Here is a 144,179-nt window from a genome sequence, read left to right as displayed (position 1 = left end):
TAAAATTAAAACAATTTGGAATATTATTAAAAGAGAAACAGGTCAACCAAGAGCAGAGGAAGACAGTATTACCATCAAATTGAATGAAAACTTTACGAACAAAAAGTCAGAAGTTGAAAATATTTTTAATAATCATTTTCTAAATGTTGTGGATATAGTAGGATCCAGGTGTTCATTAGAAGATGCTAGGCTGTTAATGGAAGAGGCCATACCTATGCAATTTGATACAATTGAAATCTCACCCACTTCTCCCTTTGAAATTAGGAAAATAATAAACTTGCTTAAAAGCAAAAACTCACATGGAATTGATGGCATTTCCAGCAAAATACTAAAAGCTTGTTCTCAACAGATAAGTAAGATTCTCAGCCACCTGTGTAATAGCTCTCTGGAACAGGGCATTTTCCCTGATAGACTGAAATATGCTATTGTTATACCTTTGCATAAAAAGGGGGATAGATCTGATGTCAACAATTACCGTCCAATCTCCCTTCTAACAGCTTTATCCAAAATTTTTGAGAAAGTAATGTATTCAAGAGTAGCTTCACATATCTGTAAAAATGAAGTACTAACAAAATGTCAGTTTGGTTTTCAGAAAGGTTTTTCAACAGAAAATGCCATATATGCTTTCACCAGTAAAATTTTGAATGATCTGAATAACCGAACACCACCCATTGGGATTTTTTGTGATCTCTCAAAGGCTTTTGATTGTGTAAATCATGAAATTCTGCTAGACAAGCTCAAGTATTGTGGCATGAGTGGGACAGTGCACAAATGGTTTAATTCGTACCTAACTGGAAGAGTGCAGAAAGTTGAAATAAGTAGTTCTCGTAACATGCAAAGATCAGCACATTCCTCAAACTGGGGAACTATCAAGAATGGGGTTCCACAAGGGTCAGTCTTGGGTCCTTTGTTGTTCTTATTATATATTAATGACTTGCCATTCTATATTCATGAAGAGGCAAAGTTAGTTCTCTTTGCTGATGATACAAGTATAGTAATCACACCTGACAAACAAGAATTAACTGATGAAATTGTCAATACTGTCTTTCAGAAAATTACTAAGTGGTTCCTTGTAAACGGACTCTCACTGAATTTTGATAAGACACAGTACATACAGTTCCGTACAGTGAATGGTATGACGCCATTAATAAATATAGACCTTAATCAGAAGCATATAGCTAAGGTAGAATATTCCAAATTTTTAGGTGTGTCCATTGATGAGAGATTAAATTGGAAGAAACACATTGATGATCTGCTTAAACGTTTGAGTTCAGCTACTTATGCAATAAGGGTCATTGCAAATTTTGGTGATAAACATCTTAGTAAATTAGCTTACTACGCCTATTTTCACTCATTGCTTTCATATGGCATCATATTTTGGGGTAATTCATCACTGAGGAATAAAGTATTTATTGCACAAAAGCGTGTAATCAGAATAATAGCTGGAGTCCACCCAAGATCATCCTGCAGACATTTATTTAAGGATCTAGGGATATTCACAGTAGCTTCTCAGTATATATACTCTCTTATGAAATTTGTTATTAACAACCAAACCCAATTCAAAAGTAATAGCAGTGTGCATAACTACAATACTAGGAGAAAGGATGATCTTCACTATTCAAGATTAAATCTAACTTTGGCACAGAAAGGGGTGAATTATACTGGCACTAAAGTCTTTGGTCACTTACCAAATAGTATCAAAAGTCTGACAGATAACCAACAAGTATTTAAGAAGAAATTAAAAGAATTTCTGAATGACAACTCCTTCTACTCCATAGAGGAATTCTTAGATATAAATTAAGAAAAAAAAAGAAAAAAATATTAAAAAAATAAAAATAAAAAATAAAGAAAAACAAAAAACACAAAAAATAAAGTTGTTATATTAACTTAAGTATGTTGTTAAATTAACCTAATTCTGTCATGTATTGGAAAATTCGACTCGTTCCACATCATTACGAAATATCGTATTCATGATCCATGGAACTAGTATTAATCTAATCTAATCTAATCTAACAGACCTGTGTAAATGCACACGTAATGGCGTACAATTCCCAATCTCGACAAAAGAATGCTACCTTCTCGCTCTCTACGACAACAACAGGAGATCTTTCTCTCACAGCTTCCAGATTAAGAAGACAAAGACTTTACTTTACATCATGCATTATATACTAATTCATTTTGTGATCTCTGTACAACATTTATCTTCTGTGTCGGTCTTATTACTCGCCGACGCAGACGTTCTCAGAAATAAATAATAAAGAAAAAATACATAATTTTACACAATGACACAATATGACACATCTAATATTCTCATTATTACACAATATATTGTCTTTGTTTATTACTAGACGTTACATGTTGCACAGTAAAAAAATTAATTTAACAGCTCAGTAAATAAAAAACGTATCGTGCACGAGCCCATGACGCGAAACCTTGTTTTGATTTCTTGAAATTTTGTTGAAATGTTGACAGGGTGCACATCACTTACGACACCATGTACGTATATGACTCAGATTTGATTTCTCAGAAAACTTTGAAGTTGCAGCCACACCAAGCATTGAAATTCCAGCTTTCACATATTGTCCAGAAACTTTGAGAGCTACGGAAAAAATTATTTGAAAGGGAAAATATCAAACACGTGAGAAATAGGCGGGAAGACCTACGTTAGTTTTAGTTGTACTACCATTGTTTTGACTGTCCATGATTTTAGGATGCCAGTGTTATGGAAAGTGTTTGTGTTATTGGTATCTGATAATATATTACGTTACGGAATACAATGATCCGAGAAAAAAATGTTTTAGACGATATGTGCATAGAAAAGTTGTTTAAAAGTGAAGGACATTTTGAAAGTGGCAGAAATTTTAATTGCTGAGAAAACGAGATTGTTCAATACACAAAGAATGAGCAGGTTTCTCGTATGTAAAGTTAATTAACAGGTGGTATTAGTAATTCTTACGTTGTCAACAACAGATGACAAAGATCCTGAGAATATTCGATTTATTTTATTCCTAGTCTTTGACCATAATATTAAAATTTTGTTTAACGATTAACGTCCTCATATCTGTGAAAACACGATGAAGACAAACTAAAAAAAAAGCTAAGTTTCTGCGAAAGAAAGTATTGTGTAACTAAATAGTATTTTGATTTCATGCTGAAACATTCTGATTCTTTTAACTTAATAATTTTAGTCTCCCTGTAACTTCTTTTTGCGGGGATAACCGAAAAATCATTGTTGATATTTGTTATACATTTTGATAGTTTATGATGATCATAAACTATAATGGGGTTGTAAAAATGTTACACATACTGATTTAAACAGCATAGGTTAATATAGTAAACTGTTTGTAACACCGATTTAATAATATCATTGTCCGCCCCGATAGCTGAGTGATCAGCGTGACGGATTGCCGTCCAATGGGCCCGGGTTCGTTTCCAGGCTGGGGACTGGGTGCTGTGTTGTCTTCATCATCATTTAATCCCCATCCGGCGCGCAGGTCGCCCAATGTGGCGTCGAATGTAATATGACCTGCACCAAGGCGGCCGAACCTGCCCCGCAAGGGGCCTCCCGGCCAAAGACGCCAAACCTTCATTTCAATTTCCAATAATATCATTTTCCGATAAAGGAACATGTTGAGCCCTGTTTGTTCTCCGTAGTAAGTAGCCGAGAATACCAATTTGTGTCTTACGTAGAGGCATATAATTTCATTTTAGTGCCTATACGGATTTTTTTGGTGAAAAATAAGTAGAGATTAAGAACTGTTCAGCATCAAAGATACCAAGAGAAACAACCGTGGTAAACTGTCGTTGATGGTAGTGCTGTTTATAGAATCATTAGTTCATACATTATTTGATACCGTAGTAAAGACAATAAAGATGAACATAGGACAAGAGGAGATGTCATCAAATAAAAGAAAAAATTTTATGTGATGGGTTTTGCGCATGTAATTTGTGTGGATATAAAGTCTGGCAGGACGTTCTCTGTTTGCTTCTTTATTACGCTCCAACTAAAAACAAAGTTAAGGTTATTTGTGCTGATAATATTGAATATAATTATAGAAAGAATACAAGTAGTTTGGATTTTATTAATTACTGGCGATTCCTTTCATGGACTGAGCATGGAGATAATTATTTGAAACCAGTAGACTCTTATTTGGAGAAAACAGTACAGGCACCTAGAGAAAAGCAATATTTATTGAAACGAAATTGATGAGTCTGTTATTTGTCGCATGCATCTCTGAGGATTGTGAAATATGATGTCTTTTGTAAATCTTGTTCTCCATAAGAACGACTGAGGGTTTGGAGTCAAATATTATCTGGAAGAATTAATTAGCATTACGTGCACTGTTCCATGAGATTCCAATACCATTTATATATAAAGATTGTTATCTATTGTACTAGGTTATAATAAGTTATAGTTAAAATTACCAAAGGTAAAAATTGACCAATCACATAGATAATAAAAAAAAACATTACGGCCCACTTGGACCATGTTTTCATTCACAAAAAATGTTGCTCCTAAAATTGGGACCAGGGCAAGTTACTGTAGTACTATTCATCCTAGTGCTGGATGTTTGAATAACAAAACAGTTATTCAAAAATGTTCATTAGTTTTTATTTCATGAAATATTAAAAATGGATGTGAATAATCAATACACTGTTGGAATTATTGGATCTATAGTTTCTGTTACCATCACTTGAACGCTAGTAGTTGCACAAATGACCGACAGAGTATTGGCGTCCTCAGACAGGAATCGCACGGTTTTCTGCATTCCTGAATGTGGAAGAAGTGAGTCAGCAATTTCACTTTACTTGTAACTAGGGATGTGCGATATTGTACAATCATCACTTTCATCATCAACGTCTAAACATCGATGGTCGACAATAATCGACCCTAACACATTGAATGATGTTAAACGATGATTTTACAGACTGGCGTAAAAAGTAACAGACAAGTACATTAATATAATATTTATTAATCAATAAATATAGCAATAATTAACATATATCCCAAAACTTTTTACCTACTGATTGTAAATATAACATTTTTTTAGAAAAGTTTTTCCTTCAGATTGTTGCGTTGTCGACAGCGAGTATGTCCTTATTCTGAGAGCAGTTTTCCAGAAGCAGACAGTGTAGCTACACAGCTCGAATGTTTAATTGGAATTTTTGTATAGCTTTTTATTGCGATTCCATACTTCTAATGGATATTATTACAAGATCTATAAGGCGATCTTTCCACCTTGAAATTTATTATTTCCTTGTACTACTTCATAGCGATACATATTACCAACGTTGTTTCGACTGCGCTGCAGAAGTTTTGCTGGAAAGCCCTTACATATCCTGTATACAATCCTCATCTATCCTCGTGCGATTTACATATTTTTGGAGCCCTGAAGACAGACATTCGTGGCCATCGATATGCTTTGGACAAAGAGGTGAACGCCCTGGTGCAGTCACAGTTCCGTAGGAAACCGAAAATGTTTTTCCATGAAGGCACTGACCGTCCTGCCTCAAGTGGGATCAATCTATTAATAGTTACGGCGATTACTTTTGAAATAATAAACAGTTTACTTACTTTTCCCTTTGTCTCGTTTTCATTAGTTTGGCCGTTATAGATTAATCATATCCTGTTTATAATTTAAGAAAGAAAAACTTAATTACATCGGGTCCATATTTTAGAATAACCCAGCATTTCATCATCTTTCTTTTAGGAATGCTCACTGTTTCATTTGATGTATTAACGGAGTTGAATGAAGATAAAACTATTTCGCAAAAATATGATGAAGTTTAAAATCTTCCCTCGTAATGACGAAAAAGTAACTGATTTTTCACTAAAAAGTGTTGGAGCAAAAGGCTCACGGCCCATGTTTGAACGTCGAGAGAACACTGTAGGTTATGTAGAAAACTTCCGTGCAGTGAACGAGCTTATGAGCAAGGTGTTTAATGTTTCCGACTTAAAGGAAGACAAATTACGTTGTTTAAGACTTGTCATCAAGAACTGCAGAGAACTTTGAGTGGGGAATGTAACATTTGCTTGATTTGAAATAAAAAATATAAAGCAATAAGCAATTAAGATATCCGTAGTTGAGCCTAGAACCTGATGCCTTATTATGCCTGGTTAATAGTGCAAAAATATGAAAGACTTGGTCAACATGATTAATACAACACATCTATTGAGATGTTGGAGAAAGTGGACAATCATTAAGGTTAGACGAGTATGCGAGGAAAGGTATAACAGAAACTCGGAGATATTAGAAATGGATCAGAAACAGGATCTAATCGAATTAACCCAGAAATTTCTTGGATTAAACTCAGAGGTGAGAAATATCCAATAGGAATGATTATAAAAGTACTAAGAGTCGTTTTCCTATTTATATATAATCTAAAGAGAGATGAGCAATAACTCGAAAAATGGGGATTGATTTTTGATATGAATAATGACATAGAATTAATGTGGATATACAGTACGTAAGGATGTGTGGAGATAGAGAAGATTTTTCAAGGCACCGAGAACATGTCAGGAGTGAAGTTTATAAGGGGGGAGGGGAAAACAAAGTTCACAGGAAAGGAAGGATGCTGTTTAGAAATAAAGATTTTAGTTCTTCAACTACGTGAATGACTGCAGTTACGCACAACCAAGACGTGAGAAAAATAGGAGTGATCCAAACTATTCACTCTCATTATGACAGAAACGGGGGAAACGAGTCATTGTAGTATAAACGATACGGCGCGGGACTGCATCGGAAGGGCATACGACAAAGGGAAGATTGGTATTAAATGTATTATAGGGATAAGTAGAAATTTGGGACTTGTGGAATGAAATCGATCGGCGTGTAGGTGTCAGAGACTATAAAGAAGGAGTATTCACTCACTGACGATCCAGGAAATTATGAACACTGCCTAATCACGAGACTTGATGCCGCCTGGTATCGTTGCGGAGACATGAAGCTACAGGTACAGTATACACGGTACATGAAATAATCCTCTGAGGAATTGATGGAAGACTTAGAAAAAAGGAAAACAGTTCACATGTACTTATGATCAACTTTTTTTTACATTCTCTTGATTACAGACACTTTTTGTTTTCACATTTTCCTCCATTTCTGTCTTTCTGTTTTCAAATGTACAGCTTGGTACTTTTTTCGTTTCAAATGTTGTTTGTTTTGTGAAGTATTAGGTCAAAGCATTCTTACGTTTATCTTAGTTGACATGGTACTAGTAAATAAACATATCCTTTCAGTATTGAGAACACATTGAGGTACCTTACTCTGCAGTTCTTATTGGGCTATTCTTAGGAGTGCACTGAACATTCCTCCTCCTCCAGGAATCGAACTAGCTATTTCAAAAGAAGGGCGCCACCCAGTAAGCGTGATTTAGCGTTCGCAGCTGGAGAGCACCGTGTTGTGCTTGCTTTTCAGGAACTGGCGTGGCGTCTGCTTGAGCCTACTCTTATTGGACTAACGTGTACTCTACAGTTTTGACTAAAATATATTCTAATCAGCACATTTGCACTTCTACCTAATGTGTGGACTTGCAAATTACAGTGAATTTGAAGCCTGACGTTAATATACTGAAAGATTTTGTAATCCACATGTATGGAACAATAAGATCTTTCAGTGTATACATGATTATCTTGTGGAAACAGGCTCTTTTCTAAAAGATCATTGTGGAAGATCAAATAAAAGATCGAGCACTTCATGATACTGATGACAATAATGGCAGTGGTGCAAGATGGTTCAAATGGCTCTAAGCACTATGGGACGTAACATCTGAGGTCATCAGTCCCCTAGACTTAGAACTACTTAAACCTAACTAACCTAAGGACATCACACACATCCATGCCCGAAGCAGGATTTGAACCTGCGACCGTAGCAGCCGCGTGGTTCCGGACTGAAGCGCCTAGAACCGCTGGACCACTTCGGTCGGCTAGTAGTGCAAGAGAAATAGAAGAACTAGAGAATGTAAGTCATGTGATTGTGTGGAAAGTGTTAAGACAGCAACTCTTTTATTGAATCCATATTCAGTGTGTTCAAGGTCTTACTGAAATAGATTTTCAATCCATAAAACTTTTTTGTACTTGGTTACTGTGGATGTGTGCTCACGATCAACAGGATCAACAATGGTGAGGTAAGGATTACGAGCAATGGAGCGCAGAATTTCCACTACACTAATGCATAGGTGGACGAGAATACTTTTTCAGGTCTAGAAACAAGTTATTAACGAAGCTTAGCATTAATATATTTGCTGGTATGATTAGATACAGGTTAATCGGACCTATCATTTTCCGTTGAATACTGACTGTAGTATTTCTGGAAGACGTTCCATTATAATTACGAACAACTATGTGGTTCATGCACGATGAAGCACCACCTCATTTTCCTCTGCAAGCAAGAAAAATTTTAAATCAGTGCTTTCCAAATAAATGGATAAGTCGTGGGGCAGGAACACGTTAATCTGCTCCATCTCCTGATCTCAGAGTTCTATCCTTTGCTGAGTGGTGAGGCTGGACGAAGTGAAACGTATTCTCTGCAATAATAACTGTTTATTACATGAATCTAACTAAAGGCAACTTCTGAGAATAATGTCTACACATTGTGATTCTTCAACTTCTCCCGGCGTATTTCTCGCTCGAACAGTACACCCGTGGACTATTCGAGCAATGTCTACACAATTTGAGGACAGCAATGTATTGAAGAGCAGAGGGATTTAACAGCGACGCAGTCCCACGAGGCTAGGAACTCGTAGGCAGTCTTCTCATCATCAGCAGTTGCTGTGACAGCACGGTCCTACTAGGATGGGAGCTGGTAGGCAGGCAGCTGGTAACGACACGGTCCCACGTGACTCGTGATTCGTAGACAGTGAACTGTTGAGCAGCAATGTGCCACAACGACAGGATCCTACGAGCCGTTGAGTTCCTGGGTTCAAATGGTTCAAATGGCTCTGAGCACTATGGGACTTAACTGCTGAGGTCATCAGTCCCCTAAAACTTAGAACTACTTAAACCTAACTAATCTAAGGACACCACACACATCCATGCCCGTGGCAGGATTCGAACCTGCGACCGTAGCGGTCACGCGGTTCCAGACTGTAGCGCCAGAACCTCTCGGCCACACTGGCCGGCTGAGTTCCTGGGCAGTGACAATGGATTCTGTGAAGCAGAGCCCGCGGAGAAGCCGGCGGAAGTGCAGCATCGGACGTGGCTGAGGACGAGTGTGGCACGTCATCTTGATGGGCAGCTGGAACGCCAGAGGCAGGCGGGTCCATAATGAAGACTTGAAGCGGCTGTTGGTCACTCGATGATCCGTACGTAACTGGCCCTCCCTGGACGAAGAGCCGAACTAAGAGCACACGCCGGCAGAAGGGTACGTGAGTGGCATTATGTGATCACGACCGCACGGACTTAAATTACTGTCCGCGACTGCAGCCCTGTGTACTGTGAGTTGCACGGCATGTAGGGGAGAAGTTGGCACCCCCTGTGGTGGCTTGAAGGTACACACTACCTTCCTTGTATTTACAAATATTCTCATAGCTAAAACAGGTGTCATACCTGGACCACGAAACAAACACGTAAATGTGGTAGCCAAAATATACGGGAAGCACCCCTCGCATACATCACATTCAGTTCATTGGATTTTAATTTTTGAGTTCATTTGAAGGACACAGTGGATTCAAGACCTATTGCGAATGTTGAAATTCTTCGCCAGCATGTGCAAGGATTTCAGCAGATCAGCTGTCACTTGCAATATGGGAGCGACTAAGACAATGAATGATGGGGCGTATGGAAGTTCGTGTTACAACTAATGGTACACATTTTGAGCACTTCATTTACTTATTAAGAGACCACAACTGCAAACAAAAGATATCTGTACAACCAACATGGAAAATTGAAAATCTGCAAATAAGAAAACGAAGAAAATGGGTATATGTATTATGGGTGTCTGGTTCCAGTCTATCACAGTTGTAAGGAGAGAGCCGGGTGCATGCGGTGGTAAGAAACTAGTTATGCTCGAGAGCGCCGTGAAAACATTTATTGGGAAGTAATATAGGATTGTCTTACAAAGCTCCATACCACAGCCAGGCCAGTGGAATCATCATGGGACAGCCATCAAGCTGCAGAATCCGGTGGCCTCCAAATCTGCGTAGCAGTCTCCAAAGTGCTCAGCAATGAGAGGTACGCCCCAGGTCTATCTGAAATATTCATTGGCCCGCAGGGTCCGGCTCTCAACCTTCATTTAAGAAACAGGAACAGGTAGCATCGGTGACTGCAGCAGGAATGGGATGGGCAGCACCAGTGCCCACCCACTCGAAGATGGATGATGGACAACATCCAGGTCATGCAGGTCAAGCCTCCAGCAGACCTGCTGCGTGAAGGTGGCCTCCACATCCCATCAGTGTTGTCCTGTAGCCTGCAGTGCAGCCGGCAGCAGCAGAGTCCTTCCAGCCAGACTCAAGTTCTGAGGGTCGACCTCCATAGTGTCCCCTCTCACTGGATACCTGCAACTGACACAGGGACTGAGACTATGTTCTGGCCAATAGGCAAACACTACTCATCAATCTGCACTCAGCAATGAGACATTTGCTAAGGAGGGTAGCGCATTTATGTTCGCACGTATTTAGGAATATTAAGTTTTGGCAGCAGCTCTAGCAGCTTTACTGGGCAGTACAACATAGGTTGTTCCCATTTGTGGTTGTAGCAGTGATTGTTGCTGGAAGATGAAATGTCGCACCTGCCAAGTCACAAGTTGTACCGTTTATTATTATTCCGGTATTCTGTAATTCCGCTCTATTCCGGGGCAGTAAGCGCCTCTGAATCCCCGTGCAGATGTTCTTGATTTCTTTGACGTCTGTGACGTGCAGTTACGTAAGCTCTAAGCTATAATTAGCGCGCGCCAGTACAAAACTGTGTACATTTCATAAAGGATATAATTCTGGTGTCATATATGACTGTGATGGCTTCTTTGCCCTGGTGCCAGACATAATTTACAAATTGCAAACTCATTAATTACTGTATCCTCATTCGGGAGTGACAAAGACACAGAGCTGTTTGATCTACAGCCGGGAGAAGACATCAATATTAAGCTTATCCATTACGGATGTTTTCGAACCCGAGACTGTTTATTCAATGTAAATACATAAAACTGCAACCAGCCACTTTTTTGAAATAGTTATTTATTCTTCAGTAAACCGGTTCTCGTATCTTTTCAGACTCATCTTCAGATGGTTTTCCGGAAGTTACATATCTATTTGTAGCATAATGCTGGGTGCTAGCTCTGTAACAAGAAGATGAAACATGCTTTAATGTATCGCCATGAGTATTGTTTGTTTATTTTTGATACAAAATTTGGTTTTGTACTTACTGCAACGGTATGCGTGCTTTTTTGGTTAGTATCTATCTGTCTGCTTCCATTGTGATGCCCATCACACACTTTTACGCAATATGTATGCATTTACACTGTGATAGCGAAACTTTACAAGCATCCAGCATGAGCTGTACAACTGTCACTTGTTAAAAAGATATTGACACAGGGATATGAGATAGGCCTATTTCGCTCAGAGATATTATTTGCTTTTTTGTTTGCATGTATTAAAGTCGATATATGGACAAATACTTTTCTTCAGAAATTCTAAGACTTGTTAGTTCAGAACAGGGAATCAATCAACCACCCCTACCCCGCCCCCCCTCTCAACCCTCCTCCCTCCTCTAACCGTCTCTATCCCTCTCTTTACATCCTAACTACACTAGTGTCAACGTAAATATCCTACCAAAGAATAAATCCTGTACTATATTTCTAAATATCGAAGCCTTTGCTAACACAAATCAGTGATGCAAGTGAAGCTGCAAGGTGATAAAATCGAAAGTGATCAACTGTCATACAAAAGCCTTTCACGCTAATTTCACACCACACAACTGATGCAAAGCTATCTGCATCCTATACAGGCTGTGATATACATAGTCAACTACAATGAAAAACCATCAGAAGACATTAATGATATCGATTTCCGGCCATCCACTGCCCCCCCCCCCTCCCCAAAAAGCCACACCAGCCACTACAGTAACTACCAATGGACAAAGAATTCTAGGTTAATCTAGTTTAAGATGGTTTATTTTTAAGTAACATTTCTCTCTATGTATATATGTATGTATGTATAAACGCCTGAAGATGAACAGTTCGAAACGCGTTGTATTATGTTAGATTAAACATAAAACCAAAGAATTAAGAAGTGACTGGTAGCAGAAGTTACAAATAAATAATTATTCCACACAGTCACGGTTCACAAACCTAGCTATTATGGCCGAAAATAATTATAAATCAGTGCTTTTATACATATTATCTTTAGCTAAAATAAACAGAATATGGCTTTAAAAGTATTCGAGATCATTCATTTGAAATTTTGCTCATGTCTAAATATGAAGCTCATGGTTATATAAACAGCTGCAGTTCATTACAAATACTATAACTTTTATGCATATTGCCCCTAACTGAAATAAACAGAATCTGCCTTTACTAATGTTCCAGACCATGTTAATGCAAGAACAGAAATAAGCGAGCAGTTCAGTTGAAGTTCTGTTCCTGTTTTAAATTTAAATGATAAGTTAATGGTCATCCAAACAGCTGCAGTTCTTTGCAAATACTATAGCCCTGTATTATTTTATTGCTGGCTTCTCATGTTAATGCCAATCTTCATTAAAATATTTGCACGTAAATTAAATGTATTATGCGATAATATACTTCAGATGACGAGAAATTTTGGTAGTAATTTATTTATTTTATTTAGGGCTCTCATGTTAACGCCAGTTTTGATTAAAGTATTTGCCCATATAACGACTTTAATACATGCAAACAAAAGCAGTTAATATCTCTGAGTAAAGTAGGCCTATCTCATATCTTTTTGTCAAGATCTTTGTAACAAGTAACAGTTGTTAGCACATGCTGGCTAAGTTTCGCTGTCACGGTGTATAGGCATGCATATTGTGTAGAAGTGTGTGATGTCGTTTCAAGTGGCTATCACAATGCAAGTAGACAGATGGATACAAACAAAGAAAGGCGACCATACTGCCGCAGTAAGGACAAAATTAAATTTTGGATTCAAATCGACAGATAAACAATACTCATGGCGATGCATTAAGGCATGTCCCATCTTTTAGTCATAGAGCCAGCAGGCAGAAAAAAATGGTTCAAATGGCTCTGAGCACTATGGGACTCAACAGCTGTGATCATCAGTCCCCTAGAACTTAGAACTACTTAAACCTAACTAACCTAAGGACATCACACACATCCATGCCCGAGGCAGGATTCGAACCTGCGACCGTAGCAATCGCACGGTTCCGGACTGCGCGCCTAGAACCGCGAGACCACCGCGGCCGGCCCAGCAGGCAGAATTATGCTTGAAATACATATGTAGCTTCCAGAAAACAATCTGAAGATCAGCCTGAAAAGGTTCTAAATTAATAAATAAGTATTTCAAAAAGTGACTGGTTGCAGTTGTATGTATTTACATAAGACACTGATACGGCCGGCTTAGGGTGTACATAGCTCGCCAGAGCCTGGGTGCAGCGCCAGAGAGCGCTGCACGCGCTGACTGCGCCTGTGAAGTACGCTAAAAACGTGCGGCAAGCAGAAAGCAGACCACTCCGCTATATGCAACTGTTCAGAACGTGCCGTGCTAGCCTATTGTAGACGATCTCGTTGTGTATTTGGATTTAGTATTGGATTTCTGCTTGAACGGGTCCTTCTCTGCTGCTGATGGACTCGGCTGTGTCTACAGAGTGATTGACTCTAAATTTATCATTTGAAGTCGCTCGCTCCCAGTCCTGGGCAGGCATGAAATCTGAAGGTAGCATTTATGTTCTCCATCCAGCCCGTCGGCGTTTAGTGGCTCTGGACTGGAACTGGAGCACCACTTCGCTGGACTCGCATTCTGTTGATTGTGGACGTAAACCTGAGCACCGCATGGAACGACTCTTGTTCGGTGTGTGTAACGGACAATACTCATATGTATCTTTCCGGATACAGAATTAATAATAAGCAAACCTAAAACTGATAATGTCTGGCAAAAAGAGTCAAAGTATTTTAGGACTAAAGTACCAAAACCCCTTCCTTTCTCATGCAATGATTATGAACATGCATTGAAGGAACAAGGAAACTGGTATAGGCATGCGTATTGAAACACAGAGATATATAAATAGGCAGAATACGGCACTGTGGTCGGCAACGCCTATATAATACCACAAGTGTCTGACGCAGTTGTTAGGTCGGTTACTGCTGCTACAATGGCATGTTACCAAAATCGGAGTTTGAACTTGGTGTTATAGCCGGCACATGAGCCATGGGATAGAGCATGTTCGAGGTAGCGGTGAAGTGGGGATTTTACCGTACGACCATTTCACGAGTGTACCGTGAATATTAAGAATCGCTCAAACATCAAATCTCTGACATCGCTGCAGCCGGAAAAAGATCCTGTAAGAACGGGACCGACGACAACAGAAGAGAATCGTTCAGCGTAACAAAAGTGCAACTTTTCCGCATATTGCTGCACATTTCAGTGCTGGGCTTCAACATTTGTCAGCGTGCGAAACATTCAACGAAACATCATTGATATGGGCTTTTGGAGCCGAAGGTCCACTAGCGTGACCTTGATAACTCCACGACACAAAGCTTTACGCCTTTCCTGGGCCCGTCAACACCGACATTGGACTGTTGATGAGTGGAAACAAGTTGCCTGGTCGGACGAGTCTCGTTTCAAATTGTATCGAGCGGATGGACGTGCTCGGGTATGGAGAAAAACTCATGAATCCATGGACCCTGCATCTCAGCAGGGGACTGTTCGAGCTGGTGGAGGCTCTGTAATGGTGTGGAGCACGTGTAGTTGGAGTGATATGAGATCCCTGATACGTCTCGGAACGACTCTGACAGGCGACATGTACGTAAGCGTCCTGTCTTATCACCTGCATCCATTCATGTCCACTATGCATTCCGACGGACTTGCGCAATTCCAGCAGGAGAATACGACAACCCACACGTCCAGAATTGCTACAGAGTGTCTCCAGGAATACTCTTTTGAGTTTAAACACTTTCGCTGGCCACCAAACTCTCCCTGTATGAACATTATTGAGCATATCTGGGATGCCTTGCAGCGTCCTGTTCAGAAGAGATCACCCCGCCTTCGTACTCTTACGGATTTATGGACGGCTCTGCAGGATTCATGGTGTCAGTTCCCTCCAGCACTACTTCAGACATCAGTCGAAACGATGCCACGTCGTGTTGCGGCACTTCTTCGTGATCGCGGGGCCACTACGCGATATTAAGCAGGTGTGCCAGTTTCTTCGGCTCTTCGAAGTCTTATGGTACAAAGAAACACACCTCAAGGGGTATCTCTTGCGCTGATAGTAGAAACGGAGCCACAGTCAATCGGTCTGCATCGCGGTACTGCCACTGCAGCTGAAGGTCAGGGCTCGAACAAGAAACAATCTACACCTCCCCCACGTGTAAAAAAACAGTGGTAAAAAATAACATCTTATAGTTCTGCTATAGGTTTTATCTATGTCGCTGGGTGACATTCAACAAAAAATCTCCAAGGTTAGGTTCTAGGCGCTTCAGACCGGCTGCTACGGTCGTAGGTTCGAATCCTGCCTCGGGAATGGAAGTGTGTGACGTCATTAGGTTAGTTAGGTTTATGTAGTTTGTAACCTCCCCAGAAAATTGTAAAAGTATTCTTATTCAAATGCTAATGGACATAGAGCTAAGTGTAACCTCCCAGCAATGGAATTTAATGACAATGACAATAAATGAAAAATAGCAATCTGACCCATGTGTAAGCTCCCCACAAAAATGAAAGTCAATTAAAAAAAAAAAATGAAATCTCAGTGACGATGAAAACGTAAATAGACCGAAATGTCGATCTTAGGCCCTGTTCACTAATTAAACTCAAATTCTTACCTCAGTTAAATTGCATCTGCTCTTATTTTTCGCCATGGCTTGGAGGGAATGTATCGCAAAAATTCTTTGAACTTAAGTAAATTTTTTCTTTAAGGAAATGCATGGGAAATTTTCTTTCAATAAAATGTTTGTTTTGTTAAAATGCTCGGCTTGAAAACAAAATTATTATTGGGGCGATTCTTGAACAAATTATTTACAGTTAAGATACATTACATTATCAGATGAGCGCAATGCTGCTTCATTACCTTATTTAAAAAATATACCTCGTCCTGAATCTTGACCAGAGGCCCATGTCGACGCCCGCCGACTCCTCACACACAACAGCGACTGTCTCTCGCGCGCTACTACATGCTCTCGCGACTCGCTACGTACAACTACTACTACTGACTCCCTACATGCAACTGAACTCTCGCGCGGTCAAGCGCAGACTAGCAACGATAAATAACTCTCTGGTCAGAGATTCTGTCATGCCTCGCCATCGCTGCTACCGAGTACATACGCGTTTCATAACCCTCCACTGGGGGGGGGGGGGGGGGGCAAAAATTTGGCAGCGATGGTGAGTCATTTGGACTTGCCATGAGCAACAAATTTTTTTTAACTAATCAACTTTTACAATTCACAGAATATTCAGATGTAAAGGTGTAGAACATGAAGTAAATATAGTGCACATGCATCAAGTACAAAACATATTAGACAATGACAAAATGTGAGTACAAAACATATTAGCAAATCAGAAAAATGTGTATACAAATTAATTGATAGATAACAAAAGTGCACACGCACTGAAAAACTCTTTAGCATTTTCAGAACAAATAAACAGAATGGCAAAAAATTATGTTGACAAGTGACATGAGTGCACATGCACTGCGGTTCAGAACATATCAGCAAATGAGGAAATGTATATACAATGAGTAACAAATGACATAAGTGCATACGCACTGAAGTATTGAACATATCAGGAAATCACAAAATGTATACAGAATGAGTACAAATGATATTGAAAAATGATAAAAGTACACACGCATTGTAGTAGTGAACAAATCAGGAAATCACAAATGTATAGGCAACGAGTACAAATCATATTAACAAATGGCATAGAGTGCACACGCACTGTAATATTCTCTAGTATGTTTCTACAACAAACAAACAAATCAAGGAGTGTAATAAAGTGCACATGCACTATAGAAGTCTTTAGTAGGACAACTGATCTTATTAACAAATGAAAGGAAATGCACACGCATTGTATATGACTTTTTCATTTTACTAGAATTAGGAAAGGAATAGAAAGGATTGCGTCATGGTTGTAGCACTTAGGTTGCACGCAGCTACACTGAAAGTCCATATCTTTCCACAGAAGTACAACACCAAGTGAGACAATCTGAAGTCCTTTTCCCACAAGTATTTATCAGCGTAGCGAAGACACTGAAATGTCGTAGTAATATTCCATGTTATCATTTTGGCAGTACATCAGGTACACCAAACAGTGGGACCATAATAATGTCTCCATCGCTCACGGTGGTGGACAGCATGTCGTGTCAACACCACGCTCTTACAAGGCACACCAACGTAGAATTAGTGCAAAAACCAAATATAGTGCTCCATGATCATGAGGATGGACAGGACAAATGGATATTGCAGTAATTCAGGGTAGTTAGCTCAGAAGGTGAAGGACATTAAGTCACATAGTAGTCTTCATTGAGAATTACATTAGTAGTTTGCGGCATTCATAGCCCAGTTATTGAACATTTCTGTACCATGTATTTAGTATTACAGAATAATGTTCATAAAATTAACTGAATATACTGCACATTGGCACTTATTGGCCGGTTATAAACCATCAGAAGTCATCATTGAAAAGGAGAGTCAATTATTGGCATAGCATTAACATAATTCATTGAGTTATACAAATTATTGGCACTCATTGGCCAGTTACCAAAACATCAAAAGTCATCATTGAAAATAGGAGCTAATGAATGGCATAGTATTAACATAATTCATTTAGTTATACTAATTATTGGCACTCATTGGCCAGCAAGTATTGAATAGTACAAAACATTGTTCATCATTCAGTATTATTCAGAACTCTTTAAATGGGTAGCATTATTTGGAACTGGTGATACTTTTTTTTTGTTAGCGATGCATTGCTTTGGGTAATTATAAGGGAAAGCAAGAAGAGAAAAAAAATTGCTTCTGAATTGTTCCTGTAAATGAAAATGTGTAACGTCATTCGTCATGAGTCAGCTGTAGCAAGGTTATGAAACAAGGAAATATATGTGATCACATTTATAAATGATGCACACAACTGGGTTAGTAACAGGTTTAGTAAGTATCACGAAAAGCTTCTCCTGGAAAAAAATACAAAATGGATTATTGAGCTGAAAGAAGAAACGCATACTATGCTGAAAAGTAGTGAACTTCGAATTAACAGGTAGTGAAATGTGTATAAAAAATGTGTTCCGTAGCTGTCCTTTCCAAAACTTTTAGTCATCATACCATACGATATAAAACATACTGTCAAAACAAACTGCAACAAATACTTAAATAACTACATAGCATAAATACATAAACTTCAACATCATCCTCATCTGTAAAGAAAAAACTTCATTATCCATCACTTCATTATCCATCACTTCATTATCCATATTATCATAACTTCATTATTATCATCACCTGTAAAGAAAAACTTCATTATTCATAGTAGCATATTCTTCATCATTACTCTTCATCAGCATTCATTATCATCTGCAAAAAATCACTTCATTACTCATTACACAACTATTCATTATCTCTAGCATATTTCATCACTAAAACTAAGATGTGTAGTTCTGTCTGACAGCCTGCATCAATCGCCTTGTATTTTTAAAGAAAAAATTAGTTAAGACTACTATTCTACGATGTATATAGTATATTCTTGTTAATGCTTGTTAATTCTGATCCATTTACTCTTCCTCATAAGGTTTTTGTATCTTCTTTCGATCATTCCGAAGGTGAAATTCCCATTTCTGTTTAATTTATTTCTTTCACGCATCATTTCTTTCTGAAATTGATGAACAAAGATTAATGTCTTGCATTTAAATCATATACCCATTAAATAATGACTGGTTTATAGTAACATAATTTGAGCATACAGCAGACCATGACAGAAAACGTAATATGTCAAAAGCATAGACAGTGTTCAAAGGCAAAAATGTACAGAGAATATCACAATGCAGCAGCAAAAAAAGAAAAATGTAAAACAGTCACGATGTTGAGATATCATAGGGCAAAAAACGTCAAAGTCAACTGGTGTGTGTTATACCTTAACTATTTCACAGTGCATACAAACAAAACATGAAAATAATCGTACATACATAAGAAAGACAAAATGTGACGTTCGTTGTGTTCAGCTTGTATGTATACAATATGTTAATAGAGGCGAGAATTAAAAGACTTTAATGGAGAGAGAATTTGATAAAATTAATACGTCACTACATAGAGTTGCATAATTATTCATAAAATACGTAAGTTTGTCTGGAAAAATATGCACGGTCTGATGTGTAACGACAAGAAGAGCGACCTGCTAACCTTACCTTGCCGGGCACTTGCCAAGAAAAAATACGATAATCATCAATAATTAGTCACATAAATATAATTGCATAAGTGGTCATAAAATGTGTAAGTTCATCTGGAAAATATGCACGGTCTGATGTGTAACGACAAGAAGAGCGACCTGCTAACCTTACCTTGCCGGGCACTTGCCAAGAAAAAATACGATAGTCATCAATAATTAATCATGTGAATATAATTGCGTAAGTGGTCATAAAAATTAGTAAATGGCATCATAGCATGTTACATCATAAAGTGGTTTCATTCAATAAAGGGTTTAATGTTGGATAAGTGTTGGTTTCCTTTCGATTTTCTGGTTCTCAGAGTTTCGACGTGTACAACATTGGGGTGAGGAATGCTGCGAATCCGATATGGACCTGCGTATAGAAGTTCAAATTTACTGCACTTACCTTTTATTCTGCTGGATAAATAGTGTGTACGTACTAATATCTTCTGCCCCACGTGAAAGTCTCGGCGTGTACAAACCTGTTTTTGCTGTCTTCTCCGGCGCTTTGCGGCACGTTTGATGTTGTTCAGCGCAATGTCAATTATTTCGTGGTGTCGTAATCGACGAGATGTAGGAAATGTTACTAATTCTTTAATTTTGTTAGGTGGTTCAGTATTTTTCAGTATAACAGACGGAGATAGCATAGTGGATTCATTTGGAATGGAATTAATTACATCTTTGAATGAGAATATATGTGTGTCCCAATCAATATGTCTTTTGTGGCAGTATATTCTACACAGTTTACCAATTTCTTTCATTAATCGTTCACAGGGGTTCGAAGAAGCATGGCACTTGGATATATAGATCGGAGAAATGTTTCTAGCTCGCAACATGCGTGTCCATATAGCAGAACGAAATTGTGATCCATTGTCAGAAATTACTTTCATCACATGCCCTACATGAAATAGAAAATGTTTTACAAATGCTTTCGAAACAGTTTTAGCAGTAGCTTTGCGTAACGGAGTGAAAGTAACAAATTTTGAAGTGAGTTCAACAGCGACAAAGATGTAGCAAAAACCTCTATTGGTTCTGGGAATCGGACCAAAAATGTCTACTGCGGCCATATGTCTTAATTTAACAGGTACAATGAGATATAATGAAGGAATATGTGAAGTGGTGTCTGATTTAGCTTTCTGGCAAATTTTACATGACGCTAAAACTCGTCGTATACGTTTTTCCATGTTAGTAAAATAACAGTTCTGTCTCAGTATAAGAAAACATCTTCTGGCTCCATAATGTGCATAACTTAAATGAGTATACCATATTAATTTGTTAACCAGTTCGTCAGGAATGCATAATAACCAATTGTTGCTGTCAGGATGAGAGCGGCGAAACAGAATGTCATTGCGTACAGTGTAATGGTATCTAATCGTAACATTATTCTTATCTTGCCAAAGGTGTTTAATTTCTTTCCACACATTGTCTTTATTTTGCTCTTTTGTTATGCCCTGTAATGACGACGAAATAAAATTTTCAAATGCAACTTGCTGAATGTACATGACGCTGAAATTTGCTTTGCAGAAGTTGGTTGCGATGTCATGCTGATTGTTGCTGAGAGAACGAGAAAGTGCGTCTGCTATAATATTTTGTGTGCCGGGAATGTGAACAATTGTAAAATTAAATTCCTGTAAATAAAGCTTCCATCTACTCAGTCTGTCGTGTGTAAATTTAGCTGAAAGTAAAAATTGTATCGCTCTATGGTCTGTGTAAACTGTAGTGTGTCTCCCATAAAGAAAATGCGGAAATCTCGTAAATGCCCAAACAACACATAATGTTTCAAGTTCAGTAACGGAATAATTTCGTTCAGCAGGTGACAGAATGCGGCTTGCAAATGCGATGTTTTTAATTATTGTAGAACCATCTTCTTCAATTTCCTGAAAAATATGTACGCCTAAAGCGGTGTTAGAACTGTCGGTGGCAATGGAAAAATTTCTGGTAAGATCTGGGTGCGATAAAAGTGGTGCATTCAACAAAGCATGTTTCAGGTTCATAAATTCAGAATGTGCTTGCTTATCCCATGACCAAATAGTGTTTTTACCTGTTAATTGGCATAATCTAGGGGTGTGTCTAAAGCAGAATGATGAATAAATTTACGAAAAAAGTTAATTAAGCCCAAAAAACTGCGTAGTTGTTTCTTCGTCGTAGGAACAGTAATGTCACGTAGAGCTTGAAGTTTTTCCGGATCAGGCGCAATGCCTTCTGCTGAAATTACGTGTCCAAGAAATTTTATAGAAGTTTTGCCAAAATGCGATTTACTGAGATTAACTGTGAATCCTTGTGCACGAAAAGTTTGTAACAGTCGTTCAAGAATCATATTGTGTTCAGACCAGTTAGCTTCTGCAATAAGAATGTCATCTACGTACGTCGTGATTCTGTCTTTAAGTTTTGTCGGAAGTATTGTGTTCAAACCGCGAATAAAATCTGCAGAAGAAATAGTTAATCCGAATGGTAATTTGCAAAATTGATAACAGTCGCCAAAACAGAGAAAAGCTGTATACTTTCTGCAATTCGGATGAAGTTGAATTTGCCAAAATCCCGATTTCAAATCTAGTGGAGAATAAATAGCCGTACCATGAAATTTCTGTAAAAGTTCCTCTAGTGTCTGTGGTCGATCTGTTTCATTAATAATAATGTCATTAATGTGACGTGAATCAAGTACAAGGCGAAGTGAGCCATCTTTTTTCTTAACAATATGTAGCGGGTTTATGTACGGACTAACTGCTGGTTCAATAATTCCTTGGTCAAGCATATCTTGCAATTCTTTCTTAACTTGTTCTCTATGGATATACGGAATGGGATAATGTTTAGCTTTAAATGTATCGTGCTGTTTGACTTGAAATTCATACATAAATCCGGACATAGTACCAGGAATGTTATCGAAAACTGGAGCTTGCTGTAAAAGAATTTTGTGTAATTGCGTTCGTTCGTCGTCTGTATTTGCACTGCTTTGTTTAACTTTGTCAGAAATCATCTGTATTACGTCGTAGTCAGCTTCGTCTGGAGTGTTATAGTTATGTACGTACGTATCCGTGAACAATGTGGAATTACAGTCTATGTTACGTGTTGCGGAAATGACCTCTGTGCGGTTAATTGTTTGTTCTTCCGCAGATAATGAATGCTGAAACTCTAAAGCCAATTGCACATTTTCATCCTTCAACATTAAATAGGAATTCTGAAAATCAACCACTGCGTCATGTTGTACGAGAAAATTAGTACCTAAAATAACGTCTGTTGTCAATAAAGGAACAATCCAAAAATTTGAGTGAAAAGTATGACCTGCAATACAAAATGATAAATGCGTCTGTAATTTAACGTCTACTCCTTTACTCGATACTGCTCCTTTTACCTTCGTTTTGCCTAATGGTAATGTAGGATAGGTATTCTCTTTGTTACACTCGTTGAAAGTCTCCTCATTTATAACTGACATAGGTGATCCGGAATCGATTACTGCTGAAAATTTCGATGAACCAATTTTAATTTCGATGACAGGATGTGAAATAGTTTTCTGAACAACTGGTCTTTCCTGTAAAAGAGTGTCTCTGATATCGTCAAAAGTAATAACATTTTCGTGAACAACATTTTGCGTGTCAAAACTAGTGCTTGTGTTACTGCAAGATCCGACCTGTACAGTATCTAGTCAAATTCTATCTGACGTGTTATTATTATCTGGAGGATGTTGTGGCATTTATACTATTTGAACTGTTCTATTACTTCTTCCTGAAGTATTACGCTCTGGATGATACCTACTGTCGGGTTCATTCATGAGAATATGTTCTTGCGGATGATTTTGCTGTTCGTAAGACCGACTGTTATTATACGTACGCTGATAATGGTGCTCATCGTTTTTACGTCTGTCGTGATAGTCATTCCTATACGGTGCATTGCGATAGGAATTGAAATACTGTGTTGTTTGTACGTAGTTGTTTCTTTGCTGCCGTGCGTTACTATTTGTTGTATCAGGGGCTATACGTCCACGCGGCGAAACATTAAAGTTATGTTGATCTTGTGCATTACATTGTTGGTTAGGTATGCTAACCGACTGGTTTTGATGCTGTTGTTGTGAAAAACCTCTATTGTTACTAAAATGTGGCTCCTGTTGCTGAAAATTTTGACGATATTGATAATCAAAATTTTGTCTGCTATTAAAGTTCTGGTGGTTATCGTTCCTAAAGCGTCTGTTACCTTTCCTATTGAAATTACGTGTCTGATCATAATTGCTATACGTTTGTTGGCCTTGGTTGTTACACGAAAAATTTTTGTTTACGAAAGAATAATCTGATTGCTGCACTTCTAAAAGCTGCAGCAGATCCCTGAGTGCCGAAATGTTTTTTTTTTTTTTTTTGCTGACCCGTCAGAAGTGACACTCTTAATGACCGTGGTAATTTAGAAACGCATAATTGAATGAGTGCAAATTCACTATAAGGTTCACTTAAATACTGGTTTTGTTGCACCATGTGCTCAAAAAATTGCGTCACACTAGGAAAATTAGAGTTCTCATAATTCGGTAAACTAATTAACTGATCTTTAATTCCGCGCTGTGTCGTCTTCGACCAATACGCTGATAAAAAAAGCATTCTGAAACTCTTCTACCGAATAGCATTGTCTCGCGATCGGTCTCATACGAGTTGCCGGTTCGCCTTCCAAAAAACTGCAAATAAATTCAAGTTTGTGTGTTACGGGCCAAGTCGGTGGAAAAGCAAAGCTAAATTGTTGTATCCAATCCAGTGGGTGAATCTGTGTTCTGTTATTTTTAAACACTTTAAATTTTCTCACTGACAGAAAATGTTTGTAATCGAAATTATCGTCTCTGTATGACGGAACAGGTTCATGATTGTAAGAGAATCTATTTGTCTGTGTCTGTTCTGAATCTAAGTCCCGTACTCTCTGTAGATTACTCAAATTATACGCGCTGCGTGACTCTGACAAATGTTCGCCAAATGACGTCTGCTGTGATGTGTTAAACCCAGAAACATTTTTTATCTCTGTTACCTCTTGCTGTAAGCTCGACAACTTTCTACGCAACGTGTTATTAGACGAATCGATCTCATTAATTGTCTGCTGTAGATTTTGAAATTCAGGTGTTTGATTAAATGAAACCGGTGAAGTATCGTCTGATTTATTGTCATTAGTACTTTCGATAACATCAATACGACTGGCCAATTCATCATATTTTTCAGTCAGTATTTTTACCTGATCATCGGTTTTAGTGTCTGAGGCATAAATCTGCTTTTGCAATTTACGTGTAGTTTCGTTCAGTTTTTTAACGTCAGCTTTGACGACATCGGAATCCTGTGTTAGTTCTAATTGTTCGAGTCTGTCGGTCACTGTTTGAAAATCGGTTAAGTATGTGTCTGTTTTCGATTTAAGATCGGAAATTTCGTCACGTAATTCTGTGTTCGACTGTTTGATGGTATTAATTTCGTCAGACACTGTGGCAATATTGTTGTCTACATATGTTTTTGCCTTCGCAAACATTTTACGTTTGTCTTCTTGTTTCTGAGCAGTGATTGTTTCCATGACTTGACGTTTTACTTTATTTTGATCCTGAATAAATTTGCGAAAACGCGTATCGCTGTTTTGTATGTGAAGATTAAAACGTTCGTCAATTTGAGTGTTCTGTTGTTCGAATTTCGCGTCTATCTTTGCGTCCATTGTGCGCGAAAGTTCTGCCGTCATTAATTTAAATTCGTCGCGCAATTGTGTAGCCTTTCAGAGCATTGTTTAGCGACTCCGCTAATTTCCTCTCTAAGTGTTTCTGTTGCAGCTGTTTGCACATCCCTTAATTCTTGCGTAACAGATCTAATTTCTTCGCTACTTTTCTTTGAACAAGCCTCAATTTCCTCGCGTAACTGTTCCTTAGTGTCTTGGCACTGCGCGGCAACGGCTCTAATTTGTTCACTAAGCTGCCTGGCATTGTTGTCTAATTTTTCATTTAGCTTGTCTTGTTTTTCGTTCTGTTGTTTGACCTGTTCACTAAGTTGTTTGAGATTTTCATCATTGTTGTCTAATTTTTTACTCTGTTTGTCTTGTTTTTCATTAAGATTGTCTAATTTTTCATTAAACTGTTTGTGATTTTCATTAAGGTTGTCTAATTTTATACTCTGTTGTTCGAAATCTTCCCTAAATTGTAGCAACATTGCCATAATTGGATCCGAGCCAAAATTAGCATTTCTATTATCTGTGCTGTTTGATGGTGTATCTGCAATTGTCACATTTTGTGTATCCATTTGGATATTCTGTGACTCACAAAAAGGTCTGCTTATCGAATGTCCACTATGCGTCGCTATTTCGGAATTAAATGTATCCCTCGTATTTTCTGTACACTGTCCATTTTCATTAGAAAAATTTGTCTGTACGTTACTTGAATTTTTTAAACCGGGTGTGTTAAGCTGGGCAGCGCTCATTACAATAGGGCGCCCCGCGTCATCGATTGTCGTCAAATCAACAGAGGACATAACCGAGTTCGTTTGTTCATCATTAGTGGTTGGAACGCACTGATTGTCAGTGAACGCAGGATTGTCATCATTACACTGCGGGTCACAATTATTATGGGTCACGTTGTTTAAGTCGGTAATTTCGTTCATAATACTTCGCGATACGCTATTCACAGTCTTTCGCGGCATTTTTGCTATAGTCACAATTATTCACAAAAGAAATAAGCACAATGCAAAAACAACACACAAATACAACAGAGCAACGAATTGCCGATGATCTGAGGAAAAAAAGTCATAAAATTAGTAAAAGCGTTGCGCCAAATGCTAATTATATTTAAGCAAATAAGAGCAGATATCTGACTGTTTCTTAGAAGATTCCCAAAGAAATACGATCCTGGCCGGATGTCGCCAAGTGTAACCTCCCCAGAAAATTGTAAAAGTATTCTTATTCAAATGCTAATGGACATAGAGCTAAGTGTAACCTCCCAGCAATGGAATTTAATGACAATGACAATAAATGAAAAATAGCAATCTGACCCATGTGTAAGCTCCCCACAAAAATGAAAGTCAATTAAAAAAAAATGAAATCTCAGTGACGATGAAAACGTAAATAGACCGAAATGTCGATCTTAGGCCCTGTTCACTAATTAAACTCAAATTCTTACCTCAGTTAAACTGCATCTGCTCTTATTTTTCGCCATGGCTTGGAGGGAATGCATCGCAAAAATTCTTTGAACTTAAGTAAATTTTTTCTTTAAGGAAATGCATGGGAAATTTTCTTTCAATAAAATGTTTGTTTTGTTAAAATGCTCGGCTTGAAAACAAAATTATTATTGGGGCGATTCTTGAACAAATTATTTACAATTAAGATACATTACATTATCAGATGAGCGCAATGCTGCTTCATTACCTTATTTAAAAAATATACCTCGTCCTGAATCTTGACCAGAGGCCCATGTCGACGCCCGCCGACTCCTCACACACAACAGCGACTGTCTCTCGCGCGCTACTACATGCTCTCGCGACTCGCTACGTACTACTACTACTGACTCCCTACATGCAACTGAACTCTCGCGCGGTCAAGCGCAGACTAGCAACGATAAATAACTCTCTGGTCAGAGATTCTGTCATGCCTCGCCATCGCTGCTACCGAGTACATACGCGTTTCAAGTTCTAAGTCTAGGGCGGCCGGCCGGAGTGGCCGTGCGGTTCTAGGCGCTACAGTCTGGAACCGAGCGACCGCTACGGTCGCAGGTTCGAATCCTGCCTCTGGCAGGATGTCCTTAGCTTAGTTAGGTTCAATTAGATCTAAGTTCTAGGCGACTGATGACCTTAGCTTAGTTAGGTTTAATTAGTTCTAAGTTCTAGGTGACTGATGACCTCAGAAGTTAAGTAGCATAGTGCTCAGAGCCACTAGAACCATTTAAGTCTAGGGGACTGCTGACCTCAGATATTAAGTCCTATAGTTCTTAGAGCCATTTGAACCATTTTTTGGTAGCATCGGCAAAGTTTATCACAGTCAACCTAAACGCGATTATAAATTTCCAGTTCGACAAACGACATGTATAATTCTGGCGTTGCACATTAGTGAACACCTATCACAATAATTAAAATCAATGTGGTGTACGGCTGATTTACCTAAGTTCACGTCATGTATTTTTGTTCTCTTGACAGAGCACTGTCAGTTAGAGGAAATTGTTACCGGTCCAAAACGTGTTAGTTAAATGCTTAAAAAAAGAAGTACTGCGTTTGCACGTGTACAATGATTCAATTTGCAGTTCTCTTACTAGGTAAACACTGCTTTCAACTGCGTTCAAACAAAGTACAGAGGGACACGATTTTAATGACGATTGAATGTACCAGTAATTCTTTTTTTTTTTTGTCTGATGTAATCCGGTTCACTCTGCTTTGATTCAACAGTGTTGCCTTTTACGGAATTTTCCCAATGGTCTGCGGACACCGTTTTTGACTATTTACGTTGGCCGCAGTGGCTGGCCGGTAGTGGAGCGGACAGTTTTGTATTTTATCTACGTATTACAGCAACGCAGACCAAGCAACAATAAGTTAGGAATGCGATATTGCAGTGTCCGTGTATCCGTGTAGTTGAGAAGGACGACGTAGTGTTCGTTCGGACAAGCATGAATCTCCAAAGGAACAGGTACCGAGGTGACTACAGCCACTATGAAATACATGAACTATATTCGCAGTTGCAAATACGAACAACCATCCGCTGCATAAGGTGATGACGGCAGTGAAAATTGCTGCTGAACTGGGACTCGAATCCAGATTTGTGCGAGCTGTTGCCTTTACAGATTCGGCTATCCATCACAAGTCAGACCGAAACTTACATATGTCGTCGTTCATGTGTCATACCTGTACTTGAACATCTGATAAGTGTTATTCCTGTATGGGCATTGCAGTATCGTGTTTATTGGGCAACACCGGACCTGCTACTTACAAATAAAAGATAACATTAATGGAATGTACGAGTACAGGTGTGACGCTTGGACGATAACATATGGAAGTTTGGGTGTGGCTCTGAGTCGTGCAGGCTTAGCCGATGCGGTTAAGGCCACTGCTCGCATAAAGCGGGAAATCCGGGTTCGCGTCATATTACAGCACATATTTTCCACCGTTTTAGTTCCCTTGCACAGCTGATGGTTGTTCGTATACGCAACTGCGAATACATTTCAGGTAAGTCAGGAATAGGCTACGTTACATTGTATGAAAACTATAAATGGAATGAATCTCGATTAAGCGATTTGCCTCTAGTGTTGAATCTACGCCTCTACCGAGTCTTTTTGCTGTAAATGGTAACGTTATTATGCTCATTCATGCGGCTATGATTATATTGATAAGCTGGTACGCTGACGTCACTACCGTTCCCCAATATTAAGAGGAAATCGGTACGGAATTATTTGGACAAACATTATTGAGGATTCAAATACTTGTAGCTTACTTTAGAAACAGTAAATTAAAGAGGTACAGTTCGAGGTATGGAATTTCTATTGGAGAATTTTTAGTAAAGGTTATCATAATGTGTGATAGAACCTTTGATGGTAGCGTCTCTGCCCCTCCTTCTGCCTCCCCCCCCCCCCCCCCCCCGCCACGATTTCTCTATCTCTCTTCATGTGTTACTTTCTCTGTGCACTATTATCACTTGTACTAATGATCTGTAAGAGGTTTGTGGACCTCCTGTAGAAAAATATACCGACAAAAATTCACAGAACCATACTAGATTCCCCTGCAGTCTACAATGGTTGCCACAGTCGTACGACTGGGATAGGACTAGCACCTATGATCATAATACAGGGTTGTTTATAAGTACCTCCAGTGTTTCAGAAGATGACTGCATGCAAACTATAGGACATGGAGGAAGTAGTCACGTATCAGTGGAGAGAGCATTTCTGCAGGTTTTTAACTTTCTTTGCTGGCGCTCAGTAGAGGCACCGATCTAGACATGGCCAGTGCAGGCACTTCATTTTAGTCGCTGACTCGAATTGCTGTGAAGATGCAACAGCAGCTAGTTTTGGAAATCTATTCACAGGGTTGCCTATGTGTAGGCACGAGCTAAACCGATGCAACAATGGTTTGCCTACCTATTCTGACACGCCTCCTACACGGCTGCAGCTACGCCATGGCGCGTAGTACGAATCGGAACTGGGACAGATGCTCTCTCCGCTGGTGCGTGTCATTTCTCTGTATGTCGTGGAGTCGTCTTCTGAAATTCCGGAGGTACGAGGCCGTTCAGTAAGTTCAAAATGGTTCAAATGGCTCTGAGCACTATGGGACTTAACGTCTGAGGTCATCAGGCCCCTAGAACTTGGAACTACTTAAACCTAACTAACCTAAGGACATCACACACATCATCCATGCCCGAGGCAGGATTGGAACCTGCGGTCGTAGCGGTCGCGCGGTTCCAGACTGTAGCGCCTAGAACCGCTCGGCCACTCCGGCCGGCGTTCAGTAAGTAACGCAACATATTTTGTTCCTTCTGAAAGCGGGTTGGTATTATTCAAGACCACTATTCCATATTATCCCCCATTCTTTTGGCTACGAAACTCTGTTTTGCAACATAACCTCCGTTCAGTGTGACGACCTTATGCAACCTTAATGAGACGGCCTGTTTGTCCGCATGACATCATTCTGCTTGTCGGTGTCGGAGCCAACGTCTTGTTGTATTAGTAATCTTCCCCTTCATCCGCGTACTACTTGCAGCGGAGTGCATCCTCCATCGGGCCAAAACGATGGAAGTCGGAAAGTGCGAGATCCGGGCTGTAGAGCGGATGAGGAACAACATTCCAATGATGCACTGTCAACTCCTCTCGGGAGCAGTGTACTATTTTGGAGTAATTATCAAATTAAAAGACTGTACCGCAAAATTGAGGCTTTGTTATTTAATTGAATGAATAGTTATTTTACAATAGTGTTATTTAATGAAGTGACAAGAAATCGGCTCTCCGTGAAATCTAACTCACTCCAAAATGTCACAATTCCGTTAAACATTAGACTTAGCTGTTTTGCGAACTTAAATGCCGCGTGACTGGCCGCCACTGGGAAGTTGATTCGAGGAAGAGCGGGTTTTGAGAGCTGAGTGCTGACTTCCTGAAAAACACCTACGTGTTTTATTATTGTAAGAGGACCCGCAGCACAAAATAATGATGCTTCTTGTTTTAAACTTTTGTGGTGTGGCTCTCTCTCTGATGCGAGCTCGTAGCTTGCGGTCGAGGTAGCCCGCGCGTAAATGCGGCCCTGGCTCCGTGAGGAGTGTGTGGCTGACTGTTCTTAAGCGACGTCCCACTATCCACTGAATTTGTGTTTTATACGACGTTGGTGCTTAAAGCCCTAGAGGGCTGCCTCATTCCATAATGATTCATCATAGCCGGCCGGGGTGGCCGAGCGGTTCCAGGCGCTACAGTCTGGAACCGCGCCACCGCTACGGTTGCAGGTTCGAATCCTGCCTCGGGCGTGGGTGTGTGTGTGATGTCCTTAGGTTAGTTAGGTTTAAGTAATTCTAAGTTATAGGGGACAGATGACCTTAGAAGTTAAGTCCCATAGTGCTCAGAGCCATTTGAACCATTTGATTCATCACAAACACCATTTTTCCTTACATTGGTCTGGCAAAAAGCACACATCCACAGTGAAACCTGGATCTCACGATGACACCGTAAAACTGCTGCTGTCTGATACTCGTGAAATATAACTGCTACGCTCCCAAAAGTTCAAAGCATTTAATGGCCGATCTTTTAGGACCTTTCAGTATTGCCATTACGAAAGTGTCCGCCCCCGGTAGCTGAGTGGTCAGCGCGACATACTGTCAGTCCAAAGGGCCCGGGTTCGGTTCCCAGCTGGGTCGGAGATTTTCTGCGCTCAGGGGCTGGGTGTTGTGTTATGCTAATCATCATCATTTCATCCCCATCGACGCGCAAGTCGCCGCAGTGGCGTCAAATCGAAAGACTTGCAACAGGCGAGCGGTCTGCTCGACGGGAGGCCCTCGTCACACGACATTTCATTTCATTAAGAAAGTTTTGAATCAAATCTGAGGGCAGCAACCAGACCGTTTCTTTAAAAATTAGGAAAGGATCTCCCTTTCTCATAAAGTTAAAACAGTGAGCAAAATATTTATTCGTCTGGAAATTGAAAGTTTTTATCTACAGCGTCCTTAACAACAGTTGCAGCTGACTGGCTGTTGTTGCCAGGTTTTCTGGGGGTTTTAAGCTAGAAAAAGTTTCGTAAAGTTTCAAAATTATGTGGAAGGTTCGTTGCGATTCACTAAGTGCTCTCGTTCTCAAATACTGGATAGTGCACATGTTAGCTATACATTACACAAAGTGTACGTTATGCAAACAAGTAGTGTGAAGGTCTGGATTAAACACGCTGAAGAGTCGAGGACAGCATTAACTGCTACAGACTTTCGTTAGCGTTCAGTACGGGCCTCTCATAAGATTCATGCACACACATCGGAAATTCATAAGAGTACGTCATTCTTGGAACGATTTGTTGTAAATATTGTTATAAATAAACGCTACATAATGATTTATCGATGATTAGTGACTTCATGTAAGAGAGCTCTATTAGGAGTGATTTGTTATCGTCCATAATTTACAAGTTAAGCATAAAACAAACTTGTATTATAATTTACAGTATGCCATTTCAAGGTAATGGACCATTGAAAATTTGTGACAGACACGTCACCATTATAATTAAGTGTTAGTTAATAGTCCATCAACCATATAAACCTTCAAGAGGTAGTACGACAACCAAGATAGGACACTAATTTTAAGTGACAAAGTGCTAGAGTAATGGATAACATTGTGGTCTCTGCAAGTCGAAAGATGGATGTTAGCGTCTCAGAGCGTGCATTTTTTTGTTTTTTCGTATTAGCGTTCTTAACACATTCTGAGTCTTTCTTATGAATGTAACACGAGTATGTTCTGCAATATTAAATGTTATTTGCATTTCTATCTGACTAGAGGATGAAGGATGAAATAAATATTTAGCGATATCCAACTTTGTGCTTAGCAGGACAGCTTAAACAGGTGCGAGTGAGTCTGCACACTTATATTCCTCCTTGTCACAAAGTCAATAGATTTCTAAGACTTTCCTGGCGATTTGTTGTCACCTCGTGGAATCGGGTGTACTGCCGGTGGTCCGCGTCTTCCCAACACGATATTTCGACGTCGTAACTCGGCATCTTCATCAGGTGTTCCCTGAGACAGTCTCAGGGAACACCTGATGAAGACGCCAAGTTGCGACGTCGAAATATCGTGTTGGGAAGACGCGGACCACCGGCAGTACACCCGATTCTACGAGATGACAAGTCAACAGCAGTTCGTGTGATCGACGATGTTGCGCGTGACGTCATGTTTGCGGGAAGTAGTATGAAAAGAGTGTTATCCATGAAGTTCAAAAGTCAAAAAATAAATAGCTTTTTCAAAGAGTAAATATTTTTCTCTAATTTGCGTATTATTCTTCGAATCAGTAAGTATCTTGCATCTAAAATCATTGGGGGAAGTGGCAACAAAACGACTATTCACGTTGGTGTGTAGAATATATGAGTCTGGCGACATACCATCTGGCTTTCGGGAAAGCATCATCCACACAATTCCGAAGACGGCAAGAGCTGACAAGTGCGAGAATTATCGCACAATCAGCTTAATAGCTCATGCATCGAAGCTGCTTACAAGAATAATATGCAGAAGAATGGAAAAGAAAATTGAGAATGCGCTAGGTGACCATCAGTTTGGCTTTAGGAAAAGTAAAGGGACGAGAGAGGCAATTCTGACGTTACGGCTAATAATGGAAGCAAGGCTAAAGAAAAATCAAAACACTTTCATAGAATTTGTCGACCTGGAAAAAGCGTTCGACAATATAAAATGGTGCAAGCTGTTCGAGATTCTGAAAAAAGTAGGGGTAAGCTATAGGGAGGGACGGGTCATATACAATATGTACAACAACCAAGAGGGAGTAATAAGAGTGGACGATCAAGAACGAAGTGCTCTTATTGAGAAGGATGTAAGACAAGGCTGTAGCCTTTCGCCCCTACTCTTCAATCTGTACATCGAGGAAGCAATGATGGAAATAAAAGAAAGGTTCAGGAGTGGAATTAAAATACAAGGTGAAAGGATATCAATGATACGATTCGCTGATGACATTGCTATCCTGAGTGAAAGTGAAGAAGAATTAAATGATGTGCTGAACGGAATGAACAGTCTAATGAGTACACAGTATGGTTTGAGAGTAAATCGGAGAAAGACGAAGGTAATGAGAAGTAGTAGAAATGAGAACAGCGAGAAACTTAACATCAGGATTGATGGTCACGAAGTCAATGAAGTTAAGGAATTCTGCTACCTAGGCAGTAAAATAACCAATGACGGACGGAGCAAGGAGGACATCAAAAGCATACTCGCTATGGAAAAAAAGGCATTTCTGGCCAAGAGAAGTCTACTAATATCAAATACCGGCCTTAATTTGAGGAAGAAATTTCTGAGGATGTACGTCTGGAGTACAGCATTGTATGGGAGTGAAACATGGACTGTGGGAAAACCGGAAGAGAAGAGAATCGAAGCATTTGAGATGTGGTGCTATAGACGAATGTTGAAAATTAGGTGGACTGATAAGGTAAGGAATGAGGAGGTTCTACGCAGAATCGGAGAGGAAAGGAATATGTGGAAAACACTGATAAGGAGAAGGGACAGGATGATAGGACATCTGCTAAGACATGAGGGAATGACTTCCATGGTACTAGAGGAAGCTGTAGAGGGCAAAAACTGTAGAGGAAGACAGAGGTTGGAATACGTCAAGCAAATAATTGAGGACGTAGGTTGCAAGTGCTACTCTGAGATGAAGAGGTTAGCACAGGAAAGGAATTCGTGGCGGGCCGCATCAAACCAGTCAGTAGACTGATGACAAAAAAAAAAAAAGTATCTTGCATTACACACTTTCTAAAATAGCCTCTGTTCTTTCTCAGCATTCACGCGTCGTACAATGACACTGAGCACTGTCTGCAAAATGCGTCCGAATAAGTTCGCAGTGAAAAAGTAGTAAATTAAAACGTCATGTCTGATGCGAAACTGAACAGCGAAATGTAGTAAGCGATAAACTTTCTTCCTTTCATAATTTTCTGGCGTGTGTCAGCGAGAAATAGCTTCGTAAAAGTTTGCAATTATGTATAAAGTTTGTTACGAGTCACTAAGTGCTCTGGTTCTAAAAATACTGGATGAACAAAATCTGAGTAATCTTGCGTCGTGGCCTGCACATCTTCTTCATCCCCACCCCGCTGACAGGTGAGTGGTTCTTATCCCAACAGCGATTATTTCCAGAAGTAAGTGATGTGAGTACTAAGTCTGGTTGAAATCGATCCAGCGGTCTCGGAGACGATGTGGAATATACTTACATACTTTTTTATAGTATTTATATCTTTTTATCCGTGATTAGATTTTGATGAAATCAAGCCTACTGTCGGAAACCTTTGTAACTCTGGGTGCACCAACGGTATTTTCATTGTTGTTTGTGCAGGCAGGTATTACTTAGCGGTCGCAATGAGCGGTCAGCCAGGTAATCTGGAGACACAGTTGCGAACCTAAGTATTTCTCGACCAGCCAAGCACTGCTGGGATCAGGCTTTCATACTTCGTAAAATCATACGTGAATAAACGTATTTCTATATAACAAGCTGTATTCTGTCTTATAACTGGAATGAAAATCAAGGGAGGGTAGGGACTCCTCTCGCGCTGCACTGTCATAACGTAAATGTACCACTGCAGGACCAGCAAGCCTAGAAGTGGTCTGTGTATAGGCAGGTTATCAGTGACCGAGTGATATCTCCCGAACCCCCATTGAAACCAACTAAGGAAGCATCTGGGTTCTAAGTACCAGACAAAGTGGCGGTTGACCACCCTCTTCAAGATATTTCCTACACAGATGGTGATAGCATCAAGACAATAGCTCGTTGTACACTTATGGTCCTACCTAGGTTTTCGCAGAGGTTATCATACCATCCATATAACATTAAAAATAGCGTGGAGAATCGCTGTGAGATGTCATAATCCTGTGTAATTGATCCTATCTTGAGCAGGACGGGAAGATGTGTGAAGTAGAGCAGACTCTCTTGAAGAAGATTACATCATCATTGGTGAAACAGAAGTGCCAACTGCCACTTTCAGCGAGCACTCTGTGGCTCGGTAAAGATGGATCCCGGTTCGTGTTGACTATAAACTCAGCGATATGTAGGCCATTCTCTGGTCTACGGCTGGTCCGTTCGAAGACAGGCAGTGAGCATGACGGCAGCGAGTGGATTTCGCCCACTATTCCCATCAACCTATCCCATCATCTCCCATGTAATTATAATCATATTGTGGGAACTTTCTTCGGCTTCAGAAACTGTTGCTGCTATCTCTTCTTGCTCTCCTTAATACGAGTAGTTCAACAGTACACTCTTTTTCCCTAAAGGCTATGAAGGCCTCTCTAGTTCGCTGAAAATTTGCAGGTGGCAACGTTAGTGCCACCAATAACTGATATGGTTTGCACTGGATGGCCCGTCTTACATGTTGTTTTGGGCAGTGAAGCGAAAGATGACATGAAGAGAGTTTTCTGAGGTTCATGTACATTTTACCTTTAATTATGTTATTCATTTTGATATTTTTAATGTCAATGAACGCTTGAAACTTGAAAGTAAGCGTAAACACAGCTGCCTTCTTCAGCATGTTATCAGTCCCTTCGATGGTTTCATCATCGGTCACATCATCCCGACCTCTCCTATGAGATGAGATGAGATGCTGAATCGCAAAGCAAGGTATTCCCACAAGCAACTGTGGGAATAAACATCGATCCAATACCATCGAACCCCTCTCACATGTCTTGTACGCAGGTCGCAGCGAAACCAGTCTCCCACACGGGTGTCGATATGGCCATGCTACAGTCTACGCTAGGTGGCATGCACCCGGGGCCGGTTTACGGCCCAAATGGCACTAGCCGCCGCTTGGGGTGCCAATCCCAGAGTGGTGCCAGATGAGCCAAAGTATAAAATTTCTATTCAGGACGTAGCTCAATTAATAGCTTCCGCTTGAGCGCCAAGTTGAAGATTTATTTAGAGTGTGAATCATAATTAATGGCGAAAACTGACACAAGTGAAAGTGTTTGGACGAAAATGGGGGTAAGGGGGTACTAAAATATAAGCTGCTTATCTAGAAAAAATACGTTCTCCAACAAGCCCAGCATGCAGTACTAGTCAACTGGAGACGACCTACCCATTTTTACGGTTGTCCTGTTACGAAACATAGCAATTTCGCGACAATTTAAAGACTTGGCAACGCGCAGGCAAGTGTGCCGTGGAGTGACGGCCTTTGGTGGTGCAATAGAGATCGACTCTGGGACTGTGCTCTGGAAAACTGGACGTTCTCATGGGCTCCCACCTCCGAGGTGAATTGACAGCTGCGACTGTGCGATGGCGATAATTCGGAGGACACAATATGATGGCAACCGATTATAGTAGGCGAATCTCATGGATCTTGTGATTGCTTCACTTTCTGGACGTCTTATATTGTCGGTATTTCCCACAAACGGTCGAATGACTGTTTGTCAATCGAAAATTTTTGTGTGTAATTACCGATTTGGGTTATCATATTAATAATTCTGATCTGTAATTGTGGCAAGGTCTTAGCTTGTGCAATGAATCAGATTTTAACTGTTGGGATAAAACTGCGGATGGTGGAACTCTATTTAGTATCTGAGTGACAACTTTGATAACTACAGTGTGGTACAATTTTAATTAATTTTAAATCTCTGTTAAGTTCAAGTTGTGGCCTTGGTATTTTTTTTAATAATAATAAATAATAAAATGGCGTTAGTGATTTTTAAAAATTAATATAGTGTCTTAATATTTTACTAATTATTGGTCAGTTAATGGCTATTAATGTTAAATACGATTCAGTCAGTGTTATGGAGATGCGCTTTAATTTATGTTCAAATTTTTTTTGGCATATGAATCTTGAGCCCTCAACCATGAAATCATTAATAACCCTTTTTCCTGCTTGATACTTTTGTGAGGAATAATGTATGTTTACGACTAATGATCAATCACAACTCAACCAAGCCCAACAATTTCCTCGTTCCGTTGCAATGGTGCAGCGCAAACTTGTCATGCATTACGCTGAAAAGTAGTAATGTGGCGGAAATAAAATAAAATAAGTGAATGACCAATTAAGAAAAATATAACCTCTGATGCCAAAACGGCTGCGAGATTATGTGATAGCACTAGCATTAGCCATATGCTCCAAGGACAGAGTCTCGCTATAATTTCGAAATTCCTTTGTCTACTTTGTGCACAGTCTCTGTTAGTAAGGTGTATACTAACGTTCATCGATGGCCATTTGTGCCATCTTATATACCTGATGTCTTAATGATGTTCTGTGCTCCTGCGTCGACCCTCGACCGAATTCTACAGTCTAGAGACTTCTCTCTTACTGTCTCCTTTCATGCAGTCTTGCTCTCCTGCATCTCTTCCTCTTAGCTTATAATCTCAAAACCATGCCTCCTCGAAGTTTAGTTTGCCCACTGCAACAATTCTCTACAGTAAACGTGTTGCAACTTTTGTATTTCTCTCGTCTTCACACCCTCAGTCCACTCCCTCCGTCTCAGTACTATAAACCACCTCTCCACGTTATGCCCTCTCACTATTTCTACAGAGTAAACTGCCTCCTTTTCCGCAAAATTATCACTCTTTTTCAATAATTGAACTACACGTGCCTCATATCCCTTTCAACACATCAATTTCCCAGCAATCATTCACTTGCTTTCCTTTCACACTTCCTCCCAAGGAAAATTTTGCACAGATAAAACTTTTCCTACCAGACCAAAGCGTTTCCTTTTACATTTAAATCACATAGTAAGTTATATGAAAAGTGACAATATATTTATGGAAGGTATTTAATTTCATTTGCACTTAAAATTAATAATGTACAATTTATATGCAATCATAATTATGTTGTTGTTGTGGTCTTCAGTCCAGAGACTGGTTTGATGCAGCTCTCCATGCTTCTCTATCCCGTGCTGGCTTCTTCATCTCCCAGTACCTACCGCAACCTACATCCTTCTGAATCTGTTTAGTGTACTCATCCCTTGGTCTCCCTCTACGATTTTTACCCTCCACGCTGCCCTCCAATACTAAATTGGTGATCTCTTGATGCCTCAGAATATGCCCTACCACCCGATCTCTTCTTCTAGTCAAGTTGTGCCACAAATTTTTCTTCTCTCCAATTCTGTTCAATACCTCCTCATTAGTTTATGTGATCTACCCACCTAATCTTCAGCATTCTTCTGTAGCATCACATTTCGAAAGCTTCTGTTCTCTTCTTGTCTAAACTATTTATCGTCCACGTTTCACTTCCATACATGGCTACACTCCATACAAATACTTTCAGAAACGACTTCCTGACATTTAAATCTAAACTCAATGTTAACAAATTTCTCTTCTGCAGAAACGCTTTCCTTGCAATTGCCAGTCTACATTTTATATCCTCTGTACTTCGACCATCATTAGTTATTTTGCTCCCCAAACAGCAAAACTCCTTTACTACTTGAAGTGTCTCATTTCCTAATCTAATTCCGGCTGCATCACCAGATTTAATTCGACTACATTCCATTATCCTCGTTTTGCTTTTGTTGATGTTCATCTTATATCCTCCTTCACGCAGCTCTCCATGCTTCTCTATCCCGTGCTAGCTTCTTCATCTCCCAGTACCTACTGCAGCCTACGTCCTTCTGAATCTGTTTAGTGTACTCATCCCTTGGTCTCCCTCTACGATTTTTACCCTCCACGCTGCCCTCCAATACTAAATTGGTGATCTCTTGATGCCTCAGAATATGCCCTACCACCCGATCTCTTCTTCTAGTCAAGTTGTGCCACAAATTTTTCTTCTCTCCAATTCTGTTCAATACCTCCTCATTAGTAATTTTCACATCTGTCAACACCTGTTTTCTTTGGGACTGGAATTATAATATTCTTCTTGAAGTCTGATGGTATTTCGCCTGTCTCATACAACTTGCTCACTAAATGGTAGAATTTCGTTAGGCCTGGCTCTCCCAAGGCAGTCATTAGTTGTAATGGGATGTTGTCTACTCCCGGGGCCTTGTTTCGACTTAGATCTTTCAGTGCTCTGTCAAACTCGTCACGCAGTATCATATCTCCCATTTCATCTTCATTTACATTCTCTTCCATTTCTATAATATTGTCCTCAAGAACATCGCCCTTGTATAGAACCTCTATATACTCCTTCCACCTTTCTGCTTTCCCTTCTTTGCTTAGTACTGGTTTTCCATCTGTGCTCGTGATATTCATGCAAGTCGTCTTCCTTTCTCCAAAGGTCTCTTTAATTTTCCTGTAGGCAGTATCTATCTTACCATTAGTGGTATGTGCCTCTACATCCTTACATTTGTCCTCTAGCCATCCCTGCTTAGCCGTTTTGCACTTCCTGTCGATCTCATTTTTGAGACGTTTGTATTCCTTTATGCCTGCTTCATTTACTGCATTTTTGTGTTTTCTCCTTTCATCAATTAAATTCGGTATCTCTTCTGTTACCCAAGGATTTCTACTAGCCCTCAACTTTTTACCTATTTGATCCTCTGCTACCCCCACTATTTCATCTGTCAAAGCTACCCATTCTTCTTCTACTGTATTTCTTTCCCCCATTCTTCTCAATCGTTCCCTAATGTTCTCCCTGAAGCTCTCTGCAACCTCTGGTTCTTTCAGTTTATCCAGGTCCCATCTCCTCAATTTCCCACCTTTTTGCAATTTCTTCAGTTTTAATCTACAGTTCATAACCAGTAGATTGTGGTCAGAGTCCACATCTGCCCCTGGAAATGTCTTACATTTTAAAACCATGTTCCTGTATCTCTGTCTTACCATTATATAATCTATCTGTTACCTTCCAGTATCTCCAGGCTTCTTCCATGTATATAACCTTCTTTTATGATTCTTGAAACAAGTATTAGCTATGATTAAGTTATGCACTGTGCAAAATTCTACCAGGCGGCTTCCTCTTTTATCCTTTACTCCCATTCCATATTCACCTACTACGTTTCCTTCTCATCCATTTCCTACTGTCGAGTTCCAGTCACCCATGACTATTAAATTTTCGTCTCTCTTCACTATCTGAATAATTTCTTTTATCTCATCATACATTTTATCAATCTCTTCGTCATCTGCGGAGCTAGTTGGCATATAAACTTGTACTATTGTGATAGGTGTGGGCTTCGTATCTATCTTCGCCAGATTAATGCGTTCATTGTGCTATTTGTAGTACCTTGCCCGCATTCCTATTTTCCTATTCACTATTAAACCTACTCCTGCATTACCCCTATTTGATTTTGTATTTATAACCCTGTATTCACCTGACCAGAAGTCTTGTTCTTCCTGCCACCGAACATCCCCACTATATCTAACTTTAACCTATCCACTTCCCTTTTTAAATTTTCTAACCTACCTGCCCGATTAAGGGATCTGACATTCCACGCTCCGATCCGTAGAACGCCAGTTTTCTTTCTGCTGATAACGACGTCCTCCTGAGTAGTCCCCACCTGGAGATCCGAATGGGGGACTATTTTACCTCCGGAATATTTTACCCAAGTGGGCGCCATCTTCATTTAACCATACAGTAAAGCTGCATGCGCTCGGGAAAAAATTACGGCCTTAGTTTCCCCTTGCTTTCTGCCGTTCGCAGTACCAGCACAGCAAGGCCGTGTTGGTTAGTGTTACAAGGCCAGATCAGTCAATCATCCAGACTGTTGCCCCTGCAACTACTGAAAAGGCTGCTGCCCCTCTTCAGGAACGTAGGGCGGAGAGTGAGTTACTGTGAACAATTCAGTGATCTCATCAGAATCGACAGAAAACCGTTGCCGACAACGATAGTTGTAGTTATCCAAGCCAATGTACCAAACAGCAGATGAAGAGGATATTGAACTGGTTATTCAGTAAACAAAGGGAGATGAAAATCTAATAGTCATGACGGAATTGACGCGGTTGTATGACAAGCAATAGAACAGAGAATTATGGTAAAATGTGGGCTTGGCACTGAGAACGAAAGAGGACAAAGAGTAATTGACTTTTGCAATAAATTTCTGATGGTAATAGCGAGTACTCGGTTCAAGAATTACGAAACGAGGAAGTATGCTTGGAAAAGACCGGGAGACGCCGGAAGGTTCCAGCTGAATGACATCATGGTCAGACAGAAATTTCAAAATCAGATATTGGCTTGTAAGCATACCCAGGTGGAGATATAGACTCAGATCACAATTAAAAATGATGAAGAGCAGAAGGAAGTTTACTACAATCATTCTGAAGAATCATTGTAGAAGGAAGTGGGTTAGCGAAGTAATGAGTAATGATGAGACACTTTTCAAGTTCCCTAAGGATTTAGATACGGCGATAAGGCAGTCAGATATATTGGACAGGCAAACACAGTTGCAAGGAAGGTAACTGCGAAGAAACCTTGGGAATTAGGTGAAATATTTCACGTGATCAACGAAAGACAGAATTACAAAAATGTTCAGAGAAGAACAGGAATACAGTAATACATGTCCGTTAGCTATGAAATAAATAGCAAATGCGGGGCAGCCAAGTCGAAAAGACTGCAGGAAAAATGTGAAGAAAAAGAAAGAAATGACCGCCGGGAGGACTGATTCAGCACATTGAAACGTCAAAACAACATTCGATGATATTAAAAGGAAGGGTCGTAACATAAACAGTGCAATGGGAATTCGACTGTTAAACCCAGAAGACAGAGCAGATTGATTGAAACAGTATATTGAAGGTTTGTATGCGCGGGAGGAGTCGATAGGGATGACATACGGGACGCAGTATTAGAGTCGGAATTTAAAAGAGCTCTGGAAAGCTTGAGATCAGATAAGACAAAAGGGATGAATAACATTACATCGAAATTTCTAAAATTATTGGAGAAATGGAACCAAAAGACTAGTCACCTTCGTGTGTAGAATCTATGAGACTGGCGAAGTACCATAAGACTTTCGAAAAAATATCGCCTACACAGTCTCGAAAATAGGAAGAACAGGATGATTTCGAAAACTGTCGCACAATCAGCTTAACAGCTGAGTCATCTAATCTGCTGACAAGTATAATATACAGAATAATGGAAAAGAAAAATTAGGATCTGTCAGATAACGACCAGTTTGGCCTTAGGAAACGTAAAAGCTCCAGGGAGGCAGACCTCAGTTGCGGTTGATAATGGAAACAAAGGTAAAGAACAATCAAGACGTGCTCATAGCATTCGTCGACCTAGGAAAAGCGATCGACAACGTGAAGTGGTGCAAATATTCGAAATTCTGAGAAAAATAGGAGTAAGCTAGAGGGAAAAACGGATAATATACAGTATGTATGACAACTAAGAAAGAAGAATAACCCTGGATAACCAAGAACGAAGAGCTCGGATGAAAAAGGATGTAAGACAGGGATGCCGCCTTTCGGCGCTGCTATTCAGCCTATACATCGAAGAAGCAACAAAAAAAAAAAAAATATAAAAGAAAGGTTCAAAGGTGGGACTAAAATTCTGGGTGAAAGGATATCAATAGTAAAGTTCGCTGACGACACTGCTATCCACAGTGAATGTGAAGAAGAATCAGAGGACCTGTTGGATGGAATGAACAGACTAATGAGTGCAGAGTACGGATTGAGAGTGAACTGGAAAAAGACAAAGGTAATGGGATGTAGCAGAAATGAGAATAGCAAGAAACTGAACATCAAGATTGGAGATCACGAAGTATACGAAATTAGGGAAGTTAGCTACCTGCGTTCTCGCTTCCCGCGCCCGGGTTCCCGGGTTCGATTCCCGGCGGGGTCAGGGATTTTCTCTGCCTCGTGATGGCTGGGTGTTGTGTGCTGTCCTTAGGTTAGTTAGGTTTAAGTAGTTCTAAGTTCTAGGGGACTGATGACCATAGCTGTTAAGTCCCATAGTGCTCAGAGCCATTTGAACCAAGTTTGCTACCTTGGAAGCAAAATTACCCATGACGGACGAAGCAAGGAGGACTAGCACAGGAAAAGAGGGCTTTTCTGGCAAGAGGAGTCCATCGGTATCAAACACCGCCCGTAATTCGAGGAAGAAATTTCTAAAAAATATTCCTTTGAAGCACAGCATTGTATGATAGTGAATGATGGTCAGTGTGAAGACCGCTACAAAAGGGAATAGAAGCGTTTGAGAAGTGGCACTACAGAAGAATGTTGAAAACTACATCGACTGATAAGATAAGGAATAAGGAGTTTCTGCGGAGAGTCGGCGAGGAAAGGATTATACAGAAAGAAGAATGAGAACAGGATGATTGGAGGCGTGTTAAGATATTCGGAAATAAACCCCCATCCTGTTAGAGGGAACTGTAGAGCGTAAAAACTGTAGAGGAGGACAGAGATTGTAATATATCGAACAAATAATTGAGGATGTAGGCTGCAAATGCTACCCTGCTATCGGGAAGTCAACAGAGGAGTGTACTCGTGGCAGGCCGCATCAAACCAGTCAGAAGACTGATGACTCAAAAAGTGTCATTCTTGCGAACATGGCAGTTAAGCTGAGTTCCTCATTCCCGTGACACATGATGTTCCACTATGCCACCTAACTGTGGTAAGTGATGCACGCAAAGTTGTCCGGCTGGTCCCGGCGGAGGTTCGAGTCCTCCCTCGGGCATGGGTGTGTGTGTTTGTCCTTAGGATAATTTAGGTTAAGTAGTGTGTATGCTTAGGGACTGATGACCTTAGCAGTTAAGTCCCATAAGATTTCAGACACATTTGAACTTTTTTTTTTCTTTTTTTTTGCGAAGATCTCACTGTTATTAGGACCCTCGTTGCTGACATTCCCTGTGGGACCTTGAATTCTCCAAATCCGTGTATACTCAAAAACGGCCACGTTGGATGAAGTGCTCGACATTTGACAGGATCCTAGGGGTGCGTGTAGCATTATTCCTCTCCATACTGTCATTAATATCTGTGAGTTAAGATCACCAGTTGTATGGCACACAACAAGTAGGGCTGTCAGATTGTAAATACCGTGATATAATCTAATAGAAATGTGCTCATTACTGTATGTCAGGATGAACGGAGCTATGCTGAAAAGAGTCATTGGCATAACGTTCCACGAGAGATTCGAAATCCTTAGAGAATTGGGATGAAATGTAGAAAAAAAGTAATTAACACAAGCAGATACAATAATAACAATTGGATTAACATTAAAACCGCTGAAGACACTCAACAGGATATAAAAGGGTCCTAGTATGAATGTACTGAACACATCATTGCACGGGAGTGGTGCCTTTTGAAATATGTTGGTGCAGAAGATGCTCATTAAACAGGTTGATGAGGTATGCAACGAAGAGGTAATAACAGTTGGCTCAGGTTTCTGCGCTATGGCTACTGAGACTAATTAGGAAAAATATGGAACAAGAGAGGGAAAAGTTTATAAGATAAGACCAAATGCCGGCCGTAGTGGCCGAGCGGTTCTAGGCGCTTCAGTCTGGAACAGCGCGACCGCTACGGTCGCAGGTTCGAATCCTGCCTCGGGCATGGATGTGTGTGGTGTCCTTAGGTTAGTTAGATGTAAATAGTTCTAAGTTCTAGCGGACTGATGACGTCAGCTGTTAAGTCCCATAGTGCTCAGAGCCATTTGAACCATTTTTTATGACCAAATCTGGAATATCTTGCAGAGACTGACCAGTATGTTTTCTCTGAGAGGAGCACAGAGGTAAAGAGGCTGGAGCTAGTTTAGTTTGGGAGACAAAATGATCAGTTGAACGTAAACTATTAAAAGAGAGCATTGACAGCTTGCACAGTGACGGAATGGAAAGCGAACAACACTTAACCCACTTGTGTTATTCATCGCGATAACGCAGTCTGCAATAAGACTGAAGTGTACAGAACAGAAATAACAATCGCTTGTACAGACAAACACTGAACCACCACAGACGACAATGGCTCGAGAGACCCCGCCCAGTGAAACGCGAAAGGCTTGATGCTCTTCCGCTAATAGCTGGCACGGCAATTTGCCTGCGTATACGATGTACAGCAGGAGACTGTGTAGGCGGCAGGCGGCGGAGAACACTAATCAGAGATATGGAGGCGAGGGCGTGGCGGCGGCGGCGGCAGCGGTGGCCGCAAAACGCAGCCCGCTTCCGGATCTACCTCCCGTCATGCAAACGCCGCCGCCTGTCGCATGACCGCTGAGCAAATATCAACGAAATCCTGCTACATCACGCATCCTGTTCCGACACGTCGGCATACACGACGTTCTTCCCAGAGTAGCTGAACTACGCTTTGACAAAGTAACTGACTCACGACGACGTCTCGAGAGCACTCGTATTTTCAATACTGCCCTAATTTAAAATTATGACGTCACCGTCGTAGACATAATCATCTTGTCCGCCCCTGGTAGCTGCGTGGTCAGCGCGACAGAACGTCAATCCTAAGGGCCCGGATTCGATTCCCGGCTGGGTCGGAGATTTTCTCCGCTCAGGGACTGGGTGTTGTGTTGTCCTAATTATCATCATTTCATCCCCATCCACGCGCAAGTCGCCGAAGTGGCATCAGATCAAAAGATTTGCACCCGGCGAACGGTCTACCCGACGGGAGGCCCTAGTCACACAACATTTACATTTATCATCATCTTTATTTTAGTAGGATTACGATGTAAATAGCAAGTTTAAGCGACACACAAGCACTTCCAAGATTGAGGAAGTATGCAGGAGCATTATATGGTATTAAATATCGCTTCTATGAACTTTTGCTAAAGGTGGTATGTTAATCGTTATAGCACATAACTGGAATTTTAATAGGAGCCAAAACACACTGACAGTGGAGATGTTTCCTGTAGACATCAACGTTACTGAAGGTGAAGTAGTAGCTCACTTGGACAAAGTCCTGTATATGCAGAATGAGATTTTCACTCTGCAGCGGAGTGTGCGCTGATATGAAACTTCCTGGCAGATTAAAACTGTGTGCCCGACCGAGACTCGAACTCGGGACCTTTGCCTTTCGCGGGCAAGTGCTCTACCATCTGAGCTACCGAAGCACGACTCAGGCCTGGTACTCACAGCTTTACTTCTGCCAGTACCTCGTCTCCTACCTTCCAAACTTTACAGAAGCTCTCCTGCGAACCTTGCAGAACTAGCACTCCTGAAAGAAAGGATATTGCGGAGACATGGCTTAGCCACGGCCTGGGGGATGTTTCCAGAATGAGATTTTCACTCTGCAGCGTAGTGTGCGCTGATATGAAACTTCCTGGCAGAGCTTCTGTAAAGTTTGGAAGGTAGGAGACGAGGTACTGGCAGAAGTAAAGCTGTGAGTACCGGGCGTGAGTCGTGCTTCGGTAGCTCAGATGTAGAGCACTTGCCCGCGAAAGGCAAAGGTCCCGAGTTCGAGTCTCGGTCGGGCACACAGTTTTCATCTGCCAGGAAGTTCCCTGTATATGCAGTTTAGTAGAGCACTTGACAGATTATCGCTTGAACTGACTTAGGCAAAACATGTAACAGCTAAATCATGAAGTTTGAACGAAAGTGTATGCCCCACACTCCTCGGAAGCGCGTGCACCATTTAAGTAATTTTACCAAATTGTTTGAACATGCTGAAATTCAAACTATTTAAAAGCGGTACGTGAGAGAAAATTGAGTAAAGGGTGTTGCCTATTTTCTACTAGGCAAACGAGCCCCGTTCAAAGTCGATTTTTTATAAATTCTTAAGAGAAGAAACCAACAACACAAGAGTATTAATAGCTCAGCAATGGCAAAGGGATTGAACAGTCACGGATATTATATTTTCGAGTATTTTTGCTTTCAGTAGGTAGACAGAACGCTGCAACAATTGACCAGAGTATGCAAACAGTATAGTGAAAAATTGGTTAATGTGATGACGCCTTCTTGAATTTATTCTAAACTGACAGTGGACAACCTCCCGACCTGCTGTTGTTGCAGAGAAATGAACGTGGTAGACTTAACTTCAAACTTGGAAGTCTGCATATTATTACATTCAAGGTAAAATGTGCGTAATTCACTTATTGTTGGTAGTATGTGCGTTATTAGAATATTTTGCTGAACTCGCAAAATTTACGTCGATAAATAAGGGCTCTTTTACTCACTAGAGGCAGCAGCAGTCTCTGTGACTGCGGTCGAGCTGGCATGTTGCAGTCTTGTAGCACCCGTCGCTGACAGTCATCACTCGCGCTCACGGTCGGGGTGCAGGGCGACTTCTGGCAGAAATCTTCCGACACCTACAGTATCTGACTCTCTCTCAACGCTGGGTCCCAATAGGAGTGGAAGCGAAGTCTCTTGGTTTTACTGGTGTTTTTGCACCTATTCATCGCGGGTATGCTCTTGTTATTGATTCAGCTACGTGGGCTTTGGACCCCAGTGACTTGTTAGCAGTTTCCTTTAGTTTTAAGTGACGCCCACTTTTTCCTATGCTAAATGTACGCACTTCCCAAAATTATTCCATTTATAATAAATAACGAGTAATGTATAATTTGCTTATCTACACACTCCCGTTGTCCTATTCTGAAAGGTGGCTTTCATTTGTGGCATTCATTTCGCAGATTATTCTGCATATTTGGAGTAAATAAACCCATATAATGGTTAATTAGTCTTATTAGGTGGATTAGAAAGAGAGATACGTAATGATTAAACACATGTCTGAAATAATATGGGCTTTGGTAATGATAATATTTAGTTGCATGATGTAGGTGTAAACAAAGTGGATTTGCCAGTGGAGGCGGGGAGGCGAAGGCCGGTGAGCGCCGGAAGAGCGTTGTGCAGGGGCCGGGGGTCCCAGGGGATGCGGCCACTGACCTGCAAGCATCAAAAAGAACGCCGCCGAGTGCCAGGTGAGAGAGAGAGGGGAAATGTCGAGCAGACAGAGAGCGTCCAACGTACGCGCTGGCGCCGCCCGGCCGCGCACTGTTTTAGCGGCAAATGGGCTGAGCTCTGGTTGGGCAGTTCATAAGAAAGTGCGGGAAATGCGAAGGGTCAACGCCCGCTGTTTGAACAGAGAAATTTTTGGATAGGTGGAGAAATTGTATCACTCCGCGAGGGAGATGTGGGAGGGCTTTGCAGCGTCGGGATTGGCTGATTAGAGTTTGGCGGCAAGATTGTCGCAAGAGCATCGGGCAGAGCGAAGAGACAGGAAAGCGTCAGGTGCCGTGAAAGCGAATGGTCGCAAAGTTCGGTAGCTCTGAGATAGGGACTTAGATTTTGAATACTGGGCTGTGTATGATCTAGAGTCTGCAGTTACAGTAGGACATCAGCATCCACGATAGGTATTGTATTGACTACTAGTTAATTGCAGCTGATTCTGCCTTATAGGCTGGCAGTCACCATTGAACGTAGTCAACCAGTGCACAGAGCTGTCATACTGGTATTGCACGTTAATACAAGGCACATTGGGCTGCACCTTAAAGGTTGTTGAGCCAGTCTTGAAAGCTTTGTATACCATATAGAGGAAATATAGGGCTTGTGGTATTAGCAGTTTCTGAATAGTTTATTCTGTTCAAGATATTTGAGAGACTTATCTTAATTCAGCGACTTCGCAGCTGCAGTCGTCGCCCCAGCAGAATCGACGGAGCCAGCACGTTGGTAGATGGTATTGTAAAACTTGCAGCAGCGGCAGTAAAGTTCAGAAATAGTTGTTTGATCGTGTTCTTGTCATCCACTGAGCATCTGTGCAGTTTTGCTTACGATTCGTTATTGGTTATTTGTCTTTTTGCATGTTGTTTGGTTTGTTTCTTGGTGGTGGTGTCCGAAGTACGTATTATGTCAGACACAAAATAGACTATAGGAACGCAGTCAGATCGCTTTTACCATTTGCTTATCCAGGGGGCATAATTAAATCTAACTTCGCATCAACTTAACATTAAGAGCTGAGAGCCAATCTTCCCAGTGTAGTATATCTAAGAACAGTGTACAGCTTGTTTAATTTGTTTTCATTCATGATTTGTTCAATATGATCTAATTTCTATCGTGAGATAATTTACAATAAATACAAGTTATTTACAATATCGCTTTTGATTTAACAGTAGTGGTAGTTAGCCGTCACTGTCACATTAAAATATTTTATCCCTGTTTAATATCGGCCACTACCCCTAATGAGAATCCCTACAATTCGACCGTGTTGTTACAACATAGACTCCTCAGGTTCAAAATGGTTCTGAGCACTATGGGACTCAACTGCTGAGGTCATAAGTCCCCTAGAACTTAGAACTACTTAAACCTAACTAACCTAAGGACAACACTAACATCCATGCCCGAGGCAGGATTTGAACCTGCGACCGCAGCGGTCGCGCGGTTCCAGACTGTAGCGCCAGAACCGCTCGGCCACCAGCGGCCGGCAGACTCCTCAGGGAAACAGTAAACAGAACAGGAAGGAATACCACTATGGACTCTATATGTGGCGGTAATGGAACCTGCTCTTAGGATTCAAAGGCTCATTTTGGCTGAAGTAGAGAAGTAGACTAGAATACAACCAAAGGTTTCAGCTATTCTTTATCGGCCTGGTCGGAGATTTTCTCCGCTCGGGGACTGGGTTTTGTGTTGTCCTTACATTCGTATTGTCGTAACACTCTACTGTTGAGTTGGCTACGTGGGCATGTCCCGAGGGCCAATAAATTTAAAAAGTCTATTCTTTGCTCTCTGAAGTGCACATTCCTTAATGTGCTACATTGAACATAAACTTGAGGGTCAGGCGTGCATTACATTCAGAAAGAGATGGCGGAGTACATGAAACATGAATGTGTTTTCTGGATTAGAATAACTCCTCCATGACTGCTGAAAATCGGTTAGTTGCGTAGTTAGGAGTGCTAGTCAGCAGCAGGAACGCTCAGAGTAAGGTCGCAGAACTATACTCACCTATTAGCGATAATAACGCACGTGTAATATCTGAAAGAGAAAGTGGTCTGAAACCACAAAAAATACTTCAGTTCCGAGTGTACTGTAGATCTGGCACTAATTTCGAGTGTTATCGAGTTAAAAGCAGCTCCATTGCAGCCGCGTGCGAGGCAGGCAGGCAGGCACAGAGGCGCTGACATGTAATTTCATAAGCGAGCCTGTTTGTCCACCACAAAGCTGCCGGGCCAGGCCGCGCAGTAGTGGTGACATTGCAGAAAGGACACGTGACTACAAACAACCTGGAGAGTGTATCCACATCATTGGGTGACAAAGGTTTGATCTGGACTTTCCTTGTGATCACAACAGGTGTGTAATTAATCACCATAAATACCCTCTGATTCTAGTACAGTTATGCGCAGTCTGGCAGCCCCCTCTACGACATTAGATCCACACTTCATGCTGCTGGCCAGCCATCAGCCGACGTCGGTCTGGTCAGCCATCTCCAGCTGACCAGCTCACCGTCGTAGCTTCGCAGCCGTGGACCAAGAACGACACAACGGACGAGCCGTTCCCAGGCTCCTGCTCGGAGGACTGCAGTTCTTCCTCACCAGGGCGAGCTTCCAATCTGGTAGGAGCGGGCACCTACAAGAAATCAACTGACGTTCGCGTTGCTGGCACTGCTCACTCAGGGCCACATAGTGTTATCTCACACTCGAGCTGCTGAGAGCGGAACAGGCATATATATACAAGGTGAGTCACCTAGCGTTACCGCTGGATATATTTCGTAAAGCACATCAAATACTGACGAACCGATTCCACAGACCGAACGTGAGGAGAGGGGCTAGTGTAATTGTTTAATACAAACCATAAAAAAATGCACGGAAGTATGTTTTTTAACACAAACCTACGTTTTTTTTTAATTGGAACCACGTTAGTTTTGTTAGAACATCTGAACATATAAACAAATACGTAATCAGTGCCGTTTGTTGCATTGTAAAATGTTAATTACATCCGGAGATATTGTAAACTAAAGTTGACGCTTGAGTACCACTCCTCCGCTGTTCGATCGTGTGCATCGGAGAGCACCGAATAACGTAGGGATCCAAAGGGAACGGTGATGGACCTTAGGTACAGAAGAGACTGGAACAGCACATTACGTCCACATGCTAACACCTTTTTATTGGTGTTTTTCACTGACGCATATGTACATTACCATGAGGGATGAGGTATACGTACACACGTGGTTTCCGTTTTCAATTACGGAGTGGAATAGAGTGTGTCCCGACATGTCAGGCCAATAGATGTTCAATGTGGTGGCCATCATTTGCTGCACACAATTGCAATCTCTGGCGTAATGAATGTCGTACACGCCGCAGTATATCTGGTGTAATGTCGCCGCAGGCTGTCACAATACGTTGTTTCATATCTTCTGGGGTTGTAGGCACATCACGGTACACATTCTCCTTTAACGTACCCCACATTGAACATCTATTGGCGTGACATGTCGGGACACACTCTATTCCACTCCGTAATTGAAAACGGAAACCACGTGTGTACGTGTACCTCACCCCTCATGGTAATTTACATGTGCGTCAATGAAAAAGACCAATAAAAAGGTGTTAGCATGTGGACGTAATGTGCTGTTCCAGTCTCTTCTGTACCTAAGGTCCATCACCGTTCCCTTTGGATCCCTACGTAATTCGGTGCTCTCCGATACACACGATCGAACAGCGGAGGAGTGGTACTCAAGCGTCAACTTCAGGTTACAATATCTCCGGATGTAATTAACATTTTACAATGCAACAAACGGCACTGATTACGTATTTGTTTATATGTTCAGATGTGCTAACAAAACTAACGGGGTTCCATTTAAAAAAACGTAGGTTTGTGTTAAAAAACATACTTCCGTGCATTTTTTTATGGTTTGTATTAACCAATTACACTAGCCTCTCTCCTCACGTCGGTCTGTGGAATCGATTCGTCAGTATTTGATGTGGTTTACGAAATATATCAAGGGTAATGTTAGGTGACTCACCCTGTATATATATATATATATACACTCCTGGAAATTGAAATAAGAACACCGTGAATTCATTGTCCCAGGAAGGGGAAACTTTATTGACACATTCCTGGGGTCAGATACATCACATGATCACACTGACAGAACCACAGGCACATAGACACAGGCAACAGAGCATGCACAATGTCGGCACTAGTACAGTGTATATCCACCTTTCGCAGCAATGCAGGCTGCTATTCTACCATGGAGACGATCGTAGAGATGCTGGATGTAGTCCTGTGGAACGGCTTGCCATGCCATTTCCACCTGGCGCCTCAGTTGGACCAGCGTTCGTGCTGGACGTGCAGACCGCGTGAGACGACGCTTCATCCAGTCCCAAACATGCTCAATGGGGGACAGATCCGGAGATCTTGCTGGCCAGGGTAGTTGACTTACACCTTCTAGAGCACGTTGGGTGGCACGGGATACATGCGGACGTGCATTGTCCTGTTAGAACAGCAAGTTCCCTTGCCGGTCTAGGAATGGTAGAACGATGGGTTCGATGACGGTTTGGATGTACCGTGCACTATTCAGTGTCCCCTCGACGATCACCAGTGGTGTACGGCCAGTGTAGGAGATCGCTCCCCACACCATGATGCCGGGTGTTGGCCCTGTGTGCCTCGGTCGTATGCAGTCCTGATTGTGGCGCTCACCTGCACGGCGCCAAACACGCATACGACCATCATTGGCACCAAGGCAGAAGCGACTCTCATCGCTGAAGACGACACGTCTCCATTCGTCCCTCCATTCACGCCTGTCGCGACACCACTGGAGGCGGGCTGCACGATGTTGGGGCGTGAGCGGAAGACGGCCTAACGGTGTGCGGGACCGTAGCCCAGCTTCATGGAGACGGTTGCGAATGGTCCTCGCCGATACCCCAGGAGCAACAGTGTCCCTAATTTGCTGGGAAGTGGCGGTGCGGTCCCCTACGGCACTGCGTAGGATCCTACGGTCTTGGCGTGCATCCGTGCGTCGCTGCGGTCCGGTCCCAGGTCGACGGGCACGTGCACCTTCCGCCGACCACTGGCGACAACATCGATGTACTGTGGAGACCTCACGCCCCACGTGTTGAGCAATTCGGCGGTACGTCCACCCGGCCTCCCGCATGCCCACTATACGCCCTCGCTCAAAGTCCGTCAACTGCACATACGGGTCACGTCCACGCTGTCGCGGCATGCTACCAGTGTTAAAAACTGCGATGGAGCTCCGTATGCCACGGCAAACTGGCTGACACTGACGGCGGCGGTGCACAAATGCTGCGCAGCTAGCGCCATTCGACGGCCAACACCGCGGTTCCTGGTGTGTCCGCTGTGCCGTGCGTGTGATCATTGCTTGTACAGCCCTCTCGCAGTGTCCGGAGCAAGTATGGTGGGTCTGACACACCGGTGTCAATGTGTTCTTTTTTCTATTTCCAGGAGTGTATATATATATATATATATATATATATATATATATATATATATATATATATATATATATCACACTGAAGTCAGGAAAACAAAAGTAGTTCGTACCAGAATCTACCGAGTAGTGCAGACGGGTTTACAAAGCAACATCAGCCGATACGCAGGTGAACAAGTCACGTGAAAGGCTGTGCTAGCTCGTGATCTAATGTCTGCCCGTGGGAGCTCTGATTTCTATTTTATTATGATGATCGTTCCTCCCAATGTAACTGTACAAACTTCGGGGGTGTAATATATGCATGAAAATAAGAGTAAAATGTTAAAGTTTTGTCTGAAATGTCTTTATTTCCATGTTATGCTTCATAATGTCATTTGTGGTAGACATTACATCGCTAGCTAGTATAGGCTTTTGGTGTATCATGTTCTACTTCATATCGAGTTATGTTGCTTTATACACCCCTCTACACCAATCGGGTGATTCTGGCACGAACTGCCTTTCTTTACATGACCTCAGTGTGATCCGTTTTACTCTATGGCGCTGTTGCACTGCAGCAGCAGCACCACCACCGCCACCACCATTACCATCAGACGGTCTGTAAGCGGATATGTGCATCCTTACAGCGCAGCAGAAGGTAGTGCAAGAGCAACAACACGACGTATATGGAAATGTTTCCAAACAGAAGAGTACCAACAGACTTTTGCCGCCGTCGACAGGAGTTTAAGGGTAAATGGCATTCGTGTTGCGTGACTGTTAGGTTGGCCTCAACAGGATGGAGTGATTGTTCAAAATATACTGGAAAAGGTAGATGAGGATTTGACCGTAAGTACCCGCCGCGTAACTGTCACTGTAGGGGTTCCTCAGTCAACTGTAAGACACCTTCTTGAGGCAGCAGTTCCACCCATTTCACCGTGTCACCTGTCATCTGTAGACTACCCTAGACTTCAGTGTTTCTGTCAGTGGCTACTAGAACGCCATGTTGCTGATCCACCGTTCGGTAGTCCGGTACTGTTTATAGATGAAAGTCTCTTTACATGTGCGGGTATCGTGAACGCTCATGACATGCACGTGTTTGCGTATGAGTATCCTCGCATAACTACAGTACGAGGATATCAACATCATTTTTCAGTGAACATTTGATGTGGTATAATGAAAAATCAGTTACTCGAACCGCATGTGTTTCCACAGCGCCTGACTGAAATGAAATGAAATGTCGCGTGGTTAGGGCCTCCCGTTGCCTGGTGCAAGTCTTTTGAATTGACAGCACTTCGGCGACTTGCGTGTCGATGGGGATGATATGGTGATGATGAAGACAACACAAAATCCAGTCCCTGAGCGGAGAAAGTCTCGGACCCAGCCGGGAATCGAACCCGCGCCCCTGTGCACAGCATTCGGCTGCGCTGACCACTCAGCTATCGAGGTGGACAGCGCCTGACTGGCAGAGTGTGCCGACAGTTTTTTGAACATGAAATGGATGGTCTGCTTCATGATGTCACCCTCACTAGACGAACCAACTTATGGTTAAAGTTCCACGCTGTCCCTGCACATTTAAATTGGGAGGCAAGAGAGTATATCAGTGTTGTTTATCTCGATTGAGTGGTTAGATCGTGCAGAATCAGTTGCCTGGTCCGCCAGAATTCCGGATCTTAGCCTCCTGGGCTTTTCCGTTTGGGGCTGTCTAAAAAAAATGGTTCAAATGGCTCTGAGCACTATGGGACTTAACATCCGTGGTCATCAGTCCCCTAGAACTTAGAACTACTTAAACCTAACTAACCTAAGGACATCACACACATCCATGCCCGAGGCAGGATTCGAACCTGCGGCCGTAGCAGTCGCGCGGTTCCGGACTGCAGCGCCTAGAACCGCTAGACCACCGCGGCCGGCAGCTGTCTCAAGGAACTCCTGTATGGTGTTGCAATTGAGAATGTAGCAGAGATTTGTAAATGGCTGTACATCTGTGTAGAGTGAGATGACTAGAGCCTATGACATTCCGAGAGCGGTAAGATGTAGAACACGTCACTCTTCGTCTACATGGACATCATTTTGAACATGTTGTGAGGAAAATGTACAGTACGCACTTTTGTGGAATTTCGGGTCCTACGTGTCGTTGCTTTCTGAGAAGAATTTTGTGTTGTTTGTGCCGCACTTGTGATTCTTACTCTACAGATTATCTCGGTAATAAAGCAATTTCAGGAAAAAGTTTAATTAACATTTTACTCCTATTTTGATGCATACGTTACACGCGTGAAGTGCGTACAGTTATGTGCATACGTACCCATAAACGTGTACACTAGGATATGCACTATTATGAATTTGTTTCTGGTGTCGATATTAATTACTATAAGTCCTGTGGTACGTAATCTGCAGTTAGTCACTACTCTAAGTTTTCAAATTAGAAATCTGTAATGTTAATAATTCTTTTATTTAATATTATCCGCTCTTATGGATACAGAAATGTTTATTCAGATGGTGATAGTTTTTCTTGGAATTAGGGCTAAACTGTTTTCGGAATGATCTTCGTGTTAGCCTTAAATTGTATATGTTCATTTTTTTATTGTGTGTGTTTTATCTGTTTCCATATTTTATGCGAAATTTTCAAATGTTTTAGTTGCCTTGTACAGACAGTTTAACGCCCTGAAAAAACTGTGAAATTACATCATCTTACGAGGCGGCGTGCACGTCAAGAATGCTGTGACGGAGGCTAGCTGCTCACTGCAAGTTGGGTGCGTTAATGCACGTTTTACAAATTGCTTAGTGTCTGTGAAACACGTGATTCAAACTCTTAAGTACTTGTGAATAAGCCTGGTGGCAGTAAACATTCGAAAATTTATTGTTTTCTGTAAAGAAAAGCACTGACCTCAGATCAAGTAAAATAATTTTGTTTTCCTTTTTTTGGGTAAATAGGTTTTTACTGGCAGTTTTCACTCCCTGCTCGTCGCTCAGTAATTAAACGTATCTATCTTCGTTAGAGTGCCTGTGGAGGCGCACAAGCATGCTTGATGCACATGAAATGTACTCGCAGTTGGGAATACGAACAACCATTAGCTATATAAGGGAATGACTACAACGAAACTTGGTGCCACACCGGGTCTCGAACATGGATTACCCGCTTTACGCGGGTGCCACACCGGGTCTCGAACATGGATTACCCGCTTTACGCGAGCGGTCGCCTTAACAGTTTTGGCTATTCGTGCAAGTGTTACTACCAGACTCAACTTCCAAATGTTCTCGCTTCTGCGTCACAAGCTGCACTCTTACATATTATGTAACTTCCGTGCAGGAGGAGGGCATTTTAACTGAAAGTCACTACTTGGTGAATGGGCACGAATTGCGGTGCCTGTGTCGTTAAGCAGTGCTATGCAGTATTCCTTGAGAAATGCATAGATGTCCGAAGGAACATTGAATAGTACTTCTTAACAACACTGGCACTGTAGTATCGCATACTCCTGTCTTCCGACACATGGTGAATCTGGAGACGGTTGTTGCCCTACAAGTTGTGAGTCAGTCTGTGAACCTTACCATGTTAGATGAACTGAAGAGATAGAGCAGATTCATGGAAGAACTGTGTGCGTCATCTCAGGCCTTGTTTAGTCACTGCCAGAGCATCAAATAAGTGCATCATGAAATGATTTTGTCTCATAATTTGGAAAGTGCTTTTTACAGTATTCGAAAAGTTTTACTACTTTCAAAATACCTCTCGCAGAGAGACGTCTGAAAAGTAGAAAAGTTGTGGGTAAAACAGAGGAGCAACGAAAGTCCTTGACCGCATAAACCACCAACGAGTAAAAATGGAAAGTGTAAAACTAGTTCTGGAACTCTGTATATGTACCACTATTCGTTATACATTGGGCTGCGAAAAATAGATGTGGGTGGAGATCTAAACATATGTGTAAAGAAAGCTCAGAAGGGAATCATCTTCGTCAAAATCGTTGTTGAATCGTGTCTCGTGACAAGCATAATTAAAATTCGATACTTACATTGCTCAATAACGATTACTAATAATTACGAGGATAGCGATTGTGATCCTGTATGCCGGAAAGTTTCTGAAGTCACAACAGCAGTTAACAGATTCTGCTGCTCCAAACAGGTTAATACTGGCCTTCAGTATAGTACGTATGTGCTTTTTCAGTTACGGTATTTCGTAGAATTTCAGTACATTTCCTCATTTCTATACATTACCTATTTCCTAATATGCATAAGGCGTGTTTATGATCTGCCATTATTAGCCATTGAAAGTAGACGGTGACAACGCAAGCGAACGAAGATCCAATCGTTGCACATTTTTGGTTCAAGGACATAGCCATTTATGTTTCCCGTGCTCTGTGTAACAGACACAGACACTACTGTACAGTGCTGGTGAACATACGATGTTTCCCGGAAAACTGGTCGTAATGTATGACGGAATACGGGGCTCCACAGGAGATGGGATTCTTTCCTTGTTGCGAGCTAGCAACCTTTTTGCCCTAACGGCGCCCCCTCATACACTGATAATCCAAAAAATATTAACGGCCAATTTCACTCATCCAGATACAAAATCTTATCAGAGAACGTGGCCGTTTCGAAGTATATGTTTCGAGAGTAGCCGGCGTTTTGAAATGTGACGACTGATTTTATTTGCCCATAATGTAGTTTGTCTAGTGAATTATTGAACATTTCTCGTATTTTATACGGTGTAGGTGTAAATCGGTACAATACTTAGTTGTTTCAATTTTAATTGTTCAAATATCAGAAGTATTTTTCTCGCATTAATAGTAAATCGTATTTTCATTCACCTTCATATTCATAACTGCTCCAACATACAAAAAACTCCTCAGTAAGAGAGAGAGAGAGAGTTGATGAGTATGAAGTGACCGCGGGGCGCCACCGTTCTCAGTCTCGTCTTACTCGCGGAACTACAGTGGGATCGAAGGAAGCCTGTTAGTACTGAAGTAGCAGCAGCACCTCGATTTGTATAGTATGCAACCCGCAATATCAGTGTCGTACTCGGCCCGTTTCTGATCTCTAATATCCATCCGCATGGGTTCCCATGGGACCTATGGTAGTAATCAAAAGCACCATGACAGCTGTACACTTCGTGAACATGCGGATAAATAAATTACTATCCTTGTACAGTGTTCTGGAACATGCATGGGTGAAAGGAAAATAATTCATACTGTCTTGCATAAGGCAGAATTTTGACACTAGATACCAACGACTTCAGCGTTGCTAAACATATCGAAACCAGATAACCAATGTACTTGTGGTACAGCAATTCAAACTGTGGCTATAAATTATTTTTAGACCATACAGTACAAGTAACGATTGATTACTATGTACCGCTGCTGTGAATTCATTTTAATCATTCCAACCATCTTGGAGCATTGCAGTGATAACTATAAAAGGGCCACACAATTTCTTCCTTTACAAATAGACACACAGCCGTTTATTCGCTATAAGTTCTAAAGAAATTTCAAATGTCTTACATGTATTAGGCAGCACGAATATAGAATTCTTTTAGATTTAATTCCCAATTATTCTCGATATCCATAAGATACTAACTCATCAAATCGCGTTTTCCTTGTATCATCCTATGGCTAGAAGATATTAATCTGGACTTATTTTTCTGTCTTTAAAGCCTAATAAACAACAAATCTGCTTAGAAATAACTGTGCTGTGGTAGTTCTGCTTTGCTTCGACAAATATCATTGCTTGAAACGTGTATCTCGTTATCATACGAAGGAAGATTTTAAATTTATAATAGTTTGTCGTTACGGAGAATTTAATTTCATTTCTTCTGCGTGCACGTGAGTAGCTTGACGCCGATTTTATTCACTCATTATATCCTGTCTTGGGCACAGAGTATATTACGAGTGAAATATCTGCGATATTTAAATCTTTCCCGTTGCAGCATGTGGGAGAAAGCTGCTGGTAATCCATAATTTATCATCTCGTGCAAAAGTTGTAGTGTATACTCTTTTGTGAGTTCTTTGATGTATTGGGTATGGTTCGTTATTGCGCATCTTTCGTATTGGATGCAGTGGCCCTTGGGATTGTCAAAGCTACACATCAGTGGATATAATGATGGCGCCACTACACGTCACAGAAATACACGAGATGGTTCCAGTGGGAGCTCTGAGAATTTTATTGCTATCGATACTGCTTCTCATCTCAGAATTCCCAGAGCATCGTGTCTCATCCCACAATATGTACAAACGATACGCGTTATTGTGCCGCTTCATTATGGTTTTATCTTGTTTTATTCACGAATGATACGAGGCTGTAGTACCTTCTTACCCGTAGAGGCATTGCTTTGCTTTTACAATCAATACAGGGGAAGCAATACATAATACTGAGAAAATTCCGAGATACCTCCTGAATAACATGTCCTTTAAATTTTCTAAGCTGAATTTTCAGCATAAATCACACACCTTTCTCGGAACGCTTTTAGAGACATTTCTGTGGCGCTTCTATAAGTTACGCGTGAGTCAAACATGGCTAAAACAGAAGACCACCTTTCATGTGTTCATCACTGTATTTTCTGACATATTATTTCAACGAATGGCTTAGTTGTAGTAAACGATGCGCTTTGGTATGATTGGTGTCTGTATCGGTAGTCTTCGTCAGGTGCTGTGAGTATAAAGTAAAGTTAAAATGAATGGACAACCAGAAATGATGTCTATTCATCCACGTCGAAAATTTCTATTAAATCATAACCTTACAACTTTTCGTAGGCTCTTTCTTTACAAACACCTCATGTCCTGTTAGTTCTACTTTGAGTGTATACCGCATACCTCATGTTTCAGTATCAGTCGGTTTGTCGATTCATAAACAGACTGTTGATTATTCGCATAATACGAATGAATCGCTACCTTCAACTTGTTTCAACAGCGCTAAATCCTACGTAATCGTTCTCTTTAATATGCTCACTTACTTTTCCGCCCATGTTTTTTATAAATGGGTGACTCCAGATGGGTTTCCACATTTTTAATATTTGTGAAGGATGTATGTTTCCGGTTCTCTACGTTAAAAAAACATAATATGCCGTAATGTTTGTGGAAACGCGAACAAGAATATTTCCAACTGAAAATAAGTTTATGTACAGATGATACATCAGTACTGGCTCTGGCTTTGAGGCATGGCTGATTGAGAGAAGCCTCGACGAAGCCCAGTCAGAGCTTTCAAACGTCGTAGCATGGAACCAGACATGGTCGTGATATCTCATTGTGGTATTTTCTCCCCAGGTGGTTTCTAGGCGAGTCCACAAAACATCAGGACTGGTTGTGTAGAGGACAGTGACGGACAAGTTAGAGACCAATCTCATTTTCCAAATCTGAATTCAGTCGGTTAAATAAGTAGAGACCCTTGTTTTCCAGACTCAGTGGATGACTGCAGAACCTGCATTGTTGCTCTTGACTTCACCACTTTGAATATAAGCATTTATGTTCGTGAATAGCGAACTTGTGCAATAAAATCAAGACGCAAAGGATGCGGAAAATACTCAGAAACATATTCGCCAGCAATTTCAGGTGACGATCTGTTCCCAACGCGAAAAGAATAGTTTGATAAGGCGCTGGTAAAACTGGAAGTTGACCACCACCACCATCGCTATGACTGTCGCAAGCCATTTGACATCCATACTGAACTAAACACCATCCGAACAGGTCTCTGAAGGCTCAACGGCACCGACCGACCGCCTTGTCATCTTCAGCCGACAGGCGTCACTCGATGCGGATATGAAGGGGCATGTGGACACTGGCCGTTGTTGGTCTTCATGATCGGAGACGCTGCTTCAAGTAACTACTCAACTGACTGAGTGCACTGCGCTTGGCAACAGCGTTCGACAGACACGGACAGTCACGCATCCGTGTACTAGCCAACCCCAATAGCACTTAATTTCTGTGATCTGATGGGAACTGGTCTGGCCACAGCGGGAAGGCCGTTGGTCATGTGACAAACACTAATAGATAAATGTGTCTTGTAAACATTTTAGTGCGTAATAGTCTTCAGCTGTAGGCAGTCTTGCAACTCCTTTATCTTTTTTAATGTGAGCTTTCCACCTTCCTTGAGTTCTTCGTTTTGGTCTCGTCTTATCTCTGATAATAAAGAGAAGAATTTCCTCGGTGCATCTACCATTTATTCACCTACTAGATGTCCCATCCACTACATTTCATATTCACTACTGTCATAATTACGTCCCGGTCCAGTTGTTTCCCGATTCCTTTGTCTGTTTTCCTCTCTCCTAGTAATCCCCAGCTCGCTGAGCAATTGTCAGTTCCGAAGGACCGAGCGAGGTGATGCAGCTGCTAGCACACTGCACTGGCATTCGGTAAGAGGACGGTTCGAACCCGCGTCCAGCCATCCAGATTTACTTAGATTTTCCGCGATTTCCCTAAATCGTTACAGGGATATGCCGAAACTGTTCCTTTGAAAGCACGCGGCCGGTATCCTGCCCCATCCTTGAAACATTCCAAACTTTTGCAGCGTCTCTAATGACCGCGATGTCGACGTAGGCTAAATCCCAACCTTTTTTCCTTCTTAGTTTCCGAAAGGTTTTCCTATTACAGTCTTTTTCTCCCTGTCGTACCTCAGAAATGGCAATGCACGCTGATTATGAACTTATCTCTCCGCCATGTCGGAAACTTAGTTTAGAAAACGCTATTCAGATTACCAAACCCATCCCACCCCATTTATATCCCTTTGTGTCTGATTTCGTTGTTAATTTGTACTATGTTCTTCTCACATGTTGTTTACACATTAATTAAGTTTCATTGTAACTGATTTTTAAGTTTACTTCCAAACTCCGTTCAATTTTCCATTAGTCTCTGATGTTTATCTGGTCCACAAACATGTCATCAACGAAATAAAGGCGGTACAGGTATGTTCCATTAACACACATTTTTTCTTCATTATATCACTACTGTGAATAGTTTTAGTGATATCGAACCCTCTTTGGTTGTCTCCTCTTTTAAGTTTGAATTTCCCTTTATCCTGATTAATGGAAACGGTGGCATCGAGTTACGATATGTCGTACATTGTCATAGGTTGAATTTGTGCCTTGTTCTTCTAGGGCTGCTAGTAAAGTTTTTGTTGAACAGAGTGAAAGCTTTTTAGAATCTATGAATCCGAGACAAACTGCTAATTCACAGTCATTAATCCAATGTATAATTTTGTTCACGACTTGCAAGACGATCCATGGTGCTGCATAATCTTGTAAAGAAAGCTTCTTTTGCCTTTTTAAATTTCATGTTTTTATGGAGTTTGCTACAATTCCAGTAAATAGCTGGTACGAACGGAGAGTTGGCTACAATGCCATTAAATAAATGGTACAAACGGAGATGACTCTGACAGATCTGTTGTGCTTATGACCAGCCAGTCTCATTTCTTGTTAAGGAGAAATATTCCTCTTTGGCAAACATTATGTAAATAATTATGCAAGTTTCTTTTACATTGCTTTTACTGCAGCTTTAATAATTTTTATTGCCTTACCAACGTCTCCCGGCGCATACCTTTTCTTCATATCTCGAATGACTTCAAATATCTGATTTGGCAGCAGTTCTTCAATCTCATAACTTACATTATTGTTAGTCTGCGTTCCTGATTCATTATTTGAACAACAAAAACATTTAAGAAATCTTGGAATTCTTGTACAACTTTCTGTCTGCTGACAGATACTGTGACATCCACAAGACCAACTGATGAAATGTGGCGTTTAACGTACACAAGTCCGGATTTTGCTTCCTTCAAACTTTTCTGGGGAAGAAAGAGTTAACCATCAATTTAGTAATGACAGTATGACCAAGCTATCTCTTATGTTATCGAATTCGTAACATACTGGTAAAAGTAGTTCTATATGTAGTGCAAAGGAACTCTGTTTAGTCCGCAGCTCGTGGTCGTGCGGTAGCGTTCTCGCTTCCCACGCCCGGGTTTCCGAGTTCGATTCTGGGTGTTGTGTGCTGTCCTTAGATTAGTTAGGTTTAAGTAGTTCTAAGTTATAGGGGACTGATGACCATAGCTGTTAAGTCCCATAGTGCTCAGAGCCATTTGAACCATTTGAACTCTGTTTACTGTACACATTTTTTTGGCTTACTATTTTCAATACATATAACATGTAGAAATTTAAAATAATTTTTTGCTCCGCCGACCGCTTCAGTTAGTTCTATATCTTGCCACATGTTCTCGAAAACATTTACGAATAGTTTGCTGCGCTCTAGAACAGTCAGAGGAAAATTTAAAGCGTTACATTGTTTTACTGAATTTTCCGTCGGTGCTTGGGAGAACATAATAAGAATATTAAAAAGGAAAAACACTTTTTAATGTTCTTCAAAATCATATTTATTTTGTCACGTATCGGTTTTCGGCTTCTCAGGCCATCTTCAGGTGACAAATGAATGTCGCAAAAACAGATAAACATGACGTGCGCCTTACAGCATATTATTTGTACAGAAAATACAATAGTGACAAAGTGCTTACATAGGATACATAAGAAAAACATTACAATAATTAAATTAACTAGCAAAAAGAGTAAACAAAGTTTATATATACATATATATATAAAACAAATGATGAGATGTATAATGAATTTACAGTTTCAATCTAGTATTTGCAAAGAAAACTTCATTTAACAAGGGAGAAAATGGAAACTGAGTCTCATCATTTAATATTACGCTGGCATTCTGTGTCATATGTTGTTGATTGCTATTATTTCCAGTAGGGTCATCTTTCTGCATTTTTTTAACAGAATGTAGAAGTTCACAGTCTACATCATATGGATGGTTGTCTACTAAAAAATGATCAGCAAAGGTTGAATCTTTTTTCTTTAATCGCCAGCTTCTCTAACGTTCAAGAAGCCTAATACGACTCTGCCTTAGCTACAGACCTGCATTTTATAATGTCAATGATGATGAGGAGGTCCCATACTCCGAGGAGCGTAGGGGACGATGCAGGAGACCCGAACCGACGTACTAGGCAAGGCCCTGGCGGAGGTGGTTTTCCATTGCCTTCCTCCGACCTTAATGGGGATGAATGATGATGATGAAGACGACACAACAACACCCAGTGATCTCGAGGCAGGAAAAATCCCTGACCCGCCGGGAATCGAACCCGGGACCCCGTGCGCGGGAAGAGATAATGCTACCGCAGGACTACGAGCTGCGGACTAATGTCAATAACAAATCAAAATTTTTATTCAGTAGTAAAGACAAAATGGAACCCTTGTCCCAGAGTGCTATATATATAAAATAACTTGCCAGCTGTGAAAAAAAGTGTATATTAGTCAGTCAGGCACAGAGCTGCGGCAGTTAACTTTTCACGCTGTTATTATCAGCATAATTGTACGATCGATCACGAAAGAAATAATGCTATAATTGAAAATTAGAATTTATAATTGACAGTATTTAACTACAGTGAACTGCCCGGATAGCTGCGTGAGATAACACGCCTCTTCCAGGATTCGGGGAAGCGCGCCGGCCACGAATCGAATAGGCTCGGCTGATTAAAGACGAGGGCTGGTGTACCGGCAACCTGGGTGTGGTTTCTGGACTGTTACCGACATCCTACTAGATGAATACCGAACTGGTAAACACAGCCTCAGTTACACGATTCGCAAACATCGCGAAAATGATCTCAGACTTTCACATACGATAACAATGGACGCAGACAGATGGTTGACGGAGATTCCGTCCCAGCGAGGGAGCGTGGTAGTAGGAACGGCATCCGGTCACCCTCTAGTTCTAAAATTGACAAATTCAGGCTAGAATTCTGAATCCGAGAAGATACGGGATAGAAGCCAACAAAAAGAAAAAAGTATTTCATTACAGTTTAATTACTTATACCTTTACGTGATGTTAGCGTTTGTTACGCACAATGAAAATCAATACGGCAAACTGGAACGCTACCCATTTCTATTTGACCCAAATAGCCCGAATGTTCCAGCAATGATAATACTGCACAAAAAAATGCTGACATGAAAACTGTTCATGTGAACAGTCTGAGAAAAAATAATCCTCCTCTCTGCATGCTGTAGCGATGACCAAAGAAACATCCATACAGACACTGTCCCCCGCCCCTCCTCCCCTCCCAAAAAGAAGAAATAAAACGCTTGATTATTGCGTACTGCTACGTTACGTGCCGTTTAGTTTGTGTTTAACCTATATTTATGATGGTTTGCTTAGATACATAGTGCGAGGTAAAGGTGATGTACGCTCAGAATACAAGGAGAAGCAACCAAGATAGACCACCACAAGTAAGTCTTGAGCAAGTTAATATTTCGGCGAATCATCTAACGAACGGCAAGTTCGTACCTGCGAAATTATGACAGCTTCTTCATCTTTGTTTTAAAAATTAAAGGCTGTACACCTTTGTGGGATTGTAAATACACCACGTGTAGAATTTAATGAGACAATAGCTAGATAACAGCGCCACAAACTACTGTCCTGATATCAGGAGAACAGGTTCCATAACATTTTGTCCTGCTCTATGAAATGGAATGGAACACACAACTCGGGTAAGGTTCATGATTTTACCTGTGCGCTTGAAGCCCGTCAGCCTGTGGTCTGCTGTTGTAGAGATCAAACAACAACTTCTGCCGCACGGCGAAAGAAGAATTCTGGCAGTTACATGGGCTTGCAGCAAATGCTTCGCATGTCTGCCGCAACCAGCAACGTAGCGCAATGTTTTATACGTTTCTGTAGCAACGCCTCAGTGTTGTCGCGACCCTGTAGGCGACCATTCTTTCTCGTTATGTAGCTTCGGTAGCGCCAGCGACGTTAAGCTCTTCGCAGTTGAAAAATTGAACAAAGTAGCTCTTTTTGTGTCATGCGAAGTATAACTTGTGAAGCTATTCAGACTTTTCACAATAGACACTGAAGACCCAGAATGAGATTTTCACTCTGCAGCGGAGTGTGCGCTGATATGAAACTTCCTGGCTGATTAAAACTGTGTGCCCGACCGAGACTCGAACTCGGGACCTTTGCCTTTCGCGGGCAAGTGCTCTACCAACTGAGCTACCGAAGCACGACTCACGCCCGGTACTCACAGCTTTACTTCTGCCAGTACCTCGTCTCCTACCTTCCAAACTTTACAGAAGCTCTCCTGTAAAGTTTGGAAGGTAGGAGACGAGGTACTGGCAGAAGTAAAGCTGTGAGTACCGGGCGTGAGTCGTGCTTCGGTAGCTCAGTTGGTAGAGCACTTGCCCGCGAAAGGCAAAGGTCCCGAGTTCGAGTCTCGGTCGGGCACACAGTTTTAATCTGCCAGGAAGTTTCAGACACTGAAGAGCCAAAAAACTGACACAGCTACCAAATACTGTGCAGGGCTCCCAAAAACTTGCAGAAGTGCCGCAACGCGACGTGGCATGGACTCGACTAAAGTCTGAATGAGTGCTGGAGGGAATTAACACCGTTAATGCTGCAGTGCTGTCCATAAAGCCGTAAGAGTATTAGGTGGTTGAGATCTCTTCTGAACCGCACGCTGCAAGGCATCCCAGATATGATCAATAATGTTCATGTCGGGGGAGTTTAGTGGCCACCGGAAGTGTTAAAACTCAGGAAAGTGTTTGTGGAGCCACTCTGTAGCAATTCTGGACGTGTGTGATGCCGTATTGTCCTGGTGGAATTGCCAACGTCCGTCAGAATGCACAATGGACAAGAATGGATGCAGGTGAGCAGACAGGATGCTTACGTACGTGTCATCTGTCAGAGTCGTATCTACACGTATCAGAGGTCGCATATCACTCCAAATGCACACGCCCCACACCATTACAGAGCCTCCACCAGCTTGAACAGTCCGCTACTGACATGCAGGGTCCATGGATTCGTGAGGTTGTCTCCATACCCGTACACGTCCATCCGCTCGATACAATTTCAAACGAGACTTGTCCGACCAGGCAACATGTTTCCAGTCATCAACTGTCCAGTGTCGATGTTGAAGGGCCCAGGCTAGGCGTAATGCTTTGTGTCGTGAAGTTGTCAAGGTTACACGAGTGAGCCTTCGGCCCCGAAAGTCCATATCAATGAGGTTCCGTTGAATGGCTCGTACACTGACGCTTGTTGATGGCCCAGCATTGAAATCTGCAGAAATTTGCGGATGGGTTGCACTTCTGCCACAGTGAACGATTCTCTTCAGTCGTCGTTGGTTCCGTTCTTGCAACATCTTTCTCCGGCCGCAGCGATATCCGAGATTTGATGTTTTACCGGATTCCTGATATTCACGTTACACTCGTAAAATGGTCGTACGAGAAAATCCCCAGTTCATCGCTAGCTCGGAGATGCTGTGTTCCATCCCCCGTGCGCCGACTGTAACACCACATTCAGAGTCACTTAAATCTTGATAACCTGCGATTGCAGCAGCAGTAACCGATCTACAACTGCGCCAGGCACTTGTCTTATATAGGCGTTGCCGATCGCTGTGCTGTGTTCTGCCTGTTTGCGTATCTCCTTATTTGAATACACATGCCTATACCAGTTTGTTTGGCGCTTCAGTATATATGACATTCCAAAAGTGGCTTACAGTTTTCGTTCGTGGTAAATGTCGGCAAACTCTTAAAGAAACAGCAAAGTTGTAGGCTGGAAGGTATCCTGATTGTGCGAAGCGTCTCACTATTTGTCTTTGAAAGCGTTATTAAAGCATTTTATAAACTTGAACTGATCAGGATAAAATACACCAATGAAAAAGGACATACATACAGTCAACATTTTAGCAATAATAACACACACTCCACACGTCACTATGATGCAGTTAGTGTGTACGAGTGGGGTCAGCTAAAACATGTTCCGCCAATTCCACATTCCAACAAATTTCATCCTTTCCACATATCGCAGTATGAACAGCTTCAGCTTATCCTTCACTGAATGATGTTTACGAAAGCTGCAAAGTAACGCGGCAATTCCACACAAGATCTTTTTTTGGGATGAAGTAACATTTATAAATATGGGCAAAAATATATTCATAATATGTGCTACTAACCACTTGAAAGTCTATGCTGGTTGAGAGCAGCGGATAAACATCAGTCGTCAGTCTGCCTGTGGTGACGACTTTTCAAGAACCGCTTCATTGCTCTCTGTGCTGCCACTGTTACTTGAGGACACCCCACTGGTCGTGGGGCAGTGTGTTAGCTACCAAAATGACGAGCGTTTCGCCAGTTATGCACATAGAACTACAGACCTCCGTAACAGGACATTTGGATATTCCTTGAATTGTTTATCAGGAAAACACAATATGGTCATAACGTCCACCAGACTTCTGAAACCTCTGGACTTTTACTAACGGTCAAAATCGGTACGCATGCGACAGCATGCACTACCTAATATGTTCCATAACGTCTCACAGAAAAACGAGATTTTTCCGGAACTCATACCCTGGTTTCTATTGGTGACGGAGAGAGAGGTTTAAGTGTTTTGTCTAGGGAGCATTTGTATACTCAATGTAAGGGTCATCGTACTATCCTACAGTACATGGTCAAAGTTCAAATATTACACACTTCCTCCAGCTTAGGCATATGGAGAAAATCGTGTGGTTGTTTTTGCATCATACAGCGAGTTTGTATATAAGTAATGCAAAAGTAAATAACTTACAGAAATATTTGATACAGCAATGAATTCAGTATATCTTCAAGTTGTATTCCCGTCTGACACCGTCAGTTTCTGACATATGCTCTTGTTTAGAGGTGGTGGTCCAGATTGCTGTACACACTGGTACCTCTAATATCCAGTAGCACGTCCTCTTGCATTGATGCATGCCTGTACTCGTCGTGGCATACTGTCTACATGTTCATCAAGGCACTGTTGGTCCAGATTGTCCCACTCCTCAATGGCGATTCAGCATAGATCACTCAGAGTAGTTGGTGGGTCACGTCGTCCATACACAGTCCTTTTCAATCTATCCCAGGCAATGTCGATAGGGTTCATGTCTGGAGAACATGATGGCCACTCTAGTCGAGCGATGTCGTTATCTTAAAGGAAGTCATTCACAAGATGTGCACGATGGAGGCGCGAATTGTCGTCCATGAAGACGAATGCCTCGCCAATATGCTGCCGATATGGTTACTCTATCGGTCGGAGGATGGCATTCACGTATCGTACAGCCGTTACGGCGCCTTCCATGACCACCAGCGGCGTACGTCGGCCCCACATAATGCCACCCCGAAACCTCAGGGAAACTCCACTTTGCTGCATTCGCTGGACAATGTGTCTAAGGCGTTCAGTCTGACCGGGGTGCCTCCAAACAGGTCTCCTACGATTGCCTGGTTGAAGGCATATGCAACACTCACTGGTGAAGAGAACGTGATGCCAATACTGAACAGTCCATTCGGCATGTTGTTGAGCCCATCTGTACCGCGCTGCATGGTTGCAATGATGGACCTCGCCATGGACGTCTGGAGTGAAGTTGCGCATCATGCAGCCTATTGCGCACAGTTTGAGTCGTAACACGACGTCCTGTGGCTGCACGAAAAGCGTTATTCAACACGGTTGGTTTGCTGTCTGGGTTCCTCCGAGCCATAATACGTAGGTAGCGCTCATCCACTGCAGTAGCTGCCCTTGGGCGGACTGAGCGAGGCATGTCACCGACAGTTCCTGTCTCTCTATATCTTCTCCGTGTCCGAACAACATCGCTTTGGTTCACTTCCCTTGTTGAGAGCGCTTCCTGACACAAAGTAACTATGCGAACGCAATCGAACCTCGGTACTGACCGTCTTGGCATGGTAAAACTACAGACAATACGAGCCGTGCACTTCCTTCCTGGTGGAATGACTGGAACTGGTTCAAAATGGTTCAAATGGCTCTGAGCACTATGGGACTTAACATCTGAGGTCATCAGTCCCCTAGAACTTAGAACTAATTAAACCAAACTAACCTAAGGACATCACACGCACCCATTCCCGAGGCAGGATTCGAACCTGCGACCGTTGCAGTCGCGCGGTTCCGGACTGATCGGCTGTCGGACCCCCTCCGTCTAATAGGAGCTGCTCATGCATGGTTGTTTATATCTTTGGGCGGGTTTAGTGACATCTCTGAACAGTCAAAGGGACTGTGTCAGTGATACGATATCCACAATCAACGTCTATCTTCAGGAATTCTGGGAACCAGGGTGATACAAAACTTTTCTTGATGTGTGTATTTCAACAGTCATTATAGAGACATATAATGGTTAAGAGCGTATGGAGTATTGTTTATGGTTGCATGAATAAAAATCATTTACTTCAGTTCAGAGACAATTCATGACTAAATAGCGCAAGCCACCAACCAAGGACAAGCTGTTATTAACTGGCACAATCGTTTTACTGAGAAATTAGCTGTGTATCACTTAGGAAACCTGGTCAGCGTCCGCCAACAGTCTCGGACACAGCGATTGAATAAGTTTGGCAGTCTTACATTCGTAGTCCAGGTAAATCAACGAAATGTGTCAGCTTATAATTCAGTGTCTAGTGTTACAGTGTGGAAAGTAATATGGAAAGGCCTGTCACTCAAACACTAAAAATCGGAAGTCTTTCAAGGTTTAAGAGAAAGTGACAAAGACACTAGCTGAGTTTTGTGGAGAAAATTTTCACAAAATGCAGACTGAAGATGATTTTCTTAATGATATAGTGTACTGCGACGAAGCTCCTTCCATACCTCCAGTAAAGCGAATCGGTGTAATGTTCGGATATGCGTTGAACAGAAACCACGCTACGTTGTCGAACATGTACGAGACTCGCCTAAAGTAAATTTTTTTTTGTGCTGTGAGTGCCATCTACTCGTTTTCATAAATCTTTATCCGTTGTCGTAAACACTCCAAAAATGATTTTTGTATACGAAAACCAAGCCGTGGATTCTGAGATGGATATCAGCGGCAAATCGCTGTAATTTTTGCGATTTGTTCCTAAGACCCCGATTTGAGACTGTGTAACGTGTACACCTTATTTACTTCTAACTCTGAGCTAGGAGACAGTTTTAATCTTGATATTCGTGTTCAGCGCATCCAGATCTACAAAGAACGTTACCTTCGTAAAAAAAATGAAAACTTAAAATTTGTGGACCAGTATAATGTATGAGTTCAGATGGGAGTGGCGAAACTCGAAGGGGGCCTGACGGTGTTTTTCAAACGTGACAAGTTTCCACTGTCTGCTGTAATCGGTTCCCACAGCACAGAACAGCCTGCTTGTTGCACTGTTTTAGCCAATGATTTCCTTCTTGAACTACAAATAAGATATGCGCAAATGTAATAAAAGTTATCAGGTTTGTTGTGCTCCGTGTCGGCGCACAGTGGCTGGAGACGTCTGGCCCGATCGACTCGCCAGCGGCGGAGGCGGCGGTCCCAGCCGGCGACGTCTCCATTGTCTTGCGGCGGGCCGGCGAGCTGCTGTAATTACTGCTGCTGTCTGCCGGCGTCATCTAGCTGCTTCTTCGTTGTTCCTGTTCTGTAACCTTGCCGACATTTTGTGGCTGTTTGCTGCTGAGGAAAACTGTAGTCCTGGCCACCCCGTCAACTCTGTCGTGTCCAGATATGAGACAGAGAGATGGAAATGTAACTGAAGTCCGCTCCGGTATTGTTGCAAGTGTGTATCATCGTCCTGGTGAGAGTCATTCAACGCACGCCACTTCAGCGAATTGCGTGCTCCTATTTTTCTCTTGTGGGAAAAGGGGACTTACAGTTCATAATTCGAATACGAACCAATTCTTTAACCTACCGAATTTTCACATCATTGAGAAGCGAAGGTCAGGTTAAAGACAGACAGAAATATCCGAGGTACTACAGAGAGTCGACCCCGTAATCTTACGGTTTCCAGGCCAAATCTTTACCGATATTTTTTTTCTTCGAGGGTGGCGGGGGCGAGTGTGGAGCTCCTCTCTCCTCCCTCTCCTTCAGCTCTTCCTCTCGCTCGTCAGTGTAGTGCTGGCGTGCTACTCGGCCGTTTACTTAAATTCGGTGTGGTCTGTGTGTTGAAAATTCTTTTCAACTGAAGACCGTCCACCGATGTGTCATGAACAATGTCGTCATTTAGAAGGGAAGAATAAAGGGTATAAGGTAAAGTAAATAAAACCATCTTCTAGGAATATAGATAAAGTTTTCTTGAAGAAGATATATTAAAAAACAAAATAAAAGACTCTTTATGTAGAGAGTCTGTTGTCTGTTCCTACACTCCTGGAAAGACGTTTACCATATTGACAAATTAAAAACCACTGATCGTGTACTCAACTTTTTCACTCTCAAATAAATTAAATGTAATCCACAGTCTTATGGTAACATATCAAGAAGAAAGTTTTGAAATGGATGTTTGTATTTGCAGAAGTTTTTTTAATTTAAAATGTTCCCTTTCTTCAATTGTTGCATTTTTGTTTATAATCATGCACTTCGTAAAATGTCCAAGCAGCCAGGCGTAGATGTTGTGTTAAGAACTGGGGCATAAATACTAACCTCTCTGGAGCTACTCCTCAATAGTTACTGCAGTCTCAGATGTGCCGTTGATTGTTGATTTTTTTTTTTCGTGTCCGCTTCCAAATTATCTGCAACCAGAGGTATGTGCCAGCGTTCCTTCCAGTTGGCAGTGGTCACAAAATGGGAAAGGAGACCTTCTCATTGACAATATCACGTCACACAGATGTTATCTTCGATGTATTACGTTTATTACGTTCGTCCAGATATTTTTCCAATATTTTGTTGGATTTGGGGTCCTTACTGTACACAGGGTATTCGGAAATTCTCGTTACCACCTTCTGGAACTTGAAGAGAGGTGTGAGTAGATAATATATTGAATTGGAACCCATGTCCCGAAACGTACCGTTTCCGTGCTACAACCATTTGAAAACACGTTGGTAACGCGAGCACTTTTACAAGTAACTGATTAGGTGTGACCTAGTATATTACTTGTTTTACAATTTAACTCATTAATAGCCAAAGAAATTGCTCGTGTACTCTCTTCAACGTAATGCAGTGCGGCCTCTTCCAATTTGGGTGTGCCGTGTCTCCTTCGAGCACCAGTCACTCCTGCTGACAGTGAAAGTACTCTTTCTCGAAGCCGCCGCGTAATTGTGGCGCAAAAGGTACGATGGAGTCGGACCTTGTGGAAAACGATCTTTATAAAAGTGACTTCCAGCTCTTCCAGTACCATGAATTCACTTTTCAGAAGGGTCATGCAAACCTGTGCTCAAGCATGTTGTTCTAACACTAACAGACATATGAATAAGTTGTGAACCAGGTCAGAGAGATAGGATAGACGTCAAATGACATCAGCCAAGCCGGCCGAAGTGGCCGAGCGGTTCTAGGCGCTAGTCTGGAGCCGCGCGGCCGCTACGGTCGCAGGTTCGAATCCTGCCTCATTCATGGATGTGTGTGATGTCCTTAGGTTAGTTAGGTTTAAATAGTTCTAAGTTCTAGGGGAATGATGACCTCAGAAGTTAAGTCCCATAGTGCTCAGAGCCATTTGAACCATTTTGAACATCTGCCAATCCGACGCAAACACATCCACCATGACAACCCTGTTGCATACCTATCTATCAAACATGTTTCCGAACGGCCTTATCACGGAAACGATTCGCTACCGGACGTGGGTTCATATTCAAAATATAATGTAGTCACTCCCCCTATCAGCCCCAGAAGTTTGTATCGGGAATTGCCGAATACTCTGCATAACTAAGTCTGTATAATGTTTAGGGACATAATGGTAGTTGGTCTTTAGTGTGTCTCACGTCAAATGGCGCCATGTTCTCTTTCTAGGGAAAGGATCGTGAACAGATTTGTGGTTATTACAATGCGGCCGCTCAGGTGTTTGGTTTATGAACATAGCAGTACGCTGTACACATACATCCTTGACACTTGAAACGCCCATTGTGTGGGCCAAAATCATTGTTTAAAGGGAAACTTTCAAAATGTTGTCCGTCTAAACATACCTGTATACATGTGCGATATACCATGTCCTATAGGTACCACCACTGCCGTGTGATACATCTTGCTAAGAATATAAATATTCATAAGCAAAACTGATTGCAGACAGTTAAACGAACGGTTATTACGCCCATTCAGCGCGGCTCTTGCTCGTTAATCTTTAGCACCCAAGTTAACTTTCTGTTTGTCATGTCGTGTGGATTCGGTGTTAAAGACATTCATAACTGAGTTATCTTATCATTTATATGTAGCGAAAATGTTTCCAAGTGGTCGCTGTTGTCTCCTATGAGCACGATACTGAATTTATGCTCGTTCAACTTCAAACTGCAGGCGTTAGTATAACCCGTAGTCATCCGTTGAACTGTTTCCGGCTCATTATTTGTGTTTATAATATCACTACGTGTCGGAGATTGGAAGTCAGAAGTTAGGTCGTAGTAGGAAAGTTAGTTAAATGTAAAAATGGAACTGCAAAGGCTCAGTCTAGATATAGAGGGAGTCAGTGAAGTGCAATGGAAAGAAGATAGAATAACTCTTCAGACGAATGTAGGGTAATATCAATAACGGCAGAATACAATGGGAGTAGCATTCTTTACAAATAGGAAAGTAGGGCAGAGAGTGAGCTGCTGTGAACACTTCAGTAATTGGGTTGTTCTTGTTAGATTCGAAAGCAAACCAAGGCCGTCAGCAAGAGTTCAGGTGTACAGGCCAGCGTCATAAGCAGAAAATAAAGAGAGGGGGAGAGAGAGAAACTATATGAAAATATTGTACATATAATTCAGTGTGTAAATGGAAGAAAATCTAATAACCATGGGGGAATGGAACTCAATTGTACGGGAAGGAACAGAATAAAGAGTTACAGGAAAATATGGGACTGGTATTGGGAATGAGACAAATGAAAGACTAAACGGGTTCTGCAAATTATTTCAGGTGATAATCGCGAATACTACATGCAAGAATCACAAGAGGAGGAGACGTATTTGAAAAAGATGCCAGCTGGATTGCATCATGTTCAAACAGATATCACGAAATCAAATACTAGACTGTAAGGCGTACCCATAGGCAAATGGCTCTGAGCACTATGGGACTTAACATCTGTGGTCATAAGTCCCCTAGAACTTAGAACTACTTAAACCTAACTAACCTAAGCCATTTGAACCATTTGAACTGCTTTAAATAATGTTCCGGCGTTGCTGTGCTGGTAACAAAACCATAGAAAACTAAGTTACAAAACAAGGAGTATAACTCTCTCAGCTTCAGGCAGCAATTAAAAAAGTGCACAGTCTCGAACTCGTCTGAAAATAAATGATCTCACTTTCACATATTTTTTTTTTGTAGAAAGAAAAGAAAACGAATTTTATTCTTCGAATAACATTATAGGCAACGTGCCTCGTAGTAATAACTTCCTAAGAGCCCATAAAAAGAAAATAATTATAACTGTAATAGCTCTGGTGCAGATGCAGAGTGTTCAAAGACTATACGTTCAAATTAACAGAGGAAGTAGAGAACATCAAAGCAAGTATATTTAGTTACGGTACATACACTATGTGATCAAAAGTATGCGAACACCACCAAAAACAAATGTTTTTCATATAAGGTGCATTGTCCTGCCACCTACTGCTAGATATTCCATATCAGCGATCTCAGTAGTCATTAGGCATCATGAGAGCAGAATGGGGCGCTCCGCGGAACTCATGGACTTCGAACGTGGTCAGGTGATTGGGTGTCATTTGTGTCATACGTCCGTAAGAGAGATTTCCACACTCCTAAACATTCCTAAGTCCACTGTTTCCGGTGTGATAGTGAAGCGGAAACGTGAAAAGACACGTACAGCACAAAAGCGTACAGGCTGACCTCGTCTGTTGACTAACAGAGACCACCGACAGTTGAAGAGGTACGTAATGTGTAATAGGCAGACATCTATCCAGACTATCACACAGGAATTTCAAACTGCATCAGGATCCACTGCAAGTAGTATGACAGATCGGCGGGAAGTGAGAAAACTTGGATTTCCTGGTCGAGCGGCTGCTCATAAGCCACACATTACACCGGTAAATGCCAAACGACGCCTCGCTTGATGTAAGGAGCGTAAGCATCGGACGATTGAACAGTAGCAGAACGTTGTGTGGAGTGATGAATCACGGTAAACAGTGTGGCGATCCGATGGTAGGGTGTGGGTCTGGCAAATACCCGGTGAAGGTCATCTGCCAGCGTGTGCAGTACCAACAATAAAATTCGGAGGCGGTGGTGTTATGATGTGGTCGTTTTTTTCATGGAGGGGACTTGCACCCCTTGTTGTTTCGCGTGGCACTATCAGAGCACAGGTCTACGTTGATGTTTTAAGCACCTTCTTTCTTACCACTGTTGAAGAGCAATTCAGGGATGGCGATTGCATCTTTCAACACGATCGAGCAGCTGTTCATAATGCACAGCCTGTGGTGGAGATTTACATGACAATAACAGCCCTGTAAAGGACTGGCCTGCATAGAGTCCTGACCTGAATCCTCTAGAACACCTGTGGGATGTTTTGGAACGCCGACTTCGTGCCAGGCCTCACTGGACGACACCGGTACCTCTCCTCATTGCAGCAGTCCGTGGGGAATGGTCTGCGATTTCCCAAGAAACCTTCCAGCACCTGATTGAATGTGTGACTGCGAGATTGGAAGCTGTCATCAAGACTAAGGGTAGGCCAACACCATACTGCATTCCAGCATTACCGGTGGAGCGCGTCATTTCCTTCCAGATGCTCGGACACTTTTGATCACTTAGTGAACACATCGAAGAAGCAATGACGAAAATAAAAGGAAGATTCAGTAGTGGGATTAAAGTTCGGGGTGAAAGGATATCAATGATAAGATTTGCTGACGATATTGCTATCATCAGTGAAAGCGAAAAAGAACTGCAGGATCTGTGGAATGCAGTTAACAGTCTAAGTACAGAATATGGACTGAGTGTAAATCGAAGGAAAACGAAAGTAATGAGAAGTAAGAGAATTGAGAACAGCGAGAAACTTAACATCAGGACTGATGGTTACGAAGTAGACGAAGTAGACGAAGTAAAGGAATTCTGCTACCTAGGCAGCAAAATAACAACGTCAGCAAAGAGGACATCAAAAACAGACTATCACTGGTAAAACGGCATTCCATGTGAAGAGTAGTCTGGTAGCATAAAATATAGACCTTAATTTGAGGAAGAATGTTCTGAGAATATACATTGGGTGGAGCACATTGGAATATACATTGTGTGATAGCGCGTCATGGAGAGTGGGAAAACGGGAACAGGAGAGAATCGAAGCATTTGAGATGTGGTGCTACAGAGGAATGTTGAAAATTAGGTGGACTGATAAAAGAATAAATGAGGAGAATCGGCTAAGAAAGGAACGCACGGGAAACATTGCCGAGAAGAAGAAACAGGTTGATTGGGCATCTGTTAAGACTTACGGGAATATCCTCCATGGTTGTAGAGAAAGCTGTAAAGGGTAAAAACTGTATGGGAAGGCAAGGACTGGAATAAATTCAACAAATAACTGAAAAAGTAGGGTGCAATTGTTACTCTAGGATGAAGAGGTACACGTTAAGGACCGCATTAAACCAATCGGAAGATTACGGTATACTGATAATTTTTACTTTTTGCACCGTCTGATTACAACTGAATGAAACACAAATTTCGTGCCATACGCCTTTCGCCTTTATTCTCTGTGAGGCATCTTCAGCGGCCTGGAATATGTAAAAATCTGTACTATTTAGTTTACATTTTGGGGCAATGTACCTATAGGCTATAAACAGTTCTGGTGATTTGTTTTTGCTATGATGTAATAATATTTTAAATTCTTCTTACAGGCTGCGTGGACGATTTTCTGCATATTACGTTTCCGTTTCATTTTTGCTGACTTTCTCCTGTTATAATTGCCACATGAGGTTTTTTCCATTTTTCACAGCACTAGAAACTGAACACTTGTTTTGATGCAATGTTTTGGTCTATGTTGCCGACTGTCGAATGTTATTGCCAACGATCGAATGTCATTGCCAACTGTCGAGTGTAATTTTTGAAGTATCTGTGTTCTTTTATTAAGTGTAGTAGGGAGCCTGTACTGATGTGTGCTCATTTATCACATGTTTGTTTTCAGCGATGGCTTTCTGAATGTGGAAGTTTTCTTGCATTTGTGTAAGATATTTGTCACGGTTACTTATGCTCATTATTTTCATTTCTTGTTCCATGTTTGTAGGCTGGTGGTTACAGTGTTTAAAATGTTCTGCAAATGTGGAATGGTTTGCCTCGTATTCCCAACAACTGATATGTTCTTTGTACCATGTTTTAAAATTCCTGCCTGTCATACCTTTGTCTGTCACAACTGTGACATTCAAGTTTGTGTATTCCTGATCGTAGGATTTTATCCCTTTTGGTAGCTGGTTGTCTCAGGAGTGATTGGAAAGTTTGCTTATATGCTATTTGGAAGCCCTGTCTCTTTAGGGTGTTGCAGCTCTGTGTGTTAATTTATGTGTATAAGTCATAGTGTACCATCTGGTTCTTTTCTGCGTGATATTGTCATTGTGTATGTTTGTTGTGTGTGTTTGTAAGTTTACAGCTTGTGAGTTTCTTGTATTCTGAAAGTGTTGTGTTTGTTTTGTATTTGTGTTTTTATTTTTTTATTGAGCCTATGTACTACATATGTGTCATACCCATTGTTCCTAGTAATTTGGATGATTGTACTAATTTCCTTTCCATAGTTTCCCTTGTTGTATGGGATCCTGTTTAATCTATGTAACATATGTCTTAGTGCTGCAAGCTTCTGGTTATGGGCCTGGTTAGATGGAGAATGTAGAATTGTGTCTGTAGCTGTTGGTTTTCTAAAGACTTTAAATGTATGTTTGCCATTTATTATTATGACAAGAAAATTTATTTAATTTTCTTTTTCTTTTTCAGTCAGGAGATTGATGACTAAAAAGAAAAAAGAAAGGATGCTAATGTCTTCTGCATATGTGTAGGTGACGGTATTGATGTTGAACACTTACAGTTTTTTAGCTTTAGATGAGAAGAAGTAATTCTACCGCAAATACTATAGAAATTCATCGTTATCGGACAGTCTTATGAAACAGTACATTTTTCATTGGTCGTCCCATGGCGTCCCCTTTTGTTTTCATCGAAGTATCTCCAGGACGAGTGGTTTTGTTCTGACATTTATCACGCGGATTCAGATCTTGAAGTCACAGTTAAGGAGGTTAATCGCTCGAAAATCTGCCAGCCTTTTGCTTTGTATATTTTTTTGGGATCGACAGGATCATGTCTTCAAAGAATTCTGATAGAAAGTCAGTATTTTTAAATATTACATTATTAAGTTTTGTTAGTTTATTTCCAGTAACGTACCAAAATCTTGCATAAAACTGTAAGGGTAAAATATCTACTTTTATTGCTTTCTCCGTGACGTTCTCTAGAAGTTCTGCGCTTTCTTCCGAATTAACTGTGGTTTTGGGGAATTGGAATGAAGGCGTCCTCTACAGCTGAGTCTATCACTATTGTGTAGCGTCGTGATGTGTAACACAGAACAACATGGCTCTTAATGCAAATCTTATGAGCATAATTATTTTCTTGTTCATTTCTAAGGCTTCGACCGATCTTTTGTTTGCCTATTTTGGCACCCATTGTCATGTGACATATCAATATGATTTCCATTGCGATATAAGTTCTGAGGAGTGCTAGCAACCGTACCAAGGCAATAATTGTCGTTTCAAAGCATTTATCTGAAGAACAATGTCAACCAAATCCGTTGCTTCATTATAGAATTCGTATAGGCATAAAAAGTAATTATTAATGTTCGCTTTCTCCAGTAAGACTACGATCGAGCAAATTTTATGGCGCATTTTCTGATTTTTGCTATTTTGCAATCTCAAGAAACCAGATAATAGGCCTTGGGCGCACTGAGTGGTTCCGGAAGCATGGCGCCGAGGTATCTGACAACTTACTGCAGTTTCACATCACACTGGAGTTATAGGTTTAGTGGACAGACCACTTGCACCATGAAGCATTGCTGTTTATTGTATAGCATCGTGATGTGGTAGGATAACGAAAAGTTAAATTGCCCATATCTTGCAATAAACAAAATCATGTAGAAATTCTGTCTAATGTACTAGCAGGTTTGCTACTGATATATTATATTCTAGTGAATGTGGAAGGAGGTGGATCCATATGTCTATTAAATCTAATCTATTAGTTAAAACACTCACTCTCCACATGAGTTAAAATTCATTAATCTTCCCGAAGCAAAAGACAGTTACAATCTCGTCCTAAAGCTAAATTATCTCGAGCGTCGGTTAATAACTTCCCTGTTTTGTCACGAACCAAGTCGCTTCTGCTGCGTTTGCCTGTCGAACCAGTCAGTGCCTATACAGGGTATCCCACAAATGTTGCAACAAACTTCGAGTGGTCTTGAGGAACAAATCGAGGATAGGAACCCACTGTCTCCTGTGAACACAAAGCGCTTTTTCTCTGTGCCTGACGCTTTCAGACACTGGTTTGCATACACAGTTTATTTTTCTCCTGGAACCCCCTGAAATCTCCAACGCTTTACGGTATACAGGAGAAAAATAAACTTCAGACGGAAACCTGTGTCCAAAACCGTGATGCACCAAGGCAACAGAGCATCACATTCCAAGGAGACAAGACCTGTCTACGCAGCAGCTTAGCTCCATCTTCTCCACTGGCGATCGTGGCCATCAGTCGCGACCACTAAATGACAAATTACGTTGCCAGATGTTCAGCTTACTGTCCTTCAGCGTACTAAGTCACGTTTACTGACGAAGGGATGGTCTAGTGGCAGGCTCCAGAGCCTAGAACTTCGACGCTCTGTAGCCTCGTTGGATGACATTCCCGGACATGGGTTTCTGTCCTTGATTTGTTCCTCAAGACGCTCTCTACAGCCCCTCGACGATTGTTACAACGTTTCTGGAACACCCTACATGTTTACGAATAGTAGATGTCTATTTTCTTTCTTTCGAGTGTATATTTTTCTTGACACGTTACGCCTGCCTGTCCCAGAATCTTTCCCCGTATTCATATTGATATCGTATCCAGAAACTTTAGTGATTTTAATTATGACTCCCTCTTGAAACGTAGATACATTCACCTCTGCTTTATGTTAATAGTTCCGTAGACATTGCACCTTGGCGCCGGATTTATTTCCATTTATGTTAATGGTAGCTATCACATACGTTTTCACGAATATGTTAGGCTTGTATTCTTGACTGCAATCGGCAGACCAAGCAGTCGTCTTATCAGGAACGTCGGTTTTCTGCTGTTTAGATTGGTTCCTGTCTCTTTTCACCCACGTTCATATTAAAACACTCATATCGAAAATGGTTATATGTCTTCCCGATCCCTTCCATGCGGGAGCCAGCAGTGCTGTCCTTCATGAGTATCCTCTTTGTATATTCCAGTATTTCTGCTTCCCCGCCGTTCGTTTATATTCCGCCAGCTGTTATATATGTTTCAGTGACCAGTATTTCTGCTAAGGCATTGTCGTTTTCGTTCGGTTTGTCATTTTCCTCTGGACTTGCTATTATCCTTGATGAAATGGCTGCATCCGTTTATCGTATGAGAGCTCAGTGTCTCAGAATTACTTTGGCTCAGGTTACGATCAGCTACTGTCTGCTCGGAGATCTGTGTTTGGTGTTTTGTTGACCTTTCTCACTAGTCCTCTTGCTGAAGTTGATGTTGTTTGTCGGTTTCGCACTCGTTGTACGTGTGGTCTCTCTGGAGGCAGCCAGTTAGCGGTTCTCTCCTACGTTGTTTACCGTCGCGCCGAGTTCGGCTTGCGCAGCTGTACTAGGCGTCGGGAACTCCTCACATATTGGCGGCGGATCTACCAGCAGTTGTGCGCGTGTTGTTCTTGCTTCGTCATTATTTTGGTCCTGGCGTTGTGGTGTGATAGGCGGACACCCACATTTTAGATGACCTGTTGAGCCGCAAATGAAGCACGTCGGGTTTGCCTGCCGTGTATCACGAGAGTCTTACAGTCTTGTATCACATGCAGGGGAAGTCGGGAGGAAAGGTACATCATTGTAGGAGTGATAGTATTGGTGATTCTGAACAAAAAAACTTCAAATGAACATACGCTTTTTTCTTAACCGCATCCGACATACATCTGTTTGAAAATCACGGGCGTCAGTCGCCGTGGAGTCTTTTCTTGGCCAACGATGTTACACGATCTTACTTCAGTAAGTTACTGTTTATGGGCTTGTCTGAAGAGCCAAGTCTATGAGCGCAGAGTGAACACAAAGGAGGATCTTTTAGCTCGTAAACTATTTGCCTGTGCTCAAGTAGAAGACCGTACGAATGAGCTCACATCAGTAACACTGCAGCTGTCGCCAAGAGCTGCATAATGCATTGCAGCTGATGGTGGACTTTTGAACATCTTTTGTGAGGAAATGTGCACAATTAAACAAAGCATTAGATCACAATCTTTCATTTACTATCACCTGAATTTGTCCTGTTTCTCAATGTTCATTAGTTTCCACGGAAACTGTGAAGAACAGGACATATATTTTTTTGTGTTGGCTGAAGAGCCTACACCGTGTTACTAGAGGAGGCCAAAATGCGCGCGTTTTAGCTCACGCAGGCTGGCGTGAGGAGGGAAGGACTATACTGACGTGAGGTCTGGAACATGACAGGGAATTAGAATTCAGAAAGCGGACGTAATTAGTTTGATACTTAACTTTAATCCATTAATGATGAATGTCGCTCTTGATGGTACATGATTCACAATATTATCTGTTCAGATTATAGTAACTGAATATGGCGCCTTGCTAGGTCGTAGCAAATGACGTAGCTGAAGGCTATGCTAAACGGTCGTCTCTACAAATGAGAACGTATGTAGACAGTGAACCATCGCTAGCAAAGTCTGCTGTACAAATGGGGCGAGTGCTAGGGAGTCTCTCTAGACTAGACCTGCCGTGTGGCGGCGCTCGGTCTGCAATCACTGATAGTGGCGACCCGCGGGTCCGACGTATACTAACGGACCGCGGCAGATTTAAAGGCTACCACCTAGCAAGTGTGGTGTCTGGCGGTGACGCCACAATATTCATATTATGTTTTTGTTCAGAATCACTAATACAATAACCCCTCAAAGCATGTATCTTCCTTCCAGACTCACCTTGTATAAGAAGTCACGTCTTTCTTTAAGTCGATTTTCACTATTCAGAGTTAATTTTCAACAGTGTTAACACCTACGTCATTTTTCCCCACTTACAACTGTGCCTAACACCGTTCGGTCTGTCGAATACCTTTGATTTCCATTTCGGATAGGAGATAAAATATTCGAACTGAACTGAGACCTAGCCTCTTTCTGCATCATATTTTACTGCAAGTTTCCAGATTATAAACTTTGAATAAAAAGCATTACCGTGAAAATCCCAAGCAAAGCCAACATTCATGTCGTAAACCAGCCTTATTGTAGGACCAGTCTACTATTTAAAACAGTTTGGAAGTTCATATCATAACGTAAACGCAAACTTTAAAGTAAACTTTGTAAATTTCGTATGGTCTTACTGTGGGAAGTGTGCTGTTAAGTCCAGTTAAAATGCGATGTCTGAAATCCAATTTGAATGTTCTAATTTTCCTTCCTGCACTTCTTTTTCCTTCATAAATTCAACAATATCTAGTTTTAAATCGAAAAAGTGTTGCTGGCGTGCCCCCTGACTTAACCAACGTACTTCGCAGTTGTATATTAAGTCTGCAAACTCTTCGTTCAGTTCCACCTAAAACTGTTGCAACTGGGAGTAGAATAATCTGTCCGACTTCAGAAATTTTACTATTCATACCAGTTTCTTCTCGTGCTCCATGCCTGAAAATTTAACGGAAACTGCTTCTTGATGTACAGGACTATGAATCCTGTCTGACTATCCTAACTGTTGCTCTTTCATTGTCAATTAGATCTTTCTGCATGGCACTGTAACATCGTTTCATAGCAAATTTACAGTACCCGTGACTTATTCCACTGCATAATTTATTCGTAAGTTGAGAGTTCTCATCCCTTTCGTCTTTCATACCCATTCATGTTGAAAGGCTTGTGACGAAACTCGCCAGAATGCTTATTTTGCGCAAAGAGCCACTGGATGTGTGAACGTTGTACATATCACAAATAGTGAAGGGTAAACGGCACTGAGACCACGATTCTGCCTAAGTGAAGAGAGCTGCGCCGACCGAAAAATTCCACATCACAGTATTAAATGAAGTGTCACGCTTTACCCAGTATTACCGGGAAGGAACGACAAAAGCCGAGACAGGCAGAGATTTGGACCGCGCGCAGCCCGCAAACCGGCCCTGATTTATATAAATTCATTTCAAACATCAATTTTATAATAATGCTCAAAAAAATATGCTGGCAATGATGACAAGATCTACTCACTGTAGCAGATCGTCGGCGTTCTTGTGACTAGTGACCTGCACTGTCGACGGCTGCGTCAGTGGAACACCCCTTGATCACCTGCTAAGATCTTTCCCAGGTTCGTCGTGAAAAAGGCAGAAAAAACAACATTTTACTGTACACATTATGCGTAAAAATATATAATGAAATCAAGTACCTTTCTTGCCTGCCTAATGTCGCTCAATCGGAAAATAAGGACAGTGCTGCTCAGAAACATGTATAGCACCGTAACAGAAAGCAAACAAGAGAAAGACGAAATTACGGAACAGCAGCGTAATTGTATTCAGCTACAAGTTTAACAAAATTGGTCAGGAGGTGAGGTGGCAGATCATTTACGGCTGCGACCACCGCTATTGTGAGCGACAGCGCTGGTGTCCGAGTGACGGGGGAATTGCGGGTATTCCCTAGCTGGAAGATAAAAGGTTAGGTTCCACTAATCCGGTTAGAGGGTGGTGGCCTGGCCCGACTGGGCAGTCTTCAAAGGCAAGTGATTCTCACAGAATGGCTGCCGTTTCCTAGTAGACTTTTGGGAACAAATTTCTGAACATTTTTCAATTCAATAAACTTTACCAACCGCCGTACACTTTGAAATATTTTATTTTATTCTCAAAGCAACCAGTTTCGACAATTCATTTTTCCATCTTCAGGCCCCTGCATAACAAAAGGATATACATGTAGTATTACAAGGGTGAATAAACCAAGCTTACATGAAGTGACAGGTAATCATAATATCGCTTAAGCTTAAAAGTGATGAAAGTATTGGCGTTAAATCAAATCTATGTGTACATCCAGCACATTCATCGTTTTTAAGTTTAAGCGGTGTTGTGATTACCTGTCACTTCCTGTAAGCCTGATTTGTACACCTTATATTAGTACATGTATGCCCTTTTATTATGCAGGGGCCGGAAACTGGCAAAATGAATTGCGGAAAGTGGTTGCCTTGAGAATAAAATAACATGTACGGCTGTTGGTAAAGTTTATTGAAATGAAAAATACATACCAGCCGATGTCCCCTGGCCGTAATGGACCAACAGAGAACTTCCGAACATGTCGGCAGGCAGCAGCACTTTACAATTGCACGATGAGCGTTAGCAGGACATGACCAATCTCAGTGCCTTGCTCTTTGCACTGCAGGTTGATTGGACGAAATATCGTCATGTAAAAATTTTCGTAAATGGAGCTGTGTTTTGGAGTTCGCATCCAGGAAGAAGTAAGGTTGCTCTCTAGATGTGGAAAGTTCGGAAGTGTGTTCCGTTTCACGTATGTGGGAAACGTGTTAATCTATTGCTAGTTTTTGATGTGGGTGTTGATGTTAGCGAGCGTAGACGGACTGCTAAGTAAGAGGCCTCCTAATAATTTGCAGCAACTGGATAGTGGGAAGCGCCGTGTAACGAACGAAGTGTTCAGAAGTGCTTGCGGAACCGTGCAGCTTCACGGCTCACAACATACTGCCCGTTTCTCCACGCCTCGAACACGTATTTGCCCAATGCCCTACAGATGACGCCTGTGCTGCGAACCAAAGACACTCATCGTAACTCGAATCTGCTGAAGTTCGGGATACAGCCTAGACTGTCACAGAACCTTCGTAGACAGTGGTTCAAGTCTTCCGCTCGACTTAGAACCAAAGGACCATGATCTGTTCTTGTGACAAAGCTGCTGATTGTGAGCTTTGTGGAAACTCCGTGAGCATGGCTAGTACTCCCAACCTTGTCTGCCAGACCCTGGTATGATCCAGTTATGACCTCGAAGCCTAGACACCGTTCATCCCAACGTGTATCAGAATATGATGGTGGTTTTATCCTATGGTTGCTGGAATAGTTAGTTCAACATGTTGAATGAGGCCCTCTGGCATACACACTGAGTGCACATAGTGTTCCTTCCCAGTCCTTGCAGCCATTTGCCTAAGCTGTATCATTATTCGCTATACATTTGAACTGTCGAAGATTAATAAACTCCAGCTTCTCATGTTAACCTCCCCTTGACACGAATCTTAGTAAGTTTCCCAGCAGGTGAAATGAGTTTCAAAGGCTGATTTTTACCGGAAGACAGCATCTCGGACTTGTTGGTTAGTGGGGTGGGTGTCACATCCTCTGATCTTCCTGGTCCCTGTCTCAATTGTGCAGGGAGGCTAGGCCAACCATTGACATGCCACTGACAGTCAAGTGGAGAGCAGTGATAGATCCTGCACTTCCTGCGGAAGAGACGCTACCCCAATAAGAGGACCGTACTTGAGGTACCTTTGGTATATCTGGTGCATGACGCTTGGGTGCCCTCGCAGCACACGCACTCGCAGCATCTTCCAATCTCTTAGCAGTAATCAGAGATATTTACTGCTGGTTACGAACAGTAATGCTCATGCTGTGCCCGAGGACAGCATACACAATTGGGCTTCGTCGTGTCTGGCCTTTTATTTACAAAATTGTAACAAATAACTTTAAACTAAGCTTGCTGATTCTCTTTTAATTGATTGGTCTGATGTGTTAAAAACATTACAATACTCTTTTAGAACTAAAGCGATTAACAGCAAAAGCGAGATATCTCCAGAATGAGATTTTCACTCTGCAGCGGAGTGTGCGCTGATATGAAACTTCCTGGCAGATTAAAACTGTCTGCCGGACCGAGACTCGAACTCGGGACCTTTGACTTTCCCGGGCAAGTGCTCTACGAACTGGGCTACCCAAGCACGACTCACACCCCCTCCTCACAGCTTTACTTCTGCCAGTACCTCGTCTACTACCTTTCAAACTTTACAGAAGCTCTCCTGTGAGAGCTTCTGTAATGTTTGGAAGGTAGGAGACGAGCTCTCCTGCGAGAGCTTCTGTAAAGTTTGGAAGGTAGGAGACGAGGTACTGGCAGAAGTAAAGCTGTGAGGACGGGGCGTGAGTCGTGCTTCGGTACTCAGTTGGTAGCCCGCACGGTAGCTCAGCGTGTTCGGTCAGACGGCTAGCTGCTCTCTGGAATTGAAAGAACCGAGTTAATGGATCAACGACGAACTGCAACGGCTGTCTTTTGACGTCCGCCCAGAGCAGATACAACGAACTAAAACGAACAAAATGAGATTAAAAAAAAAAAAGGTTGGTAGAGCACTTGCCCGCGAAAGGCAAAGGTCCCGAGCTCGAGTCTCGGTCCGGCACACAGTTTTAATCTGCCAGGAAGTTTCAGCGAGATATCTGTTACAACAGAAAAACTGTTCAAGATTTGTTTCTTTGATTCGTTTTTCAGGTTATTGTCACTTACAAATTCGACAATAGTTTTAATTTATGATGAATAAAAATAATACATATTCTGTTAAAAGAGGAAACTAATGTGTAGTTTAATACAAAATATTGGCACACAACTTTCGCAACTTGCGGAAATTCTCAAAAAATGCGTTTGCAAGCGTCCAGAAACCCTGATAGACATACCTTTTTTCCTGTAAATATATGCTGAAATTAGGGAACTATAGGTTTTGAACGAGAATTCTGTGACCAGAAGTTTAAAAAAAAGCGTAAATTAAGTTCGCAGATCACATAAAGGAAAGGAAAAAAAGAAGGAAGCTCAACATTCCTCCGAGAACAAAGTAATCAGGAAAGAAACATTGGCTCAGACTGAAAAAGGGTGTGTCAGGAAATAGACTTTACCGTTTTCAAAGGTCTGCACCGGCAATTGCGTCAAGTTATTTACGAAGAAGACTTAAACCGAATACAGTGATTGTACCCTGCTCCTCCCGAATGAGGGTTTCGCATGAAGGCTTAAACGGAGTGAGGTGACGGTGAGGACAGACTCTTGATAAAAGTGGCGCCATCCAAAACGATTACACAGTGATTTTCGTAGCACGACTCGTTTCCAGCAAAGATTAGTCATCTTGGTGACTGTATTCATCAATGGAGTGTAGACTATTTTCTATCAAGGTATGAAGCAAGTAGTTGGTAAAGAATATCGCGAAGTCACAACTGATTATAAAACTAAGAGAAATAAATACGCTTACTCTTATTGTATGCTGTCAATGAAAAATCTCGTTAATAGACCTGCCTCTGAGCATTAATTTGTGTCTGAGTAAGTGCTAGCAATTACGTGAACTACGAACAAATTTCTGTCCTATATTCCGTCTTCATCAGCCATATACTGCGTGTAGGTCATTTTATTTCGTTTCACTTTCAGCTAAGATTTATTGTAGAATCTTTGTTTTAATTATGTCTTGTTTGTACATTTTCTGATCTCCAATACACATTTTCCTGTGGTTTCACTGCAGTTTAATAGTTACAGAGACAACGATGAGGAGGGTGTCGTGAGCTTCTGCGTACCAACGACGCCAATCGCTCTGATGGCTTAATTAAAGCGCAGCACGAGTGTTACGTAATCAGCAGGCGCGGATCGCGGGGGCAGCAGTCTGCGTTTGTCACAGATGGCAGTGATGGATGGATTGTTGCTTGAAAACCCTGCCAAATGGCTGGCATAATTACTACTGCGGCATCACTGTGCGGTTCTCGCAGCGGTATTAAACTTCTCCACGAAAATTTGCATGAACGTATAGCCTAATGAATTTATAATAATGGTTTGAGAATTAATTTTATCCTTATCAGCAGCTGTGCTACTTCTTGACGTTGTAGTCTCGATGATTAATGTTTGCCGTGGCACTGCGCAGATAAGTGTCAATATGCAGCTTATGTGTTGTAATTTTACTCTGTACAAAAGGTGTTGGCAGCTCTTACATATTATATTCCTACGCTAAAAAACTCGGTGTTAATCGATATTAGACGTAATAATGACAGATGAGGCCTGCAGAAGCAGAGGACGGTATGTCCGGCTCATATATGTCAAGTTTCCCGTATTGTTGAGACTATTTTTCTTGACTACCGTCCTATTGTCCGCAGAATGGCGTCGTCACGCAAGGCCTACAGTGTGTACCTACGCAACTGAGCCTGTAGGTAACTGTGGTCAACCATCGGCGTGTAGTATGCTGATGCAAAGACATACAGAGAATTTCTTAATGTAGCGAACTCAGAATAAGGTCCAATGTCAAGAAATCTGTGGAGGTTTGTATGGTAAGCTTGACAGGAGCTCAGGTAATTTAACGAGAGATTTGAAATAAAAATTTAGAATCATACATACGCTGAACGTATTTAAATCGTAAAATATCGGAAACGCCTGTTTTTAGATATGAGAATAATTCCTGCCGGTGGGACCCAGTGTCTCAGTAGCTAATGCCATTGTCGGTGCCCAAGGCTTTACCAACGGAGATGATAACCTGACGAAGGGACGAGTTGTGTTCTGAATGTTCTTAACTCCCCCAAACCTTAATTTTTTTGAACTGCTTTGGAAGAAGTGTAAGGTTCGTATCCCGCGAGATGTATGTTAAGTAGTAGTGGAAGTTGAATGCAGGTTTTCAGTTTATTGAGTTCTGAAGGAAGGAATACTAGGGCTTAACTTCACGTCTACAACGAGGTCACTAGCGACGAGCATAAGTACCAATCGTTTCAAGGATGGGAGAGGACATCTGCCGTGGACTTTCAAAGAATCTGCCCGGAGCGACTTAGGGAAATCGTGGAAAACCTGAATCTGGATTGTGGACGTGGATTTGAACTCTCGTCCTACCGAATGCGAATCTAGTGTGCTAAGAATTGCAGCACGTCGCTCGGCTTAATAAACTCCTGAGCAGAGGAGCCGTATGGGACATTCGTGACAAAAAATAAAAACACCTACAGCTATCTCTTATGATTTTATTTTATTTTGTCGCTACCAGTTTCAACGCTTCATTGCGCCATCTTCAGGCCTGTATGCGATAGCATTATCAACTTATCAATCAATTACCAGAGACCTCCTGCTAAAAGGATGGACATACAAAAGTATGGGACATTGTTTTGATTTTACGGTTAATCGAAAATCTCAGTTACTTTCGGTAAGGAGTGCTACCATAATGTCCCTAGCCGGCCGCGGTGGTCTAGCGGTTCCAGGCGCTCAGTCCGGAACAGCGCGACTGCTACGGTCGCAGGTTCGAATCCTGCCTCGGGCATGGATGTGTGTGATGTCCTTAGGTTAGTTAGGTTTAAGTAGTTCTAAGTTCTAGGGGACTGATGACCACAGTCCCATATTGCTCAGAGCCATTTGAACCATAATGTCCCTCTCGCTTAACCTACAACAATTTATCATGAATTAGTCACCTCACCAGGTTGAGGGGGATACAAAACAACGAAATATTGAAACAATCATATACAGAGCATTTTCAGGGTTTGAGAAGACCACTGCTCAAAAACTCCAAAACGTATAGAAAACAGACACACATAAATGGACAGAGCATTTCTCCAAGTTGTTAAATCATGCTACAGTGCTCAATGTGACAGTCTGTGATGTAGCAAACGTCAGTATGTACGTGTAGCTTATTGAAGTCGCTGTCACGAATTGTCCGAGACGGCACGGCAGCAGTCGCCTTTGGAAACCTGTTCCCCGGGATGCCTATCTTCACGCGTGACCTAATTCGATGTGACATTACCCAGTGATTCATCTACTTCTTCTGAAACGCTTGCATCACGGTACAACTACGCCACGGTACATTACGAAGAGAAACTTTGAGAGATGCTCCATCCAATGGCAGGCGTCATTTTTCTGTATTTGTTTTTGAGCAGTGGTCTTCTGTATCCCTGGAGGTACATACGAATAACCCTGTATAAGATCCTACTACCCTGATTCTGTTTCGGACTTTAAAAAACTGGCCAAATGGCTTGGCTAATGATTCATTTGCTCTTAAGCACTGCATAAATAGCGCATATGTATTCAGTTCAATGACAGGGTGATGGGAGTTGGTAGCAAGTGAAACACTGGTATTTATAATGATAATTATCGTACAGCAATCTAACATCCCATTCCCTTGAACGCTATTCAAGACCAATAACATAAATACAATCGGTAGGACACACTCATTGTAAACGACGCTACCTTACTGTTCTTAGGAAGGGAGTAATACGTCGCACAAGTTAATAAAGAAAGGTGCGCTTTCCAGACGCATGAAGAACAACATTTGAGGTACAACAATATGAGATACCACGTAGGCAAGGACAACGAAAAGAGGGCACTTAGTATCACTGCTTCAATATTAGAAGAGGTAGCTCATCTGTAAATTCGAAGACAAATTACTCTAGATCGTAGCATAATAATTGGACTCTTATAAGATACAGTCCACATGGACTTTCAGACACAGGAACACTCCCAAATTGATTAATTAGGCTGACTTTTATACAATATTGGCAAGGAAAATTTGTTTTACGTAATCTAGAGAGAAAAGTAGCCCCTGTGAAATTGTGAAGTGCATATAATTTAGACAATACAGATGGCTAATAACACAAAAATAGCATCCGTGATTACCGACAGTTCCCACAGAAGATGTATAGGCAAGATGTGGACTTCTGTATCACTCAGCGCATCCTTAAGCGATCACCTACGTGGTCAGAGAAAGAAAGCCTTATATCAAAACCTCTTAACTTAGGATAATAATGTTTCTGAAGTATTGAATCAGCATCAAAAGAACATGAACATGCCACACGTTTCAATAATTTGAATAGTAATAGCTAATAAGTTCAGTCAGTTTGTGTGAAGAGGATATTTATGATACATGATGAAAAACCCTTGTAATTAGCATAAGAGTCCATCATAAATGACTTTATACATAAATCCTACATGATTCAGCGTTCAGACAACACCTAGAAATACCTACAGCTGCTACAGGATTCTCAAGTAATTCATATGTCTTCATTCTCCCTCCAGCGTCTCCCAGTCAACGGAAGAAGCTGACCGGCCTCTAGCAACTGTTTCCTAACAGTTTCCGTTTCGGTCAATGGGCGCCACTTGGTTAACATTTATTTTCAACCTTGGCTCAATGAATCAACGCAACTTCTCTAACCAGAGAACACAGAGCCGGAGATACAGTACACTGTTACTCAGAATTATTAAAGATAGCTGTAAGAAGTCACACTACTATTACTTTGTTGATCCAGAAGAAAATGAAAACAAATTCATTCAAATATGAAAAAAAATATTTATCTGATCAAATGGATCAGTTATGCCTTTATTATGTATGAGAGCTGAATTCAGATTGAGTCAACTCGTCAGTCTCTTAACAGTCGACACATTTCAGTAGCTGAATCAGTTTAAATACCTTTAGGTTGGCTGTTGGTCTGGACAGTCGATATAGTGTGATGTGGGTACAATTCCCTCTTATGAAGTATGCAATTGATATTGATAACCCTGCATGAATAAAGGGCAAGACTTCGTCACCGAGAATCTTCAGATACACATCCTGGTTACCCTTCACCTTAACTCCGTTATTGACGCATGAGTGTGTACTGAAAAACAAGCCCACGACGAACGGTGAGCGACTTTTAGCCATGAAACACTACATAAAAGCGACTATCCGGAAAAGATCCTAACTGACAGGGACGAGTGTCACTTACCCATTGTCAGTGACAACCGGTTTCAAACCCGATCGGAAATATTGCTGTCAGGGAATGCTGGTCTATTTCAACCAGTTTCTGAACAAACATTTCAAAGGGAACTGCGCGCAATGTACATTTTGAGTCGGGTTCCAGTCTCACATAGAAATTGGACAGTATCTGACTGGAGTCGTATAGTATAACGTAACGAGTCCGAATGTGTCTCTTTGCAAATGTTGCAAAGCGTTGAGCGTAGAGTTTGCCTAATGAGGCGCATAACCTGAATTAAATAGAGAGTATAATTAAGGCCGAAAATGGTTCGGTAATGTTTTGGAGGTGTCTATCACACCATGACTTGGACCCGTTTAACTTTCTTCATCGCTGAATGGAGGCCATTACCAAAGTGACAGACAACATTACACTGTTTTAAGGTGAGGTCCTGTCCGCCCCGATAGATGAATGGTCAGCGTGACGGACTGCCGTCCTAAGGGGACCGGGTTCGATTACCGGTTTGTTCGGGGATTTTCTTCTCTCAGGGACTGTGTGTTGTGTTATCTTCATCATTATTTCATCCCCATCCGGCGCGCAGGTCGCCCAATGTGGCGTCGAATGTAATAATACCTGCACCAAGGCGGTCGGACTTACCCCGTAAGGGGCCTCCCGGCCAATGACGCCAAACGCTCATTTCCATTTTTTTTCAACGTGACGTCCTATGGGGGTTGACAAATGTTTTGTTCAGCGTGCAATTTTTCTGACTCGCTGGATAGAAATATTACGATCTGTATTGGAAAAATAACAAAGCAATAAATCACTAACCAGTGCTTCTGAAGAAAGTTCTAGAGTTTCATTTTTAATTAAGTAGTTCATTCTTCAGGAATGCTTTAAAGTGGTGTTGGACGATGTCCTGGAAATATTTGCTTCGGTCCTGCGAAAAACGGAGGCTTTTTTGGATTTCAAATTTCGGATTGCAGCATATTAGTTGGGTTTTCATGCTGTCTGTCGATTCTCAATTCCTTTCCTGTGTAGTTGTAACATACTACGTACAGTAAGTATAGGCCTCTAAGAAAACTCCGTCTGGACAGGCCTTAAACTGCCGACAGTACCGACTGACCGCCGTGTCATCCTCACCCCATAGGCGGATATGGAGGTGCATGTGGTCACCTCTCTCCCAGCCATTGTCACTTTACAAGATCAGACGAGCTGCTTCTCAGTGAAATAGCTCGTCTATTGGCCCTACAAGGGATGTGTACACCGCACTTGCCCACAGCCCTCGGAAGACCTATACCGTCACCCAGTGCTAGCCAAGCCAAGCAGCGTTTTACTTTGGTGATATGACAGGAACCCGAGCAACCACCGCACATGGCCGCTGGCGTAAGGAGAGGTCACTGATTTGTAACTTATTCTTATGTCATGACTGAGTGGTTTGTGTAGTTTCACGTTTCAAGGTTTGGTTCCTTGTTCATTCACAGTACTGTCTTGAAGGACGTTAGATGTCACTTGACGATGGTGCAATAAGTCTAAAATCGGTTAGTAATAAACCGTTGTCAGTGGAACGAAAGATAATGTAATTTTCAACCTTATACATGAAATTATTCTTCCAAGATCGAACGGAAGAATACTGTGGATATTTTAAAATATATGTTTTAAGTGCTAGTTTCAAACTTATATTTACGACGTTCGTCTGTTGATCATATGTTGTGTGTTTATGTAACACTGATTTTAAGTTAATACATCTTTTATGTGTGATTTAAATTGACAAATATGAAACTTTCTTATGTTCTCCTCAATATAAACTTTACATTGCGGACCTTACAAAATGTCTCTCAGACCAGTAAATATTCCAATATGCGCTAAACTGTCTTGATAATGTGTCCCTATTTGTTTTAATTTCGTGTGTATCATCTGCTCGTATCATTCACTCCAGGCTTCCCTCAAAGTCCCATACGTTTTATTTCACTCTACATCGACGAACACTTCGTCGTGATTCTTAGATGTCATGTGGTTGTATAGGATTTATTTTTTAAAATACTTACCCTATTTTCTTTAACTAAAAAAGGATTCAAGGGAAATAAGATTTATCAGACTTTCTCATTGTACTGGACATGAAGTGTAGAGTGCAAATGCTTCTGTTAGGATACGCGACCACTGACCGTGGTTCAAATGGTTCAAATGGCTCTGAGCACTATGGGACTTAACATCTATGGTCATCAGTCCCCTAGAACTTAGAACTGCTTAAACCTAACTAACCTAAGGACAGCACACAACACCCAGCCATCACGAGGCAGAGAAAATCCCCGACCCCGCCGGGAATCGAACCCGGGAACCCGGGCGTGGGAAGCGAGAACGCTACCGCACGACCACGAGATGCGGGCACTGACCGTGAACCGCGCACAAATTAAATCCTGATTAGCTGATGTGAGGGAAGCTGCAGGACGATTCCGCTTCGTCGGTTAAAGTGTGGCAACTCTGCAGCCACGCCACACACCTGCGCGTGTTGCGGCCTGCAGCAGTAGCAGCAGCCGGCGCAAGTGGTGTCGTGAATTCTTCATCCCGACGTGAGAGCGACCACCTGCTGCTGGCGCCGTCGCCGCCACTGCAGGTCACAGTCAATGCCAGACTCCACCGAGCATGCGTAGTTACTGGAATAACGCCAACAGCGACGAAACATTTGCATCTCCAAGCCCTTGTTTTCTACAACAGTTCTCTGTACTGCTAAAGTGCGCGTCATATATCTTGGCGGCCGAGTTTAGGTTCGTTCTGCGCAATTGACGTCACAAAACACAGTCAGCCAATGAACAGAGAACGACGTTGCCAGATCTCGACTGCAGTGCAGAGCATGGACGAGTGTCTTCAGTTTTAGAAACGTTCAGTCATAAATAAATTAATAGAACAAAAGCAATGTCTTGATAGCAGACTTTCTTTTATAGAAAGTTTGGAAAAAGCATTCTTTATACCAATTGCTTCATATTCTATTAATTAATTAAACCAAACAAGCAATAAGACTCCTAATTCAGGCGATAGCAAGGAAAGGTGTTTGTTTCAATCTCACGAATTGCTTTTTTGCAATAAAGAACAGCAGTAATTGTTTATTTCCTATTGTACTTCGACGAAGCGTGAATAATTCATAGTCATACCAACAGTGTTTATAAGTAGTTGCGACAGGTGTTAAAGTCCTTATGGAGTTACATTGTTCGGTGAGCTGAGGTAGCGGAATGGTTAAGGTCTTGGGCTGCCAAGTAAAGGGTTATGAGTTCGAACCTTGTGCGGTGCTTAGTATTTTCTTTATTTAAAAACAATATTGGAGTGCCTTACTTCACGAATTTTTTTCGTTTGAATGAAATTTCTAGTGCTTTGCCTCTTCATTAACTTTTTCGCTGCTGCAGACACGTGCTCCCCGAATTCCGCGCTGTGCGCGATTTTGTCATCACTGCACTTCTCGCCTGTGCAGACACATGGTGTTCCCACTGCTTTGACACACTTATCATTCGATTTCACAGAAACTATTTGGCCAAAAAATTTGATTTTTACACGTCTTCTTGACTGATACCTTCCCCCCATAAATGACTTAATTTTGTTTTGATGTGCAGCATTAAATGTAGTAAACCATTGCACGAAATTTTGATGAGTTTGCAGAGGCAAAAGTCCATAGCGTATACTTTCCGTATGGTCGATTTTAGTTGCCACAATGTTGAGAATGAAATGTGGACAGGATACCTAAATTTCATATAATATTTACTGTATAACAAAATCTCATTTAATTTAAGTACCACATAGGTGTCGTATGTAATATTGAGAAATATTCCGTCTTTCGCGACTGTACTAAAAGTTTTATTTACACAGGGCGCGTTTGGCTTTATTTTAAAGCACTTCCATCGGTGAAAGGTATGGCACATACACAATAGTATTCATGTTCTATTTCTTGTGTTTGTTCCACAGTCGCAGTTTTACCAATGGTATTGAAATATATCCCTCTTCTGCAACTGTAATAAGCGACTTATTTAGACCAGACGCGTTTCTCTCTTTTGAAGCATCATAAGAGGACTGTATTTTGTGTCCTCCATTGCCAAGTCACCTTTCGTAGTTTTGTGCTGCGGTAGCACAATATTCAACGTTTGTGTTGGCTCATCAGTGTTTTAGCAAATAAATGCTGCTTGTGTGTGCCACACACAAAATTATATTTGACTAAGTCCACAGTTTTGTTTAATGTATTTTGTCTACTTCCTTTTGATTGATTGAAGTGCTTTAAAATAAAGCCAAACGTGCCCAGTGTAAGTAAAACTTATGTTACAGTCGCAAAAGGTGGAATATTTCTCAATATTACATACGACACTTACATGGTACTTAAATTAAATGAAATAAATAGGTATCTTGTCCACATTTCATTCTCAACATTGTGGCAACTAAAATCGACCATCCGGAAAGTCTACTCTATGGACTTTACCTCTGCAAATTCTTCAAAATTTCGTGCAATGGTTTACTATATTTAATGCTGCATAATAACTGCGTTAAACATCGAAACAAAATTAAGTCATTTATGGGGGGAAGGTATCAGTCAAGAAGATAAGTGAAAATCTAATTTTTGAGCCAAATACTTTTTGTGGAATCGAATGATAAAAGAGTGTCAAAGCAGTCGGAACACAATGTGTCTGCACAGGCGAGCAGTGCAGTGACAAAATCGCGCACAGCGCGGAATGCAGGGAGCACGTCTTTGTAGCAGCGAAAGGGTTAATGCGGCCGTGGTGGCTTTACTTCATGAACTGCGCGCTCCCCCCTAAACGTAAGCTTGCGAACTATGCTATACTATGGCGCTGCTTCTCTTGGCGCGTGCGTCGTGTGCAACTGGCAACGCAGCAATCTCCCGCGTCTAGGCGGGCATGCGCGAGCCGCCAAGATAAAAGAATTGAACTATAGCAAGTGTTCAATTTTCTCTTTGGTGAATGATGTATTCATATACACTACTGGCCATTAAAATTGCTACACCAATAAGATGACGTGCTACAGACGTGAAATTTAACCGACAGGAAGAAATTGCTGTGATACGCAGATGATTAGCTTTTCAGATCATGCACACAAGGTTGGCACCGGTGGCGACACCTACAACGTGTTGGCACGAGGAACGTTTCCAACAGATTTCTCATACACAAACAGCAGTTGACCGGCGTTGCCTGGTAAAACGTTGTTGAGATGCCTCGTGTAAGGAGGAGAAATGCGTACCATCACGTTTCCGACTTTGATAAAGGTCGGATTGTATCCTATCGCGACTGCGGTTTATCGTATCGCAACATTGGTGCTCGCGTTGGTCGCGATCCAGTGACTGTTAGCAGAATATGGAATCGGTGTGTTCAGGAGGGTAATACGGAACGCCGTGCTGGATCCCAACGGCCTCGTATCACTAGCAGTCGAGATGACAGGCATCTTATCCGCATGGCTGTAACGGATTGTGCAGCCACGTCTCGATCCCTGAGTCAACAGATGGGGACGTTTGCAAGACAACAACCATCTGCACGAACAGTTCGACGACGTTTGCAGCAGCATGGACTATCAGCTCGGAGACCATCTCTGCGGTTACCCTTGACGCTGCATCACAGACAGGAGTACCTGCGATTGTGTACTCAACGACGAACCTCGGTGCTCGAATGGCAAAACGTCATTTTTTCGGGTGAATCCAGGTTCTGTTTAAAGCATTGTGATGGTCGCATACGTGTTTGGCGACATCGCGGTGAACGCACATTGGAAGCGTGTATTCGTCATCGCCATACTGGCTTATCATCCGGCGTGATGATATGGGGTGCCATTGGTTACACGTCTCGGTCACCTCTTGTTCGCACTGATGTCACTTTGAACAGTGGACGTTACATTTCAGATGTGTTACGACCCGTAGCTTTACGCCTTCATTCGATCCCTGCGAAACCCTACATTTCAGCAGTATAATGCACGACCGCATATTGTAGGTCCTGTACGGGTCTTTCTGGATACAGAAAATGTTCAACTGCTGCCCTGGCCAGCACATTCTCAAGATCTCTCACCAATTGAAAACGTCTGGTCAATAGTGGCCGAGCAACTGGCTCGTCACAATACGCAGTCACTACTCTTGATGAACTGTAGCATCGTGTTGAAGCCGCATGGGCAGCTGTACCTGTACACTCCATCTAAGCTCTGTTTGACTCAATGCCCAGGCGTATCAATGCCGTTATTACGGGCAGAGGTGGTTGTTGTGGGTACTGATTTCTCAGGATCTATGCACCCAAATTGCGTGAAAATATAATCACATGTCATTTCTAGTATAATATATTTGTCCAATGAATACCCGTTTATCATCTGCATTTCTTCTTGGTGTACCAATTTTAATGGCCCGTAGTGTAGTTACATTCTCTATTCCACAGTGCATTTTGTCAACGTACGACTAGCATTTTTAACTCATACTCCTGAAACCTATGATTCTATGGTACCAAAGACGCTGGTTATGAAAGTTACTTGTTGCTTCAGATGCTCTAAATATACCCATTATAGTATTCACAAGCTATTAGCGGAAATCTCTGAAACACAAGCCCTAGGTGTACAATAGAAGCTGTCCCTTATCTCTCAGAAAATATATGTAATAAAAGTGGAATGGGAGTTTTCGTGTGCGCCGGTATCTCTTCAGCCACGTAGAGTCTTTCCAGTTACAGTGAGCGTCAATAATGTCTGTTGAGATGCAGTGACACATAAATACAGCATATGTGCCTCATTACACCATGGCGCTGATTACATTTAATAGTCACAACGATCTCGTTTTGCTCGAATTAATAATACAGCAATGATCATGGTTATATACATTTACTAATGATTTATACTATCTGGGTCTCACGACACCCGCTCAGAAATTCCGTTTCGTGCAGTGCCAAAGTGCTAACACTGGTACAGAGAGACGTTGCTCGGCTCCTCTGAAATTAGCATTATTGTCTTTCTACGGCCAGATGTACTCATGTGATCACAATGTAACACTGAATTTAAGTTTGAAGTAAAATAACTTGCATTATCCATCCGTGAGTCACGATACGATTTTTGTTCCATACGTTTTGTTTTCACTGTATTGATGCTGTGCTTACGAACAGTGAACACATGCAGTTGAGTACAAGGATGGAAATAATCGCCACCTTAACTGCCACGCTAAGGGAGGGGGATGGGGGGTGGGGGGGGGGGGGTGATATAGAGGATGAAAAGTTTTTTTGAAAATTTTTCACCATTAAGACAATTTTGATGCTGGACCTACGAAAATTTGTATTTGGTTCCTCAATCAGAAATAAAGAAATACATGTTCATCATTTTTTATATTTAATCTCTGGTGGGGTTGAACAGTAGATGTAGACTTTTTTGATAATGAATCATTATTAAAGAACTACTGATGAATTTTTCAAAGATATATCTATAAAACTGGTATTTGAGTTCGCGGCTGAAAAAAAAAAGGAAAGCATTTTTCAGTGTTTTCAGGAATTCAGCCGCCAAGGGGTTAAATAGGGCATGAAATGTTTTGTGAAATATTTCATTATGAAGCATTTTTAAAGATAAATCTCTGAAAATTTGAATTTGGCTTCTCAAATGAAAATAAAAAAATATACATCCCACTGTTTCTGGAAATTCAGCCACTAAGTGGTAGAATTGTCGATGAAAGTTTTTTTGAAGATAATTGATTATTAAAGATTTACTAAAGCATTTTATAGCTACAACTATGATACTTGGTATTTGACTTCTCTGTTAGAGATAAAAAAATAGGTGTTTCACAAAAACTCGTGTTTCACAAAAATATGTGTTTCGCTGATTTTGAAGTTCTATCCCTAAGGGGGTGAAATAAGGGATGAAAATTTTTAAGAGTATATTTCGTTACATTAAAAAAATTTAAAGCTAAGTCTCTCAAAACTGATATTTCACTTTTCGGTTAGTTATACAGAAATATGTTTTAGAGGACGAAAGTTTATATGCAAATGTTACCAAAGGGATGCAAAAGGCATGGTTAACAAACCCACCGGACTCCATTACCAGAATCACTTTTTAGTTAGATATACGTTCGGGAAAGACCATACTTCTATGGCCTTAATTAACATGAAAAGTTTATAAGGTATTGCAATTTGTGAACAACATAAAAATTCGATTAAAGAGAAACTAAAAAAATCAGTGCAGACCAAACAGTCTACCCCAGCGAAGCAGCGGACGCTAAGCTAGTATATATATATATATATATATGTATATATATATATGCGATTTAGAGGTAAATATCGCTAGGAGAAGGTAGATACCGTCTAAAGGAAAATTAAAGAGGCTTTTGGAGAAAAGAGAGGCAGCTGTATGAATTTTTAACATAGGGATTGTATAGCCAACCGGTTACAAATAACTGTTTGGTACAATGACCTAAATTTCGACAACACTACTGATGTCTGCATCAGAATGGAATTTAGAGAAACCCTGTAAATATAAGATAGAAAATTAATTATGACGACAAGTATTAACCAAAATGACAACTGTCATGACGTACAAAGGTTACTTATGTAAAATTAGATTTCGAGAAAGCACTGGTCAGAATTAACAGCATATATGCTCAAGTCAAAAAATAAAACATGTTCCAGCCTTTGGAACATGTGCCTAGGTATGAAGCACATCAGACTGATCGACCCAGTGGCTTTAACTGCTGCCAAGAAAACAATACAAGCTATGCCGTCCCCACCTGAAACATTATAAGAGAAAAAATTGAGAAAACGTCAGTCAATTTTAAAGACGAGATACAGAGGAAGAAAGTTTAACGTACTTTTGAAAATACAGAGTAGTCAAGCAGATAACTAAGAGCCATCTATTAAGCTTTACGAAAATTACTATTACGTAAAGGACAAGAAAATATAGAAAAATTATACAAACAGCTATACAATCCAGAAAATATCTACATAGCACACGTCTATGAGATGCGAAGAAAATCATGTTTCGGAAACAGAGGCGGGAAAATATAGTAAAAGATAGAGGCATCAAAATTCCACGAGCAGTGGATTAAAATCATTGAAAAAATTTTTGTTACGTAATTGTAACTGTTTGTTGAGGATCTTGAAAATCTCCAGCTCTTCAAGTACCTCGAACCTATGACCTTTCTTTTCTCTATGTAAAAGGGAAATTTTTTGGACGCTTAACGGTTTGTGTCTGGAAATTAGCAGATAATCAGCAAAAGTGGAACTGTTTGCATCAGTGCCTCTTTTTCCCTATAAATGTTCCTTATATGACACACACACAGTGCGCGAGTCCTACTTGCAGTTGATCAATTTTTGTGATTTATTCTACCTGTTTCTTGTTCCATCAGATGTAGAATAATCTGTAGTGTAAATTAACACTGCCCTTCCTCAGGGAACGTATTGGTATAATCCTATTAAGACCATCAACATACAGTGATGTTAATCGAAATGATTAAGACTGCTTCTAATAAGGACGCTACACTTCATGACAAGTGAAAATAATTTTTTTTTAATTTACGTAACACTGACTTACTACGTACGTTATTATACATTATTCTTATATACAAGACAAAACACCCTGAATTCGGAACTGTTTTAACAAACTGACATTAATATTGTCACGCGTCACCATTGCTCAGCTCTCACGCTTTCTGAACCACTAAGTAAGTATTGCTACTATCAGCCACCAGTGTACAATGTTGGGACGTTAACTGTGTTCTCTTTAGAAACAGGAGCGTAAATAATGGAAGACATGTGTCAAGAGCAAGACGACTTCAGTTGTTACTGGACGAAAACACAGAATGTGATAGCGGGCAATCAAGGACTAATTTTACGTCTGTATAAGAAAGTCAAACAACTACGTTGGAATGTGGTCACTGTGGAAATATTATATTAATGAAAGTTAGTTCCTGATTCAAAATAGTGCTTGATAAAAGTTTAGTAAAACTGCGCTAGTATGAGAATATTGTTAAGGATGCTGTTGCTAGGTGTCCGTGCAAAATAAGAAATTAGAGCAACATATTCTGAGAGATTGTGATTGTTATTAACAATATTCGAGGGTTTTAATATTGCTATGATGGAACGAGAGCCTTTTGCCGTGTTTGGAGGGGAAGATCAGCAAAAGTGGAACTGTTTACAACAGTGCCTCTTTTTCCCTATAAATGTTCCTTGTTATGACACACACACACACACACACACACACACACACACACACATTCAGTGTGCGAGTCCTACTCGCAGTTGGACTCTTTGGACAAGAGTTACCGGTCTATTAATACAACGATACAACGATAGGGCGCCTGTCGAGGGGCCAGATGGCACAACGGAAGTGCGACCCCGAGAAATTAAGGTTTCGCGTTTGAATCTCGATTACGCTCGTAGCCTTAATCTGTCACAAACATTTGACTCAGTGAACATTTATAAAAGAGTAAAAAATGTGACGGGCTCATATCAGTTTAGATGTTATTTACGACCATCACTGCGAGTAGTTCAGCGATTTCGATGCATAATGGAATGCAACTAACAGATTTCATACTTCGCAAATGACTGACATATTGAAAAGTTGGTGCATCTACTAGACAAAGTCGGCGACTGCATGACTGGCAAAAAGGCGTAGGTTGTGTTGTATGACCCACTGTGACCGTGATCTCTGACCGATATTCGGATGTAACTGGACGCACGTGCTGTGCTGGGTTGCTGAGATGACCTAAGTGCACCTTCTTCCGCAAACCGCCAGCAACGTGTGTGACGCAAAATACGTGGCGTGTCAGTATCGTTGTAGCCCCTCTCTTTTCCAGTAGTAGACGAATGCCCGAGAAGGTGGTTCACAATGTAAGCTTATATTTCACTGAATTTGTCGAGAGAAATATGCGATTAGTAAGATAAATTTGGTACAAATGTACTAATATCACTTGTTATGGAACATATTTTATGAGGGTTTAATCCAGAATGTCAGCTTCAGCATTTGTTGCCAGAAACTGTACACTGACATCATCACTCCCCTGGGGCTCTTGTTGGTGGTGATGGAAATTTGGGTCCCCTGTAGGTCGAATGACTCCGTCTCGCCGTGTGCTGGATTAGATTTGATTATATTAATTATTCATTCCATAGATCCACAAAAGAGGGGATCCTCCTGGGTGTGGAACATGTCAGATAAACACATTACAAAGATGTAATTTGAAAAACTTGAGTTTCATTAATTTTAATGATCCTCAGTCAATAAACAGTAAAATTAGGTAGATGAATTAAATTAAACTTGTAATATTGACAGGTTTAATACTTACATCTGCATTCATTAAATCCATCATTCACACAGTAGCTAGTTACTTCGCAATTACAACCAAGTATTGTCAAAAATTAAAGTTAATTATTCATTCCAATGATCCTCAGTTAAGAACAGTCAAATTATGTACAAGATTTAAAATTAAACTTCCACTACTTACCGACTTACGACTTACATCTGCTTTCCATACATCCATCATTCATATAATAGGTGGCTGTTACAACAAAGTACTGGCAAAAATTAAAGTATAATAAATTTTCTTTAAAATGGTCTACTTCACTTGTTGAGAAATTCATGGATAGAATAGAAGGAGGTGGCCACCAAAAGTTCTCTTAAATTATGTTTAAATTATGACTTGTCTGAAACTAAACTCTTAATGCTTACTGGTAAATTATTGAAAATATGCGTTGCTGAATACTGGACTTCTTTCTGGGCAAGAGTAAGTGATTTTAAATCTTTATGTATGTTGTTCTTATTCCTACTACTGATACTGTGTACTAAGCAGTTAGTTGGAAAAAGAGATCTATCGTTTAAAACAAACTTCATTAAGGAATAAATATACTGAGAAGCTGTGGTTAGTATTCCCAATTCTTTGAATAGGCTTCGATATGATGTTCTTGGATTTAAACTACACCTTACTCTTATTGTACGCTTCTGTACTCTAAAAACTTTTTCTCGGTTTGTGGAGTTACCCTAAAATATGACACCATATGACATAATGGAGTGAAAATAAGCAAAAGCCAGTTTTTTTTATATTTATATCTCCTATGTCTGATATCATTCGCATTGCAAACACAGACTTGTTTAGGCGCTTTAGCAGTTTGTTAGTATGTCGCACCCAACTGAATTTGTTATCAAGTTGTAATCCCAAGAATTTTACACTCTCAACTTCTCCTATTTCCATGTCATCATATTTTATACACACACTAGAGGGAAATCTCTTGGAAGTTCTGAACTGCATATAGTGGGTCTTTTCAAAGTTTAATGACAGTGAATTGGCAATGAACCACTTATCAAAATGTGATTAGCTGCTCTTTCTGAATTTATATTTGATTTACTATTTATTGCATTGTTTGTATCATCTGCAGACCTCGGTTACGGTGTGTACGTGTTTTGTAGATTTAAGTAGCAATCGCTAAAATGATTTGTGGCGATGTGTCTCAAACAAGAAAAACTTTAAAAACGATAGTCAAATACAAACACAGTTAAACTCACACTCGCTCTCACATTTTCAGTCACTCGTTCCGCACATTCACACCATCACTCAAATTATCAAACCTTAAAAATGAGCGGTCTTTCACAGTCTGCTATAAACCTGGATAGGTCGGCAAAATAACGACTAAACCAACTCTTACGCATCAGTGGTGGGTGCTAGGAAAAAAAGGAAAAGCAACCACCCTGAAAGCATATTAAAATGTGAATCCTTGAGGTGAATTAAAAGTTTGCTGCGCTGGGACCTGGACCTGTGACCTTCGCCTTGTGCAGGGAAGTGCTCTGCCGACTCTTTCTTTCTGTCTACAAACAATCCTTTTACCAATGGTATAGCAAACAACGTACATATCTTTAACATAAAAATGTAGTACATCAGCATAGGGATTGAAGCAGAAGACATTTCTAACAGTTGAAAAAATGGAAATGAAGTCCCATGCTTCTTTACAGAGCGTAGGGGAACGATGCGGGAAACCCGCACCGCCTTACTAGGCAAGGTCCTACTGGAGGTGGTTTGCCGTTGCCTTCCTCCGACCGTAATGGGGATGAATGATGATGCTGAAGACGACACAACAACACCCAGTCATCTCGAGGCAGGAAAAATCCCTGACCCAGCCGGGAATCGAACCCGGGACCCCGTGCTCGGGAAGCGAGAACGCTACCGCGAGACCACGAAGGGCGGACTTTCTAACACTTAGGTAGTGATAAATGTAAAATTGCCACTTGAACATCTATAATATCAAGATAAAAGTTCACACAGCAGGAAGAAACTCTACAGTCAACATTTCATAATTTTAAAAATATCCGCTTCAAAGTCTATTCATTTCCGTTCAATACTGAATATATACTATGTGATCAAAAGTGTCAGGACACGTGGCTGAAAATGACTAACAAGGTCGTGGCGCCCTCCTTCGGTAATGCTGGAATTCAATATGGTGTTGGCCCGCCCTTAGCCTTGACGACAGCTTTCACTCAATCAGGTGCTGGAAGGTGTCTTGGGGAATGGCAGTTCATTCATCACGGAGTGCTGCACTGAGAAGAGGAATCGTGGTTCGTCACTCCACACAACGTTTTTCTTCTGTTCAGTTGTCCAATGTTTACACTCCTTACACAAAGTGAGGCGTCGTTTGGCATTTACCGGCGTGATGTGTGGCTTATGAGTAGCCGTTCGACCATGAAATCCAAGGTTTCTAACCTCCCGCCTTACTGTCATAGTACTTGGTGGATTCTGATGCAGTTTTGAATTCCTGTGTGATGGTCTGGATAGATGTCTACCTATTACACATTACGACCCTCTTCAGCTGTCGTATGTCTCTGGCAGTCAAAAGACGAGATCGGCCTGTACGTTTTTGTGTTGTACGTGTCCCTTCACGTTTCCACTTCACTATCACACCGGAAACAGTGGACCTAGGGATGTTTAGGACAGTGGAAATCTCGCGGACAGACATATGATGCAAGTGACAACCAATCACCTGACCACGTTCGAAGTCCACGAGTTCCGAGGAGCGGCCCATTCTGATCTCTCACGATGTCTAATGACTACTGAGGTCGCTGATATGGAGTTCCTGGCAGTAGGTGGCAGCAGAATGCACCTAATATGAAGAACTTATGTTTTTGGGGTGTCCTGATACATTTGATCACATAGTGTACTTTGTCAAACATGCCCTATAGATAATTAAAATGACGGATCACCAACATATTACTCCTACACGAAATATAAGAGATCACCACCTTAATTAATCACTAACGTACTTGACTTATACACACGCTGTTAGTGCTACTTCCATTTCTTTTACTTTTATTAGAAACGGACTGTTGTGATAGCTCACCACTCGTCATGTGAAAATAAGCTGTATACTCTAAAAAAGTCGCAGTGGATGCAAAGAAAAAGATTTCAGGAGTTCTCAGCCCAGTGCACAGTAAATGTATATTATACATGACAAAGAACTTTTTGAAGAACTTAAGGTAAGGCGCAGTGTGGAAAGGAAAATCGTTTTATGGTCAGACATACGCACATACATTCATATTGAGTTCCTCAGCAATGGCACTGTCACTTTCTTATTTTTTCCATCGCATAAGCTGTTTTCGTAGTGTCAGTTCTGTAAGACATATTCATACTATTTACAAATCGGACTCCATTTCAACAATAAATATTAACAACATTTAAATTCTTCACTACATTCTCTGCGAGTTAGAAATTTCATTACTATCATTCTTAGATCAATTCCAGTTTCATTTCTAGCTACAATGCACACAACACAATCAAAATATATAAAAAAAGAAAATGACACTTCTTATAGAAAGTAAAAGCAGTTGCTTTGTATTAATCCAGATAACTACAAGGCAATCAAAAACCGGAAGACTTAAATGCGTAAGTAAATAATTGTAAACTGAAAGAGGCAATAAGAACAACTGCTGCATCTTTCCCTATTCCACTCAATATGGTAAACCCTAACACTATCAATACTTTATGTGATTACCTAAATTTACAGAATCTAAAATTCACTTAAAACCTCTACAAAAAATTGCTTGAGATAGCCTTGATACAATGTAGAGATATTGTGGATTGCACAGTGCATGAAGAAGGTGATTTGGTAGCAAGAAATAGCTTCAGCATCTGCAGCATCAAATGTTACACACTCCAAAACCAAGTCGAAAGTATTCCTCTCTGTATCGTAAGCTTATCTTGTATTCACTGCGATGCATTACATTTATTGAGAGATACTGGACATTATTGTTCTTTGAGGTATATTCCATTTGACCATAACTATATACAAGGCTGGGATCCCGTATCACCTGCACTATACGAAAAAAAATATGAAATGAAAGACAAAATTGTGTCCTACAAAATGTACAAATACAAAAAAAGAAAGGCTTCACGTCTACTCAAAAACATATGAATTTCGATGATAGATGTAAGAAGCATTGGGAAAGTACAGTATGTAATAAACATCTACGTTACTAGTTCTAACTTTAAAAAAAAGAAAAAAATAGCATAACAACATATTTCTCCTTAGCCAATAAGGCTCAGAACGATTTCAGTGTTGAATATCATACACAATATTAAAGTTTTAAGCGCAGCATGTAAATACTTATTGAACCACACATTAAACCACCATTCTTATTGGCTAGCGAACAACCATTGCCCTCATATTGTGCGCTTCATCAGTGTTGCCTGCTTTGACGAGAAAGGCCATTTGCTGAGATGCTAACATTGCGTGACAACTTACTCTAGTCAACTTGACTGCCAGAGCGACTTGTTTAGTACGGAGATAGTGAAGTCCAGTCTTCAGTCCCATTCACCATGCTCAGAAATGCATTGATGTTAGTTTTTCATTATTTGGTCCAGCAATATCTATGTTGAGAGACTGGCTCTGATCAGCGAAAACTGCTCATCAACTGCCATTTTGATAATAGTTTCCTGAGATATCTCCCACACAGTTTTCTATAACGCTTTTATGTATAAGGAATTCCGGTGATATTCTGTATTGATCCACCGCTTGCTATTGTTGCACTCTTCATACCTGCACTCCTCGGAGCACGCTTAGTCAAATCTGTTATGAGACGCCGGTTTACAATTTGAAATTCTCCAGACAAACACAGCGATATATGTATATATTGCTGGTTTATGGCTTAAACGATACATTGTATCAAAGAATTTGGGCAGTTGATGCAGCTAGTACTGAGGCCAACAAGCGAGAGTTGTGAACATGCACTGCAATTTTTTCGTTGAGAGCAGCCTAGTTCCCAAGTGAAGTAGGTTTAACGTCCCACATATCAAAACGCAAAATGCCTTTGTTAAAGGAATTCTTCCGCAAGTCTCATAAGAACCCAAAGCCTGTGACATTTCACAGCTTGTTTCAAAAGTTCCGTAGCAGACAGTTTCAGTTACAGGTATATGGATTCATAATTTTTGATCTTCTTCACTCCCAAAATGCATCTGAAAGGCCATGAACGCCAATAAAAATAGGACGATGTCGCATATTTTATGTGTTTCTGGTGCATGACAACAATTGACTTCAAATATTTAATTTAAACTTCTGGTCACAGTTTTTGAAACGTCTTTCAACCTGTCAATATAATATGTTTTGTCAGGTTTCACAAACATATTAACAGCTATGAACACAAGATTGCATGCAGCAATCTCTGTTGGCGATGTTTTCTCAATAATGCCTGTACATGAGCTGCTGGATTTTATTGCACCCATATTTTGTTTGCTAGATTTTTCACTGCAGGCATCCTTGTACAGCATGTAAGGTGTGTCCGTTTCCATTTGTGACTGTTTAATAGCACCACACAACTGCTAAGCCCTCAATTTGCATACATATTTTCCTTCATCTTGACATTTTGTACAGAGTTGCTAAGTTATTCGTCAAAACAATCGTTGGGGGGGGGGGGGGGGGCACAGTAAGGTCCATATGTCATTGACCTCTACATGGCACATGAATAAATCTGTGATCCGCAAGGCATACAACAGATCAAGAGCACGAACTTCATTTTTCTCTGTGTTCCTTTACAGATCCAAGAATACAGAGACGTCTGCATGCTATGGCTCCAGATAGATTGGAAATGCTCCAGGTCTCTTATTATTGCAGTGATGTGAACGTATTTTTTTTTACACACGCAGCATAGAAATCAGGAATTTGGACATACCATTTATGCCAGCAATATAACTAGCAGCATTTAAAATACAATCAGCGCTAAGGCCAATACATCCTACCGATTTGGAAATCATTGCACGCTGCTTTAAGGTATCATAAATGCCTTCAATACTGCCGTCCTTCACGCACAACAGGAAACAGCTTGATAAGTTTCAAAGTGCCAGCTTCATAGAGAATAGGAGAAGTGTCTTTCAGATAACAGACTTCAGGTCTTTATGACAGCGTCTATGTCCTCGACAGATAAGCCAACAGCCAAACACGTCGACATGTGTTGAGGTTTTTCAACAACTTTTCCATTAATGTGTAGCAAGTATGAACGTCTTAGTGTCTTGAAGCCAAAGTAGTTGTAATTAAAATATCTGTTGAAATTATTTGAGCTTCAAGCCTTTCTACAGTTTTAATTTTAATTTAATGATGGAATTCTGTTATAAGAGGACTCTTCCCTTTCGTCACAGGACTGACCATGTTATACAAATCATAGATTACAGCGTATAAGCCTTCGGTTTCTATGTGTAGGTTTGAAACTGCAATTCTTGCTGCCAACAGAGCATAATCGGGGTGTTTGGTTGTCATTGTGGTGGCAGTGTCTGCTGCAAAGATTATCCAGCTAGATTGTTGTCAGCGCAGAATATAAACCACTGGTAACTTTCAGAGTGATTGCTGGCGGTTTCACAAAATTCTTGTTCAATCTATAGCACGGTTTTTGTTTTCTGGATGTAATCTTGTCAAAACGGACTTCCTCTTTCCTTCCATCTCTCTTCAAACAGAAAAATTTTACCAGATCTATCGACACCCATTTTGGGAAACCCACGTTTGCCGCTGAAACCCCTAATGTGCACAACAAACCGCACCCAACAATCCGCATCAACTCAGCCATCCAAGCATGACTCACGATGTACCTTCATAGCTTTACTTTTTCCAGTACTTCATCTCCTACCTTACAGACATCATAGAAGGTCTCATGCATACCCTGCGGGAAAACTTTGTGCCGAACCGGCTCTCAAACTCTGGAGCTTTGCCCTTCACGGGCAAGTGCTCTACGGAGCGTGCTACCCAGCGCAACGCACTGTGCTAAGAAGTGCTAGACCTGCAAGGTAATCAGGAGAAGTGCGAATGGTGGAAGGTAGGAGATGAGGTAATGGTGGAAGTACGTACATCTCTATTGCCGGTTCCTGAGACGTGTTTGAATAGCTCAATCGGTAGAGAAATTCCCCCTGAAAGGTACAGATCCCAGGTTCGAGTCCTGGGTTGGCACACATATTTAATCTGCCAAGAAGTTTCAAATCAGCGCACGCTCAGCTGCAGACTGAAAATGTATTTTGAAAATATTAAAATACGTTTCGCAAGACTTTGAAAATGTTAGACAATTCAAGAATGAATATTTCACTCTCCAGAGCAAAGTACACGAAGCTGCAGTTTCGGGACGTGAGCTGGTGTGTGAGCTTGTTTAGCTCAGTTTTGACAAAATGCTCTGCTGTTGTGTGGGAGATGAATATAGGTATAGATGCTGTTATTTCGAAATCCTGTCACCTCCACACATTCTAAATAAGCAAGTGGAACAGTTGATCCAAGAGTCTCTCAACAATTTCTTCTTGTTATCTTTCGTAATTTGTAGCGCATTCGTTCCCGTGATCGGAAAGACTGCGAAGTTCTCCGTATATGAAACATGTCAGAGCCGTACACTTGGATGAGCTGAGGGGCACACCTCATTCCACTAGGGAACAGCGTTGTAACTGGCCTGAAGATACTGGGATGGGTGTTTCAGGGGCCGGTGGATAGCGCTCATAAGGCGATCCATATAATGCAAAAGACTGTCCTGGTGTTCTAATATAGTCAGTTGCTGATTATCTACTTCAACAGCACACTTCATCACGAAACTATACGGAGTGAAGCGGAAATATTCTTCGATGTCTTACAACAAATTCCAAATTTCTGAACAGAAACCAGAAATTTCGCTGAGAAGCCCTTACGCGTCCTCCGTAGAGTCCAGATCTCTCCCCATGCGATTTACTTATTTTTTTCAGCGCTGAAGGAAGACTTTTGTGGCCCCCGATTTGCTTCGGACGAAGAGGTGCACGCCTGGGTACAGCCATGGTTCCGTAGGTAACGACAAACATTTTTCCATGACGATTTTGACCGTCTTGTCTCGCAGTGGGATGAATCTGTTAACACTTATGGCGACAACTTTCACCTCAAGGGGTTGGTAAGGAGTTAATGGTTATAAGACTTTCTGCAAACTTTTCAATAGAGGCAGTCATCCAAGATCCTCGTTAACAGAAACAAACTACAATCCACCACCACGTTGCATCGTGGTCGCTGAAGCACTAATAGATGTATGTTATACAGATGTATGTAGGGTAAACTCGAAATCCAACGACAAAGTTTTGGCGGTTATTCAGTGATATCTTCTGAATATTTTGGTATGAGAGACTGGCAGCTTGTTACAGAGTAGTAATGTAATAATGATTTATTTGGTTTGTTACCCGAGTCAATTTTGTTTCTGCGTAAATAACTTTGCATCAGCGAAAAGCATGAAATATTGAGTTACCAAAACATACAAGGAAAACACACAGCAATGCAACCACCGTCAGAACCACAAGAACAGTGACGTACCTGCTGTCGCTGAGGGAACACATCAGCATCGCTGTTCCATTGCATTTAGTAAACCTATACACCAGACGTATATCGGCAAATTCTTCATCGGCCTACCTATTCATACTGGTCTGTCTCTCTGTTAACGTAAAATTAGCACCGACAGGCAAACAGACACGAGTCAGAGCCGAGCAGCACAGAATGAAAACTCGACGCCAAAGAGTAAAGTGGGCATTACTGTTACTGTAACGTACCGTGAGCGAATGGAACATACAGTCGATATTTGTACTGTCGCGCAGATATTTTTGGTGAAATACAATACAAAGGTAAGTGGGGTTGGATGACAAACGAAATGCTATTACTCTATAATGAATTGCTGGAGATTATTGGTATCTCATATCAAAAGACACAGAAAATGTCCCTAAAGAAACATCAGAATTTTGTCGGTGGAGTTCTGTTTCACCCTATAGAAAATTATATGGGTATGGTGTCTGTTCTTTCGGACATGTCCGAAAGCACAGACATCACATCCATATAAGTATATGGCTCTGGCAATACCGGCCATGCCGTTCTTCTTCTCTGAGGATGCACACGTATTCCCCGAACTCTTACGGGACTTGGTAAGTAAAAATGTCTTCCACGAGTAATGAGTGTGTTGGGAAGGGACACTACGAATGTAGTGTGTGGACATACAAAGTGAGAATGTGGGTCTCGCGGGAGTCGTGCGCGAGATAGTCGGACTATCCTCTGTGCCCTCGTTGGCTCAGATGGATGCCGGCACGGTAGCTCAGAGTGTTCGGTCAGAGAGCTGGTTGGCCTCTGTATTAAAAAACCTGAGTGGAAAGATCAACAAAAGAACTTGAACGGATGTCATGTGACGTCCGCAACGACCAAACACAACGATTAAAAAAAAAAAAAAATATGGGTAGAGCGTCTGCCATGTAAGCAGGAGATAGCGGGGAGCTTGATTCCCGGTCGGCTCACACATTTTCACATGTCCTCGTTGATATATATCAACGCCCGCCAGCAGCTGAAGGTATTAATATACTTCTAATTTCTATACAAAATTGGTGGCGCTCACGAGGTCCAGTACAGGAACATATTCGTTAATGAGACTGCAGAGACACAAATATACAAGCTATTTTACCCAAGAGTCGCCGTAAAATAACTATTTACTGCTTTTTGAACATAAAGCTATTTCCACTGTATTTTGATTAAGACTCCAACCAATGTGTGTACTTGTCGCACCTCGTTAAGCAAGCTGTAATCTCCCAATCTGCAGGGATTCGGCCGCCAGTGCAGCGTCGTTGTCCTGTGCTGGAGCCACTGACCGCCTCGCCGGCAACTCCGTTAATTGCCTGCCAGCGACAAAGCCGCCCCTAAACAGCCCAGGCGGCGGCTGGACGCGCCGAGACCCGCCCCCTGGACTAATGGCTCTGAGCACTATGGGACTTAACATCTATGGTCATCAGTCCCCTAGAACTTAGAACTACTTAAACCTAACTAACCTAAGGACATCACACAACACCCAGCCATCACGAGGCAGAGAAAATCCCTGACCCCGCCGGGAATCGAACCCGGGAACCCGGGCGTGGGAAGCGAGAACGCTACCGCACGACCACGAGATGCGGGCGCCTCCTGGACTGCGCGTGCCCCCTGTCTGCTCCGCTGCGCACACACCAAACACTCCGCCCTCAGTCTTCCGCTTCCTGGAAGCTTACCTTGTTATCCTCAACTGTTGCGAGAGAGAAAGCTGTCCCAACAAAGCAGGAAGTTGACAGAGTAGTGGAAGGTATAGTCAAAGAAAAGTTAGTAATGAAAAATGACTATGCAGATCTTTTGCAAGTAGCTTTAAAAATAAATCTGCCTTTTTACGCATTACTTGCCCGCGAAATAATTCACTCATGTTGCTGACCATTAAAAGTGCAACACTACGAAGAATAGAATTTAACGAAATTTTACTTACAGTGCATTTATAGAGTAGTAGGAAGACTGAGTGATTGATTGATTTGGAGGAGGGGACCAAATAGCGAGGTCGTCGGTCCCATCGGATTAGGGAAGGATGGGGAACGAAGTCGGCAGTGCCCTTTCAAAGGAACCATCCCGGCATTTACCTGAAGCGCTTTAGGGAAATCAAGGGAAACCTAAATCAGGATGACCGGACGCGGGTTCGAACGGTCGTCCTCCCGAATGCTAACCACTGCGCCACCTCGCTCGGTGTAGTAGGAAGACTACATGATTGAATCTGTAAGTGATTTTGAGGAATACGAACTAAAAGTGATTGTGTAGAGTATCCTCTTGCACCCCACACTATTTCGCCAGATGCTTGGCCCGTATGACGATGGCGAATGGAACTTTCGTTCTTCTCAGAGCCTCCACGCACGGATACTTCCATTTTGATTCTGTAAGTGGAACCGGGATTCCTCTGAAAAGATAAAGTCCTGATACCCCAGTGTCCAGAGTGGCGACTGGGCCCGCCCTTCTGTGCTGCTGCTACGGGACTCCATACGTCGTCGCACTATCCGTGTGGACACTTGTCATGCTGCAGAACAAGCCTGTTTCCTGATACAAGGTGTTACATGGTTGTGTGAAACTAAACAGCCAACGAAATAACACGTCTGCCCTCTCGGGTACTAGTCGCGCGGGGCCGCTGTGACATCCATCACGAACTTTCATTGTTGCACCCTTGACCCATCGATTCCATATCTGCATGACAGTAGTAGGATACTACTCAAAGTAAGCATCAATATCGTGCTTCGATAAACAGCAGTCTGAATAGGGCAAGACTGTTGTTGAATTGCGACAAGTGTTGGTCCTTTTTGCACGAGACAGAACACTATCTTCTCACTAAGAAACTAAGAAGCAACATTTACATGCAATATTTAAATGAGAAAACTGCTGCCCAATCGTTACTCTATCTACATTGCGCGGCTACACTTAAATGCTAATCGTTTGTATACTCAAGCATGTAGTACACATTTCAGTCCAATTTGACATTTGCTGCATGCCGCCTTTATGGTGTTACACTGTTAGTGATCAACATGTAGATGTACAATTGAAATATCATGTCAAATACAATACTCAGTTTGTGTCGTCAGCTGACTTGTCATTTGTTTAAATTACACAAATGTTGCTAATACAATGTTGAGGTTTTCAGATAATTGCTAAGATAATTTACTGGTCATAGTTAGCGTTTATAAAATATTGATCTATTGAGCCAAGGTCGGTACGCGTATATTCACTTCTGTTCGAGGAGCTGTTTTCAAGAACTGGAAGATCGGAGAGAATGATAAGTCATCCGTTCGATCACAGGCTGGAAGAGGGAGAGGAGGGGGAGGGGGGAGGAGGAAAAAGAGGAGGCGGAGAGGTGACAGGGAGTACTTAAAACGAAGATCTTAACCAGTGCTCCAGGAAGTTTATGGGTAGTGTCGCACTTTGTTAGAAGCAAGTTTGATTTTGATCTAGAAACTTTCTTAAGTGAAGTTAGTTTCTGATGCTTCTTTGTGTTTTCCTGCAGCATGTGAAGGTACCTCTGTTCTTAGTCTGTAGCAATAGCGGTATAATCATTGTGATTCATTGAGGATTAGGACAGTTCATGAATAATGTGTAGAGTAGTTAGGATATAACACAACATTCTTTCATCCAAAGAAATGGTATGATAAATGGGTTATAAGACTTCCACAAAGCTAGCCCCAAGGAGTTTGTTGAAGAATAAAGAGTGCCGAGTATTTGCTAACGCCGTGAAAATTTCGGAGCTACCTGCACGAAAGTGGAACCGATTTAGATCTTTGTCGTCGAAGGCATAATGAAAGAGAAGAGTCTTCGATGTATGTGGGCGAGAAGAAGTAGGGAAAGTGAAGATTTCATCATATGTATTCAGGTTGTTCCAGCAACATATAAGCTAACTTTGAGAGACAACAAATCACACAAAGGAGCCATTTTTTCAGAAACTTACTCTTTACCACTTGTTGCTTATGAATTGTGGATATGAGTTTGTTGCACTGGTCACGGTTCACAACGTTACATGTGCATGTCTAGATACAGTATTAACTACATATTGTTTGAGCGGTCGCTTACACGACTGAGTATTATGGCAAGGCAAGGTCCAATGGAAAATATACTAGTGGTATCGCTTTCGTAACAGGAGACATCCACATTGAATACCATTGCTTTTGACGACGCTATGATAAGAAGATTTACCAATACACCTGTACTGTCTGCAATCTGGTTCCCCTAAATGGCAGGCAGCACCGCATAACAGCTACGCTATGAGGGAAACAAACCAACAGCCAAACAGGCGAAGACATCAGTTAAACACGCCGAATATTCCAGTCGATTAATAGGAACCTTTCCTTGCAGAGGTCGCCGCGACATATCCAGCCACGGATTCCTACGCCGGGTTTCTATTGCCTCCAGCTCACTATATAGAACCGGCCGGTCGAAGGCAGACCAGTCTTCGTCCGCTGCTAATGGCAACCGCTATAGCAGAGTCTCCGAGAGGATATCACCGAAGCCGCTGTACTACACCGCCGATCGAAGTACCAGCCGACCGAGAGGAACCACATCTCCGGCTAGATCGACGGACGTCTACATCTATTGTACAACCAGCTATTGTATTGTAGAAGAAGTTACGTTCAATAAACTGTTGGAGAATACAACAACACCTATAACTGGTACGAATTTTGAAGCACATATTATGCTGACAGGTCACGTAATTTGGCTCGGCTAAGCGTTTTTAATAGTTGTATCAGTCGTATCTGACACTATGAGAAAAAAACAAAAAACTGCTGTTAGATATGATCAATGATCAACGAAGGAGTTTTTACAATATTTGAGCTGGGAAGTTAGTAATCACCTTTTGGAGCGTGCACCTCTGTAGTCACACCTAGCTAGAGGTACTATCAGTTTCTGGATACCATACCTTTTTGTTTGCCTGTTTAGTCTTCCGACTTGTTTGGTGCGACCCGCAACGAATTTCTCTCCTGTGCTGACATCTTCATCTCAGAGTAGTACTTCAATCTCTGTCTTCCTCTACTGTCTGCACCCGCTCCCCGACAGCTCTCTCTAGTACCATGGAGGTTATTATTCATGATGTCTTAACAGATGTCCTGTCATCTTGCCGGCCAGGCTGGCCGAGCGGTTCTAGGCGCTACAGTCTGGAACCACGCGACCGCTACGGTCGCAGATTCGAATCCTGCTTCGGGCATGGATGTGTGTGATGCCCTTAGGTTAGTTAGGTTTAAGTAGTTCTAAGTTCTAGGGGACTGATGACCATAGAAGTTAAGTCCCGTAGTGCTCAGAGTCATTTGAACCATTTTTTTGTCCTGTCATCTTGTCCCTTCTCCATATCACTTATCCTCATATTCCTTTTCTCTCTGTGCGCTGAACCTCACCATTCCTTACCTTAACAGGCCACCTAATTTTCTACTTTCATCTGAAGCAACACATCTCAAATGCTTCGATTCTCTTCTTTTCCGGTTTTCCCACAGTCCATATTTTACAACCATACGACACTGTGCTCCAAACGTACTATATCAGAAATTTCTTCCTCAAATTAAGGCCTATGTTTGATATTAGTAGACTTCTCTTGGCCGGGAATCCCTTTTCTCCAGGTCTAGTCTGCTCTTTGTCCCGTCCATCACGGGTTATTTTGCTGCCTAGCTAACAGCATTCCTTAATTTCATTTATTTTGTGATCCCCAGATATGATGTTATGCTTCTCGCTGTTCTCATTTCAGCCAGTTTCATTACTTTCGTCTTTCTTCGATTTTCTCTCAGTCCATATTCTGTACTCATTAGACAGTCCACTCCATTCAGCAGATCATGTAATTCTTCTTCACTTTCACTCAGGCTAGCAATGTCATCAGCGACTCTTATCGTTGATATTCTTTCACCTTGAATTTTAATTACACTTTTGAATCTTTATTTTACTTCCATCATTGCTTCTTCGATGTATAAACTGAACAGTAGGGGCGAAAGATTATATCCCTGTCTTACACTCTTTTTCGTTCGAGCACATCGTTCGTGGTCTTCCACTGCTATTATTTCCGATTGGCTATTGTACATGTTGTATATTATCCGTTTCTTCCTGTAGCTTACCCCTATTTTCCTCATAATTTCGAACATTTTGCACCATTTTACGTTGTGGAAAGCTTTATTCAGATCGGAAAAGCACGTACGGATCTGCTGAATTCCTACCGCTTGCTGGGGGCAGCAATCTCTGTTTGCAGCATAATGGTGCTCCGAAATTTTTTTAATGTTGATAGGAGCACAACTACTCTTCGACTTTTGGAAACACTTCGCGCAGGACATTTCGCGATGTAGATGGTCATTACTGCAAAATATCAATGCTGTGCTCTATAGAACGGCAGTGCATGTAATTTTCTACAGGAAAAATCATGTGTATTCCCACCCACCCGATCCGTTCGTTTTACTGACACATCTATCCATAGAAATCATCTGCTCGCTTCTACACCAGAACTTATCTTAAGTGTTACTGTCGTCATACACACGATTTTTCCCATAGAAAATCAAATTCACTGCCGTTATATAGAGCACGTCACGGTTTAAGCCACCCTCAGATCTAAATCTTCGTTTAAACTGGTATGTATTGCTTCTCCCTCCTTCATATTCTTTCCTAAATATAGCACAGCAGGTGTAGAACATGTATGATCTCCCACAACGCCCACTCCTTACCTGTAAACTTATGTCTTGCTACGCACTTTTATCCTTAGCAGAGAAATTCTGGTTTTATGCTTAACGAAAACGTTACACTGACTCAACACTATCACTCGCATACCACAATGAATGGGATCTCTCTTCGCATTGCCAGAGATGGAGTTGCTATTGATCACTTCAGAAACATCCCTTTCCAGCCACGAACATTAATGAACACACGCACTGAACACAGTAACCTTCTGCTCTCCCTCAAAACTGTAGCTGCTACCTTCGCTACAATACACAGGATGTTTTACGGTTTGATCGAGAAGCTTAGAGGCCCGTTACGTCACACAGAAAATATTTTTTTTAAGAAACATATTGTTTACGACTTATGCTCACGAGTGATCCGGACCCTTTTATGAGTGCATAACAGCAATTATATACAAATTACACTTGACGTTCAAGTTAATTTATAATATATGTTGAATCGCTATGGCCAAGACTGTTTACAGCATTGATACTTAGCAGTCATGACTATCTACATCGCAAAATGTCCTGCGTGAAGCGTTTCCAAAAGTCGACGATTAGCTGCGCTCATATTAACATTTAAAAAATTTCGTCTCCTGCCACAATTGAATGGACAAAGGCGTCACCTTCATACTCGTAACGCGAGAGGAGTTCCTGCCAAATTTCAAGCATATGCGCTTTCATTTCAGGAGTCAGCATCCGGGGTACCCATCGTGCACATATCTTCCGATAGCCAAACAAAGCAATAATTAATGTGACCCACACGTTTTGTGAAACGCTGATTGTGCTTGCAATTTCTCTCTGAGTGATACGACGATCGTTCTGAATCAGTCTGTCAACATTTTGCTTGTGAAACTCGGTGGTTGCTGTCACAGGACGTGCAACTATTTGTTTGTCACGCAGATCGGGTGTTCCCGCCTCAACATCTTTAAACGTACTCGCCCAACGACGCACAGTACTCACATCAACACAATCTCCATAAACTGCTTTCATTCTCTGATGAATCTCCTTTCGGGTGACACCTTCTGCTATCAAAAATTCAATGACAGCACGCTATTTGAATCGCATTGACCGATCGTCTGCACAGGTTTCTATACTTTAAACTGTAACAACAGAACGGTTCAATGCTAAGGCTTCCCGCCAACTGGAGCTGTAGAGAAGAGGCTACGGAACAAGGCAGTACCTGCCGCATAACAATGCTGCCAACTGTTCAAGAGTTACGAAGGTGCAGGCATTACTTTTCAGTCAACCCTCGTATTTACGTAGATGCTCCCGACAGTAGCACGTGAACATTCGAGCAGCTTCGCCGTTTTCGAAATACTCGTGCACTGGCTCTACCTAATAATAATCTGCCCTTTGGCAAAGTCGCTTGTCTCAGTGGATTTCTCCACTTGCAGCGCATATCTTCGCTTGGGTAATCCCCCATCCGCCTCTACTCGTCTTACACACTTCTTTTACTGTGTCACGTGCCCGCAACGCCACCAGGAGGCATCCAGCCGTGCAGTGGACAGTCATCATAATGTTTTTGGCTGATTGGTGTACATTGTCTCTACAGACACTTAAATCATTTTATTACCATTTGTCATATTAAAGTTATTGTTATTTTTTAGGTAATTATGATGTAAAAAATGTACCGCAGATGTGAAACCCTGGTCCGATGTAAAAGAGGGTTTGAGGTCAGTAATCTGATCAGGTCAAATAAATAAATAAACAAAACTGAAACATTCTTGAAAGTCTTGGAATTTCCAGGACCAATATCTTCTCAGTAACGATATCGATAAGGGGCAAAAATCGTCGAAATTCTCGATTCTCTGGACGGATGAAGTATCTATACAGGGTGAGTCACCTAACGTTACCGCTGGATATATTTCGTAAACCACATCCAATACTGACCAACCGATTCCACAGACCGAACGTGAGGAGAGGGGCTAGTGTAATTGTTTAATACAAACCATACAAAAATGCACGGAAGTATGTTTTTTAATACAAACCTACGTTTTTTTAATGGAACCACGTTAGTTTTGTTAGCACATCACAACATATAAACAAATACGTAATCAGTGCCGTTTGTTGCATTGTAAAATGTTAATTACATCCGGAGATATTGTAACCTAAAGTTGACGCTTGAGCACCACCCTCCGAACGCGAGTTCTACTCGCGCTTCCTCATAACAACACACACACTTACTTCATCATCCCAGTTCCTGAAGCGTCACGACAAGGCGAGAAAACATTCTCTGGGAATTCTTGTCAGAATACCGCTCTCTGTAGAGTTCCTCTGCTTCACTGGCTTGGGTAGGAATCCGGCGTGTTGAAAAATGTACGAGAAGAAATTTGTTGTTTACATTACATGTAAGTCCAGCTGTGAGTGTCTTGAGTCTCCCATAACGTTTACATTTGTATGAGCTCAATACTAAGAAGATACACCAGCTGATCAACAGTAACGGGGAACACCTGTGTAATGCGCAGCTGACCACTACACGTCACGAGAGGTCGACTCCCAGTATAAAAGGAGGGGGGGGGAGGGGAGGAGGATTTTTTTGCCAATGGAGAAGCAATAACAGCAGTATGTGTCGGTCAGGAGAGCTCACTGACTTAGAACGTGAACTACTTATTGAGGTCATGTGAGTACAAATTCATCATATTTAAAGTCTCCTGTAGCTCCCGAGTCGACAGCTGGTGATATGATTGTGAAGTGGAAACAAGAAGCAACAACGACAGCTATGCCAAGACCAGGTGGACCTCATGTACTGATCGACGAGGACCGTACACCACAACATGTAAGCAACAACAGGAATAACTCGTAGGAAATGGTACCAGCAGTGCAGCTAGCACAACGACCGCGCGTAAAGAGTTAAACAGAATGGGGCACAGTGGTTGAGCAGCTCCTCATAAGCCACATTTTAGTGTAATCGGTGCCAAGCGAAGCTTGGAATGGTGTAAAGACCGACACCACTGGATTTTTGGTCACTGGAGAGGATTGGTTCAGAAGGGTGAATCAATCCGATGGGAGGGCTTAGGTTGGGCGAATGTCTATAGAACGTTACCTACCATAATGTGGTATTGCCAAGTGCGAAGTATGGCGAGGTGGTGTACAGTATGGGGTGTTTTTGTAGTTGCTAAGTTGTGGCTCCCTTATTGCGCTTAAGAAAACGCTAAATACTGAAGAATACGAACACATGTTACAGAATTCTGTACTGTCTATAGTAGACGAACATTTCCAAGGCGGCGGTTGTTTGTATCAGCATGACAATGTGCCCTATCATGAAGCAGTGTCTGTGAGGCAATGGTCTGTGGACACTGTCATTCCTGAAATGGAATGGCCTGTCCAGAATTCGGACTTCAGCCCAGTGGAAAACGTTTGGGATGAGTTAGGACGTCGACTTCACTCCAGACCCCAGCGTGCAAGATAGCTACTTTCTCTGGTTTCGGCTCTTGAGGAATAATGGGGTGCTAATCCTCCACAGATATACAAACACCCCATTCAAGATGCCCCCAACGGAATTCAAGCCACAATAAATGCGAACTGTTTACACACGCCGTTACCAAGTGCCTGAATAGTGTATGTGAAATGAAGGGAAGACGTAAAATCAGTGGTAGGGAAGGGGAATGGAAGACTTAGAAGTATAGTGTATGTATTAAGAAATCCGCATAGACGATTCTGCCAAATCTAGACTATAACACCAATGTCCTGGTCCCTTATGAAATGAGCCTGACTCGGGAACAAGAGAAAGAATCTCCAGAGGCCAAGCTTGAGAAAATGTCTCAATGTATATTTAAAGTTAATAAAAACACTTCGGAAAACGTGGCTTTCTTTGGGCGTTCCATTATATCAAACTGCTCCTCGTGATTTCGAATCTGGTACCATTCTCATTTTCCAGAATCAGGGCCTTGTGCTCCATACGGCTGTGGTACAAAATATAGCTTCACGTATAGTAAGATCACTTGCATCACATAATTCAAGTCTGTCGAACTGAAAGATTATGTTATGTAAGAGTTGTCTGCTGTGATGTTGCTTGTCCAGTACATTGCTTTTCATTTTGCGTGCGGCCTACAAGACGCGTTCTGAAGCGTGCCACGCCCCAGCGATCGAAGGCGGTAATTAGCGAGGCTGGTTTCATTGCCACGCCATCAAGGTCGATTGCCCGCCCCCACCACTCGCCGCTTCCTGCTCCATTATCACGTCCGGTGTCAGCACCCTCTGTCGACAGCCGCGGCGGCCCTCAGGGAAACACCGTAGCAGTGTATCGGGAATTGTGGCTCACTGTTCCATTTCGAAGTGAACTGAATGCACACACAATGGAAAAGGACAGTGAAGTAGGGCATAGTATGCTGGAAAGTCAGGGTTTATAATTTTTCAATTTTTAAAAATGTCGTTTGAGGTCAACTAACGACCACGAGAAGATAATTTTTAATCTTTTCTTTCATACTTCTCCAAAACTCTTTCATTTTCTCAGAATGAGTTTTCCTCAAATATGACCATTAGACACCAATTTTTGTTTGTTTGTTTTATCTCCATGAAAACAGTCTGAATTTATCTTTGTTAAGTTCTCCTGTTCAAACAGCATTTCTTCTAAGTACTTTTTTTAATCTTGGTTTCCCTCCCATTTTATTTGTCTTTTTCCTGTTTTGGAAGGCTGTGTAGGTCTTCATTATTTATCTGTGTTCCCTCATCTCCCTTAGATATCCACAGAGTAAGGCACTTCTTTTTCTGATCTCATCTGTTATTTTCTTATTTGGTCACAAATACCGACTGTCATCTTCATTTGTCAGCCAGAAAATTACGACCACAGACCTACTATCGATGTAAACTCGTTCAGACCTGGCGAGGAGTGACTGCTAGTCAGACACACGCACAGTGCTTGTATTATTAGTGAGTGTGCTGTGCGTGAGTACAATGGAGAAGGTGCACGACCTATCTGAGTTTCACCAAGGTCAGTCTGTGATGGCCTGGAGGCTCTGCACGAGCATTTCGGAAACTGCACGACTTGTCGAGTGTTCGAGGAATGCTGTGGTGAGTGCCTTCAGCACGTGACGAAACCAAGGTGAAATCACATCCAGAAGTCGGGGGATTTGGCAGCCACCCCTCATTACAGATGTCGGACGTCGTATGCTAGCAGCCTGAAAAACAGGACAGGAGGCGAACTGTGGTGGAACTAACATCAAACTGTAGGGTCGGGTAGAGTACAAGAGTGTCTGACCATACAGTGCACCGAACGATTCTAACGATGGGCCTCAGCAGCCAGTGTTAACACAACGACGTCGGCAACTGCGACTGAAATGGCCACTTGATCATCGGCATTGGACGTTGGTGGAATAGCAGAACACTGCATGGTCTGATGAACCTCGATGCCTTCTTCACCATGCCGTTGGGGGGAGAGGGGCTGGTGGCGGAGGGGAGGGAACAAAATCCGTCGCCTTCCAGGAGAACAGCTCCTTGACACCAGTGCTGAGTGACGGAGACAAGCTGGACACGGCTTGCTTACGCTCTGGGGATCATTCGCATGGGTCCAGTGGAGCTCATGCAAGGCACCATGAGGCCCAAGGAGTATCGTGCACTGGTTGCAGATTACGTACACCGCTTCACGACGATCATGTTCCCCTACGGCAGTAGCATTTTTCCACAAGAAAAAGCGCCATGTCACAAGACCAGGAGTGTGATGGAATGGTTCGAGGAACACTGTGACGAGTTTCAATTGATGTTCCGGCGCCCCAAATACGCCGGATCTGTACCCACGCGAGCACATCTGGGATGTGACTGAATGTGGCGTCAGAGCTCATCACCCACCTGCCTGGAATTTACGGGAGTTAGGTGACTTGTGTGTGCACATATGGTGCTAACTCCCTCCAGCGACCTACCAAGGTCTCATTGCTTTCACGCCACGACGCGTCGCCGCTGTTATCCGTGTCAAAGGTACACATACCGACTATTAGGTAAGTGGTCATAATATTCTGACTGATCAGTTTGTATTCTTGCTGGATCTAATATTTTTTGCTAGATTCTACGTTTTCCAAATCTTCTGAGGCCGATCTGCATCAAGATAGAACGAGTATTGCCGAGCGACAGAGGATTTCTAGTTTTACAACTGTATTACAGTGCTTTAAATTAACATCTTTAGAAAGGCGATTCATATCGTACAGATTGATCACTTTTCATTTTTTTAGATATGATTTTCAATGCTTCTTCTTCGCTTTTTATGTTTATATTTCCCTCTAGATATTTAAAGATGGCTGTTTTATTGACGTTTCCACACTTCGTTCTTAAAATTCCCGGTAGTTGCTTTCACTGGTCTAACTGATATGCAGGAACCATCGTAAAGAGAACAGATCTGTTGATGATGCAGATAAATTTGTATAATTCAGCTAAATGAAGATAAATGTCTACGTCTTCCATCCATTATATTCAAATTAGTTAATGTCTTAACCATCCCAAATAGCATTTTGTCTAGAATCAAAATAAAAAAATGAACAAGAAAATGTATAGGTACCAGGAGGACATAAACCAGAATGGTTGCATTGGTTCATTACCCAGATATGACCAGCAGGACTTTTTTTGAGCAGTACTTCACATTTTTCATCTCATCCATTTCATCCACTTTCTATTCTCAAGGCCTGTTCAAAATAGTATCACAGTGTGTCAGTCACGAAAACAAAACTGACTTCCTGCAATAGCACACGTTGCAGGTACCTGGAATAACGTAACTCGTCCTCTGGCTGGTGTTGACGGTAGTCGAATGGAAAGATAATGAAAATGCACAACGTAATTCAGTCAATCGTCTTTAATTTAAGTTTCATGTGAGTTCAGCATGCTGTACATCAACGACGAGAAAGTGTAATGTTACTCATCTATGAAGAATATAACTTGGCAGAATAGTAATTGCAATAATGTTTTCTTATTTACAATATGAATACATGTACTGTATTACTCTAGTATTTTAAGCAATGTGTTGCGTACAGCAGTGGCAGTTCTTGATTGTAAATCGGACTATCATTGCTCTTCTTTGGCGTTGGTGGTAGGTGTAAAAGCTGATCAAGCAGAGGAACTCTACAGAGAGCGGTATCCTGACAAGAATTCATGGAGAATGTTTTCTTGCCTTGTCGTGACGCTTCAAGAATTGGGATAATGGGGCTACTTGAAGAGTGTGTGTGTGTGTGTGTGTGTGTGTGTGTGTGTGTGGTTGCATAGTGACATAAAGAGGTTTGTAATCGCCTCCTTATTTCTGTTCGAGAATTTTTCTGTAATTTCATAAAGAGTTGTTATGAGGAAAATAACCGAACAACTGCGAGTAGGACACGCGTTCGGAGGATTTTGTGCAAACTTTAATATTTATGTAGATTTTTCATCCATCCAGAGAATCGAGAATCTCGACGAATTTAGCGTGTTATCGATATTGATACTGGCAAAATATGGTCCCGGAAATTCCAAGATGTGCGAGAATGTTTCAGTTTCGTTTATTTTTTGAACTGATCAGATTAGGGACTTCAGACCGTCTCTTACATCTGACCAGGGTTTCACACATGCAGAACCCTTTTTTACATCATATTCACCTAAAAATAACAATAACTGTAATATGACAAACGGTAGGAAACGATTTCAGTGTCTGTAGAGACAATTTACACTGATCAGCCTAAACACTATGACCACTGTCCACTGCATGGCTCGATGCCTCCTGGTGGGGTTGCGGGCACCTGACGGAGCAAAGGAAGTATGTAAGAAGAGTAGGAAAGGATGGGGGATTACCCTAGCGGAGATGTGCGCTGCAAACAGAGAAATCCAATAAGACAAGCGACTTTGCCAAAGGGCAGCGTATTATTACGCAGAGCCTGTGAACGAGTATCTCGAAAACGGTGAAGTTGGCCGAAGGTTCACTTGTTACTGTCGTGAGCATCTATGGAAAGAGGTAGGAGGACAGTGAAACTACCACTAGGCGCTAAACGGTTGGACATCCATGGCTCATTACAGAACATGGGGTTTGGAGGGTTATCTGTAAAATAGGATAGATGGTGATCTGCGGCACCTCTGAGGAAAGAGCATGCACGCACAAGTATTTCGGAGCACACCATTCAGCGCACATTGTTGAGCATCCGTAGCAGATGACGCCTGCGTGTTCACATGTTGCCCCATCGACATCGGCGGTTACGATTGTAGTGGGCTCGACATCATCGAGCCTGGACCGCGTATCACTGGAGCGTGTCGGCTCGTCGAATGAATCACGTTTTTATTACAGCAGGTTTGTGGTCGTCTCCACAGTAGCCGTCATCGAGGTGAATACCCGATCGAAACGTGCACCGCGCCACGGACATAGGCTGGCCCGAGTATTATTATGCCACGATAGACATTCTCCTGCGCTTGCATGGGACCTGTGCTCGTAATCGAAGACACCATGTCAGCTGCGGACCACCTGCACTCCTTCATGCCTGAAGTCTTTCAGCAGTATAATAGTCCGTGTCTCGAAGCTAGAATCATGCTACAGTGGTTCGAGGAGCATGATAGTGAAATCACGTTATTGTCTTGGCTACAAAATTCGCCTGCTGTGAATCCGATGTTTCCCATCTGGGTCGCTATCGAGAACTATGACAGCGTACACAAATCAACGGCCAGTTATTTACGGGAATTGCATGACTTCTGCGTAGATAACTGGTACCACAAAGCTCCACAAATCTACCAACGGTGATATACTGCATTACAAAGATGGTCCAGCAAGCTATTAAGCAGGTGATCATGGTGTTTTGGCTTGTCATTATAAATAAATAGTACTAACAGCTAAGAAAGTTAATACTGGCAGTACTTCCACTACTGCTGCTTGCGGTAATAATGACAATTATAATAATAATAATAATAACAACAATAATGACGGCAATGATAATAATGACAGTGGCACATATAAAGGAATATGTATGTGTACAAAACTGATATTTCTGATACAACGAGTTCTGGGAAGGGAACGTTAAGAAAACTACACCAGCTTAGAACGGTAGAAAATGAGGAAGATTGGTTGGAAAGAAGGATGTAAAGAGGCAACGAGTGCATACAGGGACAAGAGTAATCATTATCGTTGCTTTATTCACTAACGATCTTTTAAAACTGGAGATGTAATTCAGTTCTCTAATGCAATAAGAGAGGTTATTCCAGAATCGGATTCCTGCTATTGAAAGAGACTTCAAGAAAGTAGCTGTGTGATGACGTGAGGCAGAAACAATTTTGCTCTTATGAGAATGAGTGTTTCTGCCTTGTTGTTCAGAAAAGGACGTTAAGGTCGAATAGAGATCTGAGAGACAGTGGACGGTGATAAGACAGCAGAGGAGACGGAGTGTATGGAAATCTCTGCGCTTGTCTGCACGCAGCCAGGACAGCAGTCCACATGTTGCTGAAATATGATTGAAGAGTCGAACGGTACAGATATATCGAAAATAGGTGTTCATAACCAGTCCCAGACCTCGTGAGCTTTCCTCAGAAATTCCTTGCAGAATAACATTGCTGTAATCAATAACTGAAAGTAAGAGAGTTTGTACAAGTTTCTTTTTCAACTCGAGAAGAGAGAGCTTTTTATATGCTTGTATGGCATGGAGAGATGCTGATACCCTCTTGCACATTGCAGTTACTTGCTCAATTCTGTTTGGATTTTCATATATTATTACTCCTAGACTCTTTGTTCAGGAGATACGTTTGTCCCATTTAGGATTTAAGATGGTAGGCATTCTCGATATTTCGGGCAAGCCAAGAATGACCAACCATTACCGCTTGTGTTTTGACGCGTTGAGCTTTAACCCTGCATTCTAAGCCCTCCTCTAAGCCTTCTGATGACACACCGTAAATATACAATGAAAAGAGTATAGAACCTAATACCGAGCCCTAGGGGATGCCTCATGCTTCCTCCTACATTGTGACTTTATGATGGCGGACACGACGCGTTGCTGGAGAGATGTCAGATATGAGCGAAACCATTGCCTTGCACTTGGCGTGAAATTTAGCGTGCTAAGTATATCAAGTAAAATGTTGAAGTCGACAGTGTCAAAGGCTTTGCTGAAGTCTAAGAAGCAGTTGATAGTCGCCTCTTGTCCATCCAGGGCAAGTTTGAGGTCATTTGTTTCTTTTATTAAGGCAGATTCTGTGCTCCGATGCTTACGGATACCTGGCTGGTATTTGTCTAGTAGGTTGTTAATAGTCAAGGAGTTATTTGGTTCGTCGGGTCTATATACTTAAAGGCAGCAGTCCACAATCTTTTTGATTGTGCAGACCAAATATTTTGTAAGAAAAAAGCTTATAGGCCCAGTACCTAAATACACATATAAAAAAAACACACACACACATGTCAGAGAGCCTTATTAGTAAAACATACTGAACAAGAATGATTAAAACTTTTTATATTTTTGTTATACAGAAAAATGAAAACTCAAATCTAGTGGTCAAAATTAAAAAATAAAATAATCCTCAATAGCATTTTCGATATTGTTTGCACCCAACCTGGTTGATATTAGCGTCAAGTCATGATCTACTATTCAGCATATTCCTGCACTTACTTTTTTAAAAAAAAGTGAAATTGAAAAGGCTCGTTCACATAGATTGGCTATCGAAGAGCCCATCAAGTGCCTCAGTGCAGTTTTGGTAATCGCTGGTTACTCTTGCCGAACACTTTTCCAGAACAGGACCAATGGTGGTGTTTTACAAAACGATTTTAGAGTCGACACATGACTGTTCAATTAACGAGTTTCCTCTACTGATGACATTTTTAGCTTTTTATAAATAATCTTCTTTAAAGAGATTTCTGATTCAACGGATTTAGTCTTCAATTTTAGGGAACCAGTTCCTAAAGAAAACATGAAAGGGCTTAGCTACCGCTCAAGTAAGTTAGTACGTTTCTCAGCCATATGAATGAAGAATAAAACGTATAATCATAGTACGAGACAAGTAACTACAATAAATTATTATTAGTTTTAAGAACAGTAGTGTCTGAAAAATTAACTGTTTTAGACAAATTACTGGTTAAAGAATACTAGTGTTTACAATCGGACCTATTAAAAATTTTTACGTAAATTTTAGGAAAGGATATTATTTTAGATTACCTGAGGCTGGAAGGCACAGATTTGTTGCGATATTTTATGGCTGTAGGTGTTTGTTTTATGAAGTTTGATTTCTTTGTATTCCAGAAAATCATGTAAGATTGGAAATACGTCGAAGTATTCCCTGCAGAGTTAAGGACTTTGAGGGGAACTTGCACGTTTTCCACCACAAACTCCATCCGTACCGTAATAAAAATCCAGAGTTCGTCTCGAAGTTCGCAAAATCTTGACAATACTGTACCTGTCGACAGCCACCAAACTTCGGCATGAAGTAGAAGCTGTGTGTGTGTCCCTGCCCGTTTCGCCACTCAAAGCACCAAACAGTATCGAGTTTTTAGGCCTTGCTTCAATAAGGTTGACGATTTTTACCGCATTGTCAAGAGATTTTTTTAGACACTCGCCCAAATCTTTAGCTGCGAGAGCCTCTATCTGTGTGCTGCAATGTGTCCACTGAGCCAAGGAAGAAACTGACATAACTGTGTAAACTAAGCCAGAATGAAAACCAGGCAGACAACGTGCCCCATCAATTGTCTCATTTTGACGAACGTATTTCATTTTATTTCATAAATTCATAAACAGATTTGAAAATCTCTTCGACAGTTGCTTCTGTCGGCAAAGTCTGGAAATATAACAGTTCTTCTTCAATATTGTCATTCAACTCAAAATTCAAAACGACCAAAAGCTAATAAACAAACCTTGTCAGCAACGTTTGTGCTCTCATCAATCAGCTGCGAAAAATATTCGCTTTGTTTCGAAGCAGTAATGACAGCTTTATTTACATTTTACAATATATCGTCGATTCCTCTTGTGGGGCGGCGGGTTAAATTATGAAGATGGTTTATGAAGTTGTTTAATGTTGTTTTTGTTCGCCGTCTTTCTCACACGAGCCTGGCAACTATTTCTGTGGTCAGCCAAAAAGCGATGGAGAAAATACTGACCTTATATTTCCAGTCAGCACGGCCACATTTTGCTCCATCCCACTGAAAGAAATGTTTGTATTCTCTTTCTACTTAGCAGGATCAAGACTATGATTATAAATGAAGGTATGAAGTTCTGGTTCAAACATACATTGAGTAAAGTATCTAACGCACAACACTATGAAAATCACTTTGTTCATTTGACATTAAATCTCTCTATTCCAAACAGCAAAGCTAGCAGTTCAGAGGCGACTTCTACGGTACGTTACTGCCAAATTGTCTTTCGCCCTGAATAATAATACTCAAATAAATGTTTGAAATAAATGATTGCCACAAAAGTGGAAATAATATTCACCACATGCCTCGCGGATTTGTAATTAACACGGATGGCACACTAACAATTACTTTAGTGAAATCTAAGCGATCCAGGACGGTGTACAGTTATTGCAGTAAATACGAGTTTTGTCATAGCCCGTCTCTGAAGTCATCCAAGGCAGATCGCAATCCGACGTTTAACAGGCGCGGATCTTATACAGTGGCTGAGTGCGAAGTCAACCTTGTTCCTGCCTCTCGGGCTGTATTTATATATGTGCCGCAGCGGACGGCCGAGGGAACATATATTGTTATCTGCCTTCTGCACATGGCAGCAGCCTCTGAACGAACGCTTTCACGGACGCATAATCATTAATAACAAAGTTATGAAATAATTTAGAATCTTCTTAATTTTTACATGCATTCAGGTAAGTTGGTTGAAAGCACAGAAAAAGTTTCAGCTCGCTTGAATAAAAACTTTCTAGAAATTTTAGAATGGAACTAACGGTAGACCGTTACCTCTGAACTATAGCTTTACTAGAACTTGCATAGGATGTTATTACTATTACGGTTCTAAAATTTGGTATAGCTCTATTATTTAGTAGTGCTGTAACCAAAATTTTCTATCATTAAAATTACAGGTGCTTAATCTACTACGAATGGGTATATTTTAGTTACAAATTTGGTTTTCATCAAATTACTCAAAAATTATAAGAGGTAGCTTAACGTGGTATCTTAGTTATTATTTTTAGGTTGAACTGATGCATAAAACAAATTTTCACGCCCCTGAGTTTAATATTTAGCGTCTTCAGTTTTTCTTAAAAATGTGGATTCCGGTTGTAATTTTTATTCTTTTACTTTGAAACTTACACCACTTATTTAAGATTTCAATAGGCACATTCTGACCAAATTCTGGCTTTATAGCTTTATTATTTAGCGCCACTTATTTTTTTCTTAAAACCGTACTTTTACGAAAGTTTTATTACTTTAAGACTTGATATTTAAAACGTTATTACAATAAAATATATGTTGACAAAGTTTTAATATAAAATTTTGACTTTTAATTTTATACTTAATTTAGTCGTATGAAAAATTTCTTGTGTTGATCTGATAGGGATTAAGAGCCTTTCCAACACATTCAGAATGTTTAGTTGATTGATACCTTTCAGGTTTCGATAGTTTCATACATTCGTTGGGTAGCGTTTCCAAACAAGTCACACGCTGAGGTATAGGGACTTCATCAGTCCCAGAACACCACATTCAAGTTTTCAAAAACAAATCTGGGTTATCTTTCTGAAAACATGCGTTACTCTTCTTTGGTATTTTGCCACTACTTGACTCGGAATTCACTTACTGACAATCTCACTACTTAGAGAACCTGATGAGGAACTTGCTTCATCATTTGACTGCTTAGTCTTACGACAAAACCACGTTTGAACCCGTCATTCATATTTCCACGATGCAGCAGTAACTAAAAGCAGACAGAGTCCTGCAGCGATACAACACACTGTCACTGACTAAAAGTAGATTCAGACGTATAAGTGACAAGGCGGTGCCGTCATTGGCCATTGATACTATCGTCGTGGTTGGTAGTACTGTTGTAGGAATCTGAATGTCAGTGCTGACACTCGTCTGTGGCGTGATGATGGCAGTGCAAACCGTGCTCTCGTCGTCGCCGTACTTGCGTGTCACTCTTTATTTTCAGTTTCGTATCAATACATCACTTTTTTCAAGAGTTTCCTTATAACAAAAATTCTGTGTCATTGTTAGATGCATTTTGACATGCAGGGAAACTATGATGTTCAGCTCTAATTGTACGATAAGTGCACCTCAGTTTTTGGAAGTTTTTTCTGCCTTCATTATTAGTGATTTATTCATCGAAGTTAGGCATTTTTAATTAAGTTAACAAAGAAAATATTATTTTTATAAATCACTAGAACTTACCAATGCAGTCATCCATACGGTTTCCATACGATTTCCATTACGTCTCGGCAGTTTGAAAATCTCGTTAAATACACGTCTGCATAAAGAATATGCCTTCTTTAATGCTTTCTCTGTTGCAGCTTCGTATAAAACTCTCAAAGACAGTGAACGATGCAAGGAGGTGTCGGATGAAACAGTGCACAAGTAATATACAGACTGATTTTTCGATGTATTCTGAAATTTTACCTGTGAAGCCAACAGGCAGTATTAAAAAAAATTCCTTTTTTCCTCTCTCGGTCTTTAATTTGCAACTTCTTAGGTATAAAAATTACTGTACATGCCAAAATGCCAATACCTCAATATCAGTTCTACAAATCTGCATAAATACAAATTCTGTCAGCAGAAAAATAGGAAGAAAACTCAGTGAATACCATTTCAGCATTATCATCACGAGGTCTAAGCGGGGTTGTGTAGTGACTAATGCCCTCAAGTGGCATTTGATAGACCTGTGTCCAATTCTCGGGCCGGCCATCCAGGTATCGGTGCGGCCACCGAAACCACTGCATGCAAATTCTGGGATGGTTCCTTGAGAGGACGATGGCCGCTTCCTTCTCCTCCATTACAAAGCTCCGTCTCCAGTAATTTTAGCTGTGGACAGGAGGTAAAACGCCAATATCCTTCCTTACTTCATTCTTGCTGTATTCTTTATTTGAGATGGGGAAATTCCGGCCAGTCGTTCTTATGAACAGTTGTGTCCGAGAAACCACCGCTCGATAAATTACGATCAGGTTGAGGCATGTTGTGTGTTTACACCATGAGGAGCTTCCCAAGGCTGTGCACTAGCCCCGTAGCGCGTTCTGTAGGGCTGAACATGTCCAGGCGCCTGGAGGCACACAATACTGGCAATTTTCAATATTAAAAAAAGTACTGGCAGTAGCTTCTTTTGAAGATTTCGAAATGACAGAATGGACCATTCCCTTGTGAGTAATATAACGATAAGGCATTTGAACTCTTATTTCACTCTGTATTCTCTGATTTTTGGTGACTGACGGGGGAAACACTTGATGCTCCTGATAATTTTGTCTTGTCGACATGTGCTTATAACCCAGTGCCATGCTGTCCACGGCCCTCAAGTATACCGCGGTCCATGGGTTGCGAATCGTTGCTCTCAGGCCTCGGACAGTGCAGGAAAAATGCAAACAGGTCGGTAATCGGAGGGTGCTGTGGCAATGTCCTTTTTAGATAGTTGCTTGACTATTCCCTGTTTCCAGGCCTTAGTTTGAAGAGTGGTTGAAGATATCTGTTGTAGTGGGCAGTAGTGAGGCAATAATGAGTTTTATCATGGTTTTTTGACCATATAGCAAGTAACATGCTTTACACAGAATTTTTACACTGGGCCTTGCCTAGGGAAAACTATTCATCGAACGATTACATCGATAGGTCGTGTGGAGAACCAAAGTGTTTAGGATCTTTGGTAGTGAACTCTGCCGCGTGGAGCGCGGGCAAAGCAGAGTTTGGGAGGAGTAGGGCGGTGGAGCAGGTGTGTTGTGTGACGCTCCCGCGAGTTGCCGCGCTTTCGGGGTTTGGCAGCATGTAATTGCGCTCGACTTGCTATGATAGTTTCTGTCACGGTAACGCGGACGGGAAACATTAGCTGGCACACACATCAAGAGCCCGTTTTGCCTGGTGACCGTGTCGAGAAGAAGGCGCGCCAACATCCAGTTTTTGCAACAGCTACGGCCGAAATAAGTGATTGTCGCCACCTCCTCGATCGAAGACTTCAAACCTTCAATCAGCCAACAAGGAAGACTGAAAGCACGTAAAGTTTTAGAAATGTATGGCAGACCTCAGATTTTCAAACTGTTCCATTTGCATCACTAAAATACAGCAACTTAGCTTGAACCTTTGTTGCTCATTGTCCCAATTGCATTACCATGCAGGGTTCCTTCCTTTTCCGAAATGAACCCGTGTTTCGTTGATATTCAAACGCCAGCATTAAAGTAATATCATTCTATTTCATTTCTTTAATTTCAAAGTTCAGTTAAAGTATTCATTGCTGGCTACAATATTTAGATTACACAAGCACAAATTAAGAGTGCGAGTTTTGTTAACATACTTTAGCTTCCCTGTGACAGCAGCTCAGCTTGGTACGTTCTAAATTTTACTATTGTTAATTGTTCAAAATCATTTAATCCAAGTTCAAAGTTAAATCTCTTATTTCTAAATTGCGTAGATTCAAGTATCTTTTGAGCTGATTGTTGAGGTAGCCCAAGACTAACCTTATTTTATTCTATTTCGTAGTGCTTCAGAAGCAAAGTTCATTATTAATTTCAGTCACTAAATTAACTTTCAATTTTACGGTTTTATTAATTCTTTTGCTAAATTAAGTCAGAGTGTAGCGAAATTTATTACTTCTGACAAACATTCAGTTTTCACACAACACATGTCAACCTTCAGTTGCCACACTTTTAGTGCTAATTATATGTGTATTAACATTTCTTTTTCAGTTATTATAGTAGTTTTCCATAGGACTGGCGACCGTAATTTTCCCTAAATCTCAAATATCTAATTAACGCCATTTAATTGTTAACGTAACGACCGCACATTTACTTTCTTCATTAACTTTACCCTTTTTCAAAATTAATTTCCACCAATTTCATTTGCATTTTTCCTTTATTTATGCAAGATGTAACCCTTTCCTCCCTCTTTACCGACAGATTAACTTCGGTGACGACAGCTTTTCCCAAATTTCCATTAGGTACACGTGGTTTAAATTTTCACTGCAATTAAGGTCGATAAGTGCGGGGGAGGTTACACTAGTAAGACCTTAAGGGGTGTCTCCTGAGAAGGAAACGGTACAGCCGACCATAGGGATAATTTTGTTACGAAAACCTCGAGTTGTTCTGTGGAATAGTTCAACGGATATTTTATAGGAAATAGGAACTTCACCCCAAACAGTGGAACAGATGCTGTATATGTCGTAGACACAGACTTTCAGGAAAGCCTTGTAGGTAGAATGAGCAGCTTGTAAAGGACCTGCGATGATTGCGCTGGCGTAGCGCGGTTGTCGGGCGACGTTACATCTAGCACAGCAAGATGGAAAAGGTATCGCTACATAGCGACACAAGACTTCCCTTTATCGTAGCTCAGCAAATCAGCACTCGAAATATTTATAAATTATGCACACAAACTTTCCTTGTTAATCGCTCGGCCTACTACTGAAAGCCAGATCAAAATCCCAACAGTAGTTCCTGAGACTTTTGACGGATTACGAATGCAATATAGATTTGTAACAGCACAAAACATGTTTTATGTGATATAATTACAAATTATCAATTTCCTGATTTTTTCCTTCGCTTGTACTGAGAAAATCTGCTTCTTGTCTAATTTCATGATTATAGGTCATCGGGAAGTAACCTGCAGGCTTTTTCATTTCATTGATTTAGTAAATTTTTTTACATCGTCAAGAGGCCGTAGACGTTAATATGTGGCATAGATTTCCACTTCATACCTCTACCCATCCGTGAGAGAAAGGATCTTAACAGTCGAGCAGACACACACACAGACGGACAAAAAACTGATCGTACAAGTATTCAATTTTTCCGATTGAGGCATGCAACTCTGAAAAACCGAATAACTGCGAAGTACCCACTGACGCTCTGCCATGCAATACATGATAGTTTTCAGAGTATGGCTGTGGATGGAGATGTAGAGACAACTTTAAATCAGATTTGAAGACACATATGCTGTCTGTCATTTCCGTGGGAAGCTTTATAGCTGTGTATTTTACTCCTTTCTGAGCCAAAGTTACGATTTTTTGTTTTAGTATTCTAGTTGGGAAACATCTCTATTACTCGCAAACTCCAATAGATTGTTGACAAGAAAATTCATCAGTGAAGTGGCTGTGGTTAATATTCCCACTTGGTTAAACAGATGCAAACGAGATATTCATGCGTTACCCCATACATATTTTTAATTAGTTACTTTTGTGCATTGAGTACTTTTTCGGTAATTGAGAAGTTATCCCAGAACATTATCATCTATGACATCAGTGAATGAATATTTGCAATAGTTATTAACTTAATTATTACTGTGTGTCCAAAGTAGGCAATTATTCTTACAACAAAAGCAATTGAACCTAATGTTCTGGTATGTTTTCCATACGATTTTCCCGTTTTTAGGTTTAGGTCGAATAGCCCAGTTAATTATTTTTTATTGGTAGTTAACAATAACTGGATTGGTACTTTTGACAGTACCAAAATGGATGAGCAGTTATTTTTGAAAGTGTAAAGCTGTTTCAATGACTCTAATGTCCTGTGCGAGTGGCGCACGTTTCAACTACGGAAATACGAAGGAAAGTAAAATAGTGATCGTTTGTGATTTATTCTAGATAGCGAAACATTTAAGTCCCCAAATCACAACGACAGAATGCAACGAGCTGTTTCCCGACGACTAATGTCATACACTTTGCGCAAACAGAAGTGACTTCGGGTGAGTGATCACAAGTGATAATGTCGCTATATGAAACAAAGTGGACAGCTGGAGTGCATATAATGTACAACAGAGCAATGAGCTACTCATTATATAATGAAACAGTATGATGTTGTGGTCTATATGGGCAAGTAAATGTGACTAAATTTTTGCAAGAACAATAACAAATCTATTGGTGGAACAGTAAGGCTGTGCACAATCGTATGATCACGATCATGTTCTGAAGAACATAAAAATCATTTTTGTGATTAAAAGCCCCAAAGTTTACGAGAATCGCAAGCTGTCGACAATCAAGCTACATGGATTAACCGAGTCGGATGTTCTGTGTTTAGCGTCATGGAAAATTTTCGATTATCAAATGGTTCAAATGGCTCTGAGCACTATGGGGCTTAAAATCTGTGGTCATCAGTCCCCTAGAACTTAGAACTACTTAAACCTAACTAACCTAAGGACATCACACACATCCATGCCCGAGGCAGGATTCAAACCTGCGACCGTAGCAGTCTCGCAGTTCCGGACTGAGCGCCTAGAACCGCGAGACCACCGCGGCCGGCTTTCGATTATGAAGTAGGTCACTTTCTACTGTGACTGTGATGGAAAAAGTGGAGCGCAAAGAGTCATGATGTCTGAGTTCAACTTTGGACCCGTGAATTACAAATCTCAAGTCATTGCGTCAATCGCTATTCAAACAAAACAAGAGGCAACCAGACGCGGAAGCCCTTTGTTTGTGGCTTACGGGCTGTCCATCTGGCTTTGATTTTACCAACCATTTTGCTATGTTGGAAGGTTCATTCAACAATGTACCATGAGTCATCCCTATCTGCGGCACAATTCTGTATACACTAAGGGTGACACAGCAACAGGATAGCGATATGCACATATAAGTTGTCAGCAGTATCGCGTACACGAAGTATAAAAGGGCAGTGCATTGGTGGAGCTGTCATTTGTACTCAGATGATTCAAGTGAAATGGTTTTTGAAGTGCTTATGGCCGCACGACGGGAAGTAACAGAGTTTGAACGCAGAATGGTAGTTGGAGCTATATGCATCCGACATTCCATTTCGGAAATCGCTAGGGAATGCAACATTCCGAGATCAACAGTGTCAAGAATGTGCCGAGGATACCAAATTTCAGGCATTACCTCTCACCAAGGACAACGCAGTGGCAAACGGCTGTCACTTAACGATCTAGAACAGTGACATTTGCGTAGAGTTGTCCATGCTAACAGACAATAAACACTGCTGCGGGAAATAACAGTGGAAATCAATGTGGGGCATGCGACAAAATTATCCGTTAGGGCAGTGTTGCGAAATTTGACATTAATGGGCGATGGCAGCAGACGACCGACGCGACTTCCTTTGCCAACAGCACGACCTCGCATTCAGCGCCTCTACTGGACCGTACCAGTTAGACCCTAGTGACTGGAGAACCTCGGCCTCATCTAATGAGTTTCACTTGGTAAGAGGTGATGTTAGGTTTAGAGTTGGGCGCAGACCTCGCGAAGCCATGTACCCACGTTGTCAACAGGGCACTGTGCAAGATTGTGGTGGCTCCATAATAGTGAGGGCTGTGTTTACAAGGAGTGGACTGGGTCCTCTGGGCCAGCTGAATTGATATTCATTGACTGGAAATGGTTGTTTCGTTAACAGGATACAATTTGCAGACATTGATGGACTTCATCTTCCCAAAGAACGATGGAATTTCTGTGGATGAAAATGCGCCTTGTCACCGAGCCACAGTTGTTCACGATCGGTTTGAAAAACATTCTGGACAATGAATCCCATCGAAAATTTATGGGATATAATCTAGAGGTCAGTTCGCGCTCAAAATTCTGCACCGGCAATACTATAGCAATTATGGACGGCTGTAGAGGCAGCATGGCTCAATAATTCTGCAGGGGATTTTCAACGATTTGTTGAGTCCATGCCACCTCGAACTACTGCATTACGCTGGGCAAAATGAGGTCCGACATGATACCAGAAGGTATCCCATGACTTTTGTCATCTGCTGTGAATTAGTAATCAACGTCACAGTCGTCTTGCCTGCCCTCCTGGCAGTTGGTGTCAACGCTTGTGTTGCCTTTCGCCACGGCAGAGCGCGCCGGCAACAGCAACACCGCTGCTCGCAAAACCTCGTCGAGGTGTGGGGCGGCGTACTGATTCACCGAAAATGAATCGACAACCCTATCAGTCAGCACCACGGGCCGGGGACAGAGGCGCAGGGGCTATGGGAGGCGTGCGCACCGCCTTCTGCCTGTCCTGGCTTGACCAGCGGATGGAATCAGCCTGATATTATGTCCGTTTGCGGCATCCCGCAAACGGCGCAGGTCCCGCTACAACTCATCCGCCGATACACAAACATTGGGAAGGTGGAAGACTTCGCGCCCACTGCCGGTACATATAAACACATTTACCGGCAGGCTTACGAAACGGCGCCTTGGTGGTACCACAAGCACAGGACTTTCTTCCTGCATTGGTCACGTGGCGGCTAGAAACTGATAGAAACTGATCGTGTACGCTATTACCTGGTGCACAGAGATCAGATTAGATTCAGTTTTCGTTACATAAACCCAAAAATTAGATTCTCGTGAGTGTGTAACAAGTCAGAAAGTGTAATTACAAAACTATAAAGCATTTGAACATAATATTCGTTACGCTGATCATTTTTCAGAAGAGTGTCAAAATATGTGAATACAATACAATAAACTGGAACTGCTAATATTTACAGAATTAATACACTGTCAGAACGAAACATAGTTCCGCCCTTTCAATAAATTTATCACGCAAAAAGTACTTAAACTTGACTGTTGTGACTAAGTGCTGTTAAAACTGAAATCTAACAGATGCTTTTACTTAAGCTAGTCTAAATGTCCCTGATATTCATCTGTAGAGCAGAAGATGTTGCCTAGTAGAAACTCTTTCAAACTCTTTTTAAACAGTGCTTTATCTGAAACCAAATTTTTAATGGTTGTTGGCAATTTATTGAAAATGTGTGTTCCCGAGTATTGGATCCCTTTTTGGATCTAGGTAAGTGATTTTAGGTCTCCATGTAGACTGTTCTTATTCCTAGTATTGATACTATGGATGGAAATAGAGACATATAACTTACAACAAATTTCGTTAAGGAATAAAATATACTGAGAAGCAGTGGTTAGAGTACCAAGGTGAGTCACGTAAGACGCAACACCCATTTTATTTCGTGAACGGCTCCAGCTACCGAAACGAGATTTTCGGCAAATGATAGTACGCTAAGGGACACGTACGTTGGTGTGTGGTAACGCTTGTATCGATCGAGACACGGAAGCAAGTATGACTTTTGTAAATGGAATGATACACCTTTTCTAACATTTGAAAGCGCTTGAAAAGACCACTACAGTGATTTAATGCTTATTAATCTTTTTCAGAATAATCCGTGAAATATTCCAGGATTGAAAGGAAACTCCACCAGAACCTGCTATTGCGTTGTTAACACACTCGTGCCGGGTTACGTCTCTTTATAAAGCCTTTCGATTAGCAGGAATAGTGTCGTCAATATGCAGGTCTTTTCTGCTTCACTATTCTTGGCATCCAGACATGTACACCAATGAGAAGTCAGACACGCTACTTTTATATGGCGAATTTCGGAGAAACGCTACAAAGGGATGTCTATTCTGATCGGCGCTGTCCGTCGAGACAGGCAGTTACCCGGATTATTGTTAAATGGAAATACGCATACACACTTTCTTACGAACATTCTGCCGGTTTTCCTGGAAAACGTTACGCAAATGAGATTGCAACAAAACGGCTGCCCAGCTCATTCTGCCCGTGTTGCAAAGCAAATACTGAATGAAAAGTTTCCTGACCGTCGGATAGGACGCAGTGCTTCAGTAAAATGGCCGGCCAGGTCCTCTGGTTTGCCGCCTCTTCATTTATTTATATGGGAAGCACTGAAAGGTGAAGTCTATCATCAAGCCCCAACTATGCCAGACGACATGCGCTGTCGAATCGTCACAACATGCAACGGCATATGACCCAGTGTACTTTTTCATGCTTAAGTATAGTATAGAGCTACGTTTCGTTAAGGAAGTATTTATTTTGTGGATGATATGACGTTAGCCTTTCTGAATAAAATGTTTAGTTTATTTGCACTGTATCCTGCCTAGTTACAATTTCGTTTAGTATCTATAGACACATTTATCCGACAGCATGTGTTTTAAGAAGTATTCAGGTGCCTCCACAAAAAAAATGGTTCAAATGGCTCTGAGCACTATGGGACTCAACTGCTGAGGTTATTAGTCCCCTAGAACTTAGAACTAGTTAAACCTAACTAACCTAAGGACATCACAAACATCCATGCCCAAGGCAGGATTCGAACCTGCGACCGTAGCGGTCTTGCGGTTCCAGACTGCAGCGCCTTTAACCGCACGGCCACTTCGGCCGGCTTGTGCCTCCACACAAAGAGACATCAGTTATTATTTTATTTTTAAATCTAAGATAATTAATAAACCAGTTTTTTCCGTTAATGGGTCAGTTTATCAGTATGAAATATTTAAATGGATAAGTATCGGACGAAACTGTAGTTATTGCCACAAATATCTGAAAACGTACACTCACTTCAGATATTTTTCCTGTGCCACATCTGATGCCCCAGAAGCTAGTATATGCCGTAGATCCATATACAGAAACCACTGCGAACGCTGTACGTATGTCGCATAGGAAATGAGGTTTTCCTTAGTAGCGTAGAACTGTCTTGCTGCATATAACGGCGGAGCCTTTCACGAGAGTTCTGCTTGGCGGCGTCTGCACCGCAGCAGCCGACTCTGGCCGCATTGATGTCCAATTTTCCTATACTCGGATTCATTTTTGAAGAGATTTAACCTCAAAATTAACAACCCTTATATCGCTGTACTCGTCTCTTCAAGGGCTATCGGAAAAACATAGTTGCTTCAGTATCTCCGCGATAAGAGAGGTAGGGTTCTTTATCACACAGTAGAGTAAGTGCCCACAGCGTACTATCATTTGCCGAAAACCTCATTTTGATGTCTGGAACCATTCATGAAAAAAAAAGTGGTGTTATATCTTACATGGCTAATCCTGCACGACCAGCAGTCCGGCCAACACCCAGTGAGAGATCTCGGCGAGCTCCAGTGCTGGACAACTATCGTTACGGCGGGGTGCTGCCGACTACAGCGTCGGAGGATTCAGCCCGCGGCCTTCTCCCGAGCCGTTCAACCATCGCGAGGTACGTGCCACCGCTCACCGCTAACCACTTATTTGTGGAGACGCGCCATTGATAGATACTGTGAGAAACTTCTTACTCCAGCGATCGAATTTAGACTCTGTGCTAACTTCCTATTCGTGATATGCACCAGAGGGAACCTAAGCGGAGAGGTGACAGTTTCAAGACAGCCAGCCCGAAGGCACGACAGCTAGCGACTCAGCCTGATGGAAGAGGCGACGTGGGAGTTGGTGTACCAAAGCAGCGGAGGCAGCCTCCTGGAAGCTAGGGCCTGGGCTTGCAGTGGCTTGCTGCCAACAAGGAGCAACGGTTTGAGTTTCCACGAGTGTGCAGTGCTTGTATTCACGGATCCAAGGAACGTGATGCTGACAGGATACACGTTGTTATTGGTCGTGCTGTCTGTTCGGCTGTGAAAGTTAAAGGAGTGTTCAGT

The 144,179-nt window shown here is 41.6% G+C and overlaps 1 pseudogene; it reads right to left on the bottom strand.

Moving 5' to 3' along the window:
- Positions 1 to 48,166: 48,166 nt before the first annotated feature.
- LOC126235184 (ribonucleoside-diphosphate reductase large subunit-like) lies at positions 48,167 to 139,343 on the bottom strand (annotated as a pseudogene).
- Between the last annotated feature and the right edge of the window lie 4,836 nt (positions 139,344 to 144,179).

Source organism: Schistocerca nitens, chromosome 2 (assembly GCF_023898315.1).
Source record: "Schistocerca nitens isolate TAMUIC-IGC-003100 chromosome 2, iqSchNite1.1, whole genome shotgun sequence".
Taxonomy (NCBI): domain Eukaryota; kingdom Metazoa; phylum Arthropoda; class Insecta; order Orthoptera; family Acrididae; genus Schistocerca; species Schistocerca nitens.
The sequence above is the reverse complement of the archived record's forward strand: the minus strand, read 5'-3'. Positions and strand labels throughout refer to the sequence as shown.